Source organism: Zootoca vivipara, chromosome 9 (assembly GCF_963506605.1).
Source record: "Zootoca vivipara chromosome 9, rZooViv1.1, whole genome shotgun sequence".
NCBI classification, from domain to species: domain Eukaryota; kingdom Metazoa; phylum Chordata; class Lepidosauria; order Squamata; family Lacertidae; genus Zootoca; species Zootoca vivipara.
The window spans coordinates 55194380-55338558 of record NC_083284.1 but is presented as its reverse complement, the minus strand read 5'-3'; the positions used below and the strand labels follow the sequence as shown (position 1 = coordinate 55338558).

Below are 144179 nucleotides of genomic sequence, written 5' to 3'. Positions count from 1 at the left end.
AATAGGTCCACTCTAAGTATGAGTTAAATTGGATATCACCTCTTATTTGCCAGCAAAAGTAGATGCATGCTTCATGTTGGCAACGAAGGCTAATTCAGATGTAATGGCAAAGCACAGCTCCCTCCCACTATCCCCAGTCACCTACCCTCACATGAACTGGTTCCCCTCTTCCCCTCCTGGTTTCCACTAAGCATCATTTGCTGTATTGTTTGAACTGGCAAACTATGGTAATTGTTTATTTAAAGCATTGTTATCTCATTCTTCAGCTGCAAAAGTTAAGTGCTTTGCCTCCTAACTGCAAATTGAAACCATGCTTTGGAGCACGATCAAAAATTAGCCCAAACCATAGTTTGCCGGTTCAAATGTCCTCACAAAACAACTCAAAACCACAAGTAGATGAAGGAATGAGCATGGGAGAAGGAGGGGAGAGGAAGAAGGAACCACATGAATTGAGTCGGTTAATTTCCCTTAAAACACACTTTTCCAAGAAGCAAGAGGTATTCTACAGCCAGTTAAACCACTGTCCAGACTGGCCTGCGTCAGTCTACTTAGAAGACGCCTGTCACAGACTAATAAGTTCCAACCACTGCAATAGGACACGCAAGGATTTCTCCTTTCGTTATACAAAACAGCACTGAGCCAGGAGAACATTTACATATCACAGCTGACTTGTGCACAGCCAATTACATAGCACATCAGACTCATGCAGTACAGCCTCATTCTTTATTTACCAGCAAGGCTACTAAGAAGTCACCTCTGGCCTGGAAGAAGTGTAACACCAGCTGAGTCCCATTTTAGGAGGAGTTTGATTGGAGGGTATCCCGAGCACTTCATTCCCTTCTGGGCTGTTCAGTTGCAATTTTAATTATAAACCCCCCACTTTAGGAGCTCCCAGAGATGGAGAGAATTGCCAGATCTCTCGATCTCTCATTCATCCTAGAATTACCGTAGCTGGAGAAAATGTATTGTGCACCCCAAAGCTCCCAGGCAACAGGCAAGACACATCGAGATACAATAAGCCTGTTTCAAGGCACTTAAGTTCAACAAAAGATTTTCCAACAATGCACTTAAACCTCATGCTTAAGCATGCTTAACCTCAACTTGCACTTCAATGCGTGGTTCCATTTCTTCCCCGGGATTCATGGACAGTCTAGCACACGGGTGTCAAACACAAGGCCCGGGGGCCAAATCCGGCCCGCCAGACCTCGTCATGTGGCCCGCCGAGCGCCCCAGCCAGCGGGACCCAGCAGCGGGACCTTGCTGCTGAAGCGCCACGCCGACAAAGCGCCAACAAACAGCTGGGGCCTGGGGGGGTAGAAAGGCGGCTGGAGCAGCGCTGCGTGGAGCACCCCGAGCCACAGGAGGAGAAGGAGGAGGCAGCCTGCCAGGTCAGCGCCCAGCAGCGCCGCACGGAGAGTCCTGAGCCTCTGCGACGCAGCAGTGCTCTGTAGCACTTTGAATCCTCCTCCTCCTGCCACGGCTTGGTGCCTGGAAACGGCTGCTGCTGCTGCTGCTGCTGCTGCTGCACAGACAAAGCACCCAGCAGCGCCGCGTGGAGGAGGAGGAGGATTCAAAGTGCTACAGAGCACTGCTGTGTCCCAGAGGCTCGGGACTCTCCGTACGGCGCTGCCGGGCACCGACCTGGCAAGCCGCCGCCTTCTCCTCCTCTTGCCTCACCTCCTCCTCCTCCTGCCGCGGCTCAGCCTCATGAACGTGAGCTCAGCAGCGGCTCAGCCTCACGAACGTGCAACTCTGAGGCTTTACACACGTCTCCTAAAACGGGCACCCGCTGCCTCACGCTGCACGGGAAATGCTTTTTGCCCCTGGGTCCCTTCGCACTCTTTTCTGGCGCTGAATCAAGGTGGCGACCACCCCTTCCCTTTCTTTCTTCCTCTCTCTCGTTCTTATTCTTTCTTTCCCTCTCCTTCCTTCCTTTTTTATCTCTGTCTTCTCTCCCTCTTTCTTTTTCTTTCCTTCTTTATACCCTTCCTTATTTCCTACTCTTCTTTCTCTCCCCTCTTTCCTTCCTTCCTTCCTCTCTCCCTCCCACTCCCTCTTTTCTTCCTTCCTTCCTCCCTCCCCTCCCCTCCCTCTCCCTCTCCTCAGAAACATAGGATGCTGCTTGATACTTCTGGCCCTTAAACCCTGGAACCAGGAGAACAGCTCCAGTGAGTCAACCTCAGCCAGTCCCTTTGGTGAAGGGTGGTGGCTCACTGGCAGAACATCTGTCCTGCATGCAGAAGGACCCCAGCATCTCCAGGTACCAGTAGCTCTGCAAAGCTCCTGCATGAAACCCTAGCGAGCCTCCACCACCCAGTGCAGTTACCAAAAATCATTTTTCAATAAATTGTACAATAATTGTACATTTGAATATCTACTTGCCATTATTCTGACTATGTTAGTTATTACTTACATTATTACAAAAAACAGTAATAATTGAATGCAGTGACAATAATTTATGATAATAAAGAGTGGACACATAGTCCTACAGATACAACCGGCCCTTTGAGGGTGACCAAACTGCTGATGCGGCCCCCAATGAATTTGAGTTTGACACCCCTGGTCTAGCATTTTCACTTTTAGAAGCTCAACCATAAGTATTGTCACCATGATGAAACCATTTCAGAGAGTGATTTCTTTTCATATATCACATTTGTTTCAGAAATCTTAGCAAGAATAGAAGTGACATAATACTTGACCCAGCAGGAAACAAATTTAATGAAATATACCGGTATATATCCTTTTTCTTCTTCTTGTGGTATAAGGGGCTGTTCTTTGTTTGAAAGTTTGGGCAACAATCTGTTGAGGGTTCAAATTTTTCAACAGTACAACATAAAAAAAAACAAGAAAAACACAATACATACACAACATAACAAAATATCAACATTACAACAAAAACAAAAATATTCCCAATCAATCTTATATCACATATCTTTGTTGACTTCCTCCATTCCCTCCCAATTACATTTCTATATATCACTTCCTTAATACTTTCCAGATCTTGATTCCAATCTTTTTAATAATTATTTAAACCTGTTAATACTCTTAATACCTTATCAATACAATAAATCTCTTATACTTATCTTAAAATATAAATCTATTCTAATTAAATCTTAAAAATTCAATACCATAGTAACACTTAACTAAATCTTAATACACAATACACTTAACTAACACTCTTCTACAACCTCCTTTTACTTCCAAATCTGTAGCTAAATACTACTCATCTTACAATTCTTCTCTAAATAAACTTTAAATTTCTTCCAATCTTCTTCCACCAATTCTTCCCCCTGGTCCCGGAGTCTCCCAATCAGCTCGGACAGTTCCATGAATTCTATCAGCTTCATCTGCTAGTCGTCCACCGTAGGTATATTTTCAGTTTTCCAATTCCTTGCTAATACAATTCTAGCTGCTGTTGTGGCATACCAAAAAAAACAACAACAACGTAATATCTTTCTTGGGTAATTCCTCTCTAATTATCCCAAGTAAAAAAGCTTCCAGTTTCTTAACAAATGTCTTTTTCAACACTTTCTTCAATTCATTATAAATCTTAGCCCAGAAGCTCTTTACTTGGGGGCATGTCCACCACATATGGTAAAAGGTTCCTTCCACATTCTTACATTTCCAACATTTATTATCCTGTTTATGATAAATCTTAGCTAACTTTACCGGTGTGAGAGACCACCTATACATCATCTTCATCACATTTTCTTTCAGCACATTACACGCGGTAAATGAGGATACATATGTAGTTTTAAAGACATATCCCTTATTGAAAAACTCTTCAGCTCCTCTGTTGTCTGGAGTGGGGATAGGGGATATTCCTAGAATCCTTAGAGTTGCATTGTGGTTCCAAAGGGAACAGAAGGAAATGGCCAAATCCTTACAATTCAATGGACAATCTACACACTTCTTTGAATAAGCTCCAGGAATGCTACAGGAACCCTAGGGCTCATATATTCATGTATATGCTTATTCAGAGAGAGAGAGAGAGAGAGAGATTCAAAATGTGTGCTTTTTTAATCATAAAGAATGATGCAGATAGAGATGCTATTATGCTAATCAATCATTTCTGGAAATGCTGGAGAAAATTGAATTGCTAAGGAGGATTGCTAAGTATGCTCTGCACATTGAAACTACTCTAATAAATAGAAGCAGCCGAAAAATACTTTGGCCCAGTTCAAATGTAGGTAGGGACAGACTGAGCATCTGATTCTCTCCCATTTCAATCTTGGTGGTGCTCAGTCATAGATCTGTCATAGAATCATACAATTGTAGAGTTTGAAGGGAGTACTAGAATCATCTAGTCCAACCTTCTGCAATGCAGGAATCTTTTGCCCAGCATGGGGCTTGAACCCACAACCCTGAGATTAAGAGTCTCATGCTCTACCATCTGAGCTATCCTAGACCTGGGTGCACTGTACTGTTCCATCCTGTTTCATGCAGATTTTTTGAAAGCATGTGCAAAAGGTCTATATTTAAATTATATGTGTTTTGTAAAGCACTATTTTTATGTGTGCGTTCCATGCACTGAAACTGAATTGGAAAATCAGGAGAAGTGTGTAATCTGCTCTTTTTGCCATCTGAAGAAAGGGACTAAGGATTCAAAATCACTTTGCTAGGTTGTGTTTACAAGGTCTCTTAACGGAGTCTGCCATTGTAGTTTTGCCAAGCACAGGCTAGCTTTATTCTAATTTAAGATGAAATAGCTCATCATTAAAATTGACATCGTTATGATGTTCTTTTGGGATTGGGTTTGATGGATGATAAAAACTAAAAGCACTTCTATTTCCTCTGAAACTGATGAGCCTTCCTGAAGACTGAAGACTGGTGTTTTTAACAAACAGATTACTCCAATTAGGGGTTGTAAATAGGATTAAGCACATTGAAAAGACTCCTTCACAAATCTTCATGTGGGAAGAGCAATCTGTCTTAAATGCTCATTGTGCTGTCTGTCAAGGCTTACTGCCTTCCCCCAAATCCTGCATGCAAAGATGCGCAGCAACTTAATGTATAAAATATATACAACATTGTGAAGATTTTAATTTGAATTTTAACTATGAATAAATAGAACAAATGCCGTCTCTTTGCTTCGCTTTATGACTGGCTTATTCTTGCTGATCCACACACCTCACCTAATATAATTATTATTATTCATTAGATTTATATACTGCCCATCATAAGATCTCAGAGTGGTTCACAGAATAAAATACAGGATAAAAACAAGTAAATGATTAAAAACAAAACAGCAAAACCCACATTATTATCATTATTCACCTCTTAAACACATCAAATGATGAAATCAAATATTAAACTCACAAATAAATGAAAGAAGACAAAGATTCAACTTTCACATCAAGTGAGGTTGGTGTGGAATAAATTAATATTTCTACGACAAATGTCTGTCTCAATATTCAGGCACTTTTCTTGCAACATTTAATGACATGGCATAACCAAATGGCAGCTAATATAGCTGATTTCAGCCCAATTCACCATACAACTCATCACATGATAAAACTTTTTTGGGCTGCCCAAGTTCTAATCTAGATCTCTGACACGCTAGTTTTCTATATGCAGCGGGTTTGTGTAATTTTGTGGGAAAGGGACTATTTTTTAACTGCCACTCTCCTTGTTCACATTGTGCTCTAGTCATTATCAAGCCCTTGAAAATCTGCTCGATCCTCACATTCCTGGTTACCATTTCATTCTGTTTTTTCCCTATGCACAGAATGTACGACAAATTCCCATTCACAGCATATCTCTGCATAGAAATAGTGTTTCCTGTCAAACAAGGACTTCTTGTTTATTGTCCAGTTCAGCGCAAGGCCTGTCATCACCATGGTACATCTCCCGTTTAGAACGGGTAGCGTTTTAGGTAGGGAAGAATCAAAGAACGATAGTAAATAGTTAGGTGCTGCTGCAATCTGGCCTTGTGAGCCAGAGAAAAGTTTTGAGTTGAAGCAGATCTGTGCATGAATTTCCCGTTTCTTTGTAGTCTCTTTTGCACTCTGGGGAAATTGTCCTAGCAGCCACCAAACCCTCTGGGCCACGTCTGGGCAACATCCCGATGCAGCGATTCCTGGCCCAAAGCTGATTCCAGCACATCACCTCTGAAAATCAGAACAGCACAATCCTAAACGTGTCTACTCAGCCGGAAATCTTATTGAATTTAGTGGGATTTACTACCAGATCACTGGGATTAGGATTGCAGCATTCTTGCAAGGTGTCTTCCTGTTAGGTTTACATGCATCTAATAGCAGAATCCAAAATGCCCCATGATAATAAAACTGCAAGATAGTCATTAATCTCTTATATACTTCCCTTCATACTATTCCACAATATTCGCTTCTTGAACGGTATTTTTGGTTGTATACAACATCATTCTGCCTGAGCATTTGGCTATCTTCGACAAGCAGCACAAAATCTCTTGCCTTGAATAACTCAGTCTGCTTGCTGCAAATTGTTGTTGTTTAGTCGTTTAGTCGTGTCTGACTCTTCGTGACCCCATGGACCATAGCACGCCAGGCACTCCTGTCTTGCACTGCCTCCCGCAGTTTGGTCAAACTCATGTTCGTAGCTTCGAGAACACTGTCCAACCATCTTGTCCTCTGTCGTCCCCTTCTCCTAGTGCCCTCAATCTTTCCCAACATCAGAGTCTTTTCCAAGGATTCTTCTCTTCTCATGAGGTGGCCAAAGTATTGGAGCCTCAGCTTCAGGATCTGTCCTTCCAGGGAGCACTCAGGGCTGATTTCCTTAAGAATGGATAGGTTTGATCTTCTTGCAGTCCATGGGACTCTCAAGAGTCTCCTCCAGCACCATAATTCAAAAGCATCAATTCTTCGGCGATCAGCCTTCTTTATGGTCCAGCTCTCACTTCCATACATCACTACTGGGAAAACCATAGCTTTAACTATACGGACCTTTGTCGGCAAGGTGATGTCTCTGCTTTTTAAGATGCTGTCTAGGTTTGTCATTGCTTTTCTCCCAAGAAGCAGGCGTCTTTTAATTTCGTGACTGCTGTCACCATCTGCAGTGATCAAGGAGCCCAAGAAAGTAAAATCTCTCACTGCCTCCATTTCTTCCCCTTCTATTTGCCAGGAGGTGATGGGACCAGTGGCCATGATCTTTGTTTTTTTGATGTTGAGCTTCAGACCATATTTTGCGCTCTCCTCTTTCACCCTCATTAAAAGGTTCTTTAATTCCTCCTCGCTTTCTGCCATCAAGGTTGTGTCATCTGCATATCTGAGGTTGTTGATATTTCTTCCGGCAATCTTAATTCCGGCTTGGGATTCATCTAGTCCAGCCTTTCGCATGATGAATTCTGCATATAAGTTAAATAAGCAGGGAGACAATATACAACCTTGTCGTACTCCTTTCCCAATTTTGAACCAATCAGTTGTTCCATATCCAGTTCTAACTGTAGCTTCTTGTCCCACATAGAGATTTCTCAGGAGACAGATGAGGTGATCAGGCACTCCCATTTCTTTAAGAACTTGCCAAAGTTTGCTGTGGTCGACACAGTCAAAGGCTTTTGCATAGTCAATGAAGCAGAAGTAGACGTTTTTCTGGAACTCTCTAGCTTTCTCCATAATCCAGCGCATGTTTGCTATTTGGTCTCTGGTTCCTCTGCCCTTTCGAAATCCAGCTTGCACTTCTGGGAGTTCTCGGTCCACATACTGCCTAAGCCTGCCTTGTAGAATTTTAAGCATAACCTTGCTAGCGTGTGAAATGAGCGCAATTGTGCGGTAGTTGGAGCATTCTTTGGCACTGCCCTTCTTTGGAATTGGGATGTAGACTGATCTTCTCCAATCCTCTGGCCATTGCTGAGTTTTCCAAATTTGCTGGCATATTGGGTGTAGCACCTTAACAGCATCATCTTTTAAAATTTTAAATAGTTCAGCTGGAATATCATCACTTCCACTGGCCTTGTTATTAGCAGTGCTTTCTAAGGCCCATTTGACTTCACTCTCCAAGATGTCTGGCTCAAGGTCAGCAACCACACTATCTGGGGTGTACGAGACCTCCATATCTTTCTGGTATAATTCCTCTGTGTATTCCTGCCACCTCTTCTTGATGTCTTCTGCTTCTGTTAGGTCCTTACCACTTTTGTCCTTGATTATGGTAATCTTTGTACGAAATGTTCCTTTCATATCTCCAATTTTCTTGAACAGATCTCTGGTTTTCCCCATTCTATTGTTTTCCTCTATTTCTTTGCATTGCTCATTTAAGAAGACCCTCTTGTCTCTCCTTGCTGTTTTTTGGAAATCTGCATTCAGTTTCCTGTATCTTTCCCTATCTCCCTTGCATTTTGCTTGCCTCCTCTCCTCCGCTATTTGTAAGGCCTCGTTGGACAGCCATTTTGCTTTCTTGCATTTCCTTTTCCTTGGGATGGTTTTCGTTGCTGCCTCCTGTATAATGTTACGAGCCTCCATCCATAGTTCTTCAGGCACTCTGTCCACCAAATCTAAATCCTTAAACCTGTTCCTCACTTCCACTGTGTATTCATAAGGGATTTGATTCAGATTGTATCTTACTGGCCCAGTGGTTTTTCCTACTTTCTTCAGTTTAAGCTGGAATTTTGCTATAAGAAGCTGATGATCTGAGTTACAGTCAGCTCCAGGTCTTGTTTTTGCTGACTGTATAGAGCTTCTCCATCTTTGGCTGCAAATTAATTGACAGTTTTATTGTCTTCATGAGTGTTGACCTTTGGAGAACTCTTGAAAGCAGCTTAAGGAAGGCAATGTCTTGGATGCTGAAACCATTCTGGTGCCTGAGAAGGAACCACAACTGAGATTCCTTCCACATATCCCTGAGTAGAATAAGGTAAATAATATCCAGGCTGGCTACATTATACTGCCACACGAAGCAGCAAATACCCCCCAAAGAAACCACTCTTCTGTCTCAAAAGTGTGGGAAGCACTGGTATAGGAAAATTCAGGCCAGTGACGCACCAATGTACATTTGAAGAAAATACGATTGATATCAGTCTTCCCCGACATGCTGCCTTCCGGGTATTTTGGACTACAATTCCCATCATCCTGACCTTGGGCCAACCTGGCCGAAGCTGATAGGAGTTGTGGTCCAAAACATCTGGAAGGTACCAGTTGGAGGAAAGCCGATCTGCATATACTGTCTTCCGCATTCAGAACCGGCTGCAAGCCAAGCTTGGTTAGCAGTTTGCAAACTTCCTCCTCCTGATATTCGCATTGACTTCAGTGGAATAACAGACACAAGAAATGGCATGTTGATACCTCTTAGTGTCATCTTTGGGAGTCATCATTTGACATTTCAGCGAGGAGTGGAAGATTCTCGGTGTGTGTGTGTCCCCCCCTCCATGCCCTTCTGAGAGGTATGCCTGTTTGATTGTCACGTTACAACAAATGGGATTTGTCGTTATGTAGAAGCTTCTACCACACCCCTCAACAAGTTCCCAACAAGTTTGCAGCACGTTCAGCCTCTTGCTTTTCCAATTCAAAAGAGCTCAGGTATCCAAACTTGAAAAACAACAACACATTGTAAAGAGCCCTTGCAGTCCGTCAGATTAGACAATAACATATGTCTGCTTAATTCATATTTTTAATTAAAAAGCTTCTCTGCAAGCATCTTCGCATAGTTTCCATGAAAAACTGATGGCAGGTTTCTTGTTTGCTTTTGCAGAAAGAAAGGGTGGATTGTACTTTGAATGAGGCCTGCATCTAAAAAGCCAACACAGACAGTAAGTGTATGGGTTCTGAAGGAAATAACAACCTAGCGATGTTACAGCTGTGTGTATTGAGAGAAAACAAAAAGTCCTGGCTAAATGCCCCTATTTTCTTGGTTTCCAGGGGCAGTTTCACCAATTTCCCAGTGGCCCATCTGTGAAGGACAGAACTGCAGACAACAACGCTCAATATACAAGCACCCTTTCATATAGACAGGCTAAGAACTTTCCGTTTGATGGCTGCGTGCTGGAAGAGACTGAGAAGCTAATTCAAAGATTTTCTTTCTTAAAAAAAAGAAAACAGCTGCCATCTTGCACAGCAGAAGGGCCTTTAGTGGAATCCGGTTTCAAGACACTGTAAATCACACATCCATACTCTAAGATCAGGGGAAATAAGCAACTTCAAGAATAAAGAAATGGGAAGAACAATGAGTTCAGGAAGCAAACACGGTTGCTGGTGAGGGACAAAGCTTTTATGCACAGGTTTCACGGTGGGAACTTAGAATCACACAACTGAAAGCTGTAGGAATTCAAGTGCATTAATGCTGGCCTTTTATTGGCTGGCTGGCTTGTTTGTTTCAGCATATTGTGGGAATTATTCTGGAGGGGCAGATTAAACCCATGTATAAAATGTTACAGTTATCCAAGATTACTTATCTGTGTCAGCAAGTAGAATATGCAGTTGAACGTCCAAATCTTCTCCGTTTGTATAAAAGGGTTTTGGTCATGATGACCACAGCAGATGGTTGGGTGCACTAGTTTTTCATGTCCTTTTTAGGTATTACCAACATGTTACAACTGTTACAAAATCTGTTGATAATGGCTGGCTGTGTTTTGGAGAACAAATAGAAGTGTTCTTTCTGAGTCTACTGACAGCTGTGTTTTGGTGCCTTAAGATGGTACAGCTCCAACTGTCATCTTTCCCACTTTTTTTTTGGAAGTGTGTTTTTTTGGATGTGAGACACGGGTGGTGCTGTGGGTTAAACCACAGAGCCTAGGGCTTGCTGATCAGAAGGTCGGCGGTTCGAAACCCCGCGCGACAGGGTGAGCTCCCGTTGCTCGGTCCCTGCTCCTGCCCACCTAGCAGCTCGAAAGCACGTCAAAGTGCAAGTAGATAAATAGGTACCATTACAGCGGGAAGGTGCGCTGCTCTGGTTTGCCAGAAGCGGCTTTGTCATGCTGGCCACATGACCTGGAAGTTGTACGCCGGCTCCCTCGGCCAATAACGCGAGATGAGCGCCGTAACCCCAGAGTCGGTCACGACTGGACCTAATGGTCAGGGGTCCCTTTAACTTTTTTACACACCATACATTTAAAGAACACCCCACCCAAAGAATCCTGGGAACTGTAGTTTGCTGCTTACAGAGCTACAATTCCCAGCACCCTTAACAAGCTACAGTTCTCGGGATTCTTTGGAATGGAGATGATGTGCTTTAAATGTACAGTATGGTGTATATGAAGCTGCAGATGTTTTAAAAATACATGTTGCATGCTGAAGCAAAGGAGATTTGTCAACCGAACTATTAATAGTTTTGTTTGCAGCTAATACAGTTATATGAAGGAATTATACATATTGTTTAGTATTTTAAATGATATTTTAAATGTACATGTTATGTATGTATGTTATGTAATTAGATATTTTGTCCACTGCTTGGATATTTCTACAAACAACTGGTCTACACATTTTCAAGTAGGTAAATAATCAATAGTTCCCGTAAGGGACAGTTGCATATTCCTGGATTGCAGGGGGTCTATGAGGGCAAAAGTCCAGCAATGCTCCACTACTCATTCATTTGGGGATGTTGTGTCAGTCCTTCTCTCCTGATTTCTTGGTCAGTGTGATTGATTTTTGCCATATAAAGGTCACCCTAACACTCTTGGAGGGTGGAGACAGGCTACCTCCTCTGTTCCTTTCCGAATTCTTGCACTAGCCACAGAATCAAACTCTCAATTATCTTGAACGCAAGATGGCTGTTGCAGGAAGGAGTTGTGGCCGAAAGCAAAACCCCACTCCATCTTCAACAGGAGTATTGAACCCGACACACGAGTAATAATGCATTAACAGGGCTCAATACTCCAGCACTTCAAAACATTGCTTCAGAATATAAGACACTAATGAAGATGCCTCCGTGTGAGAACTTATACTTCATCTCTTTCATCAGTTGCAAAATGATCTTACGCTGTTCAATATTATCGCTCAAAGAAAGCATTTCTTATTCAATCAGGGCTCTGCACTGAAGGAAAGTTCCAGGAACCCTAATGTCTCATCCTAATCCATAGCAGAGAAGACAACTATATGCATTTTAAGTGTGTTCACTGAACACAGATGACAAGGAAGCGGAGTCATGTTCATTGGCCTTATCATCTCTTTACCAGTGCGTTTCCGAGCACAATACAAAGTGTTGGTGCTGACCTTTAAAGCCCTAAATGGCTTCGGCCCAGTATACCTGAAGGAGCGTCTCCACCCCCATCATTCAGCCTGGACACGGAGGTCCAGCTCCGAGGGCCTTCTGGTGGTTCCCTCACTGTGAGAAGTGAAGTTACAGGGAACCAGGTAGAGGGCCTCCTCGGTAGTGGTGCCCACCCTGTGGAACACCCTCCCACCAGATGTCAAGGAAATAAACAACTATCTGACTTTTAGAAAACATTTGAAGGCAGCCCTGTTTAGGAAAGTTTTTAATGTTTGATGTTTTATCGTGTTTTTAATATTCTGTTGGAAGCCACCCCAGAGTGGCTGGGGAGGCCCGACCAGATGGGTGGGGTATAAGTAATTTATTATTATTATTATTATTATTATTATTATTATTATTATTATTATGCATATTATTTGGACCAGGGCTGGCCCAAGATGTTTTGCCACTATAGGCAGAACACCCCCAACACTGCTTTTGCCCCCATGACCCCCCTACAGATCTGGGGCCCCACCTTGCCCCCTCTGTCATGTCTGCATTGCTGCCTGACGCGTCAGTGAGGGATGGCGGGGCTGTGTTTATGGTCCAGGCAAAGCCTTGATGGGTCTGACAGCAGCCCAATGGTGGCGGTTGGATCTATCGCCTGAAGCAAATGGCTTCATTCATCTATTTGGACGTGTGTAGCCTCTTTCAGAATTAAATGTTGGCTATGTGGCGTGATGAATCAGAAGGCACAATTCATCGTCCTCTAGAACTGTTCAGTGCATATATACCTAGAGTGCTATAAAATGTTTCAGAAACCAGCTCATTGGCTTGGATAGTAGATTTGACTTTATTTGGAAGTCTGAACTGACATCACACATTGCCTTGGTTGGATCCAAAGGGATCCAAATATCTCCAGACCAGGCTGCTTCTGCTTAGGGTTTTTGGTTTCTTCAGGAAAAATACACCGTCTTCATTTTTACAATGTGTGCACATTCATGGTGGGCTAAATCCTAATAACATGGGGATATCATAACTCTTATTCTTTCCACTCACAAATTCTGCACATTTATCAGTTCTCATCAACTCTTACTGTTAAAAGCTCGATGTCTGGTTGCAGGACGTTGCAAATGAACTTTCAGAACAGCAGCAATTATCTTTCTTCAGTTTCAAAACAGGTGCCCCAAATCCACAGTTACATTTGAACCATGAACAAAAAAAGGAAAGTGAAAACGCCTTAGAATATAGGACTTAGATGTTTCAAGTGATAAAATACTGGCCAAAAAACGGGCGAGGAATCTACATAATCAGCATGCTATTATTTACATTATTAAAAAAGAAGTATTAAAGGGCAAACGCCAATTCTGAGGGCTCCCTTGAACTTCACCTTTAGTGAAAAAGGATATGCCTGATGGCCAAATGACATTGCAAATGCCTGAAAAAAAGCAAATTAGATGATTTTGACGGCAGTGCACAGATTGGTATAAAGCTATTGCTATCCTTGTGGTTTCCTTTAGGAAATAAAAGACCTCTCTTTTGCTGGTCAGTGAAATGTCAAGCCTAATTATTCAAACTGGCATCCCAGAGGAACTTATATGAAAATGTATATCGCTCTGCAGGTAGGCATAATCACATGGGGTGATCATTCACAAGGTGAATGCCAAGGTCAGGTGGCATTCTGCCGGAAATGGCCCAACTAATGTTCATGTAATCTTATTCTTGGAATGAGCAGTACCATTGGATATAGATTTTTGTAGGATTGCACTAGCATGTTGTTCTTAAGGGAAACCTTGATTTATATCAGGCACAATCCTCTGGTGACATTTTTTTCTGAGCAAGCCTTCTTGAATGGAGCAGCGCAAGAACATAGGATCATAAGGTTGGAAAGGGCCTTAGAGGACACCTCGTCTAACCTGCTGCTCACTATAGGATTTTATTTATGTATTTTGTTTCACACAATGCATACAATGATTGAGGGTGGTTTACAAAAAATATAAAATAAAACATTAAAATTTTCAGGCGAGAAACAGTCAAAAACAAGTATATAAAAGCATTCAAGAGATGGTTAAAGTGAACAGTGGTGTTTAATGTGGGCACCAAAAAAAGAGGGCAGCAAAGTCTCCTGCTTGACGTCAATAGGCAGGGAGTTCCAAAGTTTAGGTGCTGCCACACAAAAATTCTGATATCTTACAAATGGGAACAAGTATTCTTTGGCACCTGTAACAGAGCCAAACCAATTTCATAGACTGAGGTGATTGAATGGGCACATATAGGGATGAAACTATAACCATGCTGCTGATAGGTGGCTGCCCAGCCTCTGCTCTGGCACCTCTAGGCAGGCCTAGATTAACTGCTGAGCAAAATGAGCCCATGCTTAGGGCATCAAGGGAATAGGGGGCACCACAGAAATTTTCCATTGCCAGATTTACCACGGACTATATACAGTATTAATATCTGCAATATGGTCCCACCAGGGCTATACAAATTTAATAAACACATAATAAAATAAATAAACAAATAAACCCTAAAGCTGGGGTGAGGAACCTGTTGCTTCGTGATAATGATGGACTACACTTCCCATCGGCCCAAGCCAGGAGGACCAATGGGTGAAGGACCACAATACCTCCAGGACCGCCTCCAGAACCTACCCGGACCACAGCTGTCAAGTTCTCCCTTTTTTTAAAGGGAAATTCCCTGAATCTGAATAGGCTTCCTCGCAAGAAAAGGGAAAACTTGACAGCTTTGACCCGGACCCTGAGACTTCTGAGGCCCTCCTTCATGTGCCTCCTCCTCGATGGGTCCGGAGGGTGACAACATGAGAACGGGCCTTCTCTGCAGTGGCTCCCTATCTGTGGAATGCTCTCCCCAGGGAAGTTCACCTGGCGCCTTCATTATACACCTTTAGGTGCCAGGTAAAAATGTTCCTTTTTAACCAGGCCTTTGGTTGATCTGATTTACATCCTATACCCGTTTAAAATGTGCTTGGGGGGTATTGGGTTGTTGTTTTCATTTTTATTATGTGTTTTGTGGTTTTATATCTTGATTTTATTCTGTGAACCACCCTGAGACCCCCGGGTATAGGGCGGTATATAAATTCAATAAATAATGATGATGATGATGGGAGTTGGAGTCCAACAACATCTGAAGGGCGTCAGGTTCCCCATCCCAGTGCTATTTTTCTCTTATAATAGCAGTGATGGCCGCCTGAGAGGTGCCGGAACTGAGCTCCAGCTGAAGAAAAGCCCTACCGTGTACGGCCAGAATGGGACCTGCTACATGAATAGCCATTGCCACAACAGGACCCCTCTGTGAGTATAGACTGTGGGAACTGTGTTGAAAGGATGTGTTGTGTGTATATATGTCATCCCACTAAGTTCCTCTAGCAAATTATCCATTCCAAGAAAAACATTTCCATCACACAGGGCCAAGTAACATGTGGGTAAGAGACTTGAGGCAGGGAGACCATAAATATTTATTTTATTTGACAAGTGTTGCTAATTCTGCCCTGTTCTTCCTTGCAGCTGTGATTGGTTTGCCGGATAGACTTGTGTCAATTTATTGGGTGGTTTGTGGGCTGGAGACGAGTTAAAACCAGAAACTTCACATTAAAAGTATAATTTCTGCAGTTCCGTGTTTGCTGACAGCTACATAAAGGCAGACTATGTAGATAAGCACAACAAATCAATATTGATACCATGTATCATCTAGGCTTCTCCAGGGAAGAAGAAGAAGTGCAATTGAGGTGGTTTGGTGTGTATTTTGAAATTGTGAGGCGCTTGTCTTTTTTGCACACAAACACTAAATCATTTGGGCTTTTGTTAGGTGGTATTTATTTCTATTAAACTGATCTTTTTCATTCCACACCTTTCCCTTTCCTGTAAAGGGCAATGATCTTAAAATACAGGCCTAAACCACTAAAGCCACAAGCTGTAAAGCAAATAAGCTAATGCACATGGAATCTCCAACAATGCTAGAGAGAAAAGCCAATTTAAAATGATGCAAAGCCTTAGTTAAACAAGAAGAGCTTGCTTGCTTAAACTTTTGCTATTTAATTTTTAATTCCAAGTGTCAAGAATTAAGAGGCTGTGCAGTTTATAAATTTTGGACTCCATTCAAAAATACCTCCCTCTGTTTCTCAGATGCATTTAAGAGTTTGTACCAATGTCCATGGTTTTTAATCAGCAGGAATCGCTTCCTTTTTACATTACCTACAAATATTTATAACCATCGTTACAGCTTCAGTGAATGAAGCTTTATTTTTCTTTATCTTTGCTTTTGTGTTTTATTGCATGTTTGATGTTTGCACCTGAATCTAATATAGTGAAGAAATAAAGAATAAAGAAATACAGGACTTATTATTACAATGAGTCGTGCCTTTCTTCCATGGGATGCAAAGTGGCACACATAGAGTTTTCAGGTAGCCACGCATCCAGGCAGATGACCAGACCTTGTTTAGCTGCTGCAAGGTTGCTGCATCATTTAGCGATTGCAAAAATCGGTTTTTTAAAAATAAAAATAAATAAACTTTGGCAGAGACATTTGGGGTTTTTAATCTTTGGGTGTCCCACCAGGATCCCAGTCCAGATCATTAGAATATAATTAACCTAATGGAGCAGACTAGAGGCTCATCTAGCAAAATAAGTAAGTAAGTAAGTAAGTAAATGTTTGCTTGCTTGCTTGCTTGTTTGTTTGTTTGCCGTCAATCTGACTGGGTTGCCCCAGCCACTCTGGGCAGCTTCCAATAAATTATAAAACCACAGTAAAACATCACTGTTGAATTTATCTTAATGCTGCCAACGTTTTCAAGTGTACACAATGTCCCCCCATATATTCAAGAAACATTTTCCAATCTTCTTTAAACAAATGTTATTCTTCTTTTATTCTATACTAGCTGGCCCTGCCACGCGTTGCCGTGGCTAATCCCTGTGAGTGTCACCACCCTGTGTCGATCCATGACGTATCCCACCCCCTCCTCCCCCCACCCCTAGGTTTTCCCTGTGATCCCCCCAACCCGTCCCATCCCATGACATATCACACCCCCTCTTCCCCCCACCCCCGGGTCATCCCTGTGACTGGTCCCACCTTGTCCTAACCTATCCCTTCCCCTCCTCCCCCCAACCCCCACCCATAGCTGTCAAGTTTTCCCTTTTCTTGCGAGGAAGCCTATTCAGCATAAGGGAATTTCCCTTTTAAAAAAATGGAGTTGACAGCTATGCCCCCACCCAGGCAAGTCAGTACCTCCATTCGGCCTAGTCTGTAAAGGCTTCGGCCTAGTATGTAAACAGCAGCTGAGGTGCTGTTGAGAGGGAACGTTCTATAGATGTAGTACCAGTGTAGTCGCCGCTAGAGGGCACCCTGGTTCTTTTCCCAGCATGCACTTTCGGCTGAGTGGTGCATTCTGGAACAAGGGTTTTTTGGGGTTTCACCTGGTGGAGGTGTGGCATCTGTCTTTGAAAACCTTATAAGAGCCTTCAGACATTCGCTTTGGACGTTGTGTTCAAATTTGAACGCAATCAGTGAAGCAGTTTTGGAGAAAAGTGGATAATAACCCACATGCCCCCCTTCATGGATCAATGCCTTGTCGTGGCGAAGGGGCTTGAATAACTCAGAGAAGCTATGAGCTATGCCATGCAGGGCCACCCAAGATGGACAGGTCATAGTGGAGAGTTTTGACTAAACGTGATCCACCTGGAGAAGGAACTGGCAAGCCACTCCAGTAACCCTGCCAAGAAAACTCCATGGACAAAGACAACAGGCATATAAAAGTTATGACGCTGGAAGATGAGCCCCTCAGGTCGGAAGGCGTCCAACATGCTACTGAGGAAGAGCGGAGGACAAGTACAAGTAGATTCAGAGCTGATGAAGCGGCTGGGCCAAAGCCGAAAGGACGCTCAGTTGCGGATATGCCTGGAAGCGAAAGGAAAGTCCGATGCTGTAAAGAAAAATATTGCATAGGAACCTGGAATGTAAGAACCATGAATGGAGGTAAGCTGGATGTGGTCAAAAATGAGATGACAAGAATAAATATCGACATCCTGGGCATCAGTGAACTAAAATGGAAGGGAATGGGCGAATTCAGTTCGGATGACTATCATATCTACTACTGTGGGCAAGAATCCCGTAGTAGAAATGGAGTGGCCCTCATAGTCAACAAAAGAGTGGCAAAAGCTGTAATGGGATGCAATCTCAAAAATGACAGAATGATCTCGATACGAATCCAAGGCAGACCTTTTAACATCACAGTAATCCAAGTTTATGCACCAACTACCGGTGCTGAAGAAAGTGAAATTGACCAATTCTATGAAGACCTACAACACCTTCTAGAAATGACACCAAAGAAGGATGTTCTTCTCATTACAGGGGATTGGAATGCTAAAGTAGGGAATCAAGAGATAAAAGGAACAACTGGCAAGTTTGGCCTGGGAGTTCAAAATGAAGCAGGGCAAAGGCTAATAGAGTTCTGTCAAGAGAACAAGCTGGTCATCACAAACACTCTCTTCCAACAACACAAGAGACGACTCTACACATGGATATCACCAAATGGGCAGCATCGAAATCAGATTGATTATATTCTCTGCAGCCAAAGATGGAGAAGCTCTATACAGTCAGCAAAAACAAGACCTGGAGCTGACTGTAACTCAGATCATCAGCTTCTTATAGCAAAATTCCAGCTTAAACTGAAGAAAGTAGGAAAAACCACTGGGCCAGTAAGATACAATCTGAATCAAATCCCTTATGAATACACAGTGGAAGTGGGGAACAGGTTTAAGGATTTAGATTTGGTGGACAGAATGCCTGAAGAACTATGGATGGAGGCTCGTAACATTATACAGGAGGCAGCAACGAAAACCATCCCAAGGAAAAGGAAATGCAAGAAAGCAAAATGGCTGTCCAACGAGGCCTTACAAATAGCGGAGGAGAGGAGGCAAGCAAAATGCAAGGGAGATAGGGAAAGATACAGGAAACTGAATGCAGATTTCCAAAAAACAGCAAGGAGAGACAAGAGGGTCTTCTTAAATGAGCAATGCAAAGAAATAGAGGAAAACAATAGAATGGGGAAAACCAGAGATCTGTTCAAGAAAATTGGAGATATGAAAGGAACATTTCGTACAAAGATTACCATAATCAAGGACAAAAGTGGTAAGGACCTAACAGAAGCAGAAGACATCAAGAAGAGGTGGCAAGAATACACAGAGGAATTATACCAGAAAGATATGGAGGTCTCGTACACCCCAGGTAGTGTGGTTGCTGACCTTGAGCCAGACATCTTGGAGAGTGAAGTCAAATGGGCCTTAGAAAGCACTGCTAATAACAAGGCCAGTGGAAGTGATGATATTCCAGCTGAACTATTTAAAATTTTAAAAGATGATGCTGTTAAGGTGCTACACCCAATATGCCAGCAAGTTTGGAAAACTCAGCAATGGCCAGAGGATTGGAGAAGATCAGTCTACATCCCAATTCCAAAGAAGGGCAGTGCCAAAGAATGCTCCAACTACCGCACAATTGCGCTCATTTCACACGCTAGCAAGGTTATGCTTAAAATTCTACAAGGCAGGCTTAGGCAGTATGTGGACCGAGAACTCCCAGAAGTGCAAGCTGGATTTCGAAAGGGCAGAGGAACCAGAGACCAAATAGCAAACATGCGCTGGATTATGGAGAAAGCTAGAGAGTTCCAGAAAAACGTCTACTTCTGCTTCATTGACTATGCAAAAGCCTTTGACTGTGTCGACCACAGCAAACTATGGCAAGTTCTTAAAGAAATGGGAGTGCCTGATCACCTCATCTGTCTCCTGAGAAATCTCTATGTGGGACAAGAAGCTACAGTTAGAACTGGATATGGAACAACTGATTGGTTCAAAATTGGGAAAGGAGTACGACAAGGTTGTATATTGTCTCCCTGCTTATTTAACTTATATGCAGAATTCATCATGCGAAAGGCTGGACTAGATGAATCCCAAGCCGGAATTAAGATTGCCGGAAGAAATATCAACAACCTCAGATATGCAGATGACACAACCTTGATGGCAGAAAGCGAGGAGGAATTAAAGAACCTTTTAATGAGGGTGAAAGAGGAGAGCGCAAAATATGGTCTGAAGCTCAACATCAAAAAAACCAAGATCATGGCCACTGGTCCCATCACCTCCTGGCAAATAGAAGGGGAAGAAATGGAGGCAGTGAGAGATTTTACTTTCTTGGGCTCCTTGATCACTGCAGATGGTGACAGCAGTCACGAAATTAAAAGACGCCTGCTTCTTGGGAGAAAAGCAATGACAAACCTAGACAGCATCTTAAAAAGCAGAGACATCACCTTGCCGACAAAGGTCCGTATAGTTAAAGCTATGGTTTTCCCAGTAGTGATGTATGGAAGTGAGAGCTGGACCATAAAGAAGGCTGATCGCCGAAGAATTGATGCTTTTGAATTATGGTGCTGGAGGAGACTCTTGAGAGTCCCATGGACTGCAAGAAGATCAAACCTATCCATTCTTAAGGAAATCAGCCCTGAGTGCTCCCTGGAAGGACAGATCGTGAAGCTCAGGCTCCAATACTTTGGCCACCTCATGAGAAGAGAAGAATCCTTGGAAAAGACCCTGATGTTGGGAAAGATTGAGAGCACTAGGAGAAGGGGACGACAGAGGACAAGATGGTTGGACAGTGTTCTCGAAGCTACGAACATGAGTTTGACCAAATTGCGGGAGGCAGTGCAAGACAGGAGTGCCTGGCGTGCTATGGTCCATGGGGTCACGAAGAGTCGGACACGACTAAACGACTAAACAACAACAACAACCCACATGCCCAGTTTACATTTTTATATATATAGATGTTAAGTCTGCAAGCTGTGCATATTCCATCAGTTTAAGTTGGCATTCTTCTTTAGTTGGGACCTCGTTCGTTTTCCAGTCAATACTGTTTATGACCCTGGCTCTCCAGGGTTTCAGATAACGGTCTCTCCTAGTCCAACCTGGAGATTTGGGGGATTGTATCTGGGTGGGACTTCTGCATGCAAAGCAGATGCTCTACCACTGACCTGCTGCCCTTTCCCATATAATGTCCATTAAACAACTTTGTGGTGTAGCTATGCTGTTAGTGATACAGACGCCAGCAAGCAATAAACTGCCAACGTAACAACAGTGGCAAAGTCCTATATGGCAGTGGGCATTGAACCAGATTAAGCTTTGTTATGGATTTGTTAGCTATTTGAGAAAAAAAACCGAAATAGCTGTGGCAATTACACAGTTGATTATGTAAGGCTTCATGTAGGATGTTTTGATATTTCTTTTCTACGGGTGAAAAAAGGGTTGGTTTTTGTCCTGGGAACAATCCACCGAAACAATGTTTTAATGTAAAATGAAGCAACGCGAAAAGTTTCCAGCTTTAAATATTTATATGAAAATGACAACTGTACTGTATCAAACACATTACTAGACTCAGGGTGTACATAGGAATCTATGGATTTGTTCAGTTTATTTGGTGACACTTTGAGGAGCTATATAATATCGAGGGTATTTTTCTTTAAGCTAAGCAGAAGAGCCGCAATGAAAGAAGTCCGTTTTGTGTCTAGATTGTGTGACCTGAGTTTACAGAAAGAACAGGAAAGGATGTATATTTAAGATAACGGAGTCTGCTTTCTATCTAATGTATTTTTAGATGCTAATCCTGTGACGCTATTAGTCAAGCAAGTGATTGAAACTTAACCACCATTGTGAAATGGAGTGAAATGTCCCCCATTCAGACTGCACCATCTTCACAGGCTGAATGTGTGCTTGCACTGCACAGATACCGGTAATCCCCAATAAGAATGCTCAGGTTCGCCGTAACACTCAGCTGTCATGTGATCTCCATTCCTGTGCAGGATGGATGGAGGGTCCCCAACAGTGGCAGATAAATTAATGGATTGGGCCTTTACTTTGCCCTGGCAACATTAAGGATTCCAGAGACATACAAGGCTATCTCTAAGATAAACAGGGGGTTATGTGCAGTAGCGGATGGCATGATAAAGTGGCCCCGCTCACCTGATCTCCTGACAGTTGAGTTGCTGCTGCTGCTTACTGGGAAGGAATGGGGCCTAGTGTGGAAGGGCTGGGTGTGTGTGGCCCTGGGCACATTTTTTGAGGGGACACAACCAGGCTCCCTCATCAAGGCTGGAGCCACAGGGAAGGAAGGCCGTGCCTTCAGGCCCAGAAGGGAGCTATAGAGGCAGCTTCCTTTGTTACGGCCCAACTCCACCAACTAGGCATAGCTCTACTCCCGGGTCACCGTTGTCTCTCCTCCCCTCTGGGTTCCGGGTGAGGGCTGGGATGGTGCGACTGCAGTGGGCTTCCTCCGTGACCCTCCCCAGAAAGCAGTAGCATACGATCCATCACTGGTTGGTGCGGTGCAAATGCACCAGGAGAGGCAGTCTAGTGCTCCTGCCAGTTATAAGGCTCTTTGTTTTGTTTTTGCTTGTTTAGCTTAGTCCCCTCCCCCACCCCCGGCAAATAATGTGTACAAAGATGCATATACTACGCCAAAGTGTGCAGGTGAATGCCCACTTTAGTCAAAATCACATACAAAAATAATTATAGAAAACTGATTTGAAAAAATGTGTATATTAGGGGAAATTGTACACATAAATGTGTAGATTAGACGTTTGCCCTAAAATCCTGGTGGTTTTTCATGTAGACTTTAAAGTAAACAAATATAATCACAAATTGATGTGAAAATGTAGAGAACAGAACTTACAACTGGAAAAAAGAGAAACAGAGAGAAACCAAAATGGACCGATTCAACCATTCCCACCTGTGGCCTTCCAGGTGTTTCTGGTCTCCAACCTCCATCAGCCCCAGTCTGTATGGCCAATGGTCAGGGATGATGGGAGTCATAGTCCAACAATATCTAGAGGGCCACAGGTTCCCTGTCCATGCCTTGCATTTAGCAAGGGTCTAGGGCTAGGACTTGACAGTTAGTAGTGTCGAGCCTTTCGCTTCCTAATGACATCTTCTGCCACTTGCTCCACAGGGCTGCTTTGTTTCTGTGGCTCATTGCCCTGTGATCTTGAGCTACTGAGTTATACTTGTTACTGCTACTTGAAAAGCAGCTAAGCAGCAGCACAGGAAGCCTGGAAAGAGACTCGGCCTGTATTGATTACTGTAACATTTGATCCTTTGAGATAGTTCAGAATCTCACAGGAAGTCTGAACTGAATTTTCTGCATTGGAGATACCGAATCCACAACTCTTCCCCGGCCCCCCTTTAATCTATGGTTTGATTTATGCTCTTTGCTGTATTTGGAAATGATTACCTCAACTGATATGAACGCCCAGGGGAAGGGTCTCCTAAAAAGATAGGGGACGGTTTCCGTTGGAGCTTGTGACAAAAATCAAAAGACCAGTATTCCCCTGAGAGCAATTATTCTCTTAAAGGACACAAAAGGCAGCCGCTCATGCAAAGCAGGAGGCATGATACAAAAGCAGTAGAAATCACCCTTTGCCATTCCCTTGAGCTTCTTTGTTTTGCCTGTAATAAGGGCTCTTTTAACATTCATTCTGAGAACCCTGATTTCCCGTGTCAATAGCATGGGCAGGGGCGTAGCTAGCTGCTGCGGCACCGGGACAGTTGGGGGCGGGGCGATCAGCACATGAGCGGGGCAATCCGTGCCTGGGGGCAGTGCCCGGAGAGTGCCACGACGATCCGCACCCGGGGTGCCTCGGCAATCCACCCAGGGGGGAGCTATGGCTATCCGTGCACAAGCCGGATCCCTCATGGGTTTGGCACCCCCTCAGGGATGACACCTGGGGCGGGCGGCCCCCACCGCAACGCCCTTTCTCCACCACTGAGCATGGGTCTGCATTGGAAGTAAAACTTCAAACTTGCAACCACTCTGCTCTTTTGAATATTCATAATGTTTCCACCATCTTTTTCATAATCCCAGGTTGAATTAGTCCAACATGGATATTTGAAGAAAGCCCAGTGAACTTTGCGTTAGCTCTTCATTACAATGTAGATAGGAGTTTTGACATATAATTTATTTTAGTGGGAACAGACATTGTTCACAGCTTGCACCCCAATCTCACCTGCATTCTGACAGTATCCCCCTACAAAATAAAAATTAAGGACAGTACAATCTGATGCATGGGTGTAATTCCTAGGGGTCTTTTGTGGAAGGTTCCAGATCTTCTGCCTTTTAAATTTAAATTATGGTGTGTGTGTTTTAAACACTTACAGTGGAACCTCGGTTTACAACTACCTCTGTTTATGAACGCCTCCATTTATGAATGCCGTGGACCTGGAAGTGTTTACATCCGGGTTCCGCGGTGTCAGATGCACAGATTGCAGCACGTGTGTGCGCAGAAGCGCTCTATCGGTGGTTCGCGCACGCGCAAAAGCGTGCCTTCAGGGAGCGAATGCCTCTGTTTACGCCTCTGTGGAATGGATTGCGTTCGTAAACCGAGGTTCCACTGTATATGAACATGGATATTATTTATTTGTGTAGCCAAAGCCATTACAAAAAATAATAATAATACACAAAACAGAATAAAATTCATTACACAGTTAAAATAATTATTAAAGCCAGATACGGTTGTACCTTGGTTATAGAACTTGATCGGTTCCAGGAGTCTGTTCGACTCCCGAAACCGTTTGAAAACCAAGGTGTGGCTTCTGATTGGCTGCAGGAGCTTCCTGCACTCAAGTGGAAGCCACGTCGGAAGTTCGGCTTCCGAAAAACATTTGCAAACTGGAACACCTACTTCTGGGTTAGCGGCATTTGGGAGCTGATTTGTTCGGCAACTAAGCTGTTCAATAACCAAGGTACGACTGTATTCAGTCAGATAAAAGTTTCCTCCCCTGCTTATAGGAGATGTAGTGAAATGTGTGGTGCTGGTGAGACTGAGACCCATCATCTTAATTTTGCAGATGCAAAGCCACAGTGACTTAGCTGCCAAGTACCCCATTTTTCGTGGGAAACCCCCGGATTTTAATCCGTTTCCCGCATGGCGGCGGCCACCACCAAGATGGCCACCGGGCATGCGTAAAAGCAACTTCTGGTGCTGCTCTACCCAATTTCCGGTGCCCACACATGGGAAGCCGCTGCTGATCCTGCATTTTTCAGCAGGAGACTTGGCAGGTATACACAGTGATCAAAAACGCCAGAAATGGCTGCCAAGCACAAGCCCTATGCCATCTCATGTACATTCTCTGGAAAGGGGCTTCTCCATCCTGTGCAGCAGCAGCAGCAAACTCCCAGGAACCAATACCTTTTACACCTGACCACAGACAGGATAAATATGTACATCTGAATGCACAGCCCCATCCGTCTCACAATGTGGAAGCAAAGCACTTCCTACCCATATCTATCTGAAGTGAAGAGAGTGGTTTGCCTCAGTGACGTACATAGCTGATGTGACATTTGAACTAGGGACTCCTGAGCTTACTCATTTGTTGTACTATATACTTGCTCTTGTTGCAGCTACTCCCTATATCTCTGAACCGGGGCATACATGTTTCACTTCCAAAATAGAGTACTGGGGTGCTCTTTTTTGAGAGAGAGCTGAAGCTTTCATTAAAAATAAATAAATGCCAGCAAGGCATCTAATCCTGAATAACCAGAACATTTCTGCCAAAAAAATGCTGGGTTTCCCCAGTCACTCTGGGCGGCTTCCAACAGAAAAATAAAACACAGTGATCTATTAAACATTAAAAGCCTCCCTAAACAGGGCTGCCTTCAGATGTCTTCTAAAAGTCTGGTAGTTGTTTTCCTCTTTGACATCTGTTGGGAATGCGTTCCACAGGGCGGGCGCCACTACCGAGAAGGCCCTCTGCCTAGTTCCCTGCAACTTGGCTTCTCGCAATGAGGGAACCGCCAGAAGGCCTTCGGTGCTGGACCTCAGTGTCCAGGCAGAATGATGGAGGTGGAGACACTCCTTCAGGTATACTGGACTGAGGCCATTTAGGGCTTTAAAGGTCAGCACCAACACTTTGAACTGTGCTCAGAAACATACTGGGAGCCAATGTAGATCTTTCAAGACCGGTGTTATGTGGTCGCTTTCAAGACCGGTGTTATGTGGTCGATGGCCGCTCCCAGTCACCAGTCTAGCTGCCGCATTCTGGATTAGTTGTAGTTTCCGAGTCACCTTCAAAGGTAGCCCCACGTAGAGCACATTGCAGTAGTCCAAGCGAGAGATAACTAGAGCATGCACCACTCTGGCGAGACAGTCTGCAGGCAGGTAGGGTCTCAGCCTGCGTACCAGATGGAGCTGATAGATAGCTGCCCTGGACACAGAATTGACCTGCACCTCCATGGACAGCTGTGAGTCCAGAATGACTCCCAGGCTGCGCACCTGGTCCTTCAGGGGCACAGTTACCCCATTCAGGACCAGGGAATCCTCCACACCTGCCCGCCTCCTGTCCCCCATGAACAGTACTTCTGTCTTGTCAGGATTCAACCTCAATCTGTTAGCCGCCATCCATCCTCCAATTGCCTCCAGGCACTCACACAGGACCTTCACTGCCTTCACTGCTTCTGATTTGAAAGAGAGGGATGGATGGAAAGACAGTATATTGAATCATACACTAAATCCATGCTTAGGCTACAGCAATGGGTGAGAAGGAAACTTGATTAATAGTGTTTAAAATACATTCTAAACTTCCTCAGCTTGTTTGTAACTCACTTAAGACCATCGGGAAGTTTTCATTTTATTTTATATGCACATGTGAGAAACAACTCAACCTATAAATCATGTGGATGGGTTATGGTTAAAACGTGGCAGAACTCCAATTGGCAAAACTAAGGTGTGCTATTTTTAATAGAGGGAGACACACACTATTGTCCTATAAATGCTCGCTGAGCGTAAATCTTAAGAAATATATGGTTTGGCTCTAATCCAGAGATAGGTAATCATGGCTCTGTTGAAATCAATTGGATTTAGGTTAATCAAAACTAATCTGTTCCACTGATTTCAAGAACAAGAGAACAGGGCATTTGCAAAATATCAATTATGTGTAAAAACATGTGAAAGGGATCAGGGTCGCACCTCTATGATCCCAACCTCACACCCCAACTTCTGTAAGCTCCAATATGTTTACCTAGGAGTCTACATCCAGGCAACATTTGTAAGTTGTTTGGGTTATCGTACACTAAAGTAATGCTTGTTAAAATATATATTTTTAAGCTGGCTTTCCACCCCCCCAACGAGGAGTGGCAGTTTCTCCCCATTAACTTATACGTTCTCTCGCACATCAGTCGATATCTCACAGAGGATTGCGACTTTTGTAAGATCTATGTTTATTTAAGGCCCATTGTCTAATTAATTGGTTAAAGGGGAGGTTAATCAAGCACAAAAATCTTTCATCGGTGGACAGTTCTAATCTATATTGGAGAGCATCTAAGAGAAATATATAGGTTTGGGAGGTTCTACTCTCCTTTTTTCCATTTTGGAAACGAACCTGTACTTGATGAAGGGGAAAGGGGATGGGGGAAATTGATACTAACTAGACAGTCACATGGTTTCAGAGTGAAACCAAGAGGAATGGGGAAAGCATGTCTTCAAAGGCAGACCAGCTTTAACATGAAAATAGTGCAGGAGGAACCCACTTCAGCTATGCCCTCAAGAGCAAATTGTGTCCTCCCTCAAAGAGGGCATGTGTTGCGGTGCGACCTAGCAACAGAACCCTGTGTTGTGGCTGGGTACGATTGGATAGCCACAACACCCTATTGGTAGGTCCCTTGATGCTGGGTTGAATCAGGCCAATGGGACGCTAGCCAATGGGACACTAGATCAAGGGACCTATATATGCCCATGCATGTGACTCAGAGCTTCCTCTTTTGGTCAGTGCATCGGAACACCCACCTACCTCTCCCTACTTTTAGGGCTTGTGTGTGTCGTAACAGCTTTGAGGACAAGTGAATCATTGCACCTGCAGCCTGGGACACAGAAGTGGTTCAAACTGATTTGGCCCACCGCATGGGCCTCTGGTTGAAAGGTTAAACATCAAGAATTTAGCTAATGAATATGACTGCAACTCCATATTTCTGTTTCATGTTTCTGCTATTTTAAATAACCTGAAGCCACAAGCAGTTTGCTGGTTGGTATTTTACACTTAAGAACTCCTTAGCAGGGCTTCCTCAGCTCCTCAGGTGCACCTGCCAGCCGCTGGCATGTTATTTTGCTGACCCCAGAAGAGATCAAGCATATCAATTTGTTTTAAGGCGTTTAAAGAACTGGTGTGGCTGCTAGGAGACTGTGCCAGCAGACAGACCGTAGTTAAAAATTTGTTTCTGTCATAAACATACCTGTTGCCTGTGGCATTGTGCTGTTACTCAGCCCCCTTTCTGTAATACGGGAATAATTGCTAACATGTTTTTCAGTACAAGTGAGGCACTGTGTGTGATAGGGTGCTAGAACAGGGGGTCTGATCCTGCAAAGCTCTTCTTATGCTGCTCCAAGGATCACTGAGATGTGGTATATAGGTAATATTCTTCATCATCAGTATTATGATGATAGGTTAGTTACTTGTAAATAACTTCAGTGATCATCAAAAACTTTCATTGTTATTATTATTGTTGTTGAAATTTGTATACTGCTGTATACCCACAGGTCTCGGGGTGATTCACGGGATAAAAACACAATAAAAAAATACAAAATACATAATAAAAACGAAAACAACCCAAAAACCCACCCCATTTTAAATGTGTTTAAAACCATAGCTGCCAAGTTCTCCCTTTTTTAAGGGAAATTCCCTTATGCTGAATAGGCTTCCTCGCGAGAAAAGGGGGAAATTGGCAGCTATGGTTTAAAACACATTGATTGGATGTCAATCAGCCAAAGGCCTGGTTAAGGAGGAAAGTTTTTGCCTGGCACAAGGTGTATAATGAAGGCACCAGGCAAACCTACACACAGAAAGCTTTTTGTACTACCCCACTTTTAAATACTTAAGAGATCAGTGGAAGTCCCACACAAACTATAATGACAGAATGAAACCAACTCCATTAGAGGCCTACATTCAATTTTATTTTAATTTTAAAAACTATTTTAAAGTGACTTTTCCCCTGCCTTTCTGTATGGGTGCAGTTGCCTGGGGCAACTTGTCGAGCCCTGTCCATTTGTGTGTCGAGGCTTCCCAGAAATTACCTTAAATAACTCACAACTGACAACAGAATTATGGTTTGGTTTTTGGCAAATAATTTAGGGCCACAACTTTATTAAATACACAATTTTAATCCGAGTGTTGGCTTAGGCTTTTGGTTATTCACTCATCCTTCCTAAAGAAGGACTATCCCCATCTGTCCATCTAGGACAGGACTCAATCAGCTGTCCCCTTAGGACAGGACTCACCTCATCTGCCCCTCGTGGCAGGACTCACATCAGCTGTCACCATAGGACAGGACTCACCACTGTCCGCTTGGACAGTTCCTGCTCTGACTTCCGAATGGAAGTCAAGTAAACATACCTGGGAGTGAGGAGGTGGCTGCGCCCAGTCATTCCCTCCTCACCTTCACCAAGAATGTTCCTCAAGGCTCTTGCTCTTAAAATTGGGCCCACCATTCCCGCCAATGGCAGGATGGTAAGGACAAGAGTGTAAGCCCCGAGATTCCTTTAACGGAATACTTCTATATGGAGCAAACGGAGGTGAGGGTAGGCATCTGTGTGCCACCCCCTCTACCAACCGATTAACCAACCAAAAGCCTAACCGCCAATCAAGCCAGCCCTGGCTTGCCGCCAACACTCAGAGACCTAACCAACTTTTTAAACCCTCAGACACATCACACAGCCAAATGTCATACCCATCAGGGGATAAGTGAACCCCATCATCCCGATATAAAAGCGGGGCTCTAACATTAATTTCGGGATGTCGAATCAAACTCCCCCCGATTTCGTACACCCGTTTGGATGCTGCGCTGTTAACCCTTTTCCTGGCTCTTTCCCCAGCCAAAGGAGGAATATCACCCCGCCATTGAATCCTCTGCAACATTTGGGACCAAAAAACGACGGTATCAGGGAACCAAGTCCTTATCTCCAACAAATCTCGAAGGATAGCCAGGCGAAGAGATAAAGGGTCCACAGCGGGGATATCATTTTCCCCCAGCTGGATCACCAGGGCGGACGGGCACCCGAGCAAGAGGGCTTTGCGCCGCAGCAAAGGGAGGAGCTCCCCCCAGCGCATGCCCCTCTTGCCCATCCAGGTCACTTGGATGTTGGATGGAAGGCCAAGTCGAGGACCCAGTGGCGTCTGGCCAGTGCAAAGGCCTGCCCAATAGACTATGGAATGTCCCACCATCCATATGTGTACGTCCGCGAGCCCTGGAGAAACATTGGAAAACAAACGACAAAATTAGGAACGCTTCCGAACATAAGATCTATACGCTGCAGATTTCCACCTGCCCAAATCCTTAATAGCATCAACCGAGAGACCCCAGTGGGCCGCCGTAGTGGCGGCCCCAATGCGGAAGGAATGAGGAGCGTAATTAGCGGCCACGCAACCGCATGCCGCTATCACCTTCCTCATAACTCTAGTAAATTGCAGCCTAGTCATCGGAGTACCATCCTGATGCACAAACAAGGGGCCCTCCCCAGCTGGCCTTTCCGACAAGAATTTGGCTACGTCCTTAACCGGGCAGGGGCCCGTCTGCCCCGTAGCAGGCAATTGCATTACTGCGCCCTTGCCAGCCTGGTCGGTCTTGGAACTCCGAACCGTGATCAACAATTCCGTTGGTGACAGACGTATGTCCTGAAGTAGCAAACCCCCTGGCACCCCCTGACGCATTTGACCCACTACAATTTCGCCAATTCTCAGTGCGCCAAAAAAGGCCACTGAGAAGGCGGCCGAAAACAAACGGGCCTCATATTTAGACCAACACACCACCCTAAGCTTCAATCTCATCTTAGTGAGAAGGTCAAAAGAAATTGGGTTCCTGGTAGGGGAACGGGGAGGACAAAGCCTGCCCCATCCCTCCATGGCCTTACGCACCACAAATTTGGCGCAAGGGTCCTTATTAAAAAACAATTTCGAGAAAAATGAAATGGCCGCAGACTGGAGCTTTATGGTCCTGGCAGCCCTTCCCAGGTGAAACAGGTGTGCCAAATATTGAAGCACCTGGGAAGAAGAGGGGCGGGCCGCTCCCTCCACCGCGAGCGACTGACTGCGAAAAGTTAAAAAGTCAGTCCAAGCTTTCTGATAAGCCCGCAGGGTAGAGGGGGAAACAGAAGCAGCTACTCCCTGCAAGACTAGCAGCTGCCAAGGTTCCAAAGACGATCCGGGAAAATCTCCGGCTGATGTTGTGCGTCTGGAACCAGGGACCTGAAGCGCTCCATCTGAAATCGTGACAAAGCGTCAGCTATATCGTTGGCCACGCCCGGAACAAAACGCGCTGAGAAAATAATGTTAAAACGCAGGCACTGCAGCACAAATGCCCGCAGCAGAGCCGATACCCGAGTTGACTTAGAAGATTGTTTCGCAAGGACAGTCACCACAGCCTGGTTATCTGACCAAAAGCAAACGCGGCGGTCCTTGAAGTCGTCAACCCAAATATGGACTGCAACTGCAATAGGAAAAAACTCAAGAAAAGTTAAATCCCGCGTGATTTCAGTGTCCTGCCAAGCAGGGGGCCATCTTTGAGCGCACCACCTGCCATTCCAAAACAAACCAAATCCCAGGGAACCCGCTGCATCAGAGTGCACTTGGAAATCGTTGTGCAGGTTTAAGACATCCTGCCACAAGGATACCCCATTGTATTCCTCAAGGAATACCAGCCACATCCTCATGTCAGCCTTCTCACCCTGCGATAAGCGCACCCGGTGATGAGGCCGACGCAGGCCAACAGTGCGTTTGTTCAAACGCGCACAAAAGGGGCGACCAGGTGACACCACCTTACAGGCAAAATTAAAGTGACCCAGCAACGATTGCAACTGGCGAAGCGTCACTTTTTCCGGCACCAGCATTTCCTCAATCACCCGTCGGAGCGTGGCGATCTTTTCCATAGGCAAGCTGGAAGTCTGGTTAACGGTATCCAATAGGATACCCAGGTAAGTGAGCCTGGTCGTCGGGCCTTCCGTCTTATCCGCCGCGAGGGGCACGCCCAGCTCATTGGTAAGGTCATTAAAGGCCTGTAGCAGGGTGACACAGTCACCCGTATCGGCCGCAGAAACCATAAAAAAATCATCCAAATAATGAGTGACCCCCGTTAATCCGGTCTTAGTGCGAAGGGCCCATTCCAAAAACGTACTGAAGCACTCAAAGGCCGCACAGGCAACAGAGCAGCCCATTGGCATGGCCTTATCAAAATAATAGGAGCCTTCAAACTGAAAGCCCAGCAACCAAAAATCATGTGGATGAATCGGCAACAATCTAAAAGCCGATTCGATATCACATTTTGCCAACAAGGCCCCCGGTCCAAACTTTCTGATCATTTTAATTGCCTGATCGAGAGAAGCATATTTGACCGTACATAGCTCCGGAGGGATCACGTCATTCACGGACGAGTCCCTAGGGTGAGACAGATTATGAATGACCCTAAATTCACCCGGAGCCTTTTTGAGGACGATTCCCAAGGGAGAGAGATGCAGATTGGGAAAAGGCGGAGTCGCAAAAGGACCAGCCATGCGCTGGAGCGCTATTCCTTTATTAACCTTCCGCCTTGCGACCTCGTGCATCTCTCTCACCGACTTCTGGTTCCTAGGATTCCTAGCCAGGGGAACCGAAGCTATCGGAATCCGGAACCCGAAGGATAAACCATCCCGAAGATATGCAGCCGCCTCAATATTGGGATAGGAGGCTAACCAGTGTTTAAGGGCCGGTAACTTAATGGGAGAAAAAGCTAACTGAAGCAATTCACTTTGATGTGGAAGCTGTGGGGGGAGCGGGGAGGGCAGGGGCGGAACCCCTTGGTGCCTGCCTGAATCCTCCCCGACCCCCACGAAAGGGCCACCGGCCCGCATAGCAGTTAACGACCGGGTGGCTACCGCCACACCGGTCACAAGTATGCGCATAAATACACTGCGGGTGCTGACACAGTCCTTTATTAAAATCCCAGCAGCGCAATTTAGTTGCCGCCTTAAAAGGCTGGGACTTAGACTTTTGCTGCTCGGCGGGTTTCCGGGAAACCGACGGAGCCACATACGTGGTCCAGAGGTCCAAGTCTTTCCTGTCCCAGCGGGCGGTGTCTATGTTTGACGCCCGCCTACGAAATCGTTCATCGTAAGCAATTGCGGCTGCTTCCCCCGCCATGTTATATGCTGACCTTACGATGGACTGATACACGATAAGGTGTAGAGCCCTGCGAGGATATGCCGCTACGACTACCCCAGAAAAAACTTGATAACAATCGAGCCAACGCTCGAAAGTCCGCTCCACCTTTCTCTCCCTGCCTTTCTTCTTAGTACTAATGAGGGCCTTTCCTTGTTCAGGGACCACATCCTCCGGTGGAGCTAAATCAAAAATGTCTACATATTTACCATCCAATATCCTAGACCTCAATTTAGAGGACAGGTGACTGCCCGGAATAATATCCCTAGTACTGTTGGTAGAAAATGTGGTTTCTGGGACCAACTCTCCATCGAGACATTCTTGAACAGCTCCGTAACGAGCATGATGGGAATTCGCTCGACGAGCCCAGGCCCAACGAGGGAGCCCCGAATCCACTTCCCCGTAAGCCCAGTACAACCCCATAGAGTGATCAGAACCCTCGGAGCTAGAGGACGAAGCCGAGGTGGTTGAAGCCGAGGCATCGTCCTTGCGCCTCTTTGCACGCCTCCTGACGAGGCGACGTCAGGAGTCTGGGATGGAGCAACGGGTGAGACAACAACATTAGAGGAGGCCCCCGTCTGCCCTACCTGCCCTTGCCCACTTACTCTGCCCTTGGCCTGCCTCCTCCTCCTGGTGCGCTGAGGCTGCTTCCCCTCACTTCGTCGTTTGACGGGAGGGGGCGCCGGCACCACCATAGGAGTGGAAGAGGCATTCGGCATCAGCACGCCAGAAGGCCCCACAAAGTCGTCTTCCGACGTGTCGGCTGGACCAGACGTAGTCTCAGGCAATTCCCGAATGGTTGCCATGGGGAACAGAGGCTGCGACACCACCGCTGTAGCTTGCCCAGGGTCCAGGGATAAACCTGCAGAGGTAGAGGGGGCAGAAAGAGGGTCTGGGCCTTGCATATCTGGAGGCATAGCCGTAGTCGCCGCATCCTGCCCAGCCTCCAGAGGTAAACCAGCAGAGGTAGAAGGGGCAGAAGGAGTGTTTGGGTTCTGTAATAAGGCATCAAGCCCAGATCCGAGCTGGGCCAGGGCCTGAGGGTCACCAGCAATGCTGGCAATGAAGGCTTCCACGCGACCTGCAGCATGCGAGGAAGGCGAACGCAGCTTCTGCGAAGCGCCCTTAATGACCCTCTTAGATTTCCCTGAAGTGGATGGGTGGGCCGCCATCCTGAAATATTAACCACTTGAAATAACAAGCAAACACGCGTGGAATCACCCAGGGGTGAGTATTACCACTTTAACCACTAGGCGGCGTCACCCAACCCCTCAAATATTGGGGCCTTCCCAACCGATCTGCAAAACTAACAGCAAAAATTTGGAGGCACCCAGGCCTTTGAAAGGCCCCAGGGAAATCAAATTAAATTTGTATTGCAGGCTGGGGTAAGCCGGACCCCACCACACGCCCCAGCCCCCCTTTTGAGGGAGGAAGAGGGAAATGTGCAGGCCAAAGCCAAACTCCCATCCAATGCAACCAAATAGAATCCTTATCCAGAATACGTGACAATTAAATTAAAATGAATTAAAAATTAAATTAAATTAAACAATGCAATAAACCAAAACGCAGGCCAAGCAATGTATTCCCTATCTATTGGGAAGGAACAGTATCAAAACTAACAAGGTGCGATAACACCCTGAAGCCAGTCGATGGCGTAGGGAACCTACAGCAGGCTGCAGTACTCAAGCCTCCAAAATAAAGGCAAGGAGTAAAAGTTTTCCCTTCACCTAACCAAAGCAAGCCCACGCAGGTCAAAGCCAACTATTAACCAAATAAAGCAATTAAGATTCATAGACAAAAGCAAATTTAATTTAAATCAAGTAAAATAAAAGACACCAATCAATTAAGCTGATCCAGTAAGCCACACAGGCACCACAATAAATTCAACAGCTTGGGCCAACAAAAGACCTCAATATAGGCTGAGGAAAAAGGCAATTAAATTAACAGGTGTAGTAACGTCTTGTGGCTGGCAGATGGCGCCAAACGCGCAAAAAACTGGCTGCAAGCACTCAAGCCTCGGAATAAAACGACGGCAGGGAAAATTTTCCTTCAGCCAAACAAATGGCAACAGAAATAAAAACGCTGTAAGGGGCACAGGAACTCGAGGCCCCCCCAGGTGAAGCAAGTGAGGGAACCCCCTCCCAAGGTCCTGAAGCCCCAGCAACCCCCCCAAGCTTCTCCCCCCAGTGCACAAGCCCCAGTGCACAAGCAGCAGCTCCCTGCTTAATAGCAAAGGGGGTTGCAAGCACTAAAATGGCGGGCGCAACGTGCAAACCAGGCACAAGAACGGCCTGGCACCCTCCCAATGATGCACCCCCACCCCGCAGGCACCCCAGGGGGGTGGCAAACGCCGCAACCCCCGAATAAGCAAAATTAGAGGCCTCCGGCAGAGCGCAAGCAGCCGCAACGCTCCTCAGCCGGCAACAGCCCTATTGACCACCCACGTGGCTCCCGCACAGCCCAGCACAGCCCCCGCGCGCAGGAAAACGGCCGGGCAAGGAGCCAGGAGCCAAGGCTCCCTCAAGGTACCAAGGCCCCCTTGCCCACCCGCCAAAGGCGACGCGGAAACGGCACAGGGGCGCAGGCGCCACAGCAGGCTAGCCAAGGCAAGCGGGGGGGGGAATTTAAAGAAATTTAAAGGAATTTAAAGGGGGGTGCGCCCTTTAAATAAAAGTGGAATGCCTGCGCGGGGGGGGGGGGACTCCCAACGCCCCCAGCCGAGGCCGAGCCGTAGGGGAAGGGAGTGGGGAGGGAGGGGAGGGGGAGAAACAAAACGGAGCTAAATAAGGCAGTAAATGTAAGCTAAAATCAAAAGCAAGCAATAAGCTGAATAAATCAGCAAATTAAATAAGCCAGATACAACCAGACTCCAGGGAATCTAGGAACGCTCTCTTGCCAGACAGGAACCGATCGAAGCACACGGTTCAAACGCCAGGCAAAAATGTGACTAGAAAATGGTGGACGCAGCTTTAAGAGGGGCCCCAACAACCAATCAGATCCAAGGAATTTGCATACGCACGCCCCCGTTACTCAGCATGAGCTGTGGCCTTACACAAACCAAACCCTAAGCTAAATTTCCTAACAGCCCTACCACAATCCGCTTTATATTATATGATATAAAGCGCTTTACTAAACAAGTGGCAAGATGGCGGGCAGGTGGCGACATTTTTTTAATTCTTTACACAATTCCGAAGCCAGCCTCACCACCCACCCAGCACTTGCTCACATTTCTGCTGATTGTTTACTGAACACACATGGCATGATATTGGCCCCCAGGCAAGGCTTTATGATGCTCACCCTCTGTTGGGCTGAACTGGAGCCAGTCTGAATGCCACATGGACATGCAGCTGAGCTCACAAAAAAAGAAAGCACAGAAGAGGCAGGACTGTTTCTCTTGAAGTCTTTTGTTTCACGAGGGTAGCCACTTCTGCATCGCCAAAAAAAGATGAAGGGCATCAATGAAAAAGAAGATGAAAGAGGACCAATTTGCATCAAATTTGAATATGCCAGTTTGTACGTACAGATGCAAATATAGAAATAATTATTATAATCTAAATCAAAATGCAGAACATCTCGCTGGGAAGACTGTGATCGGGTGATTTGTGTGCCTCCTCAGTCTGCTGTCCACGTGCTAACTCCAAGGCCCCTGTTCTCCCTCCTTAGGAGTTTACAGTATTTTAATCTTTGAAATGCTTGTGGACTGGACATCTCTTCAAACAGAGACCTGCCCTCTGTAAAGCAGGACATATTGATGCCCTAGAGCTGGGCTGCGCACAGTTTGGATTGCCCTGCATCAACCACAATGCCAAACCTTATTTCCTTTGAACAGTTTTTAAATCTGTAAAGAATGAAATGGAGCACTGAGCAAACATTTGACCACATAAACATGCAAGGCACTCAAAGAACAAACAAACAAACAAACAAACAAACAAACAAACAAACAAAGCAGACCGCTTGACAGAAGCATGACTGTGTATGTATATACAAAGACAATCAGGATTTGATCCACAGCCTTTCCATGTACAGCCTTTCCATGTTTAAGAACAGCTTAGTTTATGAAGAACTTGGATTAAGAACGCTGAAAACCCAGAAGTAGGTGCTTTGGTTTGTGAACTTTGCCTTGGAATAAGAACGTGTTTCGCTTCTTGTTTGAGTGTCTTCCATTTGTAAATTGAGTTCCCTGCTGCTATGGGAAAGCACGCCTTGGTTTAAGAACACTTTGGTTTAAGAACAGACTTCCGGAATGGATTAAGTTCGTAAACCAAGGTACCACTGTATAGGATCAGAGGTGGTGGAAGAGGGACAGAACCCAATACTCAGCTGGGAGGGGAAAAATCTGCTTGTTCCTGTTCACAGCCCTCACAGTCACGTTTGTTTTCACCCACTGATGCAGTTATGTAATTTTAGACTCTGGATTTAATAGTCTTACACTTCAAAGTGTTATCAGCCAACCTTGCTGCACTGAGCGTCCCTGTCCCCCCACTCCTGCTCATTCTGCTAAGCAGAGTCCTGGAGTTCAGTTCTGAAGTGTGGCCCTGATATCACCACTGCCTTTGCCTATGGTTCTGCGTGAATCACCATACTATACTCATGCAGAGTTGCAATGGGCAACCTCGTCTGAGGGGTACCTCTGCTGTGCCTCTACACTGGGATTAACAGAATGCTTTGACGCTAAACAAAGACTCATTCCCATCACTGTAAATGCCGAGATGGTGAACATGGGGATATGCTACCTACCTGGAAGTGAAAACAACTTTGAGACATCTGCACACTAACAACAGGGATGGCTGCTCTAAAAATATTGGATGTAGACAATGATTCACTCCCCATAGGTTGAACAGCTGACAGATGGTAAAGGATGTCCATATCACTACTGTTATTTGTGTTGGCAACCCATTTTCGTTCCAAGCAGCTGATGTGCCAGGCACCACCCTCTTATCAAGCCTCTCTCCTAACTCATTTAAATAAAATTACCCCTCTTTACAGCCCAGAGATGCAATGGTGCAGCCAATTCTTTCATGTAGTTTTGTGAGGGTCATTCTGGGGGAAAGCAAAGGTGGTGTGAGTGTGTGTGTGAGTGTGTGTATGAGCCTGTTTAAAATAGTCATCCCAAAAAGCCGGAAGCATTTCTTTGGGGAATAGGTGCAGAGGTCCCGAAAAAGTTGGTTAAATTGGTTGGTATGCTACCACCACAGGCAGAATTTTGCATGTGGAGAAATGGAAAGAAAAAATCCCAATGAAAGAGGAGTGGACTTTAAAATTATTGGACTATACATAGAGATGGTGAAAATGATGGCAAAAGAATAAGAGACCAAAAAGACAAAATGTTTGTGGAAGAGTGGAGATCCTTTTCAGACAATCTGAGATAATATTATAGTCAAATGAAACTGCAGGCAGGACTGGACATATAAGCAAAGGAATGAGAATGATCAAGGAATGTACTGTTATAGTAATAATAATAATAATGAGGAGGAGGAGGGGGAGTTTGGATTTGATATCCCACATTATCACTACCCGTAGGAGTCTCAAAGCGGCTAACATTCTCCTTTCCCTTCCTCCACCACAACAAACACTCTGCAGCTGCATGTGGAGGAGCAGAGACGTGAACCCGGTTCACCAGATTACGAGTCTACCGCTCTTAAAGGGTTGGAACAGAAACGTCATGGAAGGATGGTAAATCAAAATGTGAAGGGAATATTGTATTGAAACTGAATTGAATTTATTAAATTATATGAAAGTCAATTTTAAAAATGGGGGGTGGGGGCAGACAAAGGAGATGCCCAGGATTGAACCTGGGTCTTTTCACATGCACAAGCTCTGCCACTGAACTGCAGAACAGGTAGGTCTGCAATAGCTGTGGCGCAGTTAGATCTGCAACTGAGTGAGCCTTCCTCATCCCTACATATCTGTGCTGCAAATGTGTAGCCAGAAAGAAGCCTGACTGCTGCTTTGGCTTTGATTTCAACAACATTTCCAACTAGTTTCTTCCAGCTTATCTTCCAGTTTGACTGGAACGCAAGACAAATAATGCATAGCTGCCAAGTTATCCCTTTTTTAAAGGGATTTTCCCTTATGCTGAATAGGCTTCCTCGCGAGAAAAGGGAAAACTTGGCAGCTATGATAATGTGATGATTGTAAACAAGGCTTCGAGAGATCAGCAGCAATAGCTCAGTAGAGAAGAAGAATGAGGACCAGCCACATGGACACTTTGCCCCAATTTGAGCAATCTGATCAGGACAAGTTGTTGCCATCTAAAACAGGGTTGGGTGGGGGGACCAAACCAAGAAGCTCTTCATGGGATTTGATTTGTGAGGGGGAGCATCAGCTGGAAATATTTCCCGGGAGCCAGCTAAGAGCAGCTTAGCTTGGTTGCTTCCGGAGTTGAGGGAAGGCGGTACACAATTTTATTATCCCTTCTAGATAATAATGGTTTCCTCCTTAAAACACACACAACCCCTTTTCTGATGCTTATCACTGGATCCTAGTGTCCAGGCTTGTTTATTGGCTGTTATTCAAAACAAAGCGATTTCCCCTAATACAATGCATTTTTGTACGGCATTTTCACCAACATACATGTTCTTAATGCCCGCTTTGCCCTAGTAAATGCATTTTTGGTATACATCCCTTGGTTGGCAAACTGCATTGCAAAATTCGGAGAAGTGCAAATTGTGAAGAGTGGCTGTATTTTGGTTTTTGTACTGTTTTGGAAAATGCCATTTAGGTAGGTTCACTTTTAAATATGAACTGAATCAAGCTTCTCCCGGTCCATAGTTGTAAGGAAGGAGGTAATGAGAGAAGATACAGGTGGGGACCAGCTGAAGATAGACTGAGCTTGGTGGGGCAGTGCCCCACTTGTCCCAATCCATCAGCCTCCTCTAGGAGAGAGGGCACCTGCCTCTTTCTGCCTAGGTAAGCAGTAGGCCACTGTCCTCTTCAAAATGGTCTTGAAGAGGCTGAGGGCTCTGCCACACATCAAGGGAAGAGGAGAAGCTGCACTCTATTGAATGAAGTATGGTCTGAAGGACAGCAGATGTCCCTGAGGAGGTCACTTTGGTTTGCGGTGAGACACTGCTGCAACAATACCTCTACAACAGCTGAATTTCCCTCTAGAGCTTCTGTGAAAGAGGAAGAGGCTGAGAGCTCTGCCAAACATCAAGGAAAGAGGAGAAACTACACTCTATTGAATCAAGTTTGGTCTGAGGGACAGCAGATGTCCCTGAGGAGGTCACTTTGGTCTGTGGTGAGACATTCTGCAATGAGTGGCAACTGCTTTCATCCAAAATACTTCTACAAAAGCTGAATTGCCGTCTAGAGCTGCTATGAAAGAGGACGAGGAGATGGTGCAGGAGAAAACAGTTGGGATTTTTCACACAAAAAACAAACACCGTATGAGTGCTTAAAAATATATATTCTGGTATGAGTATTCTGATCTGGCGGCACTGAATGGAACTGATTGGCAGCATGTTCAGGACAGACAAAAGAAAATACTTCAGATAGCATGCAATTAATTATGAGATTCGCTGCCACAAGATGGTTATGGGTTTCGATGTCTCTAAAAAAGGGGAGAATCGTGATCTGCCAGTGACTATTATCCATGACCAATACATGTAATTAACAGCCAAGTTCAGAAGCAATGTCCTTCCAAAACCCAGAGAGACAGAAAAAATCACAGCAGGGCTGGCTCAAGACATTTTGCTGCCTGAGGCGACAGGCAAGATGTACAAAATTCCACGTACCAAAGCAAGTCAGACGAGCAGTTGAATCTTATTTCAACATAGGCAATGGGGCGGCAGCCTCCACTACTCCTGAGGGCAGCAGAATGTTAGGGGATGCAGGCAGGGCCGGCGCGTCCATTAAGACGAACTAGGCAGCTGCCTAGGGCGCCAATATGGAGGGGGCGCTGGACAGCCTGCCCGCTGCCCACCACTGCCTGCCGCGCCCCCGGTGCTGTCTGGGGCCGCCTCCACTGTGCCTGTCAGCTGTTGAGCGGCTTCAGGCCGCTATCCTGAGGCGCGGGGAGTGCGAGCCTGGGGCCACCTTGCCACGCCTCTCAGCTGTTTTTTATTTTATTTATATTTTTAATTTTAATTTTTTCTACTTTTTTATTTTTTTCCTATTTCCTATTTTAATTTTTTTCTATATTTTATTTTTTATTCCACTTTTATTTTTTCTAATAAAGGTCAACAACTCTGGGAAATGGGGGGGGGGGGGGGGCACCAGAAGGTGATCTCGCCTAGGGTGCAAAAAAACCCTAGCACCGGCCCTGGATGCAGGGCAGGCGACGACGTATGACACACACAGCTCTGTCTACTCCCTGCCCCACTGTAAATGCCACCTGAGGAGGCTGCCTCATGATGGGGATCCGGCAGAACATATTTTAATATAATTGTTGGTGGAATCAATCAATGGAATCATATCTTCCTCTTTTAGCTATTTCTTAGCTTCCTTCATTCATTAGTCTCAACTCACAACATAGTTTTATTCAGTATTTAGTGAACTGAAGTTTCTTATAAGAGAATTTGCTAAGGTGTTTTGTTCTCTCTTTTTTCCCAGGGCCCCCTTGTCCCAAATTGTTGGCCACTTGGGAAATATCAGGGAAATATGCTGTCCTCATTTCAACACTTGAGAGGCTTTCCTTCCACTGCAAATGTGGTTCTGACTGGAATCAGGCCTGTCCAGTGCCAACTGCTGTCAATGGGAGGAAAGCTCCCATTGGTACAATCGGAGCTTTACTCCCACAGAAAATAGGAGGCATGGAGTGATTCTTATTTAGAAGATGGTATGGACAAAGGATTAAGGCCCACTATGCTATGCCACAGTTCTTATCCTGCTCTCCAGCTGCTTATGCAGGTAAAAAGGGCTAAGAACAATAAAACTTTCTCTCCTTACCTCTGTGAGTACAAGGAATCTTTCAGGAGAAAAGAGGGAGATGGGAGGCAGAAATTTAGTATATTTCTTCCTCATTTTTCTGTAAACGCATAGCCCCAGTGGGGTTATAAAACCAATAAATCATCAGGAAAAATGCTATAAAAATGCTATAAAAATGCTATAAAACTCCCTCTGAATTAAATGGAGCATCTTTTCAAGTAATGCCACATCATCCCAATTTCAAATCCTTCCAAAAAGGAAAGGCTCCTTATGTTATTAAATATAAGAACATAAGTGGGAGAACAGGATGACTCACAAAAAAGGATGGGGAGGGGGCTTTCCACGGGGTGTCTTTCCGGGAGACTTTTTAGACGCTCGGAAGTAGTCAAGGGAATAAATTGTGTCCTTACTCAAAGAGGGCACGTGTTGCGGTGAGACCTGGCAACCAAACCCTTGTGTTGTGGGTGGGTACGATTGGATAGCTACAACACCCTATAGGTAGGTCCCTTGATGCTGGGGTTAATCTGACCAATGGTACGCTAGCCAATTGGATCAAGGGACCTATATATGCCTATGCATGTGACCCTGAGCTTCCTCTTTGGGGCCAGTGCATCGGAACACCTGCCCACCTCTCCCTATATTTAGGGCTTGCACTTGACCTTGCTGTGCCGTCGTGTGTCGTCTGTTGTTGGGACAGGAGCACGGCAGGAATTTTCCCCACTTGGCTGATTGGCTGGTGCCACTTGGGTTTCGACTGCCGCGTAGCAAATCGTCACAACTTGTAAGGTTGCGGATAGGCTCTGGTTCAGGAGATAGGGATGGGGGAACACTTGGACTTCCTTCCAAGTATGAACAGAGATTGTAGGTTTACCCATTCCTCGGTCCAGTATATCTGAAGGAGCATCTCCACCCCCATCGTTCTGCCCGGACACTGAGGTCCAGCGCCGAGGGCCTTCTGGCGGTTCCCTCGCTGTGAGAAGAAAAGTTACAGGGAACCAGGCAGAGGGCTTTCTCAGTAGTGGCACCCGCCCTGTGGAACGCCCTCCCACCAGATGTCAAAGAGAACAACCACCACCAGACTTTTAGAAGACATCTGAAGGCAGCCCTGTTTAGGCATGCTTTTAATGTTTAATAGACTATTGTATTTTAATATTTTGTTGGAAGCCGCCCAGAGTGGCTGGGGAAACCCAGCCATATGGGCGAGGTATAAATAATAAATTATTATTATTATTATTATTATTATTATTATTATTATTATTCCTCGAACTGATACCCATTCCTTGGCTGAACCATTACAAGGACACAACTTGCATTCTAGTCCAAGGCTACTTAGGCTGAAATTCATTACTCACTTACCTTGGAGTAAGCACCAATGAACTCAGTGGGACTTGCTTCTGAATAGACAAGCCTAGAATTGGCCTGTTAAGGTACGATCACCTCCGCCTTGGACATTTCATGCCAGGAAAATGATTGGGACTATAATGCTTTTCTTTTTCTCAAACGCTTAGGAACATGGATATTAAAATACACGTTGAGAGCCGGCAAATGGCCTGTGACACTGGAGCAGCTTTGCAGCATCTCTAATTATTAATTTTCTTTCTGATTGAAAGACACAAGCACAGTGACCACACTTCTTTCTGTCACTCAAGGGACAATATGTTGCTATTAGGGCCATTAATTATTGGCAGTTGTGTCAGGTTACATATAAGAAGATTGTCTGTGCTCTTCAAACTGTTCGTTTCCAGTAAGGACACTTATGAATGAATGCTATATGAGATTAATGTCCATGGAACTGAAATGCAATAGGGCAGAGTGTTTTTTTTTAAAGGGATATGGTATTAAGAGATGCCCATCCCAGTCTTTAAAGCTCCGTCACGCAGTCCCTTCCCAGTTCTGAAATGTAACTTGCGAGTGGAAATCCCAGCCTTATCAGGGAAGTGCACATTCCCTAAGTGTGGGATCTAGAGTTCTGCATTATCAGAATCTCATGTTTTCATTTTTAAATCCAGTTTCTAGCCCTTCTGGTAACTTTGGTCAACTGAACTGTCCAACTAAATCTCAGAAGTCAGGTGGGCGGCTTGTGCAGGATTTAGTAGCAAGGGGGCGGTGCTTTTGTGTCGTTGCTTCATTGTTGTTGTTCTCCTTCATTAATTGCAGAAACAGCAGAGATCGTGTCAATTTGTTTGAGTTGCAAAACTTGTAGATTTTCAGGGAAGAATTATTATTGGTGGTAGTAGTGTTAGCGGCAGTGTTTTAGTAAACTACAGACAGCTCTGAGGATAAACCCAAATGAAACCGATCAACAGAGTCTCCTGCTTCAAAAACTCCATATCTAACACAAGCAAATTGGAGCTGCAGGAGAGCAGCATGGGGGGTGGGAACTGCACTCATTAATCAAATGCATCTGATGAAGTAGGTTGTTGCCTGTGAAAGCTCATAGTATGATAAATGCCTTAGAATTTAAAGGTGCCACAGACTCTATTGTCACTTTTGCTTTGGGAGGGGGCGGGATCTGAGGACAACATACTTATCTTACAAGCTCCTATCAGTTTCACGCCAGTTTAACTGCCATGGCTTCTCTGAAAGAACCCTAGCAGTTATAGTTTTCTCTTGCGATCCCTTTCCCAACACGTCAGTAAATTGCCATCCCCACGTTTCCCTGACGAAAGAAAACAGCTTATAAATGAGTTGTAGTATAACTCCGCCATGATTTCCCTCCAACAAATGCACCGAGTTGGCAAACGTATTACAATTTAAACTGAGAATCTGAAAGGTCTGAAGGTGTGGTGATCGAATGAGAGGTTGAGATGAGCATGATGCACTTTCTGAAGAAGGCTCGGTGGTGAGAGAAGAGCCGCTGATTTTGCATGTTGGGAGAATTTCTCAAAACGGGTGTTACTCAACGGGAAGTGAAATAAGATGATGGTAGATGCAGCGGAGGCCTAAAAAGAAGGCAGAAGGCCAAGACCCATTACTTCTAAAGAGAAGTGTCTCTCTGCATGACAAAGTTGGAGGCTGTTGCTGGAAGGTGTTGCGGGAGAAGATTCAAGAATGCTGACGAGATGACAGAAAGGTGGCAGGAGAAAAACAAGGGAACAGTGAGGAGAAAACTGAAACAGCTGCTAGAGCTGACTGTCCAACACAACATGACTCTTCTGAGGCCAATACCTCAGGTCAGGAGTACAAACAGTGAGGTAGAACCATAGTTGTGTGGGGAAAACATGCATGTTCATGCCATGTGGTGGGAAGGTCTCAACTGGCTTACTGGGGTGCAGGCTTGTATTTGTATCAGGGCCAGATTTAGGTTTGGTGAGGTCCTATGCTACTGAAGGTAATGGGGCCCTTTATATATCCAGCTGTCCTTTGTCAACAACAAATTGTTGCTGGTTTTTGTGTTGAATATATGCTATATGGTAATTTATGGACCTAATGAGTATCTAAAGCCATTTGCACATGCAGAATGTAGGTACCCTATATATAGAAATGAGCAAACCAGTGATATTTTAGGGGGCAGGCTAGCAGGCGGGGCCCATTACTTACATCATAGGAGCCTACACAACACAAAACACTGTTGCTGTATGTAGGTTTTATTTTTATTTGGTTTTTTTATCTTATATTTTGGAAATGTACATCCAGGTTTTTTTCCTTTAATTTTTTTGCGGCCCCCAAGAGAGTGGGGCCCTAAGCTATAGCTTGTTTAGCTTATACGTAAATCCAGCACTGATTTATATCACTGCTGTCACCCGAAAATTCATGCTCAAAGCTGGGCCCAGGAGGAACACCTAAGCCTGAGATTTTGAGAAGCATTTTATTCTGTCCAAATCAGGTAGGGTTGACCTCAAGTACAAATTCAGAAGCTAAACATATCTTTTCACATGAAAATGTGTAACTTTAATAACTTTTGAATTAATTCTCTTTCCCCCCATTTCTGCTCTTTCCCCATTTACGATACCTTGAATTCCTCTTAGCAAAAGAACAAAAACAACCGCACACACATTCCTTTTTACCGCATCAGAATAGTGAGTCCAGATGAAAAATGGTTTGAGAACACTGAGCAAGCCAGGAAATACTTTGTAATAGGGGAAAAAATGCAGTCTTGAGTATTACCCCCTGAAGAAGACCACCAGTTGTTTTCCAGAGAATTCTTTGCCATGGGGAAGAAGATGCTGGTGAAAAACTGAATTAGTGTCTTAAGCTTAATTGATTCTTGAACAATACTTCCACCTTGTGGCCAACTTTGAGAAAAGCAAAGTATAAGAGCATAAAAATTTTAATTTCTTGGGCTCCATGATCACTGCAGATGGTGACAGCAGTCACAAAATTAAAAGACGCCTGCTTCTTGGGAGAAAAGCAATGACAAACCTAGACAGCATCTTAAAAAGCAGAGACATCACCTTGCCTACAAAGGTCCGTATAGTTAAAGCTATGGTTTTCCCAGTAGTGATGAATGGAAGTGAGAGCTGGACCATAAAGAAGGCTGATCGCCGAAGAATTGATGCTTTTGAATTATGGTGCTGGAGGAGACTCTTGAGAGTCCCATGGACTGCAAGAAGATCAAACCTATCCATTCTTAAGGAAATCAGCCCTGAGTGCTCACTGGAAGGACAGATCCTGAAGCCGAGGCTCCAATACTTTGGCCACCTCATGAGAAGAGAAGACTCCCTGGAAAAGACCCTGATGTTGGGAAAGATTGAGGGCACAAGGAGAAGGGGACGGCAGAGATGGTTGGACAGTGTTCTCGAAGCTACAAACATGAGTTTGCCAAGCTGCAGGAAGCAGTGGAAGACAGGAGTGCCTGGCGTGCTCTGGTCCATGGGGTCACAAAGAGTCGGACACGACTAAACGACTAAACAACAACAAGATCATAAAAAGAGCCTTGTGGGATCAGGCCAATGGGTTGTCTAGTCTAGCACCCTCTTTTCAAAGTGGCCAAGCAGAGGCTCACGAGAACCCTGCAAGCAGGACCTAAGGTCAGCATCATTCTCTCCATCTGTGAATCCCATCAATAGGCATTCAGAGGCACATACTACAAACAGTGGAGATAGCATTATTATCTGGTTAACCAATGCTTGCTTCCATTTGAGATTTTTTAAGGATATGGACCGGGCCAGCCAAAGCTATTTTGCTTCCTGAGGTCAGAAGACAAGATGTTCCCCTCCCTTCTTTGTAAAGAAGACGACTGGACTGGTAGTTGAATCTCACTTCATTTGAAGTGGAGACGAGATGGGTCGTTTCAGGGAAAGCGGGTGGGAGCTGCCCTGGAGGCGGAAGAAAATAAAAATTTCTTTCTACCCCCTTGCTCAGATTTGGAACCCAACCCTAGGAATGTGTATAATAAATCCCTCTGGATATGAATGAGTGATGGAAACAGGGGGAAGTGTGTTTAAGAAAAATGAAGGGATTTTCTAAACTACACTCTGGATTGAAGACAGAGTTATACTAATTCACAAAGGGGCTTCTGCTAGCACAGTGGCAAGGTTTCTCCACCACCACCTTTTCTTCTTCAAAATGGAACTTAGACCAGCCCTTTCAAACAGAGGATACCATCAAACAGAAGACTGTCCTCTGTAAAAGAGGACACATGGTCGCCCTATCACTGGTTCCTTGTTCATTTTCAAGCACAGTTCAAACTGCTACTATGGTATTTACCTTCAAAGCTCTCGCATGCTTTGCAACAAAGGGATTGGCTCTTTCTACACATACCTGCCCGCACACTGGGATCATCTTTGCAGGCCCCTCTCTAGGTGTCCCTGTCCTTTGATGTCAAGTTGATGGCTGCTAGGGAGGAGGGGTCCCTTTTTAGTTTTGGCATTGGAAGGTTGTCCCCATGAAGGTTTGCCTGGCTTCTCCTCTTATGTCTTTTTTTTTTTGCCTGTCTAAGCTATTTTTATTTTCTTTCCCAGTTCTTTTAAGTACTTGGCTAAAACTAATTTGGTTCTGCTGAAGCTAGGATTTTGGGTTCTTACTCTTCTGCAGTTTTCAAAGTTTTTGTATTTGTATATATACAATTCTGTTTCTTTTAGCTCTTTTGTTGGATTTGTTACCTGGGCAGGTGGGGCTGAGGGTCCCAAGGATTCCGCCCCTCAGTGGATCCAAAAGACCTTAGATCATAGCTGCCAAGTCTCCCGTTTTTCACGGGGAAACCCCGGATTTTAATCCGTTTCCCGCTGTTCTCCTGAATGGAAAAAAATCCCGGAAATCCCCCGGATTTCCTACCTGCCAGAGGCTCCATTTCAGGTGCCGCTCTGCCCATGTATGGGCACCGGAAATTGGGCACAGCGGCACCGGAAGTCGCTACTACGCATGTCCAGACATGCGTAGAAGCAACTTCCGGTGCCGCGCCGCTGCTGATCCCACATTTTTCAGCGGGAGACTTGGCAGCTATGCCTTAGATCCAGTGGATCCAAAGTATCTGGTATCCTGTAACTCCTCATTCTGAGGCTTTCCCTGTTCAGTCTCCGGTGGGAGAAATGTCCCAGCATCTTATCTCCTACCTCGGTTCAGGGCCTCTCTCACATTGGACCCCCGTTTCCACCAGCAGAGATCAGCAAGACAGGAATCTATGCAGTATCCGAACTTCCCCCTCAGAAATAGGCACGAGGGTTTAGGATTGTACTCTGAAGCTTCAATCCTGGACACACTTAACCAGGAGTAAATCTCACTGAACTCAAATATAGGAGTTACTCCCGAGTAGACATGTATAGGATCACACAGTGATGCTGTCAGTTACCATTTGTTTAAAAAGAGACAAAGTGAACTGAGACATGCATGGGAGAGGCCTGCTTGAAAGGAAAGGCCCTGCTCTGAGCCAAGAGTAAAAACCCTCTTAGGTATCTTTAAATTATATATCATTTATTGAAATATAAAGATCTTAATTTACATGGGTTGTTTTTTTTAAAAGACAAAAATAAGAACAGGGGCAATTGTATTACATTTTGTACCTATGGTCACTCATTCCAACTGGTTCTTCTCAAACACTTCACAATACCACCTTTATGGAAACTCTTTCGTGCTTTTCTTTATCATTCTAAAATATAAATTTTGGACATTTAAAAGTGCAACAGTTAGCGTGCCTGTGGAGTATATCACAGTAAAAACAAAAACAAAAAAATTATAAACAAAGGCAGTGATACAGCTTGTCATAAATGTTTTGGCAGTACTCTCAAAGTTGATATAAAAATACATATATACATATTGATGTATAACATCACCTTATCTTATGTCCCTCATTATATCATAGGACTGTTTGTACATTTGCAGACCACATTGTAAGGAACAGGGCCATTCAGAATGAGAAAGTTGTGTTTCACAGGCAAGGTTCGATTGTCATGATACAAATACAGAACAAACAAAAGCTGGGTATTTCTTTTCTGAAAGCTTCTCAAAACTGAGCCACAGAGAAATAGTCACTAAGATCCTAAAACAGGCTTCCTCAACCTTGGCCCTTCAGATGTTTTTCGCCTACAACTCCCATGATCCCTAGCTAGCAGGACCAGTGGTCAGGGATGATGGGAATTGTAGTCTCAAAACATCTGGAGGGCCGAGGTTGAGGAAGCCTGTCCTAAAAACAAATAATCAAGACAGTAACAAAATCCAGGGTTTCCCCCCAGGCTAGTATTGAATGACTAACATTGCAATCTTACATACGTCTGCTCAGAAGTAAGTCCCATTGAATTCAATAGGGCTTACTCTTGGGTAAGTGAATACAAGATTGCAGGCCTTAGTCGAACAGGTACCTCCTGCATTAATGTGTTGCCTTCATAAAGTTTTCTGATGTGCAGTCCATTGCAGTGTCAGGAACTTTACATAGGATTATAAATCTAAAAAAAACATACTGCATATTTTGGTCCACAACTACCGGTAGAACTTGGTCCCAATCCAGCTATAGTTACATTGCCAAAAACATGTTGGGCATAACTAACATGAGAGAGTAGGTGGCGATAAATGTGCTCATCCACTTTGTAACATAGACAGGAAATTAAAATGGATCCCCATCTATGACATGGGGTATGGGCAGATGTGCATTGCAATAGGATATGTGTTCACCTGAAGCAAGATACGGGATTAGCATGAGTTTGTTTTGTGAGATACATAATAAAAACTACAATAAGAGAAAGAAAAATCAAGGTACGAATTATGGTAGCTTATTCTTTAGTGGCCAGTGAAACAGGAAAGCCTGCGGAACATGAGAAGACCTGATCCACGTGCAGTAATGCAAAACACCCGCACGCAAGTAAGGTGTTTGCAATTTCCATCCATTGCACTGGCACATTTGTAATAAATGGGATCTAGCAGAGAAGAATATCTCGAAGGCTTGGACTTACTCATTTGGCCCAAGTATTTGCACAGATTTATACTGGGCCCATTGTGTTTTGGCATTCAGAACCTCAAATAATTATTTACCACAGTGCACAAGGAAGCACATTTAAGTCCCATTAATTTTAATGGGATATGGTTCCGCACTTATTTTGGGAGGTTTGGGAGCTCTTTTTCACTCGTTCCACTGAAGCATTACTTGATGCTTCATGTTTAAGTTGTAGTTAGTTATTTAGCATCAAAAGAGATGGCTGTGTAGTTCTGAGTCCGGTGCAAAGCATTGATTTAAACTGCATTTTTAATCCTGCCAGGTGCTCATCAACTGCTGTGGAGCTTAGTTCCAACACAGCACTGTCTCTAGCACAAGCTGCCTTCATCTGTTTGTCCTTTAACTATCACATCAGTAAAGTATGGAGCCATAGCTGTAATCGTAGGTAAACCTGTTTGGCACAGAGAAAGTTGTATTGCTCAAAATGGTTGCTCACCACTGGCCAATTGCTACCCTATGCTGCTCTTAGTGATATCAGCAAGCCTCCGCATTGGGCCACATTTGCATGAAGGAAATGCCAGATCAATTAATGCTCTACCATCTGGTTTCAATACCAGGGACTCGGCTATACAGCTGCAAATAAAATGTTTTAAGTGTGATATACAATGTGACACTGGATGGGGATGGTGAACCTCATGGAAAATTCAATGTCTTTTAAGAAACGCTTTTAAAAAGCATTTTCAGAACGTTTTTTATATGTGTGTAGATTCCACCCAGGTCTGAGTCTTGGTATGTTTTATTATAACTACACAGAATATGCCAATAATACGTCATATTCCTTTTTCCTCACCAGGGAGCTACTGTTGCCTGCCATGTACATGTCTAGGATTAGAGAACAGGGATTTTCGAGCTAATGGCACAGCTCTTTCGCACGTTTACCCTGTGACATTTCTCTTTAATGAAACTCAAGCTCTGGATATATGAAAAAAGTGGAATTTCTTTTTGCACCATACTTTCCTGCTCCCTGTGTGTCTTAGACTGATTCCAGTTCATTATTTCCATAGACTGTGACAAAATCACAGCCTAGAGCTGCAACTCTATGCCCACTTAGCTGGGAATAAGTCCCATAGAACTGAATGAGGCTCATCCAGGAACACATTGTAAATCATCACAGAAACACTATCAGACACATTATATTCAGATTAATGAAGGACTGATCTCAAACTATTGTGTGAGAGTGACTAAAAGAAGGGTCAGCAACTGCTTGGGGCCATTTTACACATTACAGAAACAGATATGCCACTTGAATATACACACCACAGAGGTCCCAATCCTATATTTTAAATGTATTTCCTCCAAAAATGCAGCATTGTTTAGAAACAATTGCTTTACTCTCAATTCAGCGCCCGTTGGTGTGGATGGAAAAAGACTCTTTACTTGTTAACGTCCAATGTTATAGCTAAAAACTTGACAAGGGCAAGAGGATCCGGTTCCATATCTGTTCTACCAGAAGTAGAACTTTTTCTTTCCAAAGTGGCTACATACTTAATTGGAAATCTCAGGCTCAGAAAGAAGGGTTTTCAGAAAGAGCATTTGGTGCATCCAATCCATTCGTCACATGCAAACCCAAAACAAACTTCCCGATGTGCTCTATTTCTCGACCGCTCCAAGCAGCCTTACTATTGATTGATTAGCCACACATATTTTGTGCAATAACTTGAGGAACCTGGTTGCAAATGAAGGTTTAAAAATAAACTTCAATTTCTGAAGAGTTCCACTGAATCAAAGGAGGATTCACCAGCACATAAATTCATTGTATTAGAATAGCTACTCCGCTAAGGGTGGATGCCGTAGAATACATTAGCTTTCCCTACTTCCTAAACTAGTTTTAATTTACCAAAGCCATTAACAATCAAATAGAACAGTTTTTTCTTGTAAATGTATAAATGCTAAAACGCTTTAGTTCATTAGTTTTTTTCAGTACTGTGTTTTAAGGAAGGACAAGGAGTAGTTATAAACTATACTTACTGATACTGAAAACAGCAGTAGGTAAACAATTATTATTCTATGGTTATGAAGAGTCTCACTTGATTTACTAAGCTATTGTATAAGGTTAGAAATTTTTGTAATTCCGTTTTATTTGTATTAGCTGCAAAAAAGGTAAAAAGGTTTCCTAGTACCAATTAGTTTGAGTTTCAAAAGTGGTTTTCTTTCTTTTCTTTTTTTTGCATGTACTTCATCTCATGTGATAGTTCAACAGCAGCTTATGATGAGACTGAAGGAAGAAAATACACAGAAGTCTTGAGTGGTCTTCTAAAAAAATGCCTATTCCACATATGCCACAAAACATCCTGGAAAGGTATTTACATAATTACATGGGTGATGTTTCACCGTAGTGGAAATGTTATTCATCTGAGTTGTGAATGCCCTTGAAACACAAAATGGACTGTCCATGGCCTTTTCCTTTATCCACTCACCTATCAGAACAGCAAATGGTACTGAGATGCTATGGAAGTGCTTAAAAGCTGGTTTCTAAATGTCTTCTTGTTTCACAAATCTGGGTGAGATCTTTACGTCCCTTGTTGGGACACTTGGGATTGCAAGTCTCGACCATCTGTGTTAAAGTGGTTTTCCTTAGGGAATCAAAAATCCATGAGTTATGTGTTGAGATTTTCTTTCTTTCTTTGTCTCGCACCCCTCAAAAGATGTCCACTACTTCCTTCGGGAATTACAGGAAACTGTCCTCAACCAGTTCTGAGGAATCCATTCCAATATCATCGATGATGTCAATATCCTCAATGGTCTCGTCCTCTCGCTTTACGAATGTGGAGCTGCTGGAACCAGTTTCGATGGCACTTTCTTCGGAAGTCTGGGAACTGTGTAAGAAGACCACAGAGGGAAACATTTAGGAACTTAAAAACACACTGTGAAGAACACATTCTACAATTGTCTTGGGGCAACAGAAGTCCTCATTAGGAATTCATCAGAAGGCACATGCCACATAATTTTGGAGTCCAAAAGAAAAGTTCCCCAAAGAGACTCACTCTTACATTAAATGCTTTAATGCTGCAGTTTTTCAAGCTCTCTACCTTTGGGGAAACTTCTCCACATCAGCTTGCTTGCTGAGGAATCCCTGTGCATTTGTCACCAAACCACTGCTCATTGCAGAGGATTCTGGGAGCATATCCCAGGTAGCACATTAAATTCATGCAGAGCCCTGGTCAGCCTTGCCGAGCTTCACCATTACAATGTGTGGGACTAAAGGGAGTTCTAGCACAGGTCCACACCTGATGACAAATCTCAGGAAACAAAGGATGAATAGAGCACATAGATCTGAGGAATCATGGGAGAAGTAAAATACTATCTGGACTCTACCACTCACTGGACAATACTGAAGATCAGATCAGCCACTAGTTCTGTGCACATGCTGATAAATTATAATGGTAAAAAGTTGCCTATATTCAGCACTGAAATCACTAATCAAGGACATATTACTTAACACGTTTTAAATCAACATTCTGGATATGCTGCCATGAGTGGGTAACAGGGATATTTGAGGGGCTTCTTCTTTGCAATAGTGACCTGACCTTCATTTCCCAGGCTAAAGTCAATGTGGTTTTCCTTCAGAGTTCCCCATTCTCTGAATTTTGCAGAGGTTCTTGTCTCAACCAAGGGTACCAAAATGTCAACAGAAATGTTGACATTTTCTTATAAAAAAGTACATTTAGAAATGCATACTTTGAAGAAAAAAATACATCTAGGCTTCAATCCAGACTCCTAGTCCGCTGTGCTGGGTGCGTGGGGGATTACGTAGGTGGGGTAGAGATTTTACCAGCCGGAACAGTTCCATCAGCAGAGTGGTGCCAGCAAGAATCCTCTGGCACAGAGCTCCCTGTTCCACTTGTGCCCAACTTGTGAGCAGGTGGAAACACAGTCAGGAGGATTCCCACCATTGATAGGACCAGAAGACCCAAATCGGGGACTCAGGGAGCAGAGAGGGACAGATCGCAAGCCAGCCCCACTGAAGTCACTGGCATTGCATAGCTCCCCTCCATCTTCTGCTCCAACTGGCATTTGGGGTTAAAAAACGGGATGCTGACTACATTGCTCTGCCATGCTTTGTGGGAAATGGTTATTTAAATATGTACGTTGTTGTAGATATTCTTTTAAGTTGCAGATCCATGTGAAAACTGTGAGAGACATAAAATTAACAATGGCACAGAAATAGACTGATCCATCCAGCCCTAGTGGTTAATGATGTCGGGATTTAGGTCACAGTGAACTTTAATCGGCTGTACCTGTGCCTGTTCCTTTTGCTAAGTTCGTCTTCTGAAACTGGGTCAATATCCGGCAGGGGGATTATGTAGCCACTGTCGGCACTGAGTCTTTGTTCATCAAATCCACTTTCCCTGTCCTTCATTTTGTCTTCATTCTTGTAAGTGACTCCAATGTAGGTGTTGTCACAGTCCGCTCTCATGCGTGTGACAGCGGGATGGTCACTCTTCAAGAAGTCCAAGTGAATTCTCTCATAGCTCTGAAATATATATATATATATATATAACAAAATTGGTTGGAATTATTTAAGGCTCTCCATCCCATACTCCAGGGGTGGCCAACTCCCAAGAGACGGCGATCTACTCACAGAGTTAAAAACTGGCAGTGATTTACCCCCTTTTTGGGGTTCAGGAAGGAGGAAGGTCCATTTTGGGGGGCTTCGGTCAAAGTTGTTGAGTTTTTTCAGGGAGGAGGTAAATGTTGAGCTTTTTTAAGGGGAGCCACAGTTGTTCAGCTTCTTTGAGGGGAGCCAATGATCTACGAGTGATCTACCGCAGACGTCCAGTGATCTACTGGTAGATCACGATCTACCTGTTGGACATGCCTGCCATACTCCCCCAAAATAGGATTTCCTTTCAATGAATTTTTCGCACATGAGTAGTGTTTTGTGTCACATGGGGTGAGAAGCGTCTTTTAAGGCAGTGGGGTGGGACTTCTGACCTTCGTGAGCCTAATTAAGGCCACTAGGCCTCTCCATTTGCCCTCTGACATGGTTAGGCCCAAACCACACCCACCTGTCCTGACATCACATGACATCAGGTGCAGGACAGAGAAAGCTACAGGGCCAAACTGAAAAGAGGAGGAATAGGACTGACAATTTGTCGCCCTCTTATGCTACCTTCAAAATCTGCTGCTTGAAATAGATCACCTCTGCCTACCAGTATTAGGAGTAGGACAGGGGTAGGCAACCTAAGGCCTGTGGGCCGGATGCGGCCCAATCGCCTTCTAAATCCGGCCCGTGGACGGTCCAGGAATCAGTGTGTTTTTACATGAGTAGAATGTGTCCTTTTATTTAAAATGCATCTCTGGGTTATTTGTAGGGCCTGCCTGGTGTTTTTACATGAGTAGAATGTGTGCTTTTATTTAAAATGCATCTCTGGGTTATTTATGAGGCATAGGAATTCGTCCATATTTTTTTTTTTCAAAATATAGTCCAGCCCACCATATGCTCTGAGGGACGGTGAACCGGCCCACAGCTAAAAAAGGTTGCTGACCCCTGGAGTAGGATATTATGGTGGGGTTTTCTATCTCCACATTTTCACCATTCCCTGCAGTGTCATCGTGTAACAACATTTTATTTACCCCACTTAAGAGCCAAGAGTCAATGGCACAACCAAGCAATGTCTTCTTCTGAAATCCTAGAAGCAACCCAGTTTCCAAAAGGACAAACCTTCTTGTATTCTCCAGGCAACAGGTTCTCAACTATTTCGCTCAAGTGGTAAAAAGAAGGTCTTTTCTCGGGTTCACTGTTCCAGCATTTCACCATGATGTCATACCTGTGGACAGTATTGAGGCAGGAGGGAAGAGCTTAATAATTTGTGACATTCAAGCAAATTGATGACAGTATAAAGACAGACATAATGCGGGGGAAGAGAGCCATAGAGGAAGCCGAGCTTTGCAGGTGCAGTGACAAATGTGCAAACTGATGAACTGGAGATTGGCTCAGCCATCAGTCTTACTCCTTTCCCCATGCTTTGGGCAGGCTGCCTATCCTTCTTTTACTCTTAAAAGTGCCACACGACCAGCCATGCATTTATTTGCATGTTTGTCACCTTTTTAAAAAAGAAAGGAAACTTCTTTTAAAGTATTTTTTGAGTGACGTTGTGGCATGATCTTGGGGTCCAATGCTGGAGATTCAGAAGAAGTATTGGAGTGGGAAATAGATTTGCCTCATGTCTCCATTGCCAAGGAATATCCAAGCCGGAGCCCATGCCTTCAACACCTCTCTAGCCTTTGGAGGCTGTGTTGCCACCTGTGAGCTCTGATTATTCCAGCCCAGAAGCCTTAGCAGAACCCATTGCCTCCCCGGTGTCACCAGAATCGACAGCTTCTGAAGCTGGCTAAGCCCTTCAAACCCAATGGAGCTAAATATGCAAATATTTAAACCTCAGCCTGTATTTGCTTGCCATTGAAGCCATGTTTGAACCTCCTCCCATGTCCCTGGTCTTCCCTCAGCAGAAGAGTTTGGATATTGCTTCACCTGAACCAGATCTCTGGGACCCTCCAGATGTAGTTAGACACTGTCAGCCCCAGACAATATGGTCAACAGCCAGGGCAGCTTCTGCAGAGCCACATGTTCCCCACTCCTGCCTTAATGGAACCTGACCTCTATTTGACATTGCCTAAAACTTGTCCTGCTAGTTGTTGCCTTACCAGCAGGGGTGTAGGAAGGGGGGGCGATAGAGGCGCTCCGCCCCGGGCAGCGCGATCCCAAGGGTGCCATTGTGGCTGTTCCCCCGCCCGCGCTGGGCGCCCTGCCCCCACAGGTGGTGGTCCCCGGCCCCAGAACGTGTGCCATGCCCCTACGGACGGTGTGCCACACCCCCAGAACATGCGCCACACCCCCAGAATGCACGCCCCTACGGACGGTGTGCCATGCCCTCAGAATGTGTGCCAGCCCCACCCCCGCCTACTCTCCACCCCTGGTGCCGGAGCATGAAGCTCCGCCACTGCTTACCAGAACCTGAATTCGAATGTGCTTGAGTTTGCCTTGCTTCCCTTTTATGGAAGCCTAGCATCTGACCACCCTGCTCAGGCTAGATCCCCATCTGGCTGAGATCCCATCACCTGGGAGAAGAACGCATTGTACGATGTAGGAAAGTTAATCAGCATCATACACAGCCAGGTTCTGCTGCAAGCTTGCAGGGCTTTGCCTCCCTGCTTCCCAAGTTTAACCCGGAGAGGTTTAGATATGTTTGGATTGAATGTTGTGAGGGCGCTTCTAGATCAGTCCAAGTGCTCTGTACATAATTTCCCTGAGGTGTTGTAGAAGAATGAGACGAAAAGAATACTTACACCTCACTGGTAGCATGGTCCGGTTTTGCCATTCGGTAGCCACTTTTAATTTTATTATAGAACATGGAATCAACCATCATGCCAGGATATGGAGTGCCACCTGAAAGTCAAGGGGAAATAGATGTCATTATAATGTTTGTTGGAGTAAAATCAATTCTATGCATGGATTTGTTTTTCGAATGTTTAGGACCATATAGAACCTTTCAAGATTTTCTGAGAACTGCCATGTTCCTCAAACCTTCTAGAATATTCTCAGTCAAGCTTTCAGGTGTATATAAGGGTGAGGCAGCCAGCCAGCCAGTTAGTGAGTGAGATGTAAGAATTAATTACAGTAAGCCTGCAACCTACGTGGGAGTTACGTTCCAGGATCACCTTAAACAACAGAGATAAATCATGTTTGCAAACCATGCAAATGTAATTAAAAAAACAACACTGAACAAATGGGGGCACCAAATCTATCCTTTTCCTGCGGTGAAATTTGGTTTAAGCCAGGCATCCCCAAACTTCGGCCCTCCAGATGTTTTGGACTACAATTCCCATCTTCCCTGACCACTGGTCCTGTTAGCTAGGGATCATGGGAGTAGGAGGCCAAAACATCTGGAGGGCCGCAGTTTGGGGATGCCTGGTTTAAGCCAAGACCTGCCCTTAAACTTCTCTTAGAAGAAGCATTGCCTAGTGGGGGGATTATATCATTTGTAGTTTGGATAAGAATCAGGATATGCAAGGTAGCATCTAGTCAGGAGAACATGGTGTTCCTTTCTGCCTCATTAGGGATATGACCACCTGCTTTTTTACATTTATCTTCGTAGTCAGTCTTCTTGTTGGATTTAAACATTTTGAAGGGGTTCGACTAGCCTCTAGCCACATGCCTACACAGCACAATTAGCAGATTTCCAGTTATTCATTGAAATCCCATTGTTTTATGTTTCAAAAGTAATGAGGATGCCTACCAAGAGAAAATATTTCCCACAGCAGAATGCCATAAGACCAGACATCACTTAATGTTGTATACAGGTTGTCAAAAATGCTTTCAGGTGCCATCCATTTCACTGGAAGGAAAGTCTGCAAGAATATAAAAAATCAATAGGAGAAGTTACTAAAACAATCATAAAAGGAGTTGTTCACCAGTATATATATGATTTTTAGCATATCTCAAAAGCTTGGGGTGGGTAACATTTAAAAAAATCTATGGAGATATTAAAATGCATCTTACAATGTACCTGGCCACCCAAACACAACTGAGACTTTAAAATGGCTTGCAGAATCACATATCAGTAGTATTGTCTGAAGAGGTGATACAATTTTCTATATTTTGGTTTTATTCAAATAATTTCCAGTAATATTATTTAAAATAGTGTGGTTATGAGCCTTGTGTGGCATTTTGTCATTATGGAGGCCAGTGGCAATGCAACCTATTGACTTCCACTGAATGACTCTCAAACTGTTGACTCTGAGTAGAAACTAATCCAGGAATAATAAATAATAATTTTGATAAAGTTTGATAAATAATTTTGCAAATACTGAAAAATGCTCCAATTGTTTTGAGAAAACTTGTATGAGCTGGACAAGCAAGTGGGGGTGGGGAGAGAGATATCTCATCAATCTATATGCTTCTTATGCTATAGTAAATGTGAAGTCCTATGCAAACCTTGCCCATTCTAATTACAGCTCCAACAAGACACACAATACATTACTATAATTTGCCTGCAGAGAAGGAAGGAAATTCTGTGCAGCAAAACCCAACTTTTCTGTAATGTGTAAAGAGTGCTTTGATGTTGGTTGTATTTGGCATGAATACGTTGGTTGGAGAGACTGGATGGATGTTTGTTATCTGAATATCAGTTAATTTCATTTTACACACACACACACACACACACACACACACACACACACACACACCACAAGATCCCAAAGCACTGTTTGCATTAGTTTATGTTTTCTAATGATATAGTCTAAGGTAATAAATGTAAAGGTACATACACTGCCTTTAGATACATAGTTTGAATCATGCATGATGTCTCTAGCCAGACCAAAGTCACAGATCTTCACAATTTTCCCTTGAGCCAGAAGGACATTCCGTGCTGCCAGATCACGGTGAACACACTGTGGGATGCATAAATTACATGAGTAGAATGTAGGCATAGAATACGAACACGTAATATTTCATGCTGGAAGGAACTTTAAGAAGGATGTGTAAGAAAAAAAGATTCATTGGAATACACTGGGATAGATCCGTTCAGTATTACCACCCTAAAACTCTAAACCCTAAAACCTTGTAGGCTGCTCTTTTATAAAACACCTTTTAAAAGTTCCCCAAACAAAACAAACATCGTTTGAAGCTAGGCAATCCCTTCACGGTTTCCTTTTAGACACTCACATTTTTAGAAGCTAAGAATTCCATTCCCCGTGCAACTTGGTAAGTGAAGCTGAGCAGGTCCAACAAAGTGAGGCCTTCTGAATGGTCATCAGAGAGGAGGTTCTTCACATCTAGTTCTGAGCAGGGAAGATGAAAAGAAAAAAACCATCTGAAACCTGAAGGTGCATTGAAAGCATACATCGGACAGACAATCTGTTTCGTTCCATCATCTTTCCAGAACATGTCTGTTCGCAAGAAACTCACTTGAACTGAGGAAAAGTTTGTTTTTAAACTACACAGAGCAAGGGCAGCCATTGTGGTGCCATCCAGATGTTGCTGAACTACAGTTTCCATCAGCCGGTGGTCAAGGATGATAGGAGCTGAAGTCCAACAACATCTGGAGGGCATCATACTGACCACGCCTGACATCAGAGAATAAACAGATGCTGTATTTTCTAGCACTGCCGCTGTCTTCCTACACATATCCAATGCCATTCTTCCCCGCTTTCCCTGGTACCAGCGCTCCAACATCTCCTTCCAAAACATTTCTTCAAAACAAGCGGCTCACTTGTACATTTGCATCAATCTGTGATAGACACTGCCATAAAAAAAGTACAAATACCAAATATAGCTGTCCTTTCTCCGCTGATTATAGACTTTTTCCAAGAAATTGTAGGATTAAAAAAGTGCCACCTACATATTATGCAGCTTGTTTTTGTACTTTATTCCAGTTGTGGTTTATACCCAAAGCAATGATTTAGAGATGGCATAGTCTTGTCAACTTTGTTCATATATACATCCATTTTTGTCTCTTCTAGCCCCACAGAATTCTCATGTTCCTTGGTTAACTATTTGATGGGAACCATCCAATGCCATCCAAGGACCAGTGATTCTATGGGCAGTTATCCTTATTTTTGTCCTGGGAAATGATGGCAGCAAACTGTCTAAAACCTAGCTATTCAATTACCCTGTTGGCTCAGTGATATACTAGAGTTGACTAGCCTCTTAAGCCTGGGTCTGGAAAAGAATCAGGTTCTGAAACCACAAGCCAGGGGTGACCCAACCTGTTTTAAATGCCGCGGATCAGATTTCTTAGTCAAAGGACAGTAAAAGGGATGAGTTAGCCATATGGGCCTTTCCTAACCCTCAATTTAATACTCTACAAATCATTTGGGAGTGTTCTATATGAGGGCAGTGAGGCTGCTGGAAATGAATCCCTAACAAATAGCCCAGCCAAATGGCTCAAAATTCTGCTGAATCCAGAAAGGTAGCGAAGTTACTACAAGTGCCACGTATGACACTGGCTCTTACTAGGTATAATAATAATTTGGTACCATTCTGCCGACCAGCTTCCTTCACATATGCAAGAATGGGCATTATGGTGCTGCGTGGTGGTGGCAAGGCAAAAGGAACGGTCTAGTTTCAGAGGATCTCAGAATTCATGCAGCATTTTTATTTATGGATCTTCACCAATGTTTCTGGACACAGGTACAGCGAACCTACTGCCTCCCTCTACCTCTTAAGGAAGCAATAGCAACTTAACTAACTGGAGGTCGGGTAAGCCCTGCCGCGCTGCTCTGTCATTCACTCCTGCAACTTAGATATAGGCTCATTCATTGATTCCGCTTGCAGAAACCCATAGTTCAAGTTTTCTTCTCCTTGTAAAACCTATCTTCCTTCAGGTTTTCAGGTACATTTGGCAGGGTGAGTTGCATTGCTGGGTGTGAGTCCCAAGGGGCCCACAACTAGGGCCAGGCGAATACAGTGGTACCTCTACTTACGAATTTAATGCGTTCCGAATGCACATTCATAAGTCGAAAAAAATTGTAAGTCGAATCCCATAGGAATGCACTGGGAGAAAAAATCCTATCTAAACCGCATCCAAGATGGCGGATGGAGTTCCATTCGTAAGTAGAAACATTCGTAAGTAGAGTTATTCGTAAGTAGAGGTACCACTGTATATCAATTTCGATTTCTCGTTTTTCCAATTCCACATCAGTTTGTGATTTTATTTTTCAAAGGGCCTCATGAAAATCCATCAACATTTTAGTGCAAATTTCTCCCAATATATACATTTTAAATGAAATCTTGCCCAATATACATATTTTTGTACAGCTGTTCTCCCTAACATAATGCATTGTTTATGTTATTTTCAGTAATATATGCATTTATATGCACATTTTACCCTAGCACATGCATTATTGTGTGCATTACTTGATGGGAGAATTGCACTGCAAAATTCAGAGAAGTGTGAATTTGGAAGGTTGGCTGTGTTTGTTATTGTACTTATCCTAAACTTAACCTAATGCAGTGTTTATAAAAATGATTTCCAAATATTGTTAAACTACAATAACAATCATGTGATGTTTATAAGTTTTTTATTTTTTACATGGGTGTATCTTAACAATTTTTTCCCATGTTTTATCTTACCTTGTGAACTTGTAATTTTTACTGGGTACAAAAATCCACCTTTCAACGTGAACCAAATCAAATCTCTCCCCCACCATTACCCACAATAACCAGTTTACTTTTGGACTCTGCTTATTTAGAATAATGGAAATAATAATCTAATGATTTATTTTCTGTGTCAAAGTTTTCAGTTTTGAGGAACCAAAGCAAATACTGAATAAAGACCCCTTTTGCAACAGGATAAACGTGAGCTACACTTTTATGCAAGAGGAATCAATAAAATAGCAGTACTGGCTAAATGCAGTTGTCACAGAAACATCACAAAGGCATTATACTTTGAGAGGATGTATTTATATTTATTTATTTCCTCCCCCTGCCCCTCTGTGCTGTCTTTCAGGGCAAAGCTTCCCCATGGGAGCTCACATACATAGTAAAAGCATAAAAACAGAAACACCTCATTACAATAGAACCATAGCTGTCAAGTTTTCCCTTTTCTCACGAGGAAGCCTATTCAGCATAAGGGAATTTCCCTTTAAAAAAGGGAGAACTTGACAGCTATGAACAGAACTAAACCAGCAGCCTAAAATATGGCATGGACTAGCTCCACACTCCCATAAAAAAATCAGTGTAGAGGGAAACAATGTAAAAAGTAGCAGCAGGAAACCATTAAATAATCAAACTCAGCTCAGCATCTCACTTAAAAAGCAGATAAAAATAAGTGGTGTTTCACGTTGGAAGCCTTCCATGACTACTTGGGATTAAGGCAGAATATTAGCCTTACGGTATATTTGAAATGCACCTTAACTTACCTGACACATATTTTTTCTTATACGAAGCAGGTCTATCATACAATGACCTTTGGATGTCAGAATATTTCGATCTGTCTTTCCTTTCTAGCATTGGCACATACTGCATTGTCTCTGCTTGTTTCATATCCATATATTCACCATTGTTTTCAAAGGATAGGATTACATAGCTGGAATGAAAGCGCAACAGCAATACAGAGAAATAAGTTTACGGTGGGGATTTGTGCCACACTCATCTCAACTCACAAAACAGAGTAGATACACAGTCGTACCTTGGATCTCAAATGCCTTGGCTCCCAAACAAATCGGCTCCCGGATGATCAAAACCTGGAAGTGAGTGTTCCAGTTTTCAAATGTTCTTTTGGAAGCCAAATGTCCGATGGGGCTTCCATGGCTTCTGATTGGCTGCAGTAGCTTCCTGCAGCCAATCAGAAGCCGTACTTTGGTTTTGGAAGTTGAATGGGATTTTGGAACGGATTCCGTTCGACTTCCAAGGTAGGACTGTAGTTATAATACGATCCTTTCCCTCAAAATTAAAGATGACCTGGAATTTCTCAGAAAAGAAATTTCCTATCAAATTTTAAAACTTTTCCAGTAGTATTCAACTAAGTTTTGATCACAGTGGACCCACTGAAATTCCTAAGTTAGGTCCCTTAATTTCAACAGTTATGTTTTTAGTTGAATAGCACTCTTTGTTTTTTCGTGCTTCCCCTGAATTGTGGGAGAATTTCAGTCTTTCTTCTGGAGACTATTTGGTGGAAAAGGTAAATTTTGCCACCCATGAATTCTGGATGCAAAGATGGATCTACTTTAATACCGTTGTTGGGAAATTGGTATTTACTCAGAGTAGACCTACTGAAATTAATAGACCTAATTTTGCCATATTACCGTAATTAATTTCAATAGGTCTATTATGAGTAAAACTTAGTTGAATACTAAGTGGGTTCGATATCTACTCCTTCCAGTTCTCCTCAGCCCATTTCATCCTCCAACATGAACTCACAATAGTGTTTCATTCAACATTAAACAAACCAACATTTTCCGGGGGGGGGGATTCTGAGAAAAACTGCTTGACAATTTCACCGCCCCCCAATAATATTTGGCAAAATGCCCCCCCATTTCGCATCAGATTCAACTTTCTTGCCATGACAAAAAGCACATGACCTATTGTGCCCCACTTCCCAATTCTATGCAACTTATCCAAAGAAAGAACCATTTCCAGACCTGAAAAATATAACCTACCTCCTAGTACTTTCATCAGCTGAGTTCATTCCAAAGATGTCCAGGTCCTTCTTGGGCTTTTCAGGATGTCGATTCAGATAGTTGTCCCTGTTTTTATGCAGGTAGTTCACCAAGTCTCCATAAAAGCAATATTCCGTTATGATATAAATTGGGCCTGATGGAGGTGGGATAAAAAGGGCCAAGAAGAAGAAGAAATGAATCAAAACGCTTAGCCACTTGCCAGGGTCATCTCCACAGAATGGTGAGGTCAGGTCTAAAATCAGCAAGAAGCTCACTCTCCCACTGTCTCAGAGATGGCCCGAGACAATTCCTGGTATGCATGCCCCACCTTTTGAGATTAAAGCAGGCTGTTGGGTGTCCTTGCCTGAGGGCCCTCCAAATCCTGGAGCCAGGAAATGAATTTTAATTAATTCCCAGCTACGGCCTGAGCTTTCCTGCATTGACACCTATAAAACCCTGTCCTGAAGAGTTGACAATCTGAATAAGGCCTTTGCAATTCGTGACCCATCAGCTGTGACCCGCCAGATGCACGAGAGCCCTGCTGTTTTTAAGGTCCAGGTGGGCTTCCATCAAGGGCTAAACACTCTGTGTTTGGCTTGGTGGGTCACAGATTGTGTAGGCCTGATAACCTGTACGCTGTGATGGCTACAGCAGGCAGATGTTTATACGATGTGGGCAAATAATTATAGATCAATTATAGTGGAATGACTCTCAGCAGTCATCTAGTCTAGTAGCTACCTTTTGACCTGGCAAATTATGGAGTCTGCCTCCCTGTCTGAATACTAGGTCAGTGAGATCAAGCAAACAGAACAGCCAGGAGCCGCTCAGTTCCTTATTTCAATGGTGTGAGAAGACTCTTAACCAAACCTACCTGACTTTGTACAAGCTCCTAACAAGTTCACTATGTTCAAGTGGGGTCCAAGATGGGTCATTATCTTTAATTCAGACATAAGAGCCTGCTTTTCGCTGGTTCTCGCAGTGGCTGTTGGAAAAATGAATAGAGCAACTAATTAGAATTTGTATTGAACAGATAAGATACAAGTGATAATAAAGTGATAGGGTTATACATAATTAACATGCTGTTGATTATGGTCTTATGATCGAGTTTTTGTCATGGAATGTTTAATCAGCCCAAGGCCTGGTTTCTGAGAAATGTTATCACCTGGTGCCTAAAGATATGTAAGGAAAGCACCAGGTGAACCCCCCTGAGGAGAGTATTCTGCAACTGGGGAGCCACTGCAGAGAAGGCCTGTTCTCTTGTTGCCGCCCTCCAGACATCTCATGGAGGGGACCACACAAAGGAAGGTCTCATATGATGCTTGCAGGCTGACCAAAACAGTTTCTGTGCCAGAACCAGGCCTAAACCAGGTTTACACAACATTTGATTGTAGTAAAACGTCCAAGTCATTTACAAGAAACATTAAACTTATGAATAAAACAGTTTAAAAAAAACATTACAAGTGTTTAAAATATTAAAGCCCATCAATATGAACATGTTTGGGTAGGCTTCCCTAAACAAAAATGTTTTAAGCAGGTGCCAAAAAGTGTTCAATGAAATGTCATTAGAAAGGTGAGCTCCAAAGTGCCACCACACTAAAATATCAATTTCTCATAGCTACGCAATGTGGTACATTTCACAGTGCCATCTCCACAGATTGAAGCAGCTGAATGGGCACAGTGGCAATAAAGGCACAAAAGCAGAAACAACTCGATGGAATCAAAAGCATCCAGAAGGTAAATATCATGTCCGTTAATTTCGCTTTTAAGTTCTAATTCAGCCATTCTCACGATTTGAGATGAGCCAGAGAGATGTATTGGAGTATTTACAACCTGAAGAAACACTTACGCTTCAACATTTTCACAGCTACCTTCATCACAGGCTGTGACCGGCTTAATCCATAGGCAGTTCCTTCAACTACTTTCCCAAAAGCTCCAGAGCCAAGGATTCGTCCTGTAAACAATGGAGTGTTGCTAATTACTGAGAGGCAACCTATCCTATCTTATTTCACAGCTTCTAGCATTCTTGAGATCCTGCTGCTAGCATGCATTTGAGAGTGAAAGGCATGTGTTCCTTTGTCCATCTGATTTCTAAAAACCCATTAACAAATGATGAGCCAAAAATTTTTTTTAAAAAATCCTTCCAGTAGCACCTTAGAGACCAACTAAGTTTGAAATTGGTATGAGCTTTTGTGTGCATGTGCTACCTACTTGTAACTAGAAACATGATGAGCCAGTTCCTCCAACTGAATGAATGGGAGATACCTACTCACGTGAGAAATCTGAGCATGTATCAGAGTTCTGACACCCATTTCTAAGAGTGAACCCATTTCTTCTACAGCCTTACAACATCATGATTCCAAGACAACTCCATTGACATTAATAGCATTGTTCTAGAGTAAATCATTCGTAAGCAAACAGCTTTGGTGAGTCAAATGCAGTTTGGTTTATCTCATCCCAGCAATGTTGCATTGAATGCTTTGCTTAAACTGGGCTGCATTTGAGTCTTCAGAGCAGTGGTTTTCAAAATATGCCCCAAGAAATGAAGCAGATCAGGGATCCCTCAATGAGGAGATTAGTCTAACAGTCTATAACAAAGACATGGTAGCACCCTGAACAGCTACAACATCCAGAGTTAGCTGACAATTCAGTCTGGCTGAAAACATAGAAATTTAAACTGATTTTTGTAAGACTTTATATTTGCAAGAAAGATCTGTCCTAGCAGTTTCCACAGGGTCCTCAACGCCTCCACTTTCATTTAAAAGGGCAAGTTTCGGCACCTCATGCCTACAGAAAAACTTCTGAAAATAGGTGGGCAGCTTTTTCAGACTGACAGATTGGGGCTCTCTCACTTAGCAAACTTCCCAATTATTATACCACCTGCGACCTATTTCCCCTTCTGGCTTTCTGTGTTCCATGAAAACTTTAATCAGTCTCAACACTAGTCAGTCCCACACTTGTACAGCCAGATGAGATTATGGGAGTTATTAAAACTGTCCAATGTGCGTGTATACTCAAGGCTCTTCAAACCTGTGTCACAATTCAGAGATTTTAATGCAACTCTTAGAACCTGTGTGAAAATTCAGAGATGATTCGGGAGAGAAGCTTGACCTAATATTTCCCCCATTAAAGTGCAAGCATGGTCAGGTCCATTTCTGAAAATCCCACAAGGAAGTTCTCACTGTTCAACAAAACTTTGATCTGGCTTCTGGTGATATAGCCAGGATGAAGAAAGCTTCCTATGACATGTCAAACCCACGCCAACATGTTGAGCTTCCACCAAACCCCCAAAGGCCTTTTGTGACTTGAGGTCTGTGGACCACATGGCAGGATGCAGCCTGTCGTAAACATTTGCTGGCGTGGCTCGATCTAGTCATCATCCAGTGCCCACTCTACTCAGTGTCATGACTGTATATATACTGTATATATATATATTCAACATGAGAAAAACTTCCTGCTCTGCCCACACCTCTGCTCTGTATGTGCAGGGTAGGTGGGAGAACTTCCTGGATGTCAGGGATTTATTAGTAGGTCTCCTGTTTGCACTCGTGCGCATTCATTTGGATAAAAGACTTGTTTACCAGGTGTTTACAACATGAATGTCTGGAATCAGATGATTCCATCCACAGCTTGTCTCTGCAGGCCATAGTTTATCTTTTTGAAAGGAAAGCCCTCTGCACACGACGAGAAGCACTATTTTGCATGTCCCATAGCTGAACTCCTAGCACTGAAAGCCATTTCCAGGGCTGGCCTCTGGTGATGCCTGGCTAGGATTAAACCAACCTCCTTCGTATGCAAAAGCTCATAATTAACCACGAGCATTCCTCCACCCTCAATAGTTTGGGCAGCACCCAAGACCAAGATTCAGCTCAGAAAGGATTTATTGGAACATCAGGAGCAAGAATGACAAATGGGGTTCTTGGCCCGGTATATATACCTTAAGCCAGGCATCCCCAAACTGCGGCCCTCCAGATGTTTTGGCCTACAACTCCCATGATCCCTAGCTAACAGGACCAGTGGTCGGGGGTGATGGGAACTGTAGTCCAAAACATCTGGAGGGCCGAAGTTTGGGGATGCCTGCCTTAAGCCAACCCAGGCAAAACACCCCCACCACCTGTGATAGATCGCCTTAATGCTGCAATTAGCGAATCACAACACTGGCCCTATCTCAGCAGGGATTGGCTGCCTGCCAGCTACTAACAATGTCATCGGAGGAGTTTAGAATCTTCTCTGTCTTTTGTTATGCAGATGAAGCTCCTAAGCTCCAGGAGACCTGAACACCTAGGCCTGCATTGCTTGCATACAGCCTGGCTTTGGCCCACAATGCCTGCATATATAACACACTGTAAACAAATTAGAGGTTGAAACAAAGTTAAAGGGTTGAAACAAATTATTTGGTTGTGGCTTTTCAGTAAATGATCATGTCATAGTGTCCAACTTTTGTGGATCCGAAACTGGGACCCATGTCTTCGGGGGGACACTTCTGTACAAGTTGCATTGCCTGTGCCACACTCTAGAACTCCTCCAAGCACTTTTTGGGGACTAGACACGGCCCGACAGCATGCAAGATCGCAGCATCCAAAATCTCCACTGCAGTGTGGACTGCTCCTGTTCAGGGTTCCAGCCAGCTGTGCCCTTTTGCAGAATATGCCATTCCATTCTCACTTCAGCTGTCAGCAGCATTCTGTGGCCACTGAACATGCTTAGTTTTTGCAGTGGGCCATTTTATTTTATTTTTGGTTCTCCCACAAACCTGGGTTTTCTTCCCGCACTTCTGCAAAACTTGGGGCTCTCCCAAGCCTGCTGATAGCTCCCTCTTGTACATGGATGGTACCATTTTGGCTACATTAAGGATTTGCATATAGAGAAGGAGCTTGCTATTAGCCACACAGTCAAAGCATTTCCTTTCTCAACGACTGTGCAACATTGCTAGCAATGATACTAGCATTCTACATGAAATGAATGCTGCTCTCTCTGTAGCAGCAAGAGGGCCTTACCTAGTACTAATCCATCTCGTGGAAATTCCCATCTTGAGTCATAGGGCAGCTGCATAGGGTCCACATAAATGTATTCATGTCCATCCTGGCTGATGGACTCAATGACTCTCCATCTTATTTCATATCTTGGTTTCTGCAGTGCACAAGGAATGGAACGCAGCATGTTAGACTCATCCCTACCGAACACGTGAATGGAGACAGTTTTAAAGAAGTGTGTTTCTACATTACCTGCTTCCATATGATTACCAGGACAATCAGCGAAATTATTACAATTACGAGCAACACTAGGACCGCAGCAGCCACCGTCAGTTCTGATCGTAAAGCTGTAGGAGAAAGGAAATGTGTGGTTCAGGTTTTTTTTTTCTCTTGCCAGCAGGAGCTCACTTTCAAAAGCAGTCATGGTGGCCATGATCCCATGCTGGCCTGGGACAGTACAGTAAATTCTGCTTCTTCCTCATTCAAGGTGTGTAGTATCCAAGCCTGGCCTAGTTATTGCGTGTTGAGGTACCAAGACACCTCCCCCCCCCATAACTCATACATCACTCAGAATTTAAGTTTAAGGTTTTTGGCATTAATTTGGCCACAACTTTATTTAAATACAATTAAATGTGAGTGGTTGCTTAGGCATTGGTTCCCGCCATCTGTCCCCCACCTGGGACAGATCTGGCTCCCGCTAGCGAACTAGGGAAGCCAGTAGGTGAGCACCCTCTGAGAGAGGACGGGGCAGGGAGCCACGCCCTTCACCTCTCCCTCAGATGCTCCCCGAGGCTCATGCGCGGTCCTAGCCCCTACAGGGGTACGGACAAACATGTGGAGCCCCAGGATTCCTTTAACGGAATAACGCTAAAGGCAGCAGCAATTTTGAGGGGCAGGCCCAGCCAAATCCTTGTCCCTCCCCATCCAATTTGAACCAATAATAATAATAATAATAATAATAATAATAATAATAATAATATATTATTTATACCCTGCCCATCTGGCCGGGTTCCCCCAGCCACTCTGGGCGGCTTCCAACAAAACATTAAAATACAGAAATCCATCAAACATTAAAAGCTTCCCTAAACAGGGCTGCCTTGAGATGCCTTCTAAAGGTCTGGTAATTGTTGTTCTCTTTGACCTCTGGTGGGAGGGCATTCCACAGGGTGGGTGCCACTACTGAGAAGGCCCTCTGCCTGGTTCCCTGTAACTTGGCTTCTCGTAGCGAGGGAACTGCCAGAAGACCCTCGGCGCTGGACCTCAGTGTCCGGGCAGAATGATGGGGGTGGAGATGCTCCTTCAGGTATACTGGACCGAGGCCATTGAGGGCTTTAAAGGTCAACACCAGCACTTTGAATTCTGCCTAACCGCAACCTTACAAGTTGTGACAATTTGCTACGCAGTAGGCAAAAACCACAGGGCACCAGCCAATCAACCAAGTGGACAAAATTCCTACCAGGCCCCTGCTCCAAAACAGGCGACCCCATGATAGGCATAGCAATGTCAAGCGCAAAGAACCCCTAAATAAAGGGAGGGAGGGAGGGGAGATCCATTGTAAGCAGCAAAAGTGAAACGCAAACTGCTTCCTAAGAATATATACTGCTATGGCTGTCAATCAAATCACTTGCAACATAACGATTTCCCCAGCAACAGCAAAACCACCAATCACTCATGTGGCCATCCAAACTGACCCGCCCAACAACCCGGGGATGTCTTGTTAACCCTTCCGCAACCTGAGCTCTCCTTAAGGGGAGAACTCGCTTTTTGGCACAACAGGCAGAAAACCCCATAGCTGCCTTTCCTGGGCATTAAAGCTGTAATGATTTCAATAACTAACAATTGTATGCCCCAAGAAGATTCCCCACACTAAAGTCTTAAGCTGGCCTCCTAAACCCTTTTCTGAGAAAGAAAAATCTTGCTGCCAAGGGCAAACCATGTGAAATTAACTTCGTGTGTAGATTGGTCCTAACCCTGTTGATTCTAGTGAGAGAGTTAAGCATGAGCAGTGAAGTGCAACCCTACGCATGCTTACTCAAAAGTAAGTCCAGCTGTGTTCAATGGGATTTCCTTATACACAGTTATCTCGAAGTAAGTCCCTTTCAGCTCAATGAGCTTCTGATAAATCACAGTTTTGTGCATGCCTTAAGTCTTTCCTACTGAAATCAAAGGAAATTTAAAACTCCTTAACTCTAGCTGAATTATGCCCTCCTTTTGATTTGTATGCCTCCATCTTTTAATTACCAGTTGCTGTTTCCTGTCTTCCTTGAGATTAAAGATCCATATGATACCACTACTTCCTCTGTAAATTCATCTCACACACCCTTTCTTTGTGGGTTCAGCTATAGTTAAGTTGGAGGGGGGCATAAGTGTGACGGAGAAGAGAAGGCTCAATATTTCACACAACTCTCCATCAACTCCTGTTTTCAATATTCTAAGAATTATTTAAGCAAATACAGGTTAGCCCCCACTCAGGACATTAATATACATACCATTATACTTATATATACTGAATAGGCATGTTCTTTAAATGGGTAGGACTTCTTCCTTTTAAATATGAGTATTTTAGTTTTTTCTTCATTGCCGCTTTTACCTGATTTTGATGCCCTTTTATTTTATTTTTACCGTGCCAGTCGCTGGGAGGCCCTTGAGTGCAAAAATGCAAATAACTAAGGGGAATTGTTTCTGTGATCTCAGGTATGGCAACATGGAAAATATTTCTAAACAGTTCCACACACACCAGACAAACAATGTTGCATATCTTGCCCAAGCCATCAGAATATAGATTAGAAGCAAAAGAAGCAGTAAATCATTCACGGCTGTGGTTTTCAATATTATCTGGTTGTTAAAACAGTGGTGCAGCTAGGTAATTTTACACTGTGGACTTAATCGTCCTATCATGTGGTCCTTTAGATGGCAATGTGTATCCATTCACTTACTTTAAAATGTGTGAAGCTGTCTTCACTGCATTTGAGGACCTTCCTGCTCATTGCAGAGTGGAGCCCTGGACTTCTGGCCTAAAGTGCTGCCCTGAGGGCACCACCATGTTAAAAGGTTTGAGATCACATCCACACAGCATAAATTGTTTCATGGCTCCTCGGGTCCCTTTTAAGGAGATGGAGCCAAAAGCAGCTGTGCCAACCATACACAATGTTTACTCACTGGGAGCCACAAGCTTCAGTTCCCGTGCCACAGTGCCAAGGTCATTCCTCGCCATACACCGAACAGCCAGTGTTTCTTCCACCTTCTGAAAGGTCACCTGGCTTTCTACCCTGTTTTTCTGATCAAGGTGAGTCTCCATGGTAATATCAGAGATATTGTTTGTCAGGAGGGTCCACGAGGTGTCATTACTGCACCTGAAGAGAAGTATAGATATGAATGAGGATTGCCAAACACTTCCCTTTTATTGAGAATTGCTCAATGAACAAACAATTTTATATACATACATCAGTGGGTAGCCAGTGTGCTGTTTTGGACTCAAGCTCACATCAGCCCTAGCCAGCATGATCAATTATCAGGGATGTGGTGAAATGAAGTCCAAAATTTTGGCAACCCCTTGTATTGCCTTAGAAATGTCAACTGGATACAACCAACCAAGCTCTTGGCCCCCTAACCTCTTGCAATCTCTCTCTCTCCCCCCCCCCCCCCACGGACATACCCATGCAACACTAACACTTTGAAACAGAATGGAAGAACAACACCCCGTCTCTCTCCCCCTCTCCCCTCATTTCCTTCCACCGCAAGATGTCTATGACAAAAGTGTCTCTCACTACATGTAAACTAACTGTGAAAAAGACTCTATGAATTGAAAGCGGAGGTGACAGATGTACTTTCCCCCATTTATTTGTCTGTTTTGTAGCACAAGAAAATCTTTAATAAAAACTATTTTTAAAAAAGAAAGAAAGAAAGACCATGTTACAACAGCAATATACAGTAACTTGCAGTGGTTTATTATTACCTGAAATAATATTCCCTCCATCTCAAAAAACGCAAGTCCCTATGTATTATAAAGAATTGATAAGCTTATCGATCTATAATCATGTTATCCATTTATAAATACACTGATGATATTCTAAGACGGTCAGAATCAACTTTCCTTACTTTTTAATGTCCTTGCAAACCAGCCATTCCACATCAGGGAGTGGTGTCCCTTCTGCCAAGCATGTCACTGTTTGCCCCGCAGAGTCGTGATGACTATCCACCAGATCTCGAATTAAAGCTGGAACTGAAAAGGGATAATTTGGGAAGAGCATGTCAGATCCTTACGGTGCTGAAGAAATTTTGTTTATTGAAAAGAAGTAGCAGAAGCATAGTTTTGAACTCCCATCTGCCTGGCAAACTCAGTCATTCCTTGGGGAAATCTAGATTCTGAATTTCTGGAATTCTTCACTTGTTTTCACTAACACATGATCCTCTCCTGTATCTAGATTATCTGTACTTACTTACTGGAAGCAAGCACCATCTAACTCAGTGGGGCTTACTTTTTACTAAACATAGGTAAGATTAGGCTGTTAGCTGCAATCCTAAGAACACTTTCCTTGGAGTAAGTTCCACTGAATTCAGTATGACTTATTTCTGAGTAAAGATGCATAGTATTGGCTCGTTCTACTGCAAAACCTTGCACACTTTCTTGAGGAAAGTCCCAATTAACTAAAGTGAATAAACATGCATAGGATCAGACGGAAGGTTAGTCTTCAGTGGGAATTACTAGTTCACTGGCTTTAATCGGGACTCATATCCTGTAGGGCCTTAGCAGGGTCCTGGCTTCAAGAGAATAACATATGGCAGTACTTTGAGAACAACATACTAAGACATGGAATAAAGGAATCCAGGCACAACAAGGCAGCTACACAGCTAGCCGGGGGTGCACGGTCAAGAGAAGAATGAACTCTTCAGTTGCTCATTTCAGAACTCATCTTTGAGTTAAGGATGTCAATGGGCTGAAGCATTTTTAGTTGATAATATCCAAGATTATTTCCAAGATAATTTTTCATTCTGTTACAGCAACATATCACAACCCAAACAGCCTTTAAAAGCCCAACAGTAGCATGCCCTTAGTTCGTCATCCCACAAACCCAAATGGCCTGCACTTAGTAAGTTGACTCTCACTGATTAATCAATTGAAGCTTGAGTTGATCGATTGACTAATTTAAGTCCTGCTTTGACTGTTACTTAGTTCATTTAGCTCTTGCGAACCTGGTGCCCACCACGTGTTTTGGATACAATATGGAACTGCTGATTTATATGTATCAATGCATGCAAATTTAGAAATAATTAACTAAAAAAAGACACTGTGTCTTCACCATAGTGGGGAAGACAGTAACCAAGGAACTGGTGTGCCTGCTCAGTCTACTGTCCACATGCTACTGACAGGCAACACCAAGGTCCCTACTCTCCCTTCTTATGGTTCTTGGAAGCCCTTCCAATAGAGGACTGTCCTCTGTAAATTAGGAGACATGGCCTTCCTATATGTTGGGTCAGATTGAGTATCCATCTAGCTCAGTATTGTCCACTCTGACTTTTAGTGGCTCTCCAAAGTTCCAGGCAGAGGTCTTAGACGTCACCTGCTACCTGATCCTTTTATGCGTGGGTGTCAGGGATTGTCCTCGAGACCTTTTGCAAGCAAAGCATGTTCTCTAACACAGAGCTACTGTCCCAGCTATGAGCGAATGGTTTAAAGGCAGGTGACGTGACAGCCATTCTGCTGCTGCAGCTAAGCAGGTCTGGATAAGGGCCTGTTTGGGAACCATATGTAAACAGCTTAGGAGAAAAGTTACACGCAAGTACGGTACATAAATTAGGATAAGTGGTTGATAGATGGGGGTGGGTGGAGTAGACATCTGTATGAATTCTTTCCAAAACTCTTCTTTCAAAACATCTTTGAGCAACGGTCACCACAATAAGTTCTACACTTATAAATGCACATTTTGTGCTGCGATTCCTCATCCCTTTTATGTACCCCTTCCTCTCTCCAAATCAAATCCATGTGGAAGGGACCATTTCTGACTCTCAGCCAGGCACAGCAGATGTTTAAGTTTGTCAGCATCTGGGGCTGAATTAATCTCTGAAGTATCTTCCATGGGCAGCGGCAAGCAAGCGAGTTTGTTCCTAGATAATTTGCCTTATTATTCATTCCTATTTTCAGATGTATTGTTCGTACCATATGCTATTTCTTGCAAATGCTAGATACACTACTGGCAAGAGAACTTTACTTCTAGGAGCAAGAACCCAATGTACAAATAGTTATTTGTGCCAGGGGTCTATAATATGGCTGGGGTCGCATGAAAGAAGTAACCTGGTTCTAGCCATCTAGGCTGCAGTCCTGCACATTTAGGCTTGGTCTACACCAGGACTTGGGAAACTGTGACTCTCCAGTCACTACAGCACCCATCATCCCTGACCATTGACCAATGAACATAGTAGATAGCCACAGGTTCCCAAATGTGACCTACACAAACAGCAAATGAGCTGGGCAAACTGTTCCTGGGCTGCATCATTTCAGATTGATGGGTGGGAATCACATGACTGAATTCCCCCCCCCATGCATGGCAGGGAGAATAACTGCAGTTTTGCCTCCCCCCCCCTGCTTGATTTCTGTGTGCGGTGATTATTTTCCGTGTGTGTGTGTGTGTGTGTGTGTGTGTGTGTGTCTCAACTTGCACTACCACCTGCAAGTCTGAGTGGTTCAAGCTAGGAACAATCTTATCCTTCATCTGTTTTCGTCTGTGTACACCAGGCCTTAGGCTACCTAAATCTCCCTGAAAGCCAACGTGGTTAAACAGCTGGAAAAGCACTGTTCAAATTCCTCCTCATCTGCAGCGCACACATGTTCCTCCTGCCATTTTATCATCACAACAACAACATCATGAGGAAGATTAGGCTGAGAAATGACTAGCCCAGTTACCCAGCAAGCTTCACAGCTGATTCCTGGATTCCCCTCAGCCCCATTTCCAAGTTTAGTTTTTCTAGCATTCTAAACTTTCTACTAAACCCTCAGTAGTTCATATTTGCTTGTTGGCCTATGGATCATGACATGTTCAACTGTCACCAGTCTCTGTAGTGTCACTTCCACATCTACCTAACTCCTCTAGTTTTATACTGATCTTACCCATTTTACAGGTTTACCTTGTATGAGCAGGGAGAAAATATATCTTTGAGTTTCATCCTCATTCTGTGCTACAAAAGTATAATATCCACTGTCTTCTTCCTTGGCACGAATTAATTTTAATACACTCTGGTACCTATTGGAAGAGGACATTGTGATCATTTCCCACAAGAGGAACACTACAAATATAAGCAAAACAAACTGATAGCTTAGTTGGAAATCAATCTCTCTGTGTGTAAAAGACAGACTCAATATATGGTAAGGACAAACGGATCAGACTTAATTTTGCCTGTGTTAATTTCACACATTATCAATGAAAGGATAGTTCTGCCCCCTTTTTGTTTGCCTGAGTAGGTGTGTGTGTGTGTGTGTGTGTGTGTGTGTGTGTGTGTGTGTGTGTGTGTAATATACCCTGAAGCAACAAATAAACAATACAAAAACCAGAATATTTTACATTTATGAGGTGATCTGATTAGTGAAGTGAAGGCCTTGTGAGGGGTATAGTAAAATTTAACAGGAGAAATGAATTTTTTCCATTTTCTTCTGCAGGCTTTTTGGAGGGAGGACTGGAAAAAATGTATGAAATATTATCTCTTTCAGAATGAGATAAATGCTTTAAACCAATGTTTAATGTAAGGCAATCTACCATGTTAAAGAATATATTTTATTTCAGTAAAACTTAAGTAGATAAAGAGAAATGTACTATGGGAGAGAAAAAATGTATGCTACACTTTACATGGTAATCTTCAAATTTCTCTGAGTCACACCCTAATTCTCTAACAGCCTGGTTCTATGCATGGAATTGTAGCCTTATTTTATTATACCTACCTGAGAGTAAGCCCAGTGCACTAAGTGGGTTGTATCCAACAGAGTTGCAAAAGCTGACAGTAAGGATTCTGACAATGGAATAGGAAGATAAGCAATTTCCCCCTCCCCATGCAGTCCCTTGGAGGGGTGGGAGAGTCTCCAGAGCAGATATGAGGATACACTCACCCATACTGTCAGCTGAGTGACACTGTTGGACACAACCCAAGGAGACTTGGCTTTTGAGTAGACAAGGACACAACAAACTGTAAGCATGCAACCCTAGGAGTAAACCCTAGTGAAGTCACCTGAAGATATCGGTATGTCTGAGTAAACCTGCATAGAATCATCCTGCACATCTTATAATAAACCAGAAGAAAAAACAAGCAATACTTCTTAAAACCTGTATGAAGCCAAATAAAGGTTTGAAAAATGCGCAGAGATAGGAATAGTAGAGGAATTGGAGAACCAAGAATCTGCCAAGTGGAATTTTCATAGAGATACAGAACAGGCTGCAGATTCTCTAGAGGAGAGATCAACCTATTTCCAAGGAGATACTCTGGTTTGCAAATGGAGAACTGGACAACTAAAACCTACAAATTCCTTGGCAAGCATTTTCTTTACCTCGTCTCCTGGATCTGCTTGGACTTAGTGACAATCTCCGTGAGATTCTCCATCAGAGTCACATTGTCCTTCAGCCAAAACATTTTTGGCTCTGGGTATGCATGCACATCAACTATAAATTTTTTAACTTCATGAAGATTGACAGCTTCCATGGGGTTAAAATGAGGTTCCAGATGAATGAACCCTTTATCTGTAGGAGGACAAAGGTTTCCATGAGTATCTCTCAATGACAGTCGGCATGCTCAATTGAGAACAACAAAGGAAACTAGAAACAGACTGTACCATGAACTGTGATCACGACTCTTTTCGTTTTCTTAAAATCTTTGGTCACATGAAGAGCAGCACATTCATAATCTCCACTGTCCTTCACTGAAGCATCTGGAATGGTCAGGTTGTAAACCAGCTTCTGGGCTGGAATTTTGATGTCCTCAAGTGAAATTGTACCTTTGTTCTTCTGCATAGTTAAAGGATCGAAAAACTTGGTCAAACAACATGGCCACAGAAAACAACTTGGCACCCTTAAGATCCATTAAGGGACCCTCAGAGAAAGCCCTATAGTTGATCCCATCTTCATCTCAAGGTCAAATGGACAAAGAGTCAAAGACTTCTTCACTAGTAGACAGGGCACTTTTGGTGATGGCTTCATATCTGTATCACAGGAGGCATATACACCTCTTCTTTGCAGATTGGGAATAATCATGCACACAGTACCTTGCTTGCCAGTGAAATTCATCCTCTAGCCAAGGATATACTAATGACAGCTTATATGCACAGTTTCTGTGATTTAGCCAATTGTCAAAGGAAGGATTCTTTGATCTAATAGATCACACTACAGCCCAGCCTTCCTCAAAGGTGGTGAAAAAATCAAAAGCAGTGGGAAATCTTATTTATGGTATTGCTCATTTATCTACTCAATCACATGGCACATTATGGACATGGAGAAAAGAAAATATTAGCAGCAGAATCAGAATGAATGGGACTAGGAATACACTATCATAAATCTATGCATGGGATCTATCCTCAGTTTACTTTGGCCCAATATGACAATTTATGAGATTTATTCTTTTCTCGTCTTTCTGCTGAGGTAGCTATGATAAACACTAAATTGGATCCAAATGATGTAGGTCACTCTTGGTTCCCATCAAAATAAATGGGACTTAAGGTAGTCATGACTAACTGTTCACATCGATATCAATGGGACCTAAGTGTGATGACCATCGTCAGGCTCCAGCCCATTATGATTAATTATCCACTCTTCCACTCTTCCTTTTTATCTCTGCAATAACTTTCTGAAGCAGGATTAATCCTAATCCAGCACTTTAAGATCCTCCGCTGCACTACCGTAGCTCCCAGTTAACTCTGGTGTGCTGTGCTTCAGAGAAGAATCAGCCCATCTGATTACAACTTGAAGTCATTTGTAGAGAGTCATATTCTCACATCTACAGAAGTGTAACATGTGGGCAGCTCCAGAAACACTCCATTTTTTGTTCTATTATGTTTTCCAGGTTCGAGGGGAGTGCTATTACTCTACAACCACTGTCCCACTTCCTGTCAACCTCATATGTTAGTCATCTCCTCTTAACATCTTGTAAAGTTCTGCAGGTTTACTAACAATAAAGTCTTGGTTCATGATACCCAGCTAATGCAACAAGAAAAATGCTCTCTCATCTGTCTTTATTCTATATGTTATTTTTATTTTTTACCCAAAAAAATCCCCCTAAAACCCCACCCACAGTCTTCTTCGGTCACTTATTCAACAACAAGCATGGGGGGGGGGGGGGAGAGATATTTACCACTTTCCCTGGATAATTCCACTGTAAGTTCACGACTTCATTATCCAAGACCACACACGTTACAACAATGGTTTCTCCTGTCTTATACACAGTCTTGGGGGATTCGATCTCAACATGAAGATGTGATGTAGCTGGAAGAGGAAAAAGAGAATTAGCACATTTAAGAAATGTTTTGCACATCACAGAGGTTCTTTTGAACAATTTGCTCTCAGTAACTGTTGAGGGGGACCTTTGCACTAAGGCACAGGGATAAGTCCATTAAAATAAACCACGGTGCTTTCAGAAACCAGCATTCAACAATTGACATGATTCTTGTCAGGTGTTGCACAATGTAAGGCAGTGGTTTTCAACCAGTGTGCCGTGGCATCCTGGGGTGCCTTGAATTATCATCCAAGGGGTGCTGCGACTGCCCTCTGTCCCTTTTTCCTTCCCTTCCTCCTCCAATGCCCTCTCGCATCTCTGCCTTCCAAAGACTTGTGTGGCTGCTTGTTGCAGCAGCCCTGGCTACAAGCTCCCCAGGCAAATGGTGCCTCTGGGGTTGGCCGGGGGTGCTGGTTGCCAGGAACTGAGGTAGCCAGTCACCAGCCTTTGCTGTTGGGAATGGACAGACAAGCGGGAGGCCGGGCAGGCAGGCAGGCGCTGGGCTGGCCTTTCTTGTGCTTGCTGTGTGAAATGCCTGCCTGGGAGCTGAGTGCCCAGCACTGAAGGAGAGCCTTTCCACCATGCAGGCCCAGCAGTGCCCGCTGCTGTCGCTGCTGCCTCCCAAGGTGAGTGATTTGCTGGCCTCACATTCACCTTTGGCCAGTCTCCGTCAGACTGCTAAGTCTGGGCGCATCATCTTTCCAGGCCCCTGTGGGGCAGCATGAGGAGACACCTCTCTTGGGGCAGGGGGTGGGGAGCAGCTCAGAGACCAAGGGGTGTGGTGGGGTTCAGCTCAGTTCATATGGGGAGAGGCAGTCTTTGAGGTATTGTGGTCCTGAGCTGTTTAAGGCTTTATAGGTCAAAAATAGCACTTTGCATTGGGTCCAGAAACTAATTGGCAGCTGGTGCACTCCAGGTAGGATTGCCCTTGTGTGCCCAAACCATCTTGTCCCAGGGAGCAACCTGGCCCCTGAATTCTGCAAAAGCTGAAGTTTCTGAACTATCTTTTGTGGGAATGTTCAGGGAGGCAGGAGAGGATTTATTGTTTATTAATATCCTTTCTAACTTGCGTTAGCAAGTTCTATAACTTAGCAGAGTTTAACATTCCCCTTTTAAACGCACAGGAGATAGCTGGTTGCAGGCTTGTGTAAGCCTCTCACTATCATACCATTCAGTATTGAATTGTATGTTCCTGGTAAGTTCCCTTTTATCCCTCTTAAAAGAATAAACACATGACAATCTTATTTAAAGTCAATAAAAGTTGTTTACTCACATCAGTTCACAGTTGGATCCCTGAAGGCAGACTTAGTTACAAATATATACCTGTGGATCTACCCCATATGGGAGACTTGATCCCAATGCCTCTGCTAGCTGAGAAGCTAGCAATGCATTTCTAGCTAAGGAGGAGGAAGTGAAAAGAGAGTGTGTGGCAGCATGCCTTGTCCTTTTGTTACCTGGACAGGTAAGGCCATGCAAAGGAAGGATGTTCCAGCCAGGAGGAAACAGGAAGTTTTCGACTGGCTGGATCAAACATACCCCCGCATGTCTTCTCTAGGAAAACAAGGAATGTTGTGTTTGACTGCTCTCAGTGGATTACATTCCACATCTTTAGAGGCAGCCCCACATATAATGCATTGCAGCGATCTATGGAAAGGACAAATGAGTTTTTCACTCATGCTTCAAGGGCGTGAGTGAAAAACTCATTTGTCCTTCACATAGAGAAAAGGTGAAAAGAAATACCTTTGTAAATATAGATGACAAATTCACCGGACAGGAATTCTACTCCCTTAACAGTCGTCTTGCACAGATAGGAGCCTGCGGAGAAGTTTCCAATGAAGCCCTGCCTGTTGTCATAAAAGGCATACACAATTTTCCCTTCACTGGTCATCAAAGTTACTTGGGCGTTGGGGTCACTTGTCCGGCAAGGGATGGTGGAGGACTCTTCTTCTTCGGTGATGACAATGAACTCCTCTTCTGGGAATGTCGGAACAAAGGGAACAGCTGGATCTGTGAAGTGGGAGATATGTTGAACCATCAACCAGGCTGGAGGAGTAAGTGACTTTAATATCTGGTGACTCAGTCCTGTATCTTGTGTGTGTGGAGCTTAGCAGCTCCCACAGATCTCCGTTAAAACCCTCCCTTACACTGGCAAGCTGCTGACATAGGGACATAGGAAGCTAGAACCATAGAATTGTAGAGCTGGAAGAGAGCACAAGGGTCAGCTAGTCCAACCACCTACAATGAAGGAATCTTTTGCCCAACATGGGGCTTGAACCCACAACCCTGAGTCTCATGCTCTGCTGGAATCAGGCCATCTAGCTACACACTGTCTACACAGGCTGGTGGTGTCTCTCCAGGATTTCAGAGAGGCAGCCTTCCCGTCCCTCCCTCCTATATGCAAAGGAGATGTTGTGCTACCGAGCTACGGTCATTCAGTCATCTTCAGAATGTGGTTGAAATGGCACGCATTACATGATGAAGTGTCGCTTTAAAATTCAAGTGATAGCTCCTATAAATATGCCAGCTTAAACAACAACACCAGAAACAATCTAAGGTGGTCTCGTAAATCGTCATTATCATGTTCATGGAAACTGATACAATCTTTAAAATGCACATCATCAATGGCTCAGCAGGAATGGGACCTCTGCAACCATACAGAACAGTTGTTAAGAGGGCAAAAGCAATCACATTATAACATGACAGTGCAAACCTTCCTTCGGGTCAGGAAAGGATTGGGAAAAGGATGTATTTATTTGCTAAACATGTCCAAATTCAGCCCAGGTTTTCAGTTCCAGATTATAAAGTGTCTGCGTTTGTGTGCGCGCACGCCTGTTTGTGTGTGTGTGCATGTGCGTGCATGCTGCAATTCCAGAGAAACACTGGAGATGTGGTAGAGGTTACTGAATTTAGATTCCAAAGAATCTCAGATCACAGCTTTATTTTTATTCTTATTTTCTTTTCCACAAGCAGGGCAGTCTCGAGCAGGTCGCGCACCCTGGCGCTGAGGGGCGAAGATCGCTCCGGCGCCCCCACCCTCGCAGGGCGCAGCATGGTTTCCGCGCGGCTTTGCCACGCGGCACCCCACCTACCAGCCCGGCGCCCTGGCACACTGCGCCACCGGGGGTCTACCTAGAGCCGACCCTGTCCACAAGCAGGTTTCTAGCTCTTTTGATTGCTAATATGCAAAGTTTCCTTCCTTCCTTCCTTCCTTCCTTCCTTCCTTCCTTCCTTCCTTCCTTCCTTTCTCTTTCTTTCTTTCTTTCTTTCTTTCTTTCTTTCTTTCTTTCTTTCTTTCTTTCTTTCTTTCTTTCTTTCGCAGAGTGTTTATTTTGCAAAACATTTTCCTATTTGAATAATACAGTTTATTTCAGTCACGGACAGAGGCAAGCAGCTGTAAGGAAGGAACTTGAAGCCATTAGGAACTGTTTTTCTAGATCAGATCAAAGTCTATCTAGTTCAGCATCTTGTTTTCCATAACAGCCAGCCAATGACTTTTAATGGGTTTCTTTTTATATTTGAGGCACGGTTGAAAGTAGTTGGAAAATACTTCAAAAGCCAGAGAATTGCTGAATAAGATTTGCAGCGGCCAGAGGGTGGAGCTGTAGTGCCCTGTATTAAGGCTGAGCAAAATACTGGTCACAATGAACCACAATGAACTCAAGCCATGAGTCATAAAGCAGGCTTGTTAAACTACCCAGAGTTTGTTTCAAAGCTAGATCCCTAGTCCGTATGTATCACTAAGCCAATATTCTTTGGAAGTGAAGGTAATCTTAGATGGAGAGGGGAGTGTGAGAGTCTGATGCTTTGCTCAGGCACATTGTGCTTGTTCTCATAATGCTAAACCAGTCTTCTCCAAACTGGTGCTTTCCAGATGTTTTGGACTACAACTTCCTTCAGCCCCAGCTGCCATTGCCAGCGTTCAGGGCGATTATTTAAATTCCAATCCCAACCTTTCTCCCAAAAACAAAACAAAAACCAATCACATTACAACCATAATCAAGGCACTGGATGATGGGGAATGTAGTCTGAAATGTCTGGAGTCCAAAACAAAGGCTGCAACCGACCATTGTTTAGTATGATGTGCAAACTTGGCCTTTATAGTGTCACTCTTGGGGACTTTGGGGGAAAGAAAATGGTAGGAGCAAGGAGGAACTCTGGGTGGCAGTGATGAGTTTCACCTTTGAATTTTCCCTTCTCTCAAATTGGAAAGAGGGCTTTCGGCTGCCCTATCACACACACACACACACCGAAGCCTTGAAATACAAGCTGAAAGTTCCCACAGGAGAACTTTCAGCTCAACACCTCTCTGGATAGCTGTATACTATTCTCAGAAATAACACATGGTAAAAAAAAAATCAGAATGAAGAATGCAATTGGACTCAAGCGGAGTTACTCTAGAGTAGCCACGACAACCCTCTGACACCACCCTTTAGCCTAAAGAGAAAGAAACCACATCTCCCAGTGTTTCACATTTTACCATAATACAGTATTATGCTTGGAAATCCAGTTCTTATTGAAATCTAACTTGTAAAAATAAAGAAAATTGTACTACAAGCCTGGGATGTCTTGTATCAAGCTTTTGGGGGGGGAGGGGCAGGCAATTGACTATATAGAAGTCCGAACCCAGCCAACAAAGGAATTTGTAATGTGCACTGTGAGACCTTCTAGTAATCATTCAAACCTAGCAGCACATAAACTTGCATTCCACAAAAGCAATGCATTTGCTTCCCCCCCACAAATGGGATTCTCATAGCTTCCCCCCCCCCCTGCAATTGCCTTGGGATTGATCCAGCGCACTGACTTTAAATGCTTTCTGCTTCTAATAAAGAAAATGGCTTCCACCTGTGCTTTCAAAAATTCTTAGGTGGGGGGAGGGAATATATGGGTACCTTGAAAAATATACTGTTCGTGATGGAAAGAGACTTTTCAATTTGAATAATAAAGAAAGAAGAAGTTTAAGATCTGCAACATTGGCAGCTTGTTTTTTAAGTCTATGGGGAAAATCTCAGTCAAGCAGTAATCACTTCTCTGGGCAAGGAGAAATGCCACAATCATTCCCGCTGTAACTACCCCACTAAACAATGGCAAAACTGCAGCATGTATTTGCTGGTTGGTTTTGTAAAGGCAAGAAGGCTGCCCTAAACTCGACAGGATGAAGCCCTGGGTATCCCTGTCTGTCAGGCCAATCAATCGTAATCCATTCATTGGTTGTTCTGCTCATGGAAGACAAACTTTGGAATGCATATGCTTTGTGGTTCTCAAACTACTACTAAGTCCCCTGTTTATATAGATAGTTGGGGTGTGCCTTAGTTTCAGAAAGTAATGTGAGACTAATTACCCCACATTACTTTTCAATGCAAAAACTTAAATGTGAGAAATCTAACAAGAGTACGGCCTCGGTCCAGTATACCTGAAGGAGCATCTCCACCCCATCGTTCTGCCCGGACACTGAGGTCCAGCACCGAGGGCCTTCTGGCGGTTCCCTCGTTGAGAGAAGCAAAGCTACAGGGAACCAGGCAGAGGGCCTTCTCGGTAGTGGCACCCACCCTGTGGAACACCCTCCCATCAGAGGTCAGAGAGATAAACAACTACCTGACATTTAGAAAATACCTAAAGGCAGCCCTGTTTAGGGAAGTTTTTAATCTGTGATATTTGTTGTATTTTAATGTTTGTTGGAAGCCGCCCAGAGTGGCAGGGGAAGCCCACCCAGATAGGCGGGGTATAAATAATAAATTATTATTATTATTACAGTGGTACCTCTACTTACGAATTTAATGTGTTACGAACGCACATTCGTAAGTCGAAAAAAAATGTAAGTCGAATCCCATAGGAATGCATTGGGAGAAAAAAATCATAAGTCGAAGCAACCCTATCTAAAAATTCGTAAGTAGAAAAAAATCCAATCTAAACAGCATCCAAGATGGCGGACGGAGCTCCATTCGTAAGTAGAGGTACCACTGTATGTATGTGTTTATATATATATATAAAAGTTTCACATGTTAGTTTCATCGAGAAGGCATTGTATTGCATTGAAAATGAAAACATTCCTGAAACGATACAAAGAACAAGAGGAGGGAGAAAACTGTGGAACTGAAAAGACATGGCAACTCTCCAACCTGGAGCTTAGAAACATTAGTTCCGTATTTTATGAGAAGTCTCCAATGATCAACCAGAACCCCCTTTCCAAACTGTCCTCTGTCTGATGGCTTGGGGGACAGAATGCCCACAACTGTCATGATATTTGCATGGGGGGAGGGGAAACAAGAGAAAAGCAGTTGGATCTCTCTATTGCCTATAAAATGGGATCCCCTTTGGCCAATCTGTAACAAATCCAGCAGGTATGATGCTGTAGGCAGAGGCATAGCAGAATGCCTGTGAATGTTCTGCCATTTGGATCGAATGCACCAATGTCAAAGGTAGCAGAATAGAGGATGCATCTTGGTTGAAATCAATGTAAACACGAAGGTGAAATTATAACTGAGAATAACCAATGTGCAATGAGACGAGTGTAAATGAAATGAAAGTGAAACTAAACCGTGGCCTTCAGAGAGTGAAACTAAATTAAACATTTTCAAGCGCATACCCCAAATAGTTTTGAAAAGATTCAAGATGCATTCTCTGCTTCTAAAGCTATCTAAGGGAATGTTTTTGCACTGTGGTCCAGAAAATCCTGGGGTTCCTAGGAAACTTTATCAAAGGCTCCTCAATGGATGAGAATGTTAGTAGTGCAGTGGTGCCTCGCAAGACAAATTTAATTCGTTCCGCGAGTCAATTCATTTTGCGAAAAATTCGTCTTGCAAATCGCGGTTTCCCATAGGAATGCATTGGAATTTCTTTCTTTGCCCATAGGAACACATTAATTAAGTTTCAATGCATTCCTATGGGAAACCGCGATTCACAAGATGAATTTTTCACAAAATGAATTCGTCTTGCGAGTCACCATCAGATCGCAAGACGCATTCATCTTGCAAAAAATTCGTCTTGCAGGGCATTCGTCTTGCGAGGTACCACTGTATTCTAATATCATCAAGCTTTCATGGAAGATCATTTGTCCATTATTCACCTCCACACGTCATGCACAGCCATAGAGGACTGTTGGGTATTCTGTTGGGTACAAATAAAGCCCAGCAGATTCTGGGAACTGCAAACAGCATTGTTCGGTTCCTTTTGCAGTACACACAGGAATTTGCAACTTTCCATTGGAACAAGTCAAGTTTGGACTAATCCCACAAAATTCATCCCCATTTGGTTAGTGCGGCACGCTCTTTGATTGTGACCTGTGGCCAGGTCAGGTTTGAAAATCTAAACATTGGAATGGCTCTGAAATGGATTTATATGCAGCTTCTAAAATGATGTGCTTTGATCTATAGAAAGGACCAGCATCGTAATGTTCAGTTGCTCCACAACCTTCTCTGTCAAAGAGGTTTCACTATCATAGAATACAATGAATCAACTCACCTGGCACAAAGACATAGATGTCCTTCCCCTCCACCTCACCATCTTCCTCTTGAGAATGATTATAGTAGCAAGTGTACAATCCAGTGTGAGAAGCAGAAGCATTTGCCACATCAAGCACAGTCACAAACAGGCCGCTGTTGTTCTCCTCGCTTTTGAGGTCTACGGTATGGTTGCCATCAGGTATTGGATGTTGCCAGCTGACTTCACTGTCTCCCGAACATTTCAGGGTGAAGGGGGAATTCAGCTGCACAACCATTTCATCGTTGTTTGGCAGAATAGTTGGAAGCAAAGACTGACAAGAGGCTAGCCATGGCCCTGTGAAAATAGAAGTATAACATTTTCACATTAAAATTTGGGAGGAAATGATCATCTGCTCATTTCTGAACAATGGGCATTTCTATTGGGGGGGGACCATAGTTCTACGGGACATGGAGCACACACTTTAGTACAGCAGGCTACATCTTTAGTTCAGAATACCAAAACACCAGAGATGGGGAACCCAGCTGGGGGCCAGGAAGAAACCATATTTCAAGCACGATTGACTCATTTTAAGGTTTCTGTACGATCCTTTTTTATGAAGCCACACGCATATCCAATGAAGTCATCCCATTCATGCAAGGACTTCTGCTTGTGCAGCAGAACTTCTCCTTCCTCTCCTCTCCCTGACCACTCTGCTCCAGAGGATTGGAGGAACCCCCAGAACAGATTTGTAAGTGCACTGAGGGAGGAGGAGAAGGAGAAGGAGAAGGAGAAGGAGAAGGAGAAGGAGAAGGAGAAGGAGAAGGAGAAGGAGAAGGAGAAGGAGAAGGAGCTTCATTGTGCAAGTGGAAATTTTGTTGGTCTCCTGTATAGACCAAACTCATGCTATTAGGCTCTCCTTTCGCCAAGCTTTCTGATACCTCTCCAGCCCAGGCCAGAAAAAAATATCAGATTCCAATTAGTTCAGTGGTTGTGTTTATTTTTGTCTTTGGGTCTAGGCTTAGATAATTTTGATTTACCATAACTATCAGCTCTCTGCTGAAGAATATTGAGCTTGACAAACAATTTCAACTGTTGTTACCTGTCAAGAAGCAGCCCACAATCAGGATTGTTCTTTGGGAAGGACCCATGATGATCATCAACTGAAAGAAGAATAGGAAACAAAGGCAAGGCATGATTAGTTAGTGAGGGGATAGGAAATGACAACGCTACATCTGCAATGCGCATTAGCACCTTGGAAATGTGCAATGGTGGCATTAATCATTCTGTACTGTCAAAAATGACAAATAGTCCTGGAAGCACCAATTTTGGACTGCTACATTCAAATCCATGTTAAATTCACCAGGGGTGACAGATTAGCACATACCAGTACATTTTTGTTTATTGCGAACTAAAAAAAGATAACCATGACAAATGCTGTTAACAGCACATGGCACAATCCCTTTCATATTTTCTCAGAAGTTCTGCAGGCTTCGGTGGGACTTGCCCGTGTGCATGAGGCTGGAGTCTTAAATCTTGGATGTATTTAAAAGCACATTTTCGAACCTTGCTGCAAATTTTGCCCCCTATTTCTTTCTCCAAGTACTGAAACCAGACACAATATCTTCAAAAAATATGCCAAGTGGATCTTGCAAAATTTCAGTCTCCTACATTCAACGTTTGAAGCAAGATCTTGAGGATAGAGTAGTAAATGCTAGATGCAATTCTCAAAAGCATCAGTATTGGGAGGAAGAGAGCAAGAATGAAAGCCTGGTCTTGATTAGCCTATTCCAAAGACAGCATCCATTTAGTTATGCTCTTCTCCAAATTCCTTTGGCTCATTGAAAACATTATCCTCAAGCTGCAGGAATTTCTTATGAAAACAGCCCCAGAGAAACACAGGCTCCGCTTTGACCCATCTCTGTTCAGTGCTGAATACACAGATTTCAAAGATCTTCACCATTTGCAACAAGCAAGGCTGCAATCCTCTACACACATATCTGGGGAGTTAATACAATGAACATACTCCAAAGGTAAATATGCAGAAGATCAGGATACACATTACTCCACTGACAGTGAGGGGGGAAATGGTTATCATCGTTTGCTGGGCTTTTAGTATGTCAGGATTTCCATTTTATATAAATATATGACGTATTTTTCTTGTAAAATAAATATCCTTGATCATTTAAAACCTAGGTTCTAAATGTATGACGAAATTCTCTTGCTATACATGAAAAGGGATATAAGACTGGGTCCATGTTCATATTGTATTTTGTTTCTTGAAGAGCAAAACAAGCAATACATTATTACTATCATTGCATTCTCTTTTAAGTTTGGCAGTGCGAATGGCTGTAAATCAATGGCTAATCTCTCAAGGACAACAGCTAACAAGCTTTTTCTCCATGTGCCATGTGTAATTTACAGTCTTGGGTAATCAAGCTGCCCACCTGCTCATATCTAAAAGGCAAACACCGAACTCTCTTTTCAAGTGAAATTGCCTTTGAACCCAATGGAAGTCTTGGAACTGACTCTGGGATTAGATGGGTCTGGCTGACTGTGTGATTTGGTGAAGGCTCCACAAAGAAAACATGGGTGAGGTCATCAGGAACATTCAGCAGGACTATTAAGGTACTATCTATTTTAGCAAGCTGGTCTCAATCTGTGCTAAGTTGCATACACAAAATACATGTCAGTGTGCAATTGTCTGTGGCTGAAACAAACTTGATCAGAAACGTTTTTGCATTTTATGAGGAAATTATGATTTCTTCTAGTTTTGCATACAGGAGGTCCTGTTTCAGTGCCTGGGATCTCTGGCTAAAAGGGTCAGGCAGCAGGTGACATCGAAGACCTCTGCCCAAGACCTTGGAGAGTTACTGCAAATCAGAGTAGTCAATAATGTACTAGGTAGACAAATAATCTGAGCCGGTATATCTGTTCCCCCAAACAGTCCTCTGCAAATTCTAATGTCAGGCATGCACCAGACTATTTGATGCACTTTATTTGGTATCCAAATACATTTCATTTTAGTATATTTACCGACAGCATTGAATAGATGGCATGAAATGGCATTTCATGTTTGGCAGCTGACAGCATGGGAGATTTCATATTTGACACCAGCCAGCCATAATCAGCGTCACTGAGAAATGTTCCCAAGTCTAAAAATATGTGCATTGCAAATGCCGAGGTTCTTTTAAAAAGCACACACACACCCCTTTGTATTTAGAGTGTTCAAAACACTTCACATCATCCCATTTTGATTTTTGTCAGAATTTCAGCCGGAATAAGGGGGTTAAAGCTTTCCTCCCCATATGCTGCTGCAAATTGCACACACACAAACAGGGCTTGCTATTACATGTGTATATATGTATGTGTGTGTGTGTGTGTGTGTGTGTGTGTGTGTGTGTGTGTATATGTATATGTGTATATATATATATATATATATATATATATATATATATATATATATATATATATGGTAGTTTTTAACAAATGCACAGGTATAAATGTTGACATGGTTGCAGTGGCAGTGTCTGTAGTGCATGGGTGGGCAAACTAAGGCCCGGGGGCCGAATCCAGCCCAATTGCCTTCTAAATCCGGCCTGCGGACGGTCCGGGAATCAGCGTGTTTTTACATGAGTAGAATGTGTCCTTTTATTTAAAATGCACCTCTGGGTTATTTGTGGGGCATAGGAATTCGTTCATTTCCCCCCCCCCAAAAAAATATAGTCCGACACCCCCCACACAAGGTCTGAGGGACAGTGGACCGGCCCCCTGCTGAAAAAGTTTGCTGAGCCCTGCTGTAGTGTTTTGGAAGTGGTGTTGCTGCTGGACCAGGCCCTAAGGTGCTGTTTCTTCCTCATTCTCTCTCTCTCTCTTTATAGCATTCTGTAGCACACTGGCTATTCTGCATCAGCATTCATACAAACTTGCAAATGCAGTCACCATGAAATCCACACAGCTATTCCGAATAGCAGTTTAAGGGTGGGGTGAAACCGCAATTTAACACACCCTCACACACACACCCATATGGCAAAACACTCCACTGCACATGGTCCTGAGTGTACAAAAGTAGCTTTCTGGATCCTGGCCATAGCCTATGATACATTATGCTAGATCAATTCACATAACAGATGATCCTGAAACAATATAGCAGCAAGACTTCAACAGGCCAAGAAATATCGTCTTATAAATGACAACTCAGTACCTCTTTCCTTACGCAACATGCACAGTTAAATACAAGTGACAGCGCATGCTGCTTTTATACCCGATGTTATCTTGTGTTTTCCCTTTGCCCAGCTGAAGAAGTGGGTTCTATCAACAGCAAATTTACAGCATGACCCTAAGCATGTTTACTCAAAAGACTTAATAAACATATTTAGGATTCTGCAATAGCATCCACCTCTTCTACTGGACAAAGGTATGATACAAGAATAAAGGTAAAGGGTAAAGGGACCCCTGACCATTAGGTCCAGTCATGACCGACTCTGGGGTTGCGGTGCTCATCTCGCTTTACTGGCCGAGGGAGCCAGCGTCCAGCTTCCAGGTCATGTGGCCAACATGACAAAGCCACTTCTGGTGAACCAGAGAAGCACACGGAAACACCGTTTACCTTCCTGCTGTAGTGGTACCTATTTATCTACTTGCACTTTGAGGTGCTTTCGAACTGCTAGGTTGGCAGAAGGTGGGACCAAGCAATGGGAGCTCACCCCGTCGTGGGGATTCAAACCGCCGACCTTCTGATCAGCAAGCCCTAAGCTCTGTGGTTTAACCCACAGTGCCACCTGCGCCCTTTATGATACAAGCATAGGTGCTCCCAAAACATCATCCATAGGACTGCCAGTCGCATTCTTATCCATCCCTACTACCCTATTATTTGTCGCCATCTGTAGAAAAAGGGGATTAACTTTAAGCAGCTTCAGCCAAAACTCCTTTTCCATATATGATAGAAAATGTATAGCTTACAGCCATACTATCCTGAACACGCCTCATCTCATCTGATCTCGGAAGCTAAGCAGGGTCAGGCCTGGTTAGTACTTGGATGGGAGACCACCTGGCAATACCGGGTGCCATAGGCTTAGAGCCTGGATAGCTCGGCTGGTTAGAGCATGGTGCTGATAACACCAAGGTTGCAGGCTTGATCCCCACTTGAGACAGGCGCATATTCCTGCATTGCAGAGGGTTGGACTAGATGATACTCAGGAACCCTTCCAACTTTAAGATTCTATTGTTCTATGAATAAGGTCCTTCCTTGAGACATAACTAGAGCTCCGTGGTACAGCATTAGCCTTGCATGCTTAACCCATGACATTTCCAGATAGAGGCAGGAAAAGCTCCTGTCTGAAACCTTGGAGAACCTCTGTCAGTCAGAGTTGACAATATTGTGCTAGATGGGCCAATTGTCTGACTCTGTATAAGGTAGCTCCCAATGTTCCTAAATACAGACTGTGCTGGTGACATGCTTTGGGACTGTAACAGCATATCAGGGAGGAGCATTAAACCAACACCAAGGAAAAACCAAAGGCGTGATTTACCGACCACTGAAATGGTGCAGCCTCGATCTTGCTGCCCTTCTGTAAGTAGAGGGATGAGCCGCAGCCGGCATTCCCCCACCAGGACTGACAGATGACCAGAACATGCACAACAACTCCAGAAATTCAGCAGATGGCATTCCTGCAGAAACAAGTCATCTGCCTTGGTTTTTCAATTAGCAATAATGGCAATGTGTTTATGTAAAGTGCCTCCCACTGATAAGAGACACTTGGACATCAAAGTCGTCTTCCCTTCCAGCCTTCTTCTCCCCTCGTCTTTTTTACAAAAATCACAGTTCTAGCCTGTATTTTTCCTAGATAAAGAATCCACAGTACATACATCTTTTTTTAAAAAAATATCCCATAATCTTCTCTGATTAGCTAACCTCTCGTACTTCAAGCTGCCTCTGCTGTCTATTCTTGCAACCAACTCCCACCTATTTACAGAGAAAGAAAATGCACTGAGTTCAGTGGAAAACACTCCAAATCAGTGTGCTTAGAAACATTCTACCATAAAGTGTTCGTGTTTAAAATAAACCACATCAGGATTCAGGGCTTATCCACACTTTTGCCCTGTTCTTTCCTGACACAGGTTCACATTTAAAGCTCTGTGTCCGATTAGTTTTGCTCTGTTTTTGACCTGGAGGTTTCTCAGTGTAAATGCACTCTCTAGCACTCAATTGGAACAAATTCTAGTTTCCCCAGAATTGTTGTTTGCTCCGATTAAGCTTGGGGCAGGGTAGAGAGCTGCTCCACAAGTCCCTGGTTTTGGTGATCATCAAATTGGAAGATACAAGGGGGGTGCAGAGAGAGAAAAGATGGCGTGTTGGTTTGTAGAGCAAATGGAAATTTGAGCTACTCCCTTCTTCGTTAGAAAAGTTAAGACCAAAAACACTAGTAAGTGGGCATTAAAATAAACAACACCAAGCCAGCCATTCTGTAGTTCCTCAGAAGGGAATCAAAGTAACAGCTCAATTGTATTCCTGTTTATTACAAAACACAAGTAAACTGTTCGCGTTATGGTTTATTCCCAGCTAAAATGTGCATAAAATTACTGCCTATTGCTGCAAAATCTTACGCAAACGTGCTTGGGAGGAAGCCACATTGAATAGAATGGGGCTTACCTGTAAGTAACCATGCATAGGAGTGGGCTGTACAAGTTCTTAGGTGTTTGTTTCTAAAGTACAGTCTTTCACTGTATTGCTATAAAATAGCCAGTTCACAAAATTCTGTCTGTCGCTCTCAAGCAATGGCATCTTAAAGTGTAAGTGATGGATAAACAGAAGTCAGGGGACCAGCTTTAGAAGAGCGAATAGAGCAAGAGAAAGAAAATTCGCCCATCTTATCTCCTCCTAAAACACCATTGATCCCTGCTATGAAGCTCCTGCGGTGTGATTTGGCTGCATTTACTCCAACAGGCCAGTTGGCGGCACTGTTGATTCACGCTGATACAGCAACGTTCTGTTACTTTTGACTGATGCAAACTTTAGCCTCAGAGGCGGCAGATCAATTTTGGAGCGAATCCAGATTACCTAAATAACATCTGCTGGAAAACCTTGATTTTAAAATGGGAAAAAAATACGTATTTCTGCTCTGCTTTTGCTAAATGCCATGACCCCATAGTCCTAAAAACTGCCCAAGCATTATTAGAAGCAGGTAAGGAACCAGTTACATAATCGCAAGGTTGTCCAACATTTGCAAGGATTGAAAACCTCCTTGTGGGTCATCAGATGCTAATCAGCCTATAGTCTCCCCAAGGAGATGTTGCACTTTTCCAAGAAAGCATCAAGGAAAAGAAACGCATTTTGAAGAAAGCTTTATATTTTGCAAGCTTCATTTAAACATGTTCATGGGGCCACCTGCAACTTTTCACGGTTGCTGGCTTTTTTCCTAGCAAACTTCTACCGAAAGCAGAAATTCCCAGTGCAAGGAATAGCAGGGGATTCTGCAGCTTTCAGTGACTCCAGGGGAGAGAGGAGCAGGCAATAAAATTTTTGGCTTCCTAGATCCATTTTAAAGATGATGAATTCACAGGCGTAAAACCTGAATGAGTTACATGATCAAATTCTCCATCCAAGATTGCTTTCCAAAAATGTCGATTCCTCCTTGGTTTGATGGATATCACTTCCCCCTTTTGGCCCATTACCCACTGCAAGTATTTCATTTCCTGGTCTGTTTCCCAGCCAAGGAAATGTTGAAAGAGCAGAGGAGGAGAAAGAAGAGAAGGGTCTTTTTCTAATGCCTCCCTAGTTTGCTGCTCCCATGGAAGGAACACCACCTTGCTGCAACCTTGCATCAATTACATTGAGTGATGCACATGTGGCCTGGGGCCATTTAAGTTATTACAGGTCTACTAATGAGTGCCAGCCTCCCATTTGGGGGAAAGTATGCTTGACATAGTTTGAAAACACCAGTGAGCTTCATATTGGCCCATGTTGAAGCTTCATGTGTCGGAGGGTTCCGCCACCTTTTTAAAAAAACTCTAAACATATATGCATTTGGAGTCCTGTGCTGCTGTTATCATTGTAACACAGTAAAGCTGCAAACTGTTGATTAAGTGAGAATGTAGGGAGCCTGCTGGATCTGTACCCTAAAAGGTTTGGCATTCTGGAGCGACAAGCTACCATGTAATCTAGGTACTCTCTCTAAGTGTGGTCTCTTATTTTTGGATAAGCGTCACTGGCTGGAGTGAAATATCAACCTGTGTAGTGAGAAGTCTTGTTCACCTACTAAAGGGAAGGGTTTTAAGTTTCAGCTAACCTGTGATAAAAAGATTCTGTCTGCTGTGCCTAAACTGTGATGGGTCATTGGCATGTGCAAATTGCTATGTGAAGCCATGGGCATAGCCGTGGTTTATTTTAGGGGGACAGGCTTTATGCTGGGGTGAGGCAGAACCAAGTTATCTTCAATGCAATTGCTCAGTTATTTTTATTTATTTTCTTGATTGGAGGGGGGGGCAGCTATGCCCATGCTTGAGCAGCAGTCCATGAGTGATGCATATGCATGTGTGAACTGGTCCTTTGTTTCCCTACCAATGTAAAAATACCTGAGCAATAAAAATAACTGAGCAATTGCCTTGAAGATAACTTGGTTCTGCCTCACCCCAGCATAAAGACCATGTACATTTCCGAGCACAATTCAAAGTGTTGGTGTGGACCTTTAAAGCCCTAAATGGCCTCAGCCCAGTATACCTGAAGGAGCGTCTCCACCCCCATTGTTCAGCCCAGATACTGAGGTCCAGTGCCAAGGGCCTTCTGGCGGTTCCCTCATTGTGAGAAGCGAAGTTACAGGGAACCAGGCAGAAGGCCTTCTCGGTAGTGGCACCCGCCCTGTGGAACACCCTCCCATCAGATGTCAAGGAGATAAGTAATGATACAACTTTTAGAAGACATCTGAAGGCAGCCCTGTATAGGGAAGTTTTTTATGTTTGGTGTTTTACTGTTCTTAATGTTTTTAATTTGCTGGAAGCTGCCCAGAGTGGCTGGGGCAACCCAGTCAGGTGCGCAGCATATAAATAAATTACTACTACTACTACTACTACTATAAACTAACTCTATTTCCATCCCACCCTTTCTGCCAAAGAAGCCCAAATATGTGCTCTTACGACTCTCCTATCTTGGCATCTAGACTTCCTTTTCACATTAATATGTTGTGTCACTAAAGGATCACTGGATCCCAGCATGATAACATCTGTTGCCTTTTGCTTGACTGAGATTCCAGGATGGTATGTGTGCCTCACTGGTGTAACGCAGGAGTATTAACTCAAAAAGGTTTCAGATTCTCTGGGCATAAACTCCAAGCTGTAGGTCGCTAATGTCAGGGCAGCCAGGATTTCTTGCTACTTACACAGGGAGGAAAGAGAATGTGAAGCTGTGCATATGTAAGCCAACCATTAAGGAATCCTTTTGACCCTTAAAGTAGCTGGAGGAAGCTAAAGGATACTTAAGGCTGCCATCCCCCCCCCCCCCCTTGCTACAGAGGTTAGAGAGATGGACTGGGACCTGCGAGACAGGGGTTTGAAGTCCCCACTTAGCCATGAACTTCACTGGGTGGCCTTGGGCCAGTCACTATCTCTCAGTCCAGCCTACCTCCCAGGGTTGTTGAGAGGATAAAACGGGTAGGGGAGAACCATGAACACCACCTAGAGCTCCTTGGAGGAAAGGCGGGGTATCAATGTAAATAAAATAAGATAAAATGTGCTCCGCTGAATTCAGGAGTAGTAAACGTGCCTTGGAATGGGTTACAAACATATAAAATGAATTCTATGCTCATTGTGCAGTAGAAAGCTTTTCCAGTATTGTTCCAGTGTTGAGGCAAGAGCACCAGTTCCCATCATCCATTGCACATTTTGTACACACCCTCCAGTCAAAGCGTGCCAGAAGCACAGGTACAACATGCCAGAAACGGAATAAGTTTGGAGAGCAGTTCCAGGTGGCCTAAGCAAGCAGACGGTTGCTGTTTTGCTAGCTATATGGTGAAGCAAAAGGATCTGGAGTCACAATCCGCTCTGAACTGGGGAGAACCAGTCTCTCTCAATTCAACACATGGAATCCTTAAAGTTGAGTAAAACCCACAATGTCACACAAACACACATAGAGGTACATGGAATTTTTGCTTGGTGCTTTAGGGCAAGCCACCTCATTTCTTAATAGCCGTGTAACAGCAACCCCGAAAGAAAAGGAGATCATAGAATTGTAGAGTCGGAAGGGATCCTGAGGGTCATCTAGTCTCCTGCAACCCATATGAACCTTGGCATTATCAGCACCATGCTCTAACCAACTGAGCTATTCACTTGGAGTCTCAATGCCTTTAAAAATTATTATTTCTAGACACCATCTTAATATTCACCATGCCTTACTGATCTCAGAGGTAGTAGCAGTAACACGATGCCTTTATTAGGGTCAATGGAAAGTCACAAGGTCAAGCCATGAGGTCTGTTCTCAAGGAGCCACAACAGATCTAGCAGGAGAGGTGGAACTTCAACATTACTTCTCAATTGAGTGGTTTTTATTATATATAAATGAAGTTTTGTTCAGAATACTTGAAAAGTGAACTCCAGGCTATCTAAACAGGGTTCAAACTTTTCCTGCATTATCTTCAGTTCCTTTTTGTGTGTGTGTCAGTCACTCATGGTGGAATTGTATTTTTTAAGTGGCAGCATTTATTTCCGTCAGATTCTGCGTGGGAGATAAAACTGAAAATCACAGGGTTCAGAGTCTGATGAGAAATTCGCACAACCACTTTTTAAAAGGTTTTCCTCATTCAGACTAGTTCATTCACTGCATGTTAGGCAGGTTGTCACAGCAATTGTTTTGACTAGCTAAATCCACACGACTTGACTTCGGAATCTGGCCACACAACGCAACCTGGAAAATATCCCCACCCCCCAAAAAAAGGTTTAACTAGAAAGATTTGGGCTGTTCCCCTGGAAATGACTTGGAGCAGGCACAGGCAGGGTGAATAGAACATGCAGAAAAATTCAAAAACATCTGCTTATAACTCAACATGGAAGAAATGGTTATGAGAATATGCTTATGACTCACTTAGACTCCCCCCCCCCCCACAACCGTTCTGTCAAGCTCATTGGAGAACCACATTTGAGATCTTTCAGAACTTCTTATACAGACTAACCCACCAAGTCTTTAGAATGGTCCACTCGCAAAACCAGAATCACATATCCACACACTATCAGAATTGACTGCAGATATCAACTCCATTGAAATACATCATATGAATTCACCACTGTGCTATAAACCTCTTGAAGCAGGATTTATTGCTCTTGTTATATTCCCACTGTATGCAAAAATAACAATGCCCACATTGACTTCTCTAGGGTCAGAATTTGATTCAGAGTAAGTGGAATTTAGAAGAAGTAGTAAATCGGGTGTCTTTTTAGGGGCAGGGTATGCTCCTAGTTCTTAATATTTAACGCAAGAGATGTCTGGGTTGAGACGCCACATTCCCTGCTCTGAAAACCTGGGACTGTTTGTGGACCTGTGACCACTCCAATGTTGAAAGAAATCTACTCTGCACATGTTCAGAGGTATTCTTCGTCCACTTTGTGGTCTTGTGTTTCTTTGTTTTTTAAGGTTGGGGTTTTTGTGCTTCTGCAAACATTCCAAGCTACCCCAAGCATACAAACAACTCCCACTTGTTTCTCAGAGACTTCATTTCAGGGACAATGCGTTCAAAATTAAAGGGAGGGATAACAAATTATAATAATGTATAAATGTTCAAATTAGAGCACTGGAAGAGCCATCTGTTCCAAACTCCTGGCTACAAGATCAAGTTCCTCTGAAACCAAGGGCAGGACCCTCCAAACTTAAATCATGCTCAACCATTATGTGAATGAATGGATCTTAAGGCTTCGCTCATTGTAGGGTACTATGCAGTGTGGCCAGAAAAGCCCCGGAGTTAGAATAGCAGCAGCTGAGGGTCCCCAGATATCTTGTAAGCAAGAGGGCTTTCCATTCAGCCCGTCATGCGTCCCCGCAGGAAGTTCCCTAATGTGAGGAAGGGAGAGTGTTCAAAAGCAGATTCACTACTAGTGATGAATGGGGTCTCCTGTCCACATCCCCCTCACTCTCTGGCACAAGGCGCTCGCAATTCGCCAAAACAATCGCTGGGGGGCAGCAGAGCACCGCCAACCTCAACGCCTCGCTGCTGTTGTGCGTTGTTGCAAAACCGCGCAGAGGACCAATCTGACCTCGCGGCTATAATTTACTGCTGCCTCTTCCCTTGGGAAATCAGAATATCTGGCACGGTCCAAGCCGACCCACCCCGCCACATCACACAGTCAACACAGCAGCCTTCAAGAAATCTGCGCGATTCCTTCACTACTTCTCTCTCTCTCCCCACACAAATACACACACACACACACACACGTCCAGCGTTTCTACTGCCTGGTCTTAAATTCTAGACTTTCTTCTCTCTTTCATATCCCCCGCCTTCCCCCACCCCCAATTCCTGGTGTGGTGCTGATCATCGACTTTGCTATTTCCCGGTAGTTAAGGAGTTCCCCATCCCGTGCTCTTCTTGGCAGATCACGGAATTATAGAATTGTAGAGATGGAATCGGGACCCGAGGGTCATCTAGTCTAACCCCCTGCAATGCACGTCGCGTGTCAAGATAAGGGGTATGGGTCTCCTCGCTAGTTGTCTTCCCTCCCACCCTTGCTCAACTTTATCGTGAGAAGTCTTTGCGGGGCGGGGGGCGAGGAAGCGAAGTGCGGACTCGACAGTTTTAGAAGAGGGAGGGAGAATATGATTCTGTAGCCGAGCAGCAAACCACATTCATGACTTCTCGCCAGCCCCAGCCCTAGTCAGCGATTTGGAGACCGCTGTTTTCCATCCGAATAGGAATCACCAAGGTCTTGCCTGGGAAAGCAAAACAAAGCGAAGTTTGCAAGCTGGAGTCTTCCTATGTTCCTCCGTCCCGCCCCCTCTCCCCTCTTCTCCTGAGGGGTCCCTTGTATTTTAAAAGTCACCTCCACCACCCTTCCTAATACCAGCACATAACAGATGCCTCTCGTTTCAAATCCACGCTCTTTCCTTTCTCCGTGTTTTTAAAAGCGGCAATATTGATACATACTCGAGAGCCATTGTGGCCTTCTCGGCAAGAGGGAAGGAAACTCAGACGCGGGTCTGAATCCCGAATATCTGGCAGCCTGCAAGAACTTCGATTTGCTACCAGGCGCGCCTTTCACGTGTTAGCAATAAGATTCCTAGGGCAAAACGTAACTTATGAGGCGACATTCTAACCACGTCAATGCACCTCAAAAAATCCAGTTGCCTGCTCCCCCATCTCCTTGCTATGCACTCTGACGACCCGCGTTTCAGTGTCTTAGCATGAGGCCTAGATTTTGAGATGATCGCTGAAGAACAACATCTGGACGCTGGTTTGCGTCCGTTTCCTCGCTTATAGAAGACAGAACTGCATGTGTGAATGAGACACCACAGACCATAAAGACATGCCGCTGCAAAAGCCTTGCTTTGCAGCCCCAGTCTGTTCACACGTCCAACTGCGAGTCACCAACGCATGTGATCAGATGGTGGCCATGCACGTGTGAATGGGCCCTCGGACTTCACCCCTATTCGATAAACCCATGGAGCAAAGGGGGAAAGTCAGGCATCAACCAGCCTGACTCGATTTAAGGGACCCTTTCCAGAATCAGCGGCGCGAGCTAGCTTCCAATCCAGAACAACTGCGCATTGTAAAGAGACGCCTCGACCTTATCTCACTGTTTAGCTTGGAGACTGCTTACGTTCACACGCTTTTCACAGCCTGCCCGTTTAATGGCCGCCAGGACTTGGTGGGTCCCTGCCAACACACCTTGTTAAGCCAGAGTCGCTGGCTTCAAAAGTCCATTGAAGGAAGGCGCCTTAGGAAGCAGCGCTGAGGCTTAACTGGTTCGAGGTTCTGTTTCCTCGCAGAGACCAAGGACGTCGCATCGGGGCTTTCGTTTAAAATAGAAGAGTGAATGAGGAAAGAGAGCAGAGAAAGAAAAGCTTAGACTAAGAGAAGATCACTCCTTCCCTGCGAGAAAACAATAGGATTGTCTGTACCAAATTCAAGAAACAAAAATTGGGGGCGGGGTGAAGCGAAAAGGGAGCCTCCCCCCCCCATAGCTGCCAAGTTATCCCTTTTTTTAAGGGATTTTCCCTTATGCTGAATAGGCTTCCTCGCGAGAAAAGGGAAAACTTGGCAGCTATGCCCCCCCCCCTACCGGGAGTTCTTGGCCGAGAAGGGTTATGGTCTTCCTGGAAGATTTGCTATCAGATCACCTAGTGAAAAGGATCCCTCCAGGTTTCAGGGAGATCCGGGTCGTAGTGACTGTAGAAGATGAAAGGGACTCCCGGCTCCTGCTCCGGATTCTTTGTGCGGAGTAGATTCCAGGGTGTCCCAGCCCAGCGGTGTTTCAGAGTTGATTTATGTGGGATTTGGGATGAGACCCTTTCTGTAGATGAAAATTAGTTAATCCTTGTGATGCAGCCCTTTAGGATCGGGTGGCAAGAATAGACCCGTGTCTGCCAAAAGTCCCCTCGGTCAAAGCATCAGGAAGCAAAAAAATCTTAGTATAAAAGCCACTCGAATCAACGGTGGCCTATGGAAGGGATTCCAGTTAGACGGGGCTGCGATGGGAGAAATAGGGGGATCTGGCGGAAGGGCGCGCGGCTGCTGAGTTTTGGTTTCCTTCTCCGGGACCTCCGGATTTCACAAATGGGTGTCTCACCTCGGAACAAAGTGCCACAGAAAAAGTGCTGCAAGTGGAACTCCAGGTCCGCCCCGTTGGGTCAAGAAACGCGGCAAAAAGAGAGTGCCAGGGTCGTCCGCTTCGTTAACAAAATCAAGGTGCTCCAAGTCGCTTCACCTTTTGGGGGGAGGGGGGATGAAATGTCCATAGAAATGGAGAAGACAAATGCCCTTTCTTAGGCTCCAAAGAGGACGAGTGAGAGATACATCCCAGTTCTGTGGCCCTTTCGGAGCCAAACCAAAGCGATCTGAAGCGGAGTTGCAAAGGATTTCAGGGACTTTTTTTTCCCTCAAAGCAAGCAATGAAGAAAAAAACTCTCTGCAGGACTGTGTTTGTGGAGGCTAATCCAGAGTTTGATCCCGCCTCTCCCGCTTTGGGGGTTGTGTGCTCGCACTCCCCCACCTCCGCCCGGTCCCAGATCCGTTTCTGTCCGCTCCAGCGGGTTGTCCCGGCCGGCCGTGTTCTTTGGATCGCCCACGAGCTGCTGGATGGACGATCCCGGTCCAAAGAAAACGTTGAGCAAGCGAGCGAGGAGAGAGCCATTTCCTGGTGCGCGCGCCCGCCCAAGAACTTTTTTCCAAGGCGACTCGGCTCGCCTTGCAGCGTTGGCAGCGCCAGACAAACAGCCCCGTCGGGTTTTCCATAAGCAGCGTCTGCAATCCCCGAACCAAAAGTTTCCTCTTCCTCGCCTGGTTATCGGGTCCAGCTTGCGCGCAAGGCAAGGATGGGTCGAAGTAAAGTCGCGTCTTTAGGGACGTGGTGGGGAGGGCAGGGAGGGGGTAGTGGCAGCAGCCAGTCACTCCAAAGGACGAAAGTATCTGCTTTTGAAAGGATATTCTGGCCACATTTAGAGTGCCACTGGGCGCTCTTCGAATTAAGAGAGCAGATAAACAGGGGGGGGGGATCTACCTCTGGATCTGGTACACTGGGATCACCAGATTCGAAGGGGCTTCGGTTTAGAGGGAAAGGAAAAGGCAAGGAATGAAGAGTTCTAGTGGTTATCGGAAAGAAAGAAAAGGGAGAGAGAGAGAGAGAGAGAGAGATCTGGATTTTAGGACTGCCACGGTTTCTTGCCTCTTACCTTCCGCAACAGGCTCTAAGCTGTTCCCCGACCTCCCTGCATCTGCTGAGCACAGGCAGGACGGAAAAACCAAGGGTGCATGGCTAGCTCCCCAGTCCTCTTCCTGCTCCGTGATTCACCCGCAGATTATCCCCGCTGTTTAAACGGGCATACACTCAAAAGCGGCTTCACTCCAGTTTGGGGCAGGCGCGCGCGCACACACACACACACACTCGCGCCCCTCTTTCCCCTCCCCTCCAGGAGCCCCCCTTCTGCTGCTGCCCCCCTTCCCCAGTCCCTCCTCCCAGCCCAGCTGCAGGAATGCGGCGCGGTGGCCCCTGCGCGCTCCGCCGAGTCTGGTTGTCATTAACGCTGCCAAGAAGCAGGCAGAGTTTTTTTTTTCCGCTAGCGCCGCAGCCTCCATTCAGACCCGAGTTCACAGCTCCCCGGAGAGCAACACCCGGAGAAGAGATCCCTTGGCGACTGGCTGGGGACACTTGCCTTACGGGCAGGAATCCGAATTGGAGCTTGACTCCGAACTGAGGTGTTTGCGCCTCCGAACTGTCCACTCCTGTATCTTCCCCCAACATCCCATCCAGCTCATCCCCATACCCGATTCTAGGAGATTCCCCACCTCTCCATCTTCCCTTCTGCTCCAGAGCGCTGCCTCTTTCTCGCTCCGCGCCAGGAAGAAAGAGAGCGTCTCACCTTGGCAGGAGGCGAAAGCTACTTTTCCACCACCTCCCCCCACTCTCTTTGCGACAAGCTGCCCCGCAAATCCAAAAACTTTCCTGCTGCTCACCGTTGTTTCAGGAGGAGGCTGCGGTCTTGGACACACTGCCTTGGGATTCAGTTCCCTACTTGATCGACGGGGAGGGGGGTCGGTTACTTTACTTCTGCGCAAAGTCTCCCTCCCACCGCGCGCTTGGGTCCCCAAAGGCGCTTTCTTATCCCACCCAGACACACCAAGCTCTCCGTTTGCTAGAATCCGACCTCGAAAACGCCCCGGGGAGAGGAGAGAGAGAGAGAGAGAGAGAGAGAGAGAGAGAGAGAGAGAGAGAGAGAGAGAGAGAGAGAGAAGAAATCCCTTACCTTACCTTACCTTCTTGTGTTAATAATCCATAAAAAATAGTACCGTAGGAGGAGAACGAAAACTTTGTTTTTGTTTTTCCACCCAAGTAAGGTCCCAGTCTCCCTGCTGCTATTTCCCTTTCTCTGATGGCCTCAGAAACAGAGTCCTGTAATTGATTCAATGCTAGAGACCATCCTGCCCAAACTAATCATTTGCTTCAAGTAAATAGCTGTCAGGAAATGAAGCCCCCCCCCCGCGCTCCTTCATAATAAGAGCCTCCCTGGTTTGTTGGGCGCCTGAGCTCCTCTGCCCGCCTCTTACGCAGGCGGGGGGCGGGAAGGGGGGGGGGTCAGCCCTGGCTTTCGGGCTTCATTTGGGACGGGGGCGGAGAAGTGCGTGCGTGCGTGTGTGCGTGTGTGTGTTGGCGATGGGGTGAGCTTGACCATATGGTAGAGGCTGGGGGTGGGAGGGGGACATTTGCACGACAGAGGGGTGACTTTATTTCCCCTTCTTCCCAAATGGTCCCAGTTTCCATAGCTGCCAAGTTTTCCCTTTTCTCACGAGGAAGCCTATTCAGCATAAGGGAAAATCCCTGTAAAAAAGGGATAATTTGGCAGCTATGAGTTTCATGAACGGACACAAGTTTCCCCTCCTCACACAGTCCCAGGGACGGTGGGTCGGTCAGCTGCGTAGACTTGGGTTAACGCTCGCCATGTAAGTTGATGGAGGGGCAATCGCGATTCGCGATTGTCCTGACTTGGTGGCTTATTTATGATACTGTCGTTTCACAGACTGGCCCTGCAGCCAGTCTGTGTGGAGGGAAAGCTGAGATGGGTTGTTGCGGACTAATCAGACCGCGGCTCCGGGAGCGCTAGCGAAGCCCAGGTTGCTACGAAGTATTTGTGAATGAATGGGGAAAAGGAGAGTGGGAGGTTTGGAGAGGAAGGAGGGATATGCCCATCCATCCCTTTTCCACAATGGTGGCATTCTACTGTTTCGTGATTTTTTTTATTTTGCTGAGCACACAGTCACAGGAACCATGTAAAGGTCTTCTTCTTCCCAAGGTAGATAACCAGGGAGTTAAGTTTCTATCCAGGAAGATATTCCTTTAGGAGCGTGAAACTGCAAGAGGGCTACAATGATCTGTGAATAGCCAGTTGGTAGAGCTATGATGAGACACCTAAGCTCAGGATCGTCGGTTTGAGCCTCACGTGGCCAAAAGATTCCAGGAGGTTGGGCTATAGACGACACTACAATTCTGTGATTTTACGACGGATCCGAAGCTCATCAAGTGTCACTCGAAAGACTGTTTTGAACTGGGGTGCCAGAAAAGCCGGGTCAGATTGGAGTTTGGAGGAAGAGATGCTGTGAGTTTCGTAGGCGTGGTGTGTGTGTGTGTGTGTGTGTGTGTGTGTGTGTGTGTGTGTGTGAGAGAGAGAGAGAGAGAGAGAGAGAGAGAGAGAGAGAGAGAGAGAGAGAGAGAGAGAGAGAGAGAGAGAGAGAGAGAGAGAGATGTTGGTGGGACAAGGAGAGCTGGGCGCTATCATCGTGGGAGTTAGAATAGGCTGCTTTATTTATTTTCCGTCTAGCTAGCTCGTAGGAAATGAAGCATCAGAACGCACCGCTTCTTGCAACTTCGGAGCTGTTCCGCTTTGGTGGCCAAGGGGGCAGTGCAGCTCCAGGAAAGAGCGCGGGGAGGTGGAGGGTGCGGGGAGGCGTTGATCATCTCCATTTCAAGGCGCGCGCTAGAATAATAAATTTGGAAAGAAAAAAGCAGCAGCAGCAGCAGCAGCAGCAGCAACAGCAACAACAACAAAACCTCTGGCGTAAACTCTTTTTCCTTTCCCCAGCAAACTGCTTTTGCTCTCTTTCTCCCTTCCTCCCAATGGAAAATTCCTGCAGGGGTTTTTTCAGCTCAGTTCAGTTCATCACTCGGCTGCCAGATCTGCCTGTGCGGAGATGCTCTCTGGCCATCCTTGAAAACGCACTGCCTCTATCTATATAGGGAGCGGGTTGCTCTCTCTCTCTGTAGAGCCATGGTGGGTCATCACCATTCCAGATTCTGCTTGGAAGAAGAAATATAGTCCAGGAAAATGATCGCTCGGGCTCTAAGTTGGTTGGGACATTCTATTTCCCCTCCCGGCTCTCCGTCCGTGACACGTGTCCATCCACCGTGTGTTGTTTGTTTCTGGGGCTGAAATCAGGAGCAGCTGGCTGAAGGGATCTGGCATTTCTAAGGGCGAAATGGGACCTGGTGGAGGCAGAGGAATTGGCTGCCTTGCTGTCAGGGCAAACTTTCCCTGCTCATGTCAAGGATCCCCTCTGGTTGTGTTTCCAGCTTTCGTTCCTCTGGGCTCATATTGCCCGCAGCCCCCTTAGCACGGTCTCTTTCCACGACTGCATCGTCAACTGGGGTGAATGCGCAGCCCTGGCCTATTGCTTCCACATGTTCCTTCAGGAAATCATTGGAGGCAAACCTATGAACAGCCCCTTGTTCGGAATGCTAACAGGATACCGTATTGCCTAGAGAGGAACGGCACTCTGCAATCTGCAGCTCGGCGCCAGGGAAGAAAAATCCTATCTGTAACTTACCTTCTCGGAGTTGATTATGGCTGAAAGGCTAACACAGGAAACACAGGTTTATGTTATGGATTGGCGGGGGGGGGGGGGGGAGAGAGAAATCTCCCGAAACTGACCGGTTGCAAGAACTCACCAGCCAATTGCTTCAGAGGCTCCCGGGGGTGGGGGTTGAGTTTGGACTCCAACAAGAGCGCTTTGGTGTACTGGTTTGTGGATTGCAAGCCTCAGCTAAGCTCTATGGAGAGAAGGGAGGGAAATAATAATCATCAGCTTAATATGTAATAGAAAAAGGAGTGTGAAGCAATACAGTACACAGTAAATAACAATGATCAGTGGCAAAGATGCTCCATTGGCAATATCCCTCCTGCATGGGGTGGAGGATGGGGGTGGGGAGGTCACACGACCAGATGTGTAAAATCCTTTGGATTTAAGCCGATCAGGTCTCATTGTTGTCGGTGGGCTTCCGTCTGCTTCTATCCAAGTTTCTACAGTCTAACCGAGTCCGCTGGATCTGCCCGTGCGTCGTCAACGCGCAGGGAAGAAGAGGAGAGGGCTGGAAAGCGGGGGTTGGGGTTTCTCTGTGCAGATAAAAAGCCTGGAAAACTGATAAAGGGTAGTTTTGTTTCAGGATTTATAGTCCAGGCCAGATGTGAAGACGGAGCTACTGCTCTGGAAAACAGAAAAGAAAGGAAGAAAGATAAGGCGGGAAGAGCGAGGGGGGGGGGAGACGGGAAGAGAAAAGCATATTCTGTTTGTAATTAGGTGCCTGATTTGAATAATGCCTTTGTTAGGACTGTAAGCCAGGAGAAACGGAGGATTTGCAAGTGAGATCGGGACAGAGAGGGCGCATCTCACATCCCTTCTTCTGATACTACAGTTCATGGATGGACAGATCTATGGATGGATGACGGATTGACATTGGGCAGCTTAATATGAAGGCAGCTCATCTATCAATAATAGGAGAGGGGGAGGTATTACTGACATGCGCGTGTGGGAATGTTAGGGATGTGGATTAGGATATATTATTAGATAGATCCTATCCAAGCTTGTGTTAGCAAGCTTCCAATATCAGCAGAGTGACATTCCCCTTTTTGTGCGCAGCAAAGCATGTGCGTTAGATTCGCTAGAATCTCTATAACAATATTACACTTTATACTTCAATATTACACTTCCTGGCAAAGGTCCCCTTTGTCCCTCTTAAAAGAAATACACAACACAGTGTTTATAAAATAAGATAGAGTTTACTTACAGTTTCATCCTGAGTTACAGCATAATCTCAGAAAGGCAGGCTTGCTTAGAAAAGTTACAAGTATATATACATCTAGAGACTACTTAGTAAAGTAAGACTCCATTTGGTCTCACTCTTGGCTGCAGGCCTAGAGTGAGAACCATCCTAACTAGAGATTCTCTGGAGATGTGTCCTCATCGAAGGAGGAAGTAGCTAAGAGAGCGAGTGATTGCAGGCTAGGGCTTTTGTCCCACCTAATCTCTTCAGCATATCTGGAGGAACAGGAACTGACCTGTAGTCAGGTGTCCCTCCAGGTGAGTTCCTGTTAGTGGACACTCTAGGAACTGTTGTGACTTGTCTGCCCCAGTGTTCCATCCCACAAACCCCTTCTCAGGCAATTCACAACATTCATTACATACAAAACAAAAAATAAACAACTTTATTCAACCACCCAAGAGTCCCAGCTTGACACGCAGGTTCTGGAAACTCTGTCTTGGCAGGGGTTTCGTCAGGATGTCTGCTGTCATCTCCGATGTGCAGCAGTACGACAGTTCGACAAGTCCATTTTGTATCATCTGGCGAACGTAGTGGTACCTGACCCCAATGTGTTTTGAGCGTGCTAGGAACTTCTCATTCTGCGCCAGCTTTAGACAGCTTTGGTTGTCCTCCAGCAGGCTTATAGGTTCCTTTCTCTCCACGCCAAAGTCTGTTAGGATTTGGTCCAGCCAGGAAATCTCTCTGCACGCTTCTGTAGCTGCTACATATTCGGACTCTGTAGACGATAAAGCTATACATTTCTGTTTATAACTGCCCCATGTGATAGCTCCGCCCCCATACATAAAGACATGCCCACTTGTGGATTTATAATCAGAATTATCACCCGCCCAGTCAGCATCAGTGTACCCAATGAGCTTAGGGTCACTGACAGCTGGTAGCTTTAATTTACAATCCATTGTACCCTTAAGATATCGAACCACCCTCTTCACACCAACCCAATCATGCTCAGTGGGACTACTCACTTTCCTGCTGAGAATCCCTACTGCATTGGCTAAAACAGGTCTGCACGTGGTAACTAAATACAAAAGTTTACCAATCGCTGAACGATACTCTGTGTTGTTTGGCAGCAGCTTCGAATCCTCTTGGTTCTTTAAGAAGTCTGTAGCCATCGGGGTGTCGACGGGTTTTGCATCCTGCAATTGCATACTCTCCAACAGTTCAATTATCTTTTGCTTCTGATTGAGTAGAAATGAACCATCCTGTTCTCTTTCCACTTGAATCCCGAGGTAATACTCAACTGGTCCTAATTCCTTCACTTGCACTTCCTTGTTGAGGTGCTGGACTACATTTTTATAATCCCTGTCATTTGACGTTGCGATTAAAAGGTCGTCAACGAAGGCAAGAATATAAGAAAATTGTCCATTACTCTGCTTAGTGTACAAACACTTGTCAGCTTCGCCTTGCTTGTACCCAAGTTTCACCAGCATTCCATGCAATTTCAAGTTCCAGGCTCTGGCTGCTTGTTTTAAACCATACAGTCCCTTTTGAAGCTTGCAAACTAAATGTGCCTCATTTGGCTTTATAAAACCTTTAGGCTGCTTCATGTAAATTTCTTCAGAAATTTCCCCATGCAAAAACGCAGTAGCTATATCGATGTGTTTCACCTCCATCCCTTTAGATGCTGCGATGCTTAAAAGTAATCTTACGCTACTGTATCTCACTGTCGGTGCAAAGACTTGGTCATAGTCGTGGCCATATTGTTGTGAAAAACCTTGTGCCACTAGTCTTGCTTTGTAACGTTGCACCTCCCCTTCTGAACCCCTTTTAACCTTGAACACCCATTTGCTCCCAATTGCTTTCTTACCAGCAGGTAATTCTGTGAGTGTCCAGGTCTTGTTCTTGTGCAGTGCGTCAATCTCCTCCTGCGCGGCTTTCCTCCAGAGACTGGCTTCGGTGGCTGGCATCTGCTCTACCTCTTCCCAAGTGGAAGGTTCTGGTGGAGACGCCGACCCTGCAAAGTAGGACAGTCGTAGTGGTGGAACGCCCTTGTTGGTTCTGGATGAGCATCTGACCTCTGGTTGTGCAACCGCATCAGCATCCTCATCCTCCTCCAACGCTGGCATGTCCACATACAGCTCCTCCTCTTCGTCTCTGGTGCCGCCAGGGGTCTGAACCTCTGCGTCTTCTGGGGTGTCGCCTGTAGGGGGTGTTGTGACACTAGGAGGTATATGAGTTCCTTGTGCTAAAGGAAAACTTATAAACTCTTCATCTGGTGACTCTCTAGAACAGTCAATAACAGTGTTCTTTGTATCAAACTTTCCTTGTTCATTAAAATGAACCACATGGTATGGGTCTGCTCTGCCACTCTTTGGATCTAAAACTCTATATCCCTTACCTCCAGGAGCATATCCAACCAGGATACCTGCTTTTGCTCTGGAGTCAAGCTTGTGTCTGCGCTCTTTGGGCACGTGGTAATAACAGACACTTCCAAACACACGTATGTGCTGCAGACTTGGGACTCTCCCGTGCCAAAGTTCAAATGGTGTGCGTTCTGCACCCTTTGTAGGCAATCTGTTTTGCAGATAAATCGCTGTATTCGCTGCTTCAGCCCATAGCTTCTGTGACAAGTTGGCCTCTTTTAACATGCACCTTGTCATCTCCATAATAGACCTAAACTTTCTCTCAGCAATGGAGTTCTGTTGAGGCGTGTAAGCAACTGTAGTTACATGTGCTATGCCTTCTTGTGCCATGATGGCCTTCATCTGCCGTGAGCAAAACTCTCCACCATTATCCGAAATTAAGGTGGAAGGAGCTCTCTGGAATTTGTTCTTCACCATGTTTAAGTACAGTTTGAACAATTCCGGTGTCTGACTCTTTTCCTCTAGAAAATATCCAACACAATATCTTGAGAAGTCATCTATAAATATCAGAATGTACTTATTGTTTCCTAGGGAAGGTACATTCAGCGGACCACATAGGTCAGTATGAACAGTGTCCATGACTTTTGTGCTTCTCTTCTCTGTACAACGTGGGAAGGAAGGCTTGACTGCCTTTTCAGTTATGCAAGTTGTACAGTTTGGCATTGGTGTACTGCAATTCTTTACCTGTAGACCTTTTACCAGATTTTCCTTCTGCATTTTCAGGATAAGGTTGGTATCCCTGTGTCCAAGCCTTTTGTGCCAGAGTTCCAGATCTGGTTGATCCTTTTCGCTGGGTTGTGCAACCCTTGCAGACTCATTCTCTGAAATATCAATCTCATACACATCATTGATTAATTTGGCTTGAATAAACACTTCACCATCTTTTATCACATTGCATTGTCCATTTTTAAATATAATTTCACAACCTTTCTTGTCCAAGCTAGACACACTTATTAGGTTACAGTTCAGCTTTGGTGCATACTTAACATTACTCACTGTAGTATCAAAAGACTCATTGTTCACTTTGAAATTCAAGTTCAAAGATCCTGCACCTATTGACTTTATAACATTTCCATCAGCAATTTCAATCTCAGACTGTTTATTATTGTCTATTTCATTGAAATATTCCCTTTTATAACAGAAATGGCTGCTTGCTGCACTGTCCAGAAGCCACTTATTGCGCTTTCCTTCACAGCTCTGGAAAGCTACATTTCTTTCTTGCAATATCATTGCACGCCCACGACCCCCCTTCTTTTCGCCTTTTGGTGGAAAGGGGCGGGATTTATTCCTAGGTGCCCGGCATTCCTTCGCCATGTGCCCTTTTAAATTGCAGTTAAAGCAAATTATTTCCTTTGGCGTTTGTCTGGACCTTTGAAAATGCTTGGAAGCATAATTAGTGTCCTTTCTCCCTGTATTCCTTTCTGAAGAATCAAGGTAATCTCTGCATTCCTCTCTCAAATGATCAATCAGTTCTTCAAAAGTCAGGTCCTTTTCGTGATCCATGCAACTCTTGAATGAACTGAAGCTTGGTCCTAGAGATGCTATCAAAAATGAAACCTTTGTTTCTTCATCAAGGGCTTTAGGAGTAAGATCAATCCTCTGAACAATTTCACTAAATTTGCTGATATGGTCAGTGAATTCTTCTCTTGAATTCATCCTCAGCGCAGTTAATTTGCTCATCAAATTCCTGTAGGAGTTCTTAGTAGATGCTCCATACATGCGCTCAATATCTTTTAAGATTTTAGCTGCATCATCTTTGCTATTAATTGATGTTAGATGCCTGTTGCGAAGTCCACTCAAAATTATGTATCTGGCCTCGCTGTTCATGCGTTTCCAAGTTGCTATCTTGGCTAAATCCTCTGCTGTTGTGCCAGTAGGCATAGGATTTTCAATGGCATCCAAAACATTCCTTGCATCTAAAAATGCTATCAGGCGTTGTTTCCAAAATACATAATTGTCATCATCTAGAGCCATGAATCCTGGCTTAACTCCACTATCAAAATCTGCAAAAGCCATCTTGGAATCTCAAAATTCTAAAAATTTCTCAAAATTCAAAAATTTGCCAAAAATTCCAAAATCAAAATCTCTAAAAATATCTCGAAATGCAAAATAATCTTCACTGCCTCTGAGTTCTCAGTGCTGTAAACTCTGAGGGAGGGGAGGGGTAGCTAATCCCCTAGGCACACTGGATAACAATAGACCATGTGCTTACCAGGAAGTTCTAACTGAAAAAATCCTACTCAGTTCAAAATCACAATCCAAAGCAATCCTTCAAAAATACACAAAAATACGCAGTCCTGGGCCGTAATAACCCTTTGTGGGAATGTTAGGGATGTGGATTAGGATATATTATTAGATAGATCCTATCCAAGCTTGTGTTAGCAAGCTTCCAATATCAGCAGAGTGACATTCCCCTTTTTGTGCGCAGCAAAGCATGTGCGTTAGATTCGCTAGAATCTCTATAACAATATTACACTTTATACTTCAATATTACACTTCCTGGCAAAGGTCCCCTTTGTCCCTCTTAAAAGAAATACACAACACAGTGTTTATAAAATAAGATAGAGTTTACTTACAGTTTCATCCTGAGTTACAGCATAATCTCAGAAAGGCAGGCTTGCTTAGAAAAGTTACAAGTATATATACATCTAGAGACTACTTAGTAAAGTAAGACTCCATTTGGTCTCACTCTTGGCTGCAGGCCTAGAGTGAGAACCATCCTAACTAGAGATTCTCTGGAGATGTGTCCTCATCGAAGGAGGAAGTAGCTAAGAGAGCGAGTGATTGCAGGCTAGGGCTTTTGTCCCACCTAATCTCTTCAGCATATCTGGAGGAACAGGAACTGACCTGTAGTCAGGTGTCCCTCCAGGTGAGTTCCTGTTAGTGGACACTCTAGGAACTGTTGTGACTTGTCTGCCCCAGTGTTCCATCCCACAGCGCGCACACAGAGAGAAGAAGAAGAAGAAGAAGAAGAAGAAGAAGAAGAAGAAGAAGAAGAAGAAGAAGAAGAAGAAGAACCCTTTCTTCGACTTTGCAGGGAGCGAGCGCTAAAGAGAGGCCAAGAGAGGCCTTTGATCCCGTGATGTTATTCTAAGATCCTACAAGATAGTTGGAGGGAGAGGAGCAGAGGTGCCATCCCTGTGTGGTCCTCCTGCGCTTGGGAACAGGGCGAGAAATCCTCGCTTTCCCCGCCTCCAACCCCCTTCCTCTAAAGCCTGGGTGTTTATTTTTTTTCCCTTATCTAGGTAGCTGGGGGTTGATAGAAAGCAGAGAATATTCACACCATATGTGCCCTTGGGTAAGCAGACTGTTGCCCTGGCCCCCTCTCACCAGCCCTCAGCTGTCTCCTCGCCATTTGCTGGGAAGGAAGCCCCGCTGGGCTGAAGTCAACCGCCTCTCTGCCTCTCTCTCTCTCTCTCTCTCTCTCTCTCATCCCTCGCCCCCCCTTCTCTATCCTATTGTGCTCAGGAGCCAGCCAGCTCTCGTTCATGGCAGGGGTGTGCTGTGATCGATGAACTGTGGCTATATTGGCCCAAAAGGGGAAAGTGCCACAGGCGCCCTTTCCACCCTGCGTGTCGACTGTGTGGCACTGTGTGGCCACTGGAAAGCCAGGATGCTCCAGGGAACAGTAATTGCCTTGAGGGGGGGCAGTGGAGGAGGCGGAAACGAGCTTCGCGTGCAACTGATCAGAATCTGTTCGTGCGCATGTGTTTGCGTGTGCGTGTTGGGGTTTTTCAGAAACATCATCTCCCTCTTTCCCCCAAAGTAGTCTGAAGGACATTTGTTTTTCACTGAGCTAGTCCATTTTAAGCTTCATGCGAATTGCAACGTCTCCTTTAAGCACCACATTCTTCATATATATGCAGAAAGAAACTGTAGCCGGCGTGTTAGAGGAGGGGCGAATGTGTATTCCTCTGTTAGGCATCAATCTGTGAAGAAGAGTGTCTGTCCTCCTTCAGTTATCCTTTTTTGGGAAGCTATCAGATTCTAACAGAGAAGTAGACTCTTACCAGAAAGTTTGCCTTACAGCGCATTCTCTAGGTAGCTGCTCAAAGGTAAATATTACTCCCAGATAAATGTGTCTATTAATGCAGCACCAGTATAGCTTTCATTAATGTTATAGTCCAGTGGTTCCCAATTAGCTAAGAACCGTTGTTCAAAAGCCAAGCCATGAAATTTGATTTATTTGTTTTTGATATATTTATGGTAGTTTTTGTTGTGTGAATGGTGCACGGACTCCTTTAGTGGGTTATGCGGACCCCCTGCGGCCTATGGAACCACTGTTGTTGTCGGGATTAATTGCCGTACTTTGTGAAAACCAGGGGAAGAATCCAGTCCACAGCTTCCCGAAGAGTGTATAGACAGTGGATTACAGGAATGCAGGATCGTTACACCTGAGGGCTGTTTCACACGTGCGTGCATGTCACATTGGTGGCCTGACTTCACGGGAGACTATTGGTGTATGGGGGCGGGCTGATGTCTGAAAGAAAATCATTGCTGTGGTGTGTTGGGTCTGCAAATGGCTCATTCACAGGACGGCTGATTCACACGTGCAAGCATTGAAGGTGATGGGGCATCAGTATGTAAAATATATGTGAACATCCTGCATTAAATCCCTGCACTTTCCCCTGAGGGAATGTATTTCGTTATACTGTATTTGAAACTGCCTTTCTTTAATCCCTCTCTGTCTGGCTGCAATTAAGTTAGGATTGATACATTCTTCGTGATGATTGATTGATTGATTGATTGATTGAAGAAACTAATGTTGAATATATCGCAATCAATCTTGTTCCTTGAGGGAAGGTAGTGTATTTCAGTACAGCATAGATAGATAGATAGATAGCCTATAAACACACACAGCATATGTGTGTGTGTGTGTGTATATATATATATTCTGATATGAATATGTTTTTATGTTCCCATAAAAAATTACTTTCCCATAAGCGTCGTATTTAACGCAGATAAAGGAAGTGCCTCAGTCTGTTGCCTTTATTAAGACATCACACCTCTGGATTCCAATCGGTTAATCAATACCTCAATCGAGGAAAAGCAAAGCAATGAATGGATTAACACCTCCTCCCAAATACAAAGAGGAGGAACTTGGATATTTTGAAACAGAACTTGCTTGGCACATACACTCACAGCCAGGCAAATATACTTGGGTTCGCAGCATAAAACACTGTTCATTGCAAAATATTATGTCTACTTGGGAGGAATCTACATTGACTTCAACGAGACTCTCCCAGGTTGTGGCTTTAGTAGCTTGACAAATTCATATTATTTCCCATAAGTGCCTGTTTTATGGCAAGCTTCCTATTCTTTCCGTGTCCCAGTTATTTTTATATCTTCTTTTTTTTAAGAAAGCGTTGAGTGAGCGCTAAAACATCCACTATGTTTATTAGACTGAGCTAGAGCCATATTTTTGTAAGGTTTTTTTTTTAAGGACGCGTTTCAAATCTGATTTCTCAGTTATATAGATTTTTTGGCAGCAGTTTTTCTTTTGAAACAGAAACACTAAAAAATCGCCTTGCTGTATCAAATCAAAGATCCATCTAGTCCAGAGATCAGGGTTCCAAAAGTAGGCAGCCAAAGATTGAACATCCCACTGGGACCGATGGGAACAGATCTGAGGCATCCGCAGTGCTCACAACAAAAAGCTAGTGGATCTAATGGAGATAGGACAGGCGGGGCAGGAATAGTTCTTTTGAAGAAGAAGATAAAAGAGATAAAGTGGGTTTGGCTTGCGCGCTCGCTGCATTGGGCAGCCATGCGATTGCCATAAACGCTCTCAAATCTGATTGGCTGGTCACTTATAGAGAGGGGTGTCTCATATTCTATAAATAATAATAATAATAATAATAATAATAATAATAATAATAATAATATATCGTGTCGCATTTCTTCGAGGTGTTAGTATGGTGGCCCTTAAAGTTCTGGCTCTTTAAGGTCTTGGGGCAAAAAATGAAGACCAGCTCTTAACATATTTCAAACGTCCTCGCGTCTCAAGTCTACAGTGAATGTGACAGCGATCCCGTCTATGGCTCAGTTTCTGCTTCTGGCACGTAGTAAAAGTGCGTGTGCGTGTGCGTGTGCGCGCGTGTGTGTGTGTGTGTGTGTGTGTGTGTGTGTGTGTGTGTGTGAGAGAGAGAGAGAGAGAGAGAGAGAGAGAGAGAGAGAGAGAGAGAGAGAGAGAGAGAGAGAGAGAGAGAGACTATGGAGGAGGCTTGGTTCTCGCTACAGCATGAAGGGATGGCGGGATGGCTTTCTCCGCTCATCCATCCAGCCTCCAGCCTGGTATCTCTTCAGACCTCTCAAAAAGAGCTTCTTCCCCGCCATTTCATGCCTCTCTTCCCAACCCCCCTTCTCCCGTGAATAAGGGCTAAATAAATATTCCTCGCTGGAAGTGAGGGACGTCCAGAGCTCGTGTTATGAAGGGCGGGAAAGGAAACGGGGGGGGGAGGACTCGAGGCGTTTGTGCTGCAAATGGCTCCCGTCCCGTCCCCGCTCTGAGGTCAAGGCAGTAACCCAGCCAACTCCAGCCCATTTCTTCTGGCGCTTGAAGCAGAACCCCAAAAGCAACAGTCAAAACAAAACCCACAGCTACAATGGATCCAATAACGCGCGACTTGCAGCTTCAAATAAGCTTCTTGAGGCTGCCCCGTGGCTCCACAGTCCGCCCCTCTCCCTTTCCCCAGTTTTACCCAAATCTAGCTCTCCCCCCCCCCCTCCCCAACTAAGGGAATGATCACTATATATATATATATATATATATATATATAGCCCTCAATAGGGTAATTCGACCACTGCCCGCGTCTCTATCCTCAGCTTTTCCAGTTCCCGCCTTTATTGCCTCGTGTGGGTGCAGTGGCGACGCGTGAGGGGAGAAGCGCTCGCAAGCCATTGGGAAGCCGAGTTCTCTCAGGCGCGCACCGGGCTCTGTGACTGGCGGAAGGATTTTCCCTCGCAACCCAAGTATAGCGGGGGGAATCTGCCGCCCAAACCAGCTTTTCGGAGTAGTGAGGCGAATGTCGTTTCTTCTGTCCCACTGTCCACAACAGACGCCCAGATACATGAAACCCTCCTCCCTCGCCCCATTCAGCGTCCATGTACCACGACGGAGACCGCGCGGGTCCACGTTGACTAGTGGCTGAGCGGTCGAGGCCGAGGGACTCACTCTGAGGGAGGAGGGGAGGAGGGAGTCGAGCGGCGGGGGCTTCCTTTCCAGAGCTGCTCGTTAAATTTCCTGCCATTTATTGAGTCGAGGGTCTGGGAAGGCAGGCTTTTCCAACGCCCCCCGCCTCCTTCAAGCTGCGCGCCATTCGCCCTCCGTGGACGCAGACGTGTTTCCTCTCCCCTCGCGCCCTTTTCTCCCGCCTCATCCCAAAGGGGGGAAACAAATCGGCCTCTTCGTTCATTTTGCCCCCTTTTGTTTTGACTGCAGCCAAGGGGAGGTGTTGCTCTTGGGCTGGCCTTTGGTTCAGAGTCCTTCCCTGGCCCTCTTCCCTGACATGGTCGATTATCTTATTTTATTTTATTAACTTCGTAAATGGTGGGGTGGGGGGTGTGCGCTGGAACTCGCAGGAGGAGGAGGGAGCCGGCTGTGGGGAGGGGAAAACTCTGCAGACGAGTCCCTGAGGCAAGCTGGAGTCTTTTGTCTTGCTCGATGGAAGGTCTGGCTTCAATTATGGTGGCCCGTGTTTATGCCTTTTCGCAGCAAATAGACTCGCTGGTTTCATCTGAAACCCTTCTCGGCTGCCCCTCTGTGTCCCACCTTTATGGAATGTCTCCCTCCAAACGGGCGGGCTTTTTAAAAGTCTGGGGCAGCGACCTCGAGCTCCTCTCTTTCTGGCCAGCCCTGCAAACCATTTTAGAGCCTCTTCTTTGGATTCCGCCCCCGCCCCCCCCAAAACCCAGCCCTTATTCAAAACTGCCTCAAAACTGGCTAGAAAAGAAAAGTGGGCGCAGGCTTTCGAAACACCCCCCCCCCCGACGTTTACAAAAAGGCACCATCAGTTCTCTGGAACCAAGTGGTCTTTCGGGAAGGTGTGAAAGTCTTCCCCACACTCTCCCCGCAAACATCAAAGTCTTTCCCAAGCGATTTCTTCTTGCGATCCCAGAGAACCGACAGAGCAGCACGTCCATCCTTTTCCTAGCAGCAGGAAATGGCTTGGAGATTTCTTCTTTGATCCAGACCAGAGGCAAACGCTTGCTCCGAAGGGAAAGGGGGCTGGGCGGAGAAAAAAAGCACAGCGCACCGATCTCATTCTGTTTCTTTCCCTATGGTTTCCAGCTAGCAACTGAGGATTGGCGCATAGACACATTTTTAGAAACGGGGGCTGTTTACCTGAGGTTGTTTACCTGAGGAGCCACACATACAGGAGGCTGCCATTGCTCAAGTAGGCGGGTGGGAAATGGTAACTATTCAGTGACACAAGGCATGCAAACTTCACTTTCCCATCCAGCCCATTGAGTCCCAGGGACTACATAGGTAGAATTAGGTCCACAAGCACCCCCTCCCTCATCCATGTGTTCCTTCTTTATTTTGCAACTGCAAAACACTCCTGGGGCAATGTGTGTGCACATGTAAAAAAAAAAAAAAACCTAGTCAATGGCATCAGCAAAACTAGTAGTTCACTTATGCGAATGTTTCCACCGTTTTATACCCTGCAATTGGAAGAAACCAGGCAGGCACTACAAACAGTGTTAGCAGCTGAGGGAGGGGAGAGGGGGGTCTTATGCCAGGTTGTTCCTAGTTAGCCTGGTCAAATCTGTTCTGCAACTCTCACTCATGTGAGAGATCAGACGTGATCCAATAGTGGGTGTTTTTTTGTATATCTAGTAAGGAAGGCAAACCTTTCGGGTCCCAAGGGCCACGTTCACCCTTGGCCAACCCTGCAGGGGCAACATGACACCACAGGGTGTGGCCACCCATGCTCGCACCCACACAACCCTGCTTCTCAGCTGATCCTTGCAGGTCAGCTAAGGAGGGAGGTTTATTAATCGGGTCCTGCTCATCAAATGATTGATCTGCTGACCAGTGAGGGGTTGATTTGCATGCCCATTGGGCTGGTGGGCTGGTCAAAGAGGTGTAAACCTTTCCACTCACATCAGCACCATGTCTAATTTATTTATTTTTTGCTTTTCACCACTACTCCCAAAATCTGGGGTATGCTGGAATGCTGGAATCAGGTATTGTGGGTTAGCGCCACTTGGTCTAATAAAAGGTAGAACCTGATATCATTTTGTGTATTTGTCCATGGGGCTAACATGGTATGGCTGCAACAGTCTATACTGCACCTCAATAAGTGGGCCAAGGAACATTGTATCATTGCTACTCTCTGAACAGTTATGAGACAGCATGGGTGTGAGACAGGCCCATAATAGTTCCTATCGAAGTTACCAAAGGAGTGAGATTCTTAGCTGCCAAGTATCCCATTTTTCGCGGGAACCCCCACCCCCCCAGATTTTAATCCGTTTCCCACTGTTCTCCCGAATGGAGAAAAATCCCGGAAATCCCCTGGATTTCCTACCTGCCAGGGAGCCTCCATTTTGGGTGCTGCTCTGCCCATGTGTGGGCACCGGAAATAGGGCAGAGTGGCACCGGAAGTCACTTCTACGCATGCCCGGCGGCCATCTTGGTGGTGGCCGTCGCCATGCAGCCACCACCAAGATGGCCACCGGGCATGCATAGAAGCGACTTCCGGTGCTGCTCTGCCCTAATTCCGGTGCCCACACATGGGCAGAGCAGCCCCGGAAGTTGCTTCTACGCAACGTCTGGTGCCACACCGCTGCTGATCCCACATTTTTCAGCGGGAGACTTGGCAGGTATTGTGAGATTAGAAGCAACTACTGCAGAAGAGCCAGGGCCAACCTAAGACAGCTGAATCACACACTTCAATACTGTCTACAAATTATTTCCCAGATGTGGCCCTAACATTCCTCGAAAGGAATCTCACCCCACTGTGTTCCTGGAGTCTACTGGTGTTTGTCCCACTGTCTGAACCAAACAGTGATAGAACACAGAAGTTAAAATGATTTTGAAGTCTTATTAGAGACAACCATAAGAAGTGGCAACAGGCATCTTCCATTGTACCTGAAGCTGGGCAGTGGCTTAACTTAAGGGGTGCAAGACGGGGCACTTGGTGTACTCAGCTCTGTCCTATAGTACCTTGCCACTGCACACCACCCCTCAGCTTCTGCTCCTGAGGCACGCTAATGACAGGGTCAGCCTTGAGCAGAGCAGGGACAATTTGTTCAGTCAAATGCAGTTGGTGTCATCGTTATTTTGATGACACAACGATCATTCCAAATAGTGTACGGAAGTCTCAGGCACAGTCTGAGGAAAATGAGAGAGAGATCGTGATCTGCATTTTTCTTTTGGCACCATATTTTGACAGGGCAGATACAGGGAATGTTTTTTCTGTCGGGAGAAACAATGGGAAGAGCATGTAAGTGAAGCTCCAAATCTTTCTCTTCCCAGAGACCCTAAAGACTCCCTCCACTGAGGGGACAAAAGAACAGAGAGGAAAGAGCACCAGATCTCAACCATCATCTGCACTAAGCCTGACAAGGTTAGGCAGCTCTTTTGCTGACATGCTCACATGGATGGTTTCTTTGGCTTCTTGTTTTTCTTCTACAGCACCAGCCTACTCATTCTGTTTGCTCAACAGAATTTGGCTCTGAATAGCATGGCTCCAGTGAGGGGCGGGAAGGAAGAGAGAACTAAGCTAGAGACAAAAGAAGTTAAAGACTAGTTGTTCCCACCCCTTCACTCCCCCTACCTTTGTTTTACTCAAACATGGCTGTTTAACTTAAGATAATTGATTGTGTTCTTTGCTTGTTTCACTGTGGTTGCTGTTGCAGTCTCAGTATATTTTCTTTGCTGTTGTTATTGTCGTCCTTGCTTTCTTTGGCTTTTAATGTAAAATGTTGGTTTCTTCCTCCCTTTCCCCCAGCAATCCTCCAAAGAAGTTAAATATGGCATATATATTTTTCCTGGAAACAAGTTTCATTTTCTTCTATAGTCCTGGGGTTTGACTCTTCTGGCAGTGAGGCTGCCTCTGGCCCTTAGGCAGACTTAGCATCTCTACTTTGGAATGAGGTCGTGGAGCCAAAAGCTTTATGTTATTGCTGTGGCTTTCAGTGTGCACACATGTGTGCATGTGTGGAGTTTGTGCAAGTGGAAGTTTGGGGATCGTGCTTAAAAAGGGGGGCCCTCGTTTACTTCCCTCAACCATTTCGCCTTATGTAACTGGCAAGCTGTAAAAAATATATTGGTAAAATACAATAATACATTGTACTTTTATTATATTGTTTGGCACTCCCTGTTCCCTGCCTGATAGGAAGTTCCAAGAACCTGTGAAGAGTCAATTACCTTTAAAGCAGCAAGAGAGTTAAATTTACTGGAGGCTTGTTGTGTTTTTGTTAAGTATTTGTTTATTTAGCAATATGCAGGTTGAGCAGATGGGAAGCAAGCAGGCATACAGGCAGAAGTGCAGATTCCAAAGCACAATCAGTTCCTATGATCCTAAAAAGCCAGTCTGGTCTAAGCTCGTGTTTTTTTCTTCCTACTCTGGTCACATTAAATACTGGAGTAGAGTCATCTGTGGCTTCAGGTGACTTCCACAATGGGTTTTAAGATAATGTCCAGTTATCTTCGATCAAAATTGGCCTAATGGACCATTAATGATATGCTTAACACCCACCACCCACTAGCAGATTTGGGATGCAAGAACAGCACCAGGTTGTTCAACTTTCTCACAAATCTGAGTGTGTACTTCTGTGTGTCTTAACACTTACTACAGTAATTTGAGCTTTACTGAGTACCCTGACATTTTGAGTCACCTGTTCTGTATACAGTAATTGTAAAAGAAGGTTATTTAAATAGTTAATTAAGAGGCAAGAAGAAAGATAGACAAGGCCCTTGGGTACAAGTAATGTGTTTGGAGCAGGGATACTTAATATTGTTCCACTGTAAGAAAAACACAATTTGGGCCTCTGAACATGTCACGAAATGAAGATGGACCACTTGATTGATAATGTCCCCAGCCCAGGGCCATGAAGATCAAAGGAGAAAAGGGGGAGATCTAGTGGAGGCCACTGCAAACTTCACTTATAATACCCCAAGGAAGGAATCACAAAAAAGCAAGAAGTCCATGACAAATAAGATATTGTCAGTGTTTGGCACTCGGCACTGTCAATAATTTCATTGTGTATGCAGGTCCCGAAAATATACCAGTACATAAAAATATGGGTTGAGAAGGATGACCAGGGCAGAGCTTGTGCTGCTTCTCTGAATCAAAATACTGTTCTTGTGTTTAATTTTGTATAAACATCTTAGTATGGGACATCTGGAGGGCTTATATGAACTTACAAGTTTAATGTAAGATACATGTGTTGATGGTCACTATATCTGCAATGTGAACTGATGGTGACCTACCATCAATAGTATTATTTATCATTATCTTTTTTTCCCTTCTCTCTTTTTCTTCATTAATTTCATTTCATCTTTTTCTTTTTTTCTTTTCCTTCCTGTTAAATTTGCAAATAAAAATTAATTTGTAAAAATTCAAAGTTTTGTTTTGCCTTATGGTCAAACAAATAAAAAAAATAGCACTTAACTATGATTGAAATATTCAGCTTTTGAGAACTTCAAGTTTTGAAGACCATATCTAAAGCCAGTTCTCCACACATCATCATAGTCACATGCACATCAATAATAATAATAAAAGAAATAGAAATAAAATGAATAAAATAGTTACTTGACCTCAGTATGGGCATGTTTTAAGTTGGGAGAGGATTTAAAGTGCAATCCTTTCCATGTTTTCTCTAAGTCCCACGGAGCTTCAAGGGGCTTGCTCCGAAGTGATTGAGCATAGGACTATGATCTTAGAGTGTAATTGTAGGAGGTAGTGAAATATGAAGTAAGTTATACCACTTGATTCAAAGTTCTGAAAGGCTAAAACTGGTAATGCAGAAGTGCAAGTGGATGAATGCTCTTGTGTTCCTTCATCCATTTCCTATTTAGTATTTTATTATCTCATTGGACAATAATAAAAGTGTGTCTACCTTTTCTACAGTTTGGGGCATGTTGGGGGACCAAAATGGCTTGGGATCTAAGCTGCTTACTGGCTCAACCCTGGCATGTTCCCAGCATGCCCACTGTTTAAGGCACCAGAGGAGTCCTTGGCAATGGAAAGGGAGGGTCTGACATTGGCTCTCTCTATCCAGTGTCATCACCTTGCCAACAAAGGTCCGTATAGTTAAAGCAATGGTTTTCCCAGTGGTGAGAGCTGGACCATAAAGAAGGCTGATTGCCGAAGAATTGATGCTTTTGAATTATGGTGCTGGAGGAGACTCTTGAGAGTCCCATGGACTGCAAGAAGATCAAACCTATCCATTCTGAAGGAAATCAGCCCTGAGTGCTCACTGGAAGGACAGATCCTGAAGCTGAGGCTCCAATACTTTGGCCACCTCATGAGAAGAGAAGACTCCCTGGAAATTGCCCTGATGCTGGGAAAGATTGAGGGCACTAGGAGAAGGGGACGACAGAGATGGTTGGACAGTGTTCTCGAAGCTACAAACATGAGTTTGTCCAAACTGCGGGAGGCAGTGGAAGACAGGAGTGCCTGGCGTGCTCTGGTCCATGGGGTCACGAAGAGTCGGACATGACTAAACGACTAAACAACAACAACATCCAGTGTCATTGGGGCAAATATAATCCTATGGCCCTGGAATGCCCTCCCACACACCATAGGATAGCACCTTAAGTCATAATCCTTAGCTGCCAAGTATCCCGTTTTTCGCAGGAAACCCCCGGATTTTACTTCGTTTCCTGCTGTTCTCCCGAATGGAGAAAAATCCCGGAAATCCCCCAGATTTCCTACCTGCCAGGGAGCCTCCATTTTGGGTGCCGCTCGGCCCATGTGTGGGCACCGGAAATTGGGCAGAGCGGCACCGGAAGTCGCTTCTATGCATGCCCGGCAGTCATCTTGGTGGTGGCCGCATGGCGGCAGCTGTCACCAAGATGGCTGCTGGGCATGCGTAGAAGCGTTTTCTGGTGCTGCTCTGCCCGATTTCTGGTGCCCATGCATGGGCCGAGTGGCCCCGGAAGTTGCTTCTACGCAACTTCCGGTGCCTCACCACTGCTGATCCCGCATTTTTCAGCAGGAGACTTGGCAGGTATGGTCATAATCATAGCAAGGAAGTCATGAAGTTTATCACAGATCAGGCTTGCAGTTTTTCATCCGCGAAGTTGAATGGAAGTTACCAGCCATGTTCAGTGGTCTACCTACTGCTTCTAACTTTTGTTTCTTGCAGTCTGACAGCTAGCAATAATAAGATTTGTACTCACAACAAACTTGGCCACCCAGTGACCTTCATACCTCAGGGGGGATTTGAATCTAGGTTTCCCCAGTCCTAGTCAAACACCCTTGGCTTGACTTATGCAGACCTTGCTTGAGCATTGTATCACAATGAACGAGGAGTCAATTTTCCAGGCCACAATGTAGTAGATTTCAGAAGCTTTGAGTCCTGCTTTATTTGGGAGGCTGTGCAGAGCACTCAGAATGCTCTTCCACTATTTGCATGCTCAATCCAGTCTGACAATTTGGTTGTGCATACCGGTATCAGCCCAACCTATGGCCACTAAGAAGGAAGCTCTAGGATGCTTTTCTGGCAGCAAAAAGGAAGCACCACATTTCCCTGATTTTTGTCATAGAGAAAATTTCTAAACAAGCCTTGGCAGGCAGAGTTCAGCAGTTTATCTGAGTAGGCCTTACAAGTTGAATAGACATATCTCTTGAATGACACTAAGAACACAACTGGGCAGAAAGGCTTCTACCATAGGTGCCAACTCCTGGGGCCCTGGGTGCCCAAGCACCCACAGTATTCCCCATGAAGGGACCAAGCAGCCACAAATTTCAGTACCAGGACCATGCATGCTGCATAGCATCCACAATCCACGGTACCCATGGTCGCCATGCCAAGTTGGCACTCCTGGCTTCTATAAAGGGGAAACTGAATTACCCTGACAAGCAGCAGGGCTCAGCTGATCACTAATGTGTGCGGGGGGGGGGGGAATGATGTGCATCTGTGCCTGTTCATTACTACTGAATGATGTGCTGCTGAGTGGCCTGTTGGGGAGAGAACATTTGGACTAGTTTCTGATAGTCCCTGTAGACTGCTACAGAAGTAAGCAAAAGGAATAATACGTGTTTGCTAGGTTGGTTCCTACATTTGCCCAGTTTTAGAATGCCCCACATCACCTTCCCCAAGTGTAACGAATTCTTGTTGCCAGTACAAATGAACTCCTCCTGTCAAATTTGTGGAGCTGAGCAAGGGAACATGAGAATGGCAACTCCCCCCCCCCCAATACTAATTAATTCCAGATCCTGTTGTTTTGTGGAATCACCATCTCTGGCCTAGAAAGGGCCATGCCTTCAGTGTCAACTTGTTAATTATGCTTAAGTCACTTGCTCAGGGTTCGGCAGGAAATCTGTGGCAGAGGTGAAGTTTAGGCCAGAGAGTTAAATGTTCTGCAATTGCATCAGATGGAAAGATGTGGGCCAGGACACTGCACATGTATAGCAATAACAGGCAAATAATGTCCCCCAAGGTAAACAGAGAGGTATTGGATAAAAAAGCCCTCCAGGTGGTTTTGCGCATGGGGCATTAAATCCTAATGACCTGAGATGGATTGTTAGTCAACTACAGGATTATTAATATCCTTTGTGCTACAAGGATTTCCAAATGTCACTGCACAAACATCTGTTAGACGATGGAGGGCAGGGGGAGGGAGGAGAGACTTCCTCTGCAGACTGCGCTGCTGGCTATATAATATTGCACAATGTGGGCTGGGTTTAGTTGTTGTTGAAATAGTTTGGTTTGCTATGGCGCTGGTTTCCAGCAACGTCAAAAAGGCTTGTCTGCAATTTCATTAAACACACACGCACACACACTTGAACCAGTACTTCCATCCCCACCACACAGCAGCATCCCATTGCCTTAGCAGCGTGCAAGAGTTAATAAGAAGTAAAATGTGACAGAGTGTAAACAGTCACCGAGCAGTACAATTCCCCAGTGGCCTTTAGCAGAGCCACTAGGGGGCACTCGAGTCCAGGAGAGCACAACAAAATTAGTTCAAGACAGCTTGGCAGGAGTCCAAGGAAAATCAGTTGAATTTTGGATGAGGTATTCAGATTTCACCTCTGGACAAAACTACACGCCCCACTCGGGGTAAATAGAGTATTTGTGTGTGCGCCACTTCTGTTAACTTTATACAATGAACAAGATTTGACTCTTGCTTTAAAAAAAATCACTTAAACATCCCTACAATGGAAAACTTCTCTCATCTCCAGCCAATTCCATTTTATGAACATGTTCTATTTACTGTCCCATAACCCTCTCTTATGTAAGTATTGTGAATAGGACAATGTCTCTGAGGAGAACTAGAAACAATTACTTCCAAATGTGGCCTTGTCTTTCCCAGTCTGACCTAGCACTCCATTATAGAGCTTATTGTGCTTTTTAAATTTATTTTTTAATGCCCTGTAAAGTGCAAATAACAAGGAATTGCTTGCACCTATATAACTAAAGAACAAGCCTGCATAGCATATGATGTGTCGACCCAAAGGCACCCCAGCAGAGGTTTGATAAGCTTCATTGTTTTGATGCTATGGACTGCAAACACTGGAGAGGGCAAGGAGACAAAAAGGTTAATCAAGCAACCAAAATACTGTACATGGTTGATGTGTTCTACCTGCCTTGATGCATCACAGGTTGTTCAGTGTCCTACATAAGACTATGGGAACTTGCATCATATTGTTGCTGGATTAAAAGTAACTAAAGGAAATAACTGGTTCATAAACTCAATTAATACAAATAAATGTAACAGTGACCTTATTTAAACCATTTCCATGTAGAATGGCAGAAACAGCACTGTTGTTATGAATGTAACTGTCATATAACACCAGACATGTCACAGGAATAGAATTGTGCTTGTGCAAAGTATAAAAGTAAAAGTGATGGAACAAATCTAATGGATACAAGCTGTTGTAAATATGAGGTCCTACAGCCCAGTTACACCTGTTGGTGTCTTTTAATTGCTCTTTGCCCTGTGTGGTCACTGCTTCTAAAATGCCTCCTAAGTTCTTTTCCATGTGTTACTCTTTTTTCTTTCTCTCTTTTTCTTTTTTGGTTTTCATTTTCGTCTACCCCAATATTGACATAGAAAGAAGAAAGTTTAAAATAACTTGCTCTGTTATGTCCTGTACTCTGGCAGACCTACTGCCTAGCCTAGCTTTGAGAATAGTAACATCAGTTTAAGTAATTTTTGATTGCTCCAACAGAAATAAATGCTTTAGGACAGGAAATGTTAAGGATGTGCGCCAGTCACCAGTTTTGCCTTGTTTATATGTCTGTTGTGTTGGGAAGGAACCTGTTATTTGGGTACATATCTGTCACAGTGGCCGGAGTGGACTACTTCAGAGTAACGACGCTACGCAGCTCTGCATTTTATTCTTTTATTGGTGCTGCGTATTTACAGTGCTCAAGTCATTGCTATTTACACGGAGCGATGTTGTCAGTCGGTTTCAGAACCTCCTAATGGCTTTTGGCGCGTCTTTCTCCAACACAAAAGCTTTGGCAGACCCATCCTCTTGCCCCTCCTCTTCCTGCGTAATTCTGGAGTTGGGGGGATGGGTCTTCCCCCCTTACTTGCCCCTTCCTGTCCCACCTGGGACCCTGGCTCCTCTACCTTGCCTGAGCCTCGGACACGACTTCCTGCTTCCCCACTGGAATCGGAACTCTCCCTGCTTTCCCCTTTGCTCGGGGACGGGCTTGAACTCAGGAGGGGAGGGACTTCGCGATATCCCCTGTCCCTCACATCCACCCCCCTCCCAAGCTCTCCTTCACCCCTCCCCAGGCCCCCCCCATGTGTCGGTGACGACTGGAAGCCTAAAAACTCGGTGCTCTCCGAGCCCGTTGGTGTGAACACCTCCCCCCAGTCCTGCGAGCCCCCCCCTTCCGCCTGGGAGGACGGGAATCCCAAAAAGTCCGTGGCGTCAGAGCTGGTGGGGGTAAAAATGTTTTGCCAATCTGCTCCTTCCTCTGACTGGGTGGATCTTGGCGACACCCATACCTCATCCTCTGGTTCCTCAAACTCCGCTTCCCAGCGCCATGGTGAGCTGTTCTCCCGTGCCTCCCCCTCCTCCCCCTCCCTTTCCATGTGCCAGGGCTTGGGTCTGTGGGGAAAGAGGGCGTGAAATTCTTCCACCAAGAATTCCTCCTGTATCTGAGTGGCGGGAACCCATTCATTCTGGGACGGTGGAGCATCCTCCCATGCCATGAGGTACTCCAGGCCCCCCACCCCCCACCTTGAATCCAGGATGGCCGTGGCCTCATTGAGTTGCTCCCTGCTTTCCCTCTCCCCCCCTCCCTCGGGGGTTTGTTCGCTGTCTCTGAGCCTGCTGCTTTCCCTGTACGGCGACAGCAGCGATCTATGAAACACTGGATGCACCCTCATGTCCTCTGGCAGTGCCAGCCTGTATGCCACCGGGTTGACCTGTTGCGTGACAGTGAAGGGGCCCAGCCATTTGGGTGCCAGCTTTTTGCACCTCCCTCTGGTGGGAAGGCCCTCCGAGGACAACCACACCTTGTCCCCCACCCTGATGACCTCCCCTTGTCGCCTGTGGCGATCTGCCCCCTTTTTGTACGCTTCCTTGGCCCTCTCCAAGTGTTCTCTGAGCTGCTGGTGCACCGTCTCCAGTTCCTCTGCCCAATCCTCAGCCTGTGGGCCCTCCTCCTCCTCCTCCCTCTCCCTCTCTGGGAAAGATCTGAGGTCGCGCCCGTAATTGGCCTTAAAGGGCGACACCCCTGTGGAGACGTGCACTGCATTGTTGTAGGCAAATTCTGCTAGTGGCAAGCGATCCACCCAGTCCGTTTGCCGCTGGCTGACGTAGCATCTCAGGTACTGCTGCAGAATGGCGTTGACCCTCTCCGCTTGTCCGTTGGTCTGCGGGTGTCTAGCCGTCGACAAGCTGACCTCCACCTGCAGGAGGTTCATGAGCCGCCGCCAGAACCTGGAAACAAATTGGCGGCCACGATCCGAAATAACCCTTAAAGGTAATCCATGCAGTCTGAAAATGTGATCAACAAACAGTTTGGCTGTCTCTTCTGCCGAGACTGCCCTGGCACACGGTATAAAGTGACACATTTTGGACATGAGGTCCACCACCACCAACACTGCAGTCTTACCCCTGGACGAAGGCAGATCTGTGATGAAGTCCATGGACACCACTTCCCACGGCCTGTGTGGTGTGGCTAAGGGCTCCAGCAACCCTGGTGGCGCTGCTCTGACCACCTTCGCCCGCTGGCAGGTGGTACAGCCCCTTACATAGTCTCGAACATCTTCCCTCACCCCTGGCCACCAGAAGTGTCTCATGACTAGGTGAGTGGTCTTGTCCCTTCCAAAATGCCCCGCTGTAGGGTTGTCGTGCATCTGCTTGAGGACCGTACGTCGAAGCTGGGTGGTGGGTAGGTACAGCGCACCCTTGTAGAAAAGCAGCCCTCTGCGTTCTGCAAAGTCTTTTGCCTGCTCCCTCCCCCCTCTCAGTTCTCTGAAGATGCGGTTGGCAAATTCATCCGCTGCCGTCAGTGCTGTGAGTTCTGCCTCGCTCACCACTGCTGCTCCGCAGGACCATGCCGACGGGGGGAAAATGTGCCTTGGGGCTGGTGGCGCCTCCTCCTCCATGTACTCTGGCTTGCGGGAGAGGGCATCCGCCCTGACATTCTGCTCTCCTGGGATGTAGTGTATGGAGAAGTTGAAGTTCGAGAAGAACTCCGCCCACCGTATCTGCCGCTGGTTGAGCACCCTGGCAGTTCTCCAGAACTCCAGGTTCTTGTGGTCTGTGCACACCTGGATGGGGTGCTTGGCGCCCACCAGGAAGTGTCTCCAGTGCTGGAACGCCGCGTGGATCGCAAGAAGTTCCCGATCAAAAACTGTGTAGTTTCGCTCGGGCTGGGTCAACTTCCTGGAGAAGAAGGCACAGGGTCTCCACTCTCTGTTGGCGTCCAGTTGCAACAAAATGGCGCCCACAGCCTTATCAGAAGCATCGGTTTCAATGCGTAGGGGCGCGTCCTGAACCACGTGGAACAGGTTCTGGTCTGAGGCGAACACCCTCTTGAGGCTTTCGAACGCTGCTTGCGCCTCTGGTGTCCACCTGAACTTCTGCTTGCCTCTCAGGCAGTCAGTGATGGGAGCCGTAACTCGAGAGAAGTTCTTGATGAACTTCCTGTAGAAGTTGGCAAAGCCTAGTAGGCGTTGGGCATCTTTGCGCGTCCTGGGGCTGTGCCAGTCCAGGATGGTCTGCACCTTGTCCTTGTCCATTGCCAGCCCCTTGTCTGACAGCTTGTAGCCCAGGAAGTCCACCTCCTTGGTGTGAAACTTGCACTTCTCCAGCTTCACATACAGGTGGTTCTCCTTCAGGCGCTGTAACACCTCCCTGACGTCCTTCACGTGCTGCACTGGGTCGTTGGAGTAAATAAGGATGTCATCCAGAAAGACCAAGCATTTCCTGAAGAGTAGGGACCCCAGGACGTGGTGCATGAAGGCCTGGAAGCATGCTGAGCCCCCTTGCAACCCGAAGGGCATCACCAGATATTCAAAAGAGCCCAGAGGCGTGAACATCGTGGTTTTCCACTCATCGCCTTCCCGGATCCTGATCAAGTTGTACGCCCCCCTCAGGTCTAGCTTGGTGAAAATCTTGCCTCTGCGTGCCGCTGTCAGGAGATCATCCACTCTGGGCATGGGGAAAGCCACTGGCTCTGTCACCGAATTCAGCCGTCTAAAATCCACCACAAGACGGCGCTGTTGCGTGTCTTTCTTGTCCACCCAGAAGACCGGGCTGCCCCCTGCTGCCTTGCTTTCTCTGATGAACCCCCGCTTGAGGTTCTTGTCGATAAAAGCGCGCAGATCCTCCAGTTCCTGGTCTGACATGGCGTACAGCTTGGCTGGGGGTATAGTTGCCCCAGGCACCAGGTTGATCTGGCAGTCAAAAGGCCTGTGTGGGGGCAGGTGGTCGGACTCCGCTTCACTGAAGACCTCCTGCAGGTCCCAGTATGGTTTGGGTATCGCCTCACCCCCTTTGACGTGCATGGTGGCCACCGTGGCTATCGGAGGCCCCTCCCCTGGATGGTGCTGCATGCAATGTTCCAGGCAAAAGTCCGATCCAAAAGTGATGCACCTCTGATGCCAACTTATGGAGGGGTCGTGGCGCGCCAGCCAGCTCATGCCCAAAACGATTGGGGGGTCTGAGATGGTGGTGACGTTGAATGCCAGTGTCTCTGAGTGCCTTCCAACCGTCATTCTCATGGGGGGGGTTTGATGAGTGATGGCCCCTCCCAGCAGCTCTCTGCCGTCAATGGTTGCCACGTGCAGAGGAAAATCCAGCTGCAGAAGCTGGATCTGGTGCTCTTCTGCAAAGTTTCTCGAGAAGAAGTTGGCTGAGGCACCACTGTCAATTAGGGCGAGGACCGTCAATGGATAGCCATTTGGGAGCGTGAGCGTCACTTCTAGAACCACTCCTGCTCTGGGAGGGGTGGGCTGGCTCTGCTCCTCTCTGTGCGGGTGGGTGGGCTGGGGCTGTTGTCTGCTGACTGTGCCTGGCTGCCGCCCCTTGTCTCCTGCAGCCAGGCTTTCCCGTTTCCCTGCTGTGGTGCTGCGTCAGTGGGGGAGGGCACAACCGTTCCCGCCTTTCCTTGCCACTCCCTGCGATGTGGGCAGTCTCTGACGAGATGCTGGGGGGAGTTGCAGAGAAAGCAATTCCCACCCCTTCCCTCCTTGCGTCTTGGCGCCGCTGGGGTTTGAAAAGCCCGCGCGCGCGCGCTATCAATCTGCATGGGTTCCTGGTCCTGACTGGCCCCAGGCGTGGCTTGAAAGGGTTGTTGAGGGAGTGGCTTCTCCTGCGACCGTGGGAACCAAGCCCGCTTTGCGCGCGTTGCTTGCTTGTCGCTCCATCTGGATTCCTGCCTCACCCCCACCGCCAGAGCCGCTTTGCTCAGTTGATCCATATTACTGGGCTTTGGACCTCTCGAGAGCTCATCCTTCACCTCCTCATGCAACCCCAAGTAAAACGCCGCTTGCATTGGGGCAGACTCCAGATCCCACCCCAATCTGTGCACCAGCATGGTGAATTTCGCCCAATACGCGCGAACTGTCATATTTCCTTGGCGTAAATTATGAAGTTCCTCCTTAGTCTGGTCCATATGACTATCGGACGAATACATCGTTTTCAAACCTTCTAGAAATAGTTTGACATTCTTCATGCAAGGATTCCTTGTTGCAATTAACGGTCTTAGCCACTCCCTGGCCGCCCCTGTAAGGTGCTCCACAATAAACGCTACTCTGTGCTCATCATCAGGGAACTCATCGTGGTGCAGCTCAAGAGCATACACAATCTCAGTCTCAAAGCCCTGAAACTCCTTCGGGTCTCCATTGAACTTGCTTACTAGGGTCCCGGCTCTCCTTCCTGGCAGCACTTGGACTTGGGGTGCCCCTCCCGCCTTGTTTTTCTCTGCATCCAGCTTGTTTTGGAGGTCTACCGCCACCGCCCTTAAATGCTGCTCTTTTTCCTGGAGCTCTCTCACCTGTTCCGCAAGTTGTAGCCGGTCGTCCTGGACCTTCTTAGTCTCCTCTTTAGCTGCCTTCAATTCTCCCTGCGCCTGCAGCGACAGCTGTTGCAGTTCTAGCTGGGCTTGCTCAGCGATCTGCCGCCACTTCTCCGCCTCTGACACGCTCATCCCGGCAACTCCAAAGTAGCCCAAAAATGATTAGGAGGTTGCTGTCACAGTGGCCGGAGTGGACTACTTCAGAGTAACGACGCTACGCAGCTCTGCATTTTATTCTTTTATTGGTGCTGCGTATTTACAGTGCTCAAGTCATTGCTATTTACACGGAGCGATGTTGTCAGTCGGTTTCAGAACCTCCTAATGGCTTTTGGCGCGTCTTTCTCCAACACAAAAGCTTTGGCAGACCCATCCTCTTGCCCCTCCTCTTCCTGCGTAATTCTGGAGTTGGGGGGATGGGTCTTCCCCCCTTACTTGCCCCTTCCTGTCCCACCTGGGACCCTGGCTCCTCTACCTTGCCTGAGCCTCGGACACGACTTCCTGCTTCCCCACTGGAATCGGAACTCTCCCTGCTTTCCCCTTTGCTCGGGGACGGGCTTGAACTCAGGAGGGGAGGGACTTCGCGATATCCCCTGTCCCTCACAATATCAATTCTGTTAAAACTGAAACCATGGGGAATCTAAAAATGGCTACAAGTATTTTCTTTCCACAGAAGTGGATGGAATTTGCAGGTAAAGGAGTCCCAGCATCTCAGCATCACAAAGAGGCTTGGGCTGGCAGGGCGGCATGAAAAGGACACAACAGCCATGCACCCTTCAACCCCAGTCTCACCTTTGCTTTGCAGGGCTGGGACCAAAAGGCGCATGGCTGTTGTGTCCTTCTCATGCCGTCCTGCCACCCCCGAACCACTTTGCGAGGCTGGGGTGATGCAAGGCCTGTATTGGCTGTCCAGGCTCCCCCCTGCAGTATTTCACTTTCTGAAAAAAGAAGGCTGTAGTTTATAGATCCTGAGATGTGTTGGGATTCAAGAGCACTGGGAAACAGCTAGCACATAGGAAGGAATAATTCCTTTTGAAATGAACATGATGGTTCTGTAACAACACGAGTGCGTGTGAGTTTCGCAGCTGGAATCGCTCAGAAAAGACTCCTAATAACCAAATATACTAAATCTGGAATTGTCAACAGACACACCCACGAAAGGACCAAACTGTGTCAATTAGAAAAGAGCTGTGTGACAACAATCAAACATAAGTAAGGCACATTTTAAGTTATGCGGACAAATGTGTTAAAATGTTCTGCTTTTATTTTTATTTCTGCATTAATAAAGTAAAATATAAGAAGAGACCTGCTGGATCAGGCCAAAGACCCACCTAGTTCAGCGTCTTATTCTTACGATGGCTAACGATATGGCTATAGGAAGCCCATAAGCAAGACGTGAGTTGATTTCCAACAACTGATATTCAGAAACCTCTGGTTACTGGAGGTCATACATTGCCATTACATTCAGAAAGTAATTATAAGAAAGCCCAAACCTTTGCTGTCTCATTACACCCTGATTCCCAAACATATTTGCTTAGAAGCAAGTCCTATTGATTTGGGGGTGAATGTACTTCCTCATAGGGAGCTCAGGATTACTGTTAGTCCCACTGACCTTTTCAGTAAAATAGATGATTCAGTTCAGCATCATTTGTACTCCTTGTAGGACCTGAATGGTCTTGATTAACACAATCAAGAAGAGAACATTGTAAGCTTCCTGTTTCTAGCTGGCTGATAATATCAGTTGTGGCAAGGTCTGATACATTGAGAAAATGCCTCTCATTTACGAAGTTCAGCCTCCCCTAGTCAGGGGGGGGGGGGTCGGGTGTAAAAATGTAAGGGAAATTGCTTAAATGATTTCTGTCTTTGCTGCTCTTGTGAAACCATTATTTTAGGGCAATGCTTGTTAAGAACTGCATCAGACAGAGGTGTCCCAGGATGAAGTTTTAGTTGGTAGAATAAATATTTTAAAATGTTGAAAATAGCATGTTGTTGATGCCAGACAAGGCTGGCCCACCCATGTGGCAAGGTGAAGCAGGCGGCAGGATCGACAGGGGCAACAGATTCCTATGTAGGATCTTTATCCACCACCACCCCTTGTTCCTGATCTAGACTCATCCCTTCTTCCCTGGTGGGGGGCATTTTGTTATTTGCCTCAGGTGCCAAAATGTCTCAGGCCCCCTTGTGCCATATAGCATTCCCTCGAAAGTTCAGAAACAATACATAGCTGAAATGGTTAAATATTAAAACATGTAACATATCCCTAAAATCAGCCTCCTTGCCAGAGGATTAGAAGGTAATCCACCTAAAAGAAATTTTAAAAACGCAAAAAATAAATCAAGGGAGCTAAGAGAAATGCTATCCAAAATAATCATTTGGAATTATTATTATTATTATTATTATTATTATTATTATTATTATTATTAAATTTGTATACAGAGTGGTTATGCAGAATGGGTTTGTTTTGTTGCATTTTGGAATGACATAGATGTTATAGGTCCATCTGTATGCTGCTCTTTTCTTTATTAAGAAATGTGGTGGCCTTTTTAAAATAATAATTTTAACCTGAGGAAGTTATGAGCTTTTTATAGTCTATGGCTGGCTGGGTATTTAAATATTTGTAGTGTGCACTGTTTTGGGAAGGGGAGACTTTCCTGCCCTTTTTGCCATGTATTAGGTTTCTGGGTTCACTAGACTGCTATAGGACTGTAGTTTTGTAGAATAGATTTTCTAAGCTGTTTTGATGAAGCCTGTTACTTAAGTCTTCTGAGAATAGCTAGTTTGCTCACTCTAGACACACATACACATTTCAAGGAGAAAACGGTTTGGGGAGAACTATAGCCAGAAAATTTTAAAGATGTTGTGGTATGTATTCAGTACAAAATATCAAATGGTCGAAGTGGGTACATGTATATGCCGTATAATATAGTTGGCTGTAGGCCTTCCTTTTCTGTACTGATGAAACAACGGAACAACCATGTTGGAAGTCTCAGCAGTTACAACACGACCGCAAGCTACTACTGTGGAATAGAGAGGATAATAGGGATCCAGTATGTGAATCCTTGTTTTTGTCCTCCAGTTACCTCAGATTGTTCAGTTTTAAATCCAGTTATTCAAAATTGTGAGCAAAAATTCTGAAGGCATTTTCAGCATAACAAACAGACATTCACAATATCCTTGGAGTGGTTTCAGAGTAAGATAGTGGTTTCAGAGTTAATAGTGTTTCCAAAAGTCATGTTTACAGAATTGCTAGTCATGGAACTATCAGGCTCATGTGTTAATATTACTGAAAAACAGATGGCTTTGTCTGGGAAAGCTACGAGCAAATGATTTAATCTTGCCCTGTTTCAAGTGCCTTCCAGAACAAGAATGTGCAAAACATAAAACTACACAGTCCCAAATTCCAGGAAGTGAAACATATCATTCCTGTAAGGCTCTGATGATAATTATTTGTTTTAACAAGATTGTGTCTCTTCTGTTGTGATCTCAAAGACAACTGACTGCATAGTCAAGCAATATATATCCAGTATGCTGGGGTTGGGGGTGGGGTGGGGAACTGTTGCACCATAGAGTTAAACCAAATGGCAGTTTCAACCATGAGGAAGCATTATGTGATCAGGGCTAAAAGTGAGTCAAGGTTCACTGGTATGCTTATACATTTTCAATGTCTGGACATTGCAGGTTTGGAGGGTCAGTGGGCTCTGAATCTCTTCCAATTCTTGGGGTCTTATACCCAGTGAGGGTAAAAATCTAATGGAGGATTCTATTGTCTGACTAGTCAGGCAAGACTCTTTGCAAGATAAGGACCTAGCTGGCCACTTAAGTGTTCTCATCAGCATCCCAAAATAATGAGTTGGGCGGCAACGGTGATGGTGCCCTCTGGACAAATGGGTGGGCCTTCTCCCCTCCTCATCAGGATGGTAGATAGAGAACAATAGGAGTGTACTGTGTGAGAGCTCAGCTGGAGGCAGACTGCAGGCTGAGAAGCTGAGGGACAGAGGCATGCTTGATTTGGGGCTGAATCCAAGCTATGACTATAGGAGAATCAACATCTGCTGAGGTGTTAATGCTGTGAGCCACTCCATCTTAGGCTTGGGGTGTATATGTGTGCACATAAACCATATATCCTAAAGACACCACAGTCTCTGCTTTGTCCCTCATTCCAAGGAAACTAAACTATTGGTAAGTGCCTGGAATCCCTGGAATCTCTCACTGCTCAGAGATTGGGGTAGTGTGTATATGTATAAAGTAGACTCTAGAGCTTCTTCCCCAGCCTTGTGGCTTGGGATATGAGTGCCTTAGCTTGTGCATGATTAAGAAAATCAACTTTTTGGACTTCTGGTTTGCCGCGCTGGCAAGAGGACGCAGAGACCTCGAGCTCCGAGGTCTCTGGCATTGCGGGGGGGGGGGGGGGGGAATCCGCGGGGCGCGCGGATTCCCCACAAGAACCCCAGGAAGAGCGTCCCGGGGGCTTAGCTGCCCAGCGGAGCTCCAATTCGTGATTCCTCCGCTGCCCGGGAGACTCAGTAGAGTCAGCCGAGAGTCAGCGGAGTGGAGTCGCCGGAGCCATTTTGGGCACCACCGTCACCTCCAAGAAGCGAAGCCCCGAGTCTTCTACCAGCAAGTGGCAGATTCTTCCCAAGAAACAAAAGATTTGGATAAATTAAGTGAAAATCTCTATTTGGAACTTTGGAAAGTCAATTGGAATTATAGGAAGTGATTTCAAAAAAACGAAAGTCGATCTCTTCCTACTGTGGACTTTAGAGGCACGAAAATATCCCAAATCTGAAAGGGAAATTGTCTGCCTTATAACTCCAAAGAAAGAAAGCTTTTTCTAACCCCTTCTTGACCCTGGAGCCAGCACCTCACGAGGCTCAGCAAGGTTACTAAGAAATAAATTTGACAGCTGTCAAAAAGGGAAAGAAGGAGAAAATTTCGTTAAGGATGTTATTTAAGATTAAAAGATGTTAAAGACATTTTAAAGACTTTGAAAATGGATAGCCAAGATGGAGGTTACCGTCTTTGAAGAAGGAAATTTCCAGTGTCTACTGTCTTCTAATCTTCACTCTGTCTGCGGTTAAGAAAGAATGTCAACACCCTACTCAGCAGCCTTCCGGCAGACTGTGCTAGGTTATTTGGAAATTCTGGAAACTCTGAGAGATCTCTTAAAGGTACAAGAACAATTTAGTTCACCGCTGGCGAGTACAGAGGACTATGGACAGGAACAAGATGCTACTTTTGAAAATGAAAGGGATCTCAAAAATCAAGAAGAGGATGATGCTCAACAAAAGGTGGAAAAAGAAGAAGAAGAGAAGACTACAATCAGCATTTGTTCTCGGAATTCAATTGAGAAAGCAACCTTCGTGGAGAGGCATCACCTTCAATGGAAAATGATTTTTGAAAATGGAGAGACTGGGGAAAATGGAAAAGAGAGAAGTGAGACCGAGGGGTGGGAAAAGCAGAGGGAGGGGAGGACAGAGACCGGAATTTTGAACTGGGATAGATTTGGTTGGGATGAAAAATTGGTAAACTGGTATATAGGCTGGCTGAAAAACAGTTCTGAAATCTTGGCTTGATGAAGGTAATGCTGGACCAAATGGGGGAAAGACTCTGAGGGGGAGAAGAGGGCATTTAAGAGAATAATGTTAAGATGTTAGATGAGAGATATTAATAATATGTAATATTTGACATTTCTTGTGGGGGTGGAGGAAGGGCTGGGGAAAGAAATCTTATATTAGTTGAGTAGAAAGCTATGTTTAGTTAGGTAGTTGGGTGGATGGCCACCTATCTTCCTCCCTATCGACCTGAATCCTCTGGTGGCAGGGGGGGCTCGGGGGGGGAGGGAGGGGTGGAAGGACACCCAAGTACAAAATAGACCTCCCTTGAATGGTTGCACCTCATGGGTGCCTCCCGTGGCAGGAGGGGGCCTGTGGGGAGGCGGCACAAAGAGGGAGGGGAAATAATGTTGATTTTTAAGAATAAGAATCGGAATTAAGAAAAGAAACCCGCCATAATTATATTAAGGAACGATGAAAATCAGGAAGAAGGGATCTGAGGAAGTCACAAATACAATGTTTAACAAAGCAAGAAATTGATATTCTTAATTGTATGTCTGTTTGTCTGTTATGTTGGAGGATTATATATAAATAGTTGGGGGGTTCCCTTATCCCAATCTCTCCTTTTGTCTCGGGACCTCCTGGTGGCGGGGGGGGGGGGTCCAGGAGCTAAGGAGAGGGGGGTGGGGACAAACCCAGCTTTAAAATGGACTACCTTCAACTCTCAACACCTGCAGGATCCACTTGTGGCAGAAGGGGACTTGTGGGGGGAGGGAGGGAAGGTGGATAGAAATGTTCTTTTATGTTTTGTCTTTTTGCGTTATTATATAAAACTAATAAAAATTATTTTTTTAAAAAAAGAAAATCAACTTTTACCAATATAAGGTAATACAATTTGAGGATCATACAGGTTTCTAACAGAGGAGCAAGCTCATTTTTCTTGGCTAACACACGCATGTGATTTTTCAGCACCTAACTCTCAGCCAGGTATGTGAACTGGCCTGACTGAAAAACACTGGCTTTGAACTGAAGCTGTTCTTCCATTCTCATAAGGGAGGGTCAGCTTCTGCCAAGTCCAGCTTCCATCTGCAGCTCTCCTGCGCACCATTCCTGAGGGTTCCCCAATCTCTGCAAACAGATTTTCATAGGGTGGAGGGAAAGAAAGTCAGGAAAGTCCTATTCCGTCAATGTGGAGCATGTTCCTGTCACAGAAAGAAAGTTATGATACAAGTCATTGTGTTCATAAGGACACAGGAAGCTGTCCTAAATCAAGTCATATCATTGGTCCGTTTAGCTCTGTATTTCAACAGTGAAATCAAGTCATCATTGCTCCAATTAGCTCTGTATTTCAACAGTGACTGGCAGCATCTCTCTGTTGCTAATTGATTACATACTAGGAGAAGATATATTTGTTAGATATTTTCCTTCCTTCTTCATATTTTTGAGTTTATCAGAGTGCCATCCTGTTGCATCTTAAAGGGATGCTTGGATAGGCTAGTTTTAGTCTTTTCATATTAGTAATCCAGGACACTTTAAGGCAGACTAGATTTGTTTTGTACCATCCCCTTTTCTCCCCCTCAAAATAATAATCACACACAGTTTTGAGAAAAGGTAACAAAATAACATTTACTCACTCAGTCTACGTCTTCAAGAATAATAGATACAGCAGCTTGATACAGGCAGGCTTAAAATGCTAATTGACTGGCTAACATACTAAAGTCTATCTTCAAAATGGGGTCTGAGCTGGAACTCAGATTTACAGGTGCTCTCATGCTGCAGGCAGGATGGAAAAGGAGTGTGCCCAGGCAGGGAGGAGCATATATAGTTACTGTATGCCTCTTCCTGTCAGGACACAAGAGGAAAGTGATCTCACAGAGTCCTCCTTAGTAAGTACCAGAGGAACTTTGTGCATATTATGTGCCTATCTAGCAAAACATGAATTGTTGGTTTGTCTGCAATAAACATCCCTCAATCTCCATGGTTTCTGAGGTAGTCCTCCTCAGCCCTGCCTGGATACACAAAGAATTTAACTTGGGATCTTTTGCAGTCAAAGCATGTGCCCCATTACTGAACTATGGTCCTTCCCCACACTGGGAGATATGAAAGCTAATAGGAACATTCTATCTATAATTCTATCTCCCTTCACATATGAGAGCCATTAGTTGATGCTGCAGTCAACAAGTGATGGAGATGCATTTCTGAACTGGCCCTCAGGAAGAAGGAGAATGGGCCAGAGGAACCATGTTCTTTTGGGATGCAAGGGGTGAAAATGTGAAAGAAATATACATACTTGAGAGTAGCTTCCCCTAATTTTCTGCTCTCCAGGTAACACTGACTACAGTTCCCATCACCCTTGGCCACTGAACATACTGAGCTGAAGGGCACAAGGTTGGAGGAAGCAGCTGTAGAGCCTACTCTATATAGAAGGCTGTGAGCTCATGATAACTGCCAAGAAGATTTGTCTATAAGTGGTATTCATAACTTATTGCAATGTAGTGTAAGTGTAGACACCTTATCTACTCTTTAGGCTTCATGTCAACTGAGAAATGCTAGCAGCTTTCTGTAAGATAATCTGTATCTCTTCCGGCTTTTACTATGTAAGCATTCTTGAGATTTGATATTATCTTGCTAGTCTCAATAATGTATCCAAGGCTGAGATATTGTGTCATATGGATGCATGGTTGTTGTGTGTGTTTTTTCCACCCTTGCCCAAAATACATTCTCATGAAAAGGTCTGGGGAAAATACTAGAATTATTTCAAGCTGGAAAGATACAAAGGAATGCTTTGCAAATTTCATACTGCCATTAAAATGCAAAGTACACATGCCTGCATGGTGATAGTGGGGATTCTGACCACAAATGATTCTCCCCCCCCCCATTTGAAACTGCATTTTTTTGTAATTCCATGTAAACAGTGCAAAGCAATGCATATAGGGGCAACAAATCTTAATTTCACACATAAGCTCATGGGGTCTGAACTGGTGGCAACTGACCAGGAGAAAGACCTTGGAGTCATGGCAGATAGCTCAGCGTAGATGTTGACCAAGTATGTGACCACTGTGAAAAAAGCAATTGCATGCTAGGGATTATTAGGAAAGGAATTGAAAACAAAACTGCCAACGCCATAATGCCATCATACAAAACTACCTTCTGATCACATTTGGAATCCTCTGTGCAATTCTGGTCACCTCACCTCAAAAAGGATATTGTAGAGTTGGGAAAGGTTTCAAAAAGGGCAACAAAAACAATAAAGGGTATGGAGAAACTCCGCTAACAGGAAAGGTTACAGCATTTGGGGCATTGACATGATAGGTGCTTATATACATTTGCATGGTGTGGAGAAGGTTTTTTCTTTGCTCATAACACTCCAACTTGAGGACATCCAATGAAGCTGAATATTGGGAGATCCCAGGACAGACAGAGGAAGGTACTTCTTCAAACAATGCATATTTAAACTTTGGAATTTGCTCCCACAACAGGCAGTGACGGACACCAACTTGGATGGCTTTAAAAGAGCATTAGACAAATTCATGGAAGATAAGACTTCCAGTGAGGCTGACTCCTTTGTGGCTACTAGCCATGATGGCTATACTCTGCCTTTGCAGTCAGAGACAGTATACGTCTGAATACCAGTTGTTGGAAACCACAGGAGGGAAGAGTGCTCTTGTGCTTCAGCCTTCTTGTAGGCATCTGGCTGGCTTCTGTGAGAACAAGGCTATTCTTATGCTATTGTGTTCTTAAGGCAACAGGGCACAGCCAAAATCAGTCTATCATTCTCTTTCTTACAACTGGAGCGATCATCTGCCACAGTTGCATGAAATGCGTGTACCACATTGACCAAATACCAGTGACCTAGGTAAAGGTAAAGGAACCCCTGACCATTAGGTCCAGTCGTGACCGACTCTAGGGTTGCGGTGCTCATCTTGCGTTATTGGCCGAGGGAGCCGGCGTACAGCTTCCAGGTCATGTGGCCAGCATGACAAAGCTGCTTCTGGCAAACTAGAACAGCACACAGAAACGCCGTTTACCTTCCCGCTGTAGCGGTACCTATTTATCTACTTGCACTTTGAGGTGCTTTCGAACTGCTAGGTTGGCAGGAGCTGGGACCAAGCAACGGGAGCTCACCCTGTCATGGGAATTCGAACGGCCAACCTTCTGATCGGCAAGTCCTCTAGGCTCTGTGGTTTAACCCACAGCGCCACCCACATCCCAATACCAGTGACCTAGCCCATGCAAATTCCATTTAGAATTGCCATAATAAAATGTTGAAATCTAGTCAAAGTTAAAGCTCATCAGTTGCTTATCTCTGTTCCATTGAAGATGAAGAAGACTTAAATCTGGATTGCACTCAAGGGTTTTTGGTTTTGCATTAAGCTCAGCTAGGTATTTACACCATTTTAGAAAGCAGATCCAGAAGCTTTTTGAAACTGCCTATCTTATACTGGGGGGGGGGGGGGAGAGAGAGATGCTAGCCAGCCGACTATTAATGATAACATTTCCTTTGTGCAATACATCTTGTAAAGTTATCTCCATGAAAGAAAGAGTGCTGTGTAATGGTTCTCTGTTCTGTAATGAATGACTGGCTCATTTTTTAACAAGACTACAGTGAAGAAAAGATGGGGAAAACCAAAGGATGAGTTGCACAATATGGCACAGAACATTGAAAAAACTGTATTCCTCCACCAGACATTTAAAGGAGAGTCAGCCAGCCTTTTGAAATGCACACTTACATTTGGAAAGAAACCATGCATTTTTTATCGTGCCAAGTAAATTTAATTGTCTGTTATCACATCCTAAAGCTGAAAACCCAAGTAACACATAACAATGCAGTCAAGAGCTTTTGACTAGCAGCTATTTGAAATCTAGGGTATATTTGTTATTGTTTTTGTAATAAGCCTGAGCGCTAAATACTACTTGGCATTTTTGCCACACTTTAGAATGTTCATAACATTTCACATCTTTTATCTCACTAATTACAACAATAGTGTACGGTTGCAGATTTAGGGCTGCTTCAAGCCACCAATTGAGTTGATGGCAATTCTGAGATCGGAACTGGAGTATACTGACTCCTAGGCTCAGTACCTTATTATCATTACCACCTCTCTCCTCCATAAGAATGAAGGTGTGATGCTGATAAGAACCACTTATAACAAAACTGCTTATGACTAGCAATTGCGTAAACCAAACTAATGATTATTTGGCACTGCAGCAGATACTTCTTTAACTGCTGGTATTTGGCTGTTCACTCTGAATCTACAGTTGGGTAACAACCTGCCTAATATTATTAATACCAGAGAAACCACTATTAGGTTTCAGGGAGAGAGGGGCAAAAA

The 144179-nt window shown here is 44.8% G+C and overlaps 1 protein-coding gene and 1 pseudogene across 5 annotated transcripts; one reads left to right on the top strand and one right to left on the bottom strand.

Annotated features, from left to right (window-relative positions):
* Positions 1–49011: 49011 nt before the first annotated feature.
* On the bottom strand, positions 49012–104638 carry PDGFRA (platelet derived growth factor receptor alpha). 5 transcript variants are annotated; one of them, XM_060278788.1, is made up of 23 exons: positions 104433–104638; positions 88597–88657; positions 87537–87851; positions 81819–82085; positions 79938–80068; positions 78427–78598; positions 78145–78334; positions 76737–76852; positions 73713–73836; positions 72774–72967; positions 69867–69961; positions 69639–69771; positions 66491–66595; positions 65516–65626; positions 64645–64798; positions 63406–63572; positions 60209–60324; positions 59812–59934; positions 58782–58893; positions 57832–57931; positions 56207–56312; positions 54780–55015; positions 49012–53357 (listed from the first exon to the last, which is right to left on the bottom strand). In XM_060278788.1, exons 2-23 carry the CDS (start codon positions 88652–88654, stop codon positions 53210–53212), a joined length of 3273 nt encoding a protein of 1090 aa, XP_060134771.1. In that variant the 5' UTR covers positions 88655–88657; positions 104433–104638; the 3' UTR covers positions 49012–53209. The 5 variants fall into 5 exon arrangements, with proteins under 5 accessions (XP_060134771.1, XP_060134770.1, XP_034967977.2 ...); XM_060278787.1 differs by having other exon boundaries at positions 104438–104638; XM_035112086.2 differs by lacking the exon at positions 104433–104638 and adding an exon at positions 103357–103562.
* Positions 92451–92569, top strand: LOC118084587 (5S ribosomal RNA; annotated as a pseudogene).
* Positions 104639–144179: the final 39541 nt, after the last annotated feature.

Bases quoted from the DNA above. Each gene is read 5' to 3' on its own strand.
- PDGFRA (XM_060278788.1), bottom strand. From the start codon at position 88,654: ATGATCATCATGGGTCCTTCCCAAAGAACAATCCTGATTGTGGGCTGC. The intron at 80,069-81,818 runs GTATTTCTTTTC...TTCCTCTTCCAG, and splicing joins TGTCATCTATATTTACAAAG to CTACATCACATCTTCATGTT. The intron at 66,596-69,638 runs GTAAGGCCCTCT...CATTGTTTACAG, and splicing joins ACGAGATGGATTAGTACTAG to GACGAATCCTTGGCTCTGGA.